We start from the raw sequence: 144179 nt of genomic DNA, 5'->3' as shown, positions 1-144179 counted from the left end.
TGAGATGCAGGTACATCCAGCTGACGAGTCCCAAATAGGTCGAAACGCGCGTCGAACTAGATTCCACCACTAGTCACTATCCATCTTTGCTTAAAAATACCTAAGTAGTATTGATGATATCTTCGTTAAAATAAAAAGCTGACAATAAATCAATACACCATTTGACATCTACCAAATTAGATGTACAATGGTATGTTTAAACTTCTGGATTAACATTTATTTTCGAATGTTTACACTTTAGATTTGTTTTAATTCACCAGTTATGTCTATTAACCACACGAATTAATGCAAAAGATGCCCATACGACGATCACTGGGAAACCCAAGGAGCAACGTCCCACTATGGTTCGAATATTTCCCTCCTTCATCATTGAATTCCCACTGAGTCGTGGTAATTGAAACTTCCAACGATCAACTTCAATCCTATCCCTGCCTGCATTGTTATAGAAGATAAACACTATGTTTTCGGCTATGTGATCGATTGCCTGAATTAACGTTGAGTGAGAGATAGATCGTGAAAACCGTATCAGTGAATGGATGTAAAGAGGGCACATAGTCAGGCAGCAGAAAAGCATACTATCTACTCAGTAAATCTGTTGACTTGGAAGTTTTACAGGACGAAATCTGTTCAACAAAATAACTTTGAAGAGACGAAAACTTATTAAGATTATAGCCATGATTTTTATGGGTTCACATGAACATGTGACCGAATTGTTCTTATCGACTTTTCCTCTTTCCCTCTCTATCTCACTTTTTTCTAAAGAAGCTTTCCATCGAATAATGTACTCTTTGTTCTTACATGGTCACTTTTGTTTTATTAGTAGATCAGTTTAAATGTTACCTTGTAATTGCATTTTGACTAAATCTAGTTAACTTATTGGTCTTCACAAATTTTGATTTTATTCTATTGGTAACTTTTTTTGAAAACAATCATTTAGATCCCAGTCGAAAATCACAACTTGGTATTAGATATGATCGAAAACAATTAGTACAAGAAGAACATCGACCTAGGTAAGTATTTGTCAATGATCTTACTAGCAACACATAATGCATATATTTTATCAATGTAGGAACGGCTTCCGAGAACTACGACGGAGCCTTCAGAGGCCTTAGAAGATCCGAAAAGTCCCATCTAATCAGAACTCAATGAAGCTTTCTAGAATGTCAACGTGGTATACTATCATTGATCAGTAGAGTAACATGCCTCTTTGCGGATTGGTTGAATTATAATGTTGATTTAACAAACGCCAATATCTATAAGTACCCATGATTTTCTGTATATTTTGATTCTTTCCCAACAACCACTTTCTTCAGTCTTCCTCTATCATCTCATTTGCGACTTGGGAGGGTTCTAGAGTTCGAGTTATACGTGGTATATTAAGAATCTAAGCTCTAGATATAACACAAAGCCTAAATACAATAAAAAATTTTCTTTGAAATTGATCACAGTCGTCAAATTAATGTTATAAGCCACATCTTGAACTTACAGATTCATGCACAGGGTCCTAATTCTGGTAGAATCAAGAAATGTGAAAAGACAAACTACCGACCTATTGAATTACATCGCAAGTCAGGTATAAATAAAATAATCACATCATTCTCTATTGACATTAGTAAATAAACCCTTTCGTGAAGATTTCATTATTTCCATTGAATTAACTCATTATTATGAACATGGTAACTACTGCTTAGTTTGTTATTCCTCATTGAGCACCCAAATGCCCTGGTACGGCCAAGAATGAGGAGAGTCATCTTTCCCTCTCGAACTGCTCTCACATGGCGACGCGTGTACAGCCACTGACAGCGAACTAAAACTCACTGCCATCTCGCAGCTGGGGTGTTTTTTACGAAATTGAGATGACAAAAGACGAATGTCCAAAGCCTTAACTGGGTTGATGGATAAGGAGGATCCACCTAGGGGAGATGGAAAACCCTCATTCCAAATCAATGGTGCACATGGAATCTAGGATCCTGAAGGAACAAATGGCGTATGAACCAATCGTTGGTGATCGGCTACCATGAGACTGCATCTCCTTACGTTGCTCCACTGCCTTGTGGATCAAACCTTTAGGTTGACGTCTCCGAGTGTTCCCCCCTATGAAAACCACCTGTTTCGGTTTGGGTACCCGGGAAGTGTCCCAGACCTCACATAAATCGAGTGATTTATGTGGTACATATCTATTTGGTGCCTGCTTGTACCAATGTTTAAATAAATAAATAAGGATTACTCATTGAGCAAGACATTTCGTAAATAGTTGAATCAAATGTGGATGTTTACAGTTGTACTGTTATGATTACATCATTATTCTGTTATGATCTATTCTATACTTGTGATATACTTATTGCTAAGGCTTTAAAATAACACTAACTAGTTACTTACTTATAGTTGCTAGCAAAATATGGATAATATGTGAATAGTTAACCATCATTGAACTTAATGAATGATAGAATTTTAAGGAACACTAAGCTTTTTCTTTATTATAATCAGAGGTTTTTTGTAAATACTCTAGTAATTTTTAATAGTTGAATTCGTAAGTCAATTGAAACTAGATCACCATGAAAACATGGAAGCACTGGATGGCCGTTTCATCCTAGTACAGGACTCCTCAACAGTGCGCATTCACGACCCCACTTCGCGAGATTAGAACCGAGTGTGGTGTGCTACTTATATTGACATAAGTAGTATATGATGTTGGTCGTGAACAGAACGTCTGGCAGCAGAGAGACAAGAGGATCGAACAGTAAAGAATGGAAACAAAATGCAATTTGTATGAAAATGCAAGAACAATGAAGTATGAGTCATTTTGAGACAATTGGTGGACATTTTGCAAATTAAGCATTTGCTTTATGATTGTTAGATTTTATTAACAAGTCCTGTAATATTGTGTTAAGTGCATTCGATTGTCTCCACCCGTGTTCTGTTCACTACACCAGAACCTATCAGTTTCGCGCGTGATTGCTGAACCTTTAGACCGCTGAGCCGGTATTTAACGGTGTTAATTTCTAAATCCAACCTATCCAAGAAGTTGCGCCTTAGTCCACTATTGTCATCAGTAAGTGACTATCTAAAAGATGTCAGTTTGTAGGTTAGATTGACAGACTGTTTTTTCGTCCCTATCAGGGAATATGAATTATTTTCTGCTCTTTTCTTCTTATTTAATATAGATTATATCATAATTCTATACAGAACCAAGTTAATCAACAAAAAATTAAATTGGCCCAATTACGTGTTAATCGACTCCGAATGAAAATATACAGTGAAGTAAGTAATTCTATTTGTTTATTAATTACACTTTAGATTCTATAATTATTTACAATTCATTGATCACTAGGTGATGATCAATATCATGTATGTCAGGTCATTCTTAGTGCAGATCGAATCCTATTGGCTAAGTTTCAATGTGGCCACTAGTCTAGGTGACTCGAAATTGCGTCAAGATGGTGATTGGAGGTAGTTAACAGGAAACCCTGGACCCGGGTTTCATGGTACCAGGCACCCATCAGCAAGGTATAACTGTAACCTTGAGGGAATTGATGCTTCCTGATGGATTCGATTCCGTGTCATCCAGCTCCACAGTCAGAGATGTTACTATTGAGCTATCCGGGCCGCGACTGACCTCTTGTAGGAGTGAGATGTAATCACAATTGATTGATCACTGGGTGGTGATCAATGTTATGTATGTCAGATTCTTCTTAGTGCAGATCGAATCCTACTGACCAAGTTACAATATGGTCACTAGTCTAGGTGACTCGACATTGAGTGCACTATGTCAGGGAGCATCAATTTCCCCAGGATTAGACGTACACTTTAGTGACGAGTGCTAAGTAGCACGGAACCCGGTTTTAGGGTTTACTGTTGACTACCGCCAACCACCATCTTATATAATTATTTATCTGTCTATTGAGTTTTTTTAATTATGTGTATGTTTGTTGAAACTTTTTTTATTTTAGAAAATTCTACGTTCTGTACTTCATGGTAATTCATCGTCAATAATATTTAAAGAAATTTAATAGAGTCGCAATTTTGAGATGTTGGAGAAGATTTATAACTCAGATGAATGATTTTGATAGAGTATTTTTGTTTCTCTGAGATAGATGATTTGATTGCGGAATATTCATCGTTCTTCTAAACAACATCATCAACAACACAAACTTCAAGTACAAGTGAAGTGTTCGAATTGTGTTGATGATTATCGTTGAAAAGAACGATGAAATCTTCATGACCAAACCATCCACCAGCTCAAAGAACAATGCTCTATCATAATCGCGATTGAATGTCCTAATATATATATATATATATATATATATATATATATATATATATATATATATATATATATATACATTATATTTGGAGTAATGCTTGAAATTATTAGTAATGAGAAACAACTTTTACTGTAATTTAATGTTAACATTTTATTAGTTTTGTCTTGTTAACTTTTATTTTTAATGGTTTCGAATGATTTTAACTTTATTAACATAAAATGCCATTCACCATTTCATTCATCCCTGTGTCATAATTATGATTTATAAGCTGCTTGAATTAGTTACAATATAACTTACAAACTTTTTTTTTTTAAAATAAACTTGGTTCATCAACTTTCAATTGTATTTTCACACGTATCGTACTATTCCGTATGAAATTTGTTACCTTGTTTTCAATATAAATTGATTGTACTATTTAATGTGTTGAGTCTTGTACTCGCTGACAACTAATGATTATTATAATATCGATACAATGAGACACCAAATACACATGGGCCACACAAATCTCATTTGATTTCTGTGAAGGTTATGATACTACCCGGGTGCCAATACCGAAGCAGGCGGTTTTCTTAGGGGGCCACAACCGGAGTCTTCGACCTAAAGGTCTGATCCACATAGCAGTGGAGCATCGTATTTATTTTAACACATAGATATCGGTACAAGGAAGCATTAAATACATATGCGCCACACATCTCATTTGATATGTGTGAGGGCTGTGATACTGCCCAGGTGCCCAAACCGAGGCAGGTGGTTTTCTTAGGGGGCCAAATCCGGAGCCTTCGACCTGAAAGTCTGATCCACAAGGTAGTGGAGCATCGTAAGGAGATGCAGTCCCATGGTAGCCGGGAACCAACGATTGGTTCATATGCCATTTGTTCCTTCAGGATACCGGAGCCCATGTACACAATTGGCTTGCAATAAAGACTTTGCAACTCCACTAGATGGATCCTACATATCCACCAACCCGGTTACAGCATCGGATATTCGCTTTTCGTCCTCTCAGTTTTGTAAATAAAACCCCCGCTACGAGAAAGCAGTGAGTAGGATTTCCCTGGCAGAAGCTATATACACACGTGGCCATGTAAGAGCATTTTAAGAGGGAGAGCGGACTCTCCCCACTCTTGGCCACACCAGGGCATTTGGGGGCATTACTTACGCCTGTTACTCCTCGTGGAGGAGCATAGGCCGCCCACTAGCACTGTCCGCCTGTAGCTCTTCTAGAGTTACTCTCGGTCCCAAGTCAGGGTAAAGGAGGGGCTTGGGCATGGGGTTAGCGACTCCATCCCGTAGAAAACTCACCAAAAAAACGCTAACCAGAAAAAATAATTCAAACCAGTCTATAAATTAGGACCAGTTTTATCTTATACATAACTTTTTTCCTTGAGGTATATTCACGTTTTATTAAAAGCTTTGTTTCGATCTGAAAACAGGTCGGATGAGGTGAAGTGTCCTAGAATGCTCGGCCATAGAACAAAACATAGTACTAATAAACTAAATTTAGTTCCTACATGCAGGTGTATAGAACAAATACACCATATTCAATCAATACTGCTCTGTATAATTTGAAACGAAACTTAAGGGTATGTTATTGAAGTGAGGAGAGTATGTAATAGTAAAAATAACATAGATTTATACATCATCATAATCTGTATTTACTGCACCTTTGAACTCATTTGTTTTATCAACAGTTAGAATGTGAATAGGAAAACGCCAATTCAAGGCATGAGTAATAAATGAGTCAATTTTGTTCAGTGATATAGATCGACGGAGATCAGAGAAAAAACGATAATATTGGTGGGAATTATGGCTAAAATTGTAAAGAAAGAAACAAATTAAACTCATGGATTTCGGTTTTCAAAGTAAACTAAAAAATAAATTGTGTAAAACGTTCGAATGGTATGGTATTATAATCAAATAGTTGGGGGGGGGTATTGTTAAGCTTTACAATTATTACCTTTCAAAAACTGACAGGAGTTGAAATATGATCGAAAAGTTCACAACCACCTTTACTATACAGCAGAAAATTCGTTAATTTGTCTTATCTATGGACTTTTTAATGAGAATAATCTATCATCTATTGTCATTAGACAAGATTTCAACATTCTAATATTGTATACAATAATACTGAGCAGAATTTGTTTTGTATGAAAATAAACCAATCTAATGTTCTGATTTATTTTATTGCGACCAAGCTACTCTAACTGCTTATTCTTTGGATGCTACTATTTCACTCGACAAGTCCCCAAATCAAAACACAGTTGAACAGGAATGTAATTATATATATATATATATATATATATATATATATATATAATTTATACAAGAAGGCTCCCGTCTTACTTAATTACTCACTAGCGCATTGGCTAAGAAATGGTCAGACAGTGCACTCCAACACAATCCTGCACAGAGCGTGCTTCAATTCAATCTGTCCTGTTGACACCTATATGTCAGTCGTTTTATTTGTTTGGGGTTAAAGGTACTAGAGTATTAGAACAACGATGCCATTAGCGTTCGCTGTTCCAAAGTTAGATAAAATTACCAGTCAGACGGCTGTTGAGCTTGCTAGATACAACTAAGTAAAATAGACGTTTAGTCGGGAGTGTATGTGGTCTGAAGTCTGTATTAATTCAGAGTCCTGTTGGCGATTGTATCAAAATTAAAACTGAAACTATATATTTCAATATGACGGCAAACCGATTATTAGGTCGGATTAAATGAAGTTGTGTAGTACTATTGATACTTGCTGGTGTTAAATGTATCCCGAAGATTACAGCTTCAACGCCCCTGAATGTCCTGGTACGGTCAGTAGTGAGTTCATGCTCTCTCTTAAAATGCCCTAATGTGGCCATATGTTTATAACTTTTGACAAGGAAGTCCTAATTACTGTTTTTTCTAGCGGCAGAAGTGTTTTACGGGAGCAAAGGAACAAGAACGGAGGACCCACTTGTGGGATTTGAGAGACCCAGACTTAAAACTGACTGTATATACTGTCTCTAGGCTTCGTGAAAACGAACAGTGTCACTGGTTACCATGGAACTGGAGCTCCTGACGTTGCTCAACGGACTAGACCTCCATGTCAAGGGTTCAGGGAGTGATCTATTAAGAAGACCGACTGCTTTTGCCTTAACGCCTAACCAGTACCCCAGACACTACACAAACACCTCTGTTTTCACTTTCTTTACTTCTTTATTTCCAGTTTATGTACACTTCTACCCCTTTGACAATCAACAATTCGTCTACAGCGGAGGTTTTGTCTTGTTGTTAGCGGGACATAGACTGGATTAAAGCATGCTCAATGCACGATTGCTTTGGTGCACGCTGATTGGCTAATTCTTATCCAATCAGCATTAGTCGATGGTTGGAGAATACTCTAGAATCTTCTCATGTAAAGAACCATAAATATACTAACGTTTACTCTATTGTGCATCTTACTTCCATCTAACCTTGTTATTAGGAATAGAATCTCTTTCCTGTTCAACCGTGTTCTGATTTGGGGACTTGTCGAGTGAATTGGTGTCCGAGAATACTAAGCAATAGGAATAGCTGGGTCATAACTGTAAGAGAAAAATGTAACACTTGTTTAAACGGTCTCGTCTTTGAATAGTTGACTTATGGGTGTTGTGATAGAATACGATACTTGACACAACTCTTTCGTAATTATGTATGCCATTTGTACTGGTCTCTTTCAACGTCAGAACTTTGATACAGACTGAACAACAAATACTTTTAGCTATGTCTTTGGGAATTCGTTGTTTGCAGGTCTAATAACGGTGACCATCTAATGTAGATGTGTATACCACAGTCTGTTTCCAGCTAACACTAACTTCTTGCATAGTTATAGCCGACATGCTACCTGGTGTCCTGCTTCTGTGATTCAACCCTCGACCAAGATTGATCACATCGCAACTGCCTTTTGTGGAGTTTGTACACTACCGTACCCTGAATACTAAGTAGAATTGATTACTAATCCGTCAGTTTTTCTTGAAAGGATCTTCAAGTTCCAACGTTATATGCAAAGTTAGTGAATTGACAGGAACAATTATTCAAAGTTAACTGCAACAGACAATTCACACTCAGGAAATATGTAAATAATCATTGGTGTAAACGATTATTTAATAAAAAAGAGAACTCACATCATTAGTAACATAGGAGCCAACATTTCTTGAGCAATATGCAAATGAGATATGTATATCCGTGTGTGGTGTAAACATGTGAAACAATTACATCCAGGTTGAATCGGTAAGTGCCACTCCTTTGCATCCAAATTATAGGACTCTTCAAAGGGAAACTCTAAGAATTTTGGATCCGAAACCATGCTAGAGAGGTTATTTTCATTCCAGTCTTCGTAAATCCAACCCATCCCACTGCGACTGAGTCGGTATGGCAAACTACCATCAAATATGTCACATCCTGAACGAGCTGCCAGGGCAATATCATATGGTTGCCATATTTGAGTAATAAAACGTGGGAGATGAGGTGGAATATGAGCAAATACTTTGGGCAAAGTAGTGGTTAGGAATTCGTGTAAACCTTTGTTTTCATCGCTATAGTTTTTGACTTCAACTGAAGATACAGGCAAATCTCGAAGTACACCATCGATTACTACACCTGAATATGATGGAAATTGGCGGAACTCACACATATATTGATACATATCACTTAGGAAAAGTATAAAAATTTTCCGAGATAAATAAATTTTAGCCAGTGATACATAACCACAAATTCCAAAACGCTAGCGTATTTCATCTTTTTTATTCATATATTACATCTGTTTGACATTGCTGACCCATCTTTACCCATTTTTATGATTGACTGCTAACGTTTCTTAATATTTTCTATATGGGATGTAGTAGGGATACAACTATTTATTGCTCAAACTCCAGAAAACAAGTGAGACATGAGAAACTTCATTTTATCTGGGTGCCACTGCTTCCAATGATATCAATCACTTCATGTAATATCAGTTTCAATTCACTGAATTGCAAACATCGTTATCAGTTAAGAACAAGGAAGTTAGAATTCTATGTTTTCGTATCAGGATATGGACAGTATTTATGTGATGATACGACCTTACTGCTTTACTGAAGTAAATAAAGAATTCGAAACTGTGATAATACTCGGTAGTGAAAAGTTGGGATATATAGTATTTGAAACCTGATATTATTATGGAGTTAGAAAGTACAACTGTTATAAATGTATTGAAGGAAGTCCGGAAAGCTATACAAATCTTGAAACTTTTGTAAGTACCGATTTCCGTCTCTATTTACTGAACGTATATTGAACAAAAAGCATGATCTAGTTAAAAATAAACATAGAAAACCTAGGTTAGACCATGGGTATATACCTGAACAAAGTGAGAAATCTGTTTCAGCGACTGACTGAAGACGAAGCTGTAGATTATAACCACCGGCGATGGATACAAGTACCGACCTTTTTGCGAACTCCTTACAAATAAGAAAAAAAGGTTAAGCTGTAGATTATGAGTGTTTTTACGTAGAAGCGAAGACAAAGTTACACAAATCAACTGTTGTTTCTGAGTTCATATTCATTCATAAAACGCGTCGGAGTTAGCAGCACTATCCCACTATCTAACTCAGCTCAGACTGTAACACTAACCGGATAACCTTCGAGACCTAACGTCAACAATGCTTAGTTGGTGGGTCTATTACACAAGAGGAACGGTTTGAAAAAAAAAGACATAAATGTGTTCAGTTACTTCATCGCTATGTGGTATAAAAACGTAGTTTTATGAGGTATACTTGTTCAGCTGTCACAGGTGGTGAAAATTAGGCTTTGGTCAGCCACCAGTACAGAGAAGAGTCAAGACATCCAAAAAATTGGTATAATACAATACAATCAGAGACTTTTGTTTCATAAGCTGAAAAAGCTCTGATCAGAACGGGATTTTATCGTGCACATAAATTGTTTTCATAGAAGAGTGGAGAGTAATTGAAGGTTGTCCGACGGATAATATTATGTTCACAAAAGTTCGTCAGCATGTGATGATAAAAACGGAGGAAATACTTTACAATGGCCTACGAAAAGCCAATTATCCTACGACTTGGAAAGACTGGTTGTGGACCAGGAGCCTCGCTAAAATGGTTGTATTCAGCTCCTAAACTAATTTCGTCATAAAAACAAAAACTGATCATTTATACAGTCAAAAGTGAACATATTTTCACCATATACCAAATCAGATTGTTTACCAGTTTACAAGAGCGTGCTGAAGTACATACATTAGGACAAAAGAGTTATTGATCATACTTCCGTAATCCAAACGACAAATTCCACGGCAATCGTGACTAACTTGTCAACATATTTTTATCAATACAGGTAAACTTATAACATTTTAGAATGACATATTAGCTGGATCTATCTACATGAGACGGTCTTTTTACAAACGGTTAACTCGATCTATCGACTAAACACTTAGTGTCAGAAAGTTGTCTGAAATTACAAATGAAAAAATCTAAATAGCTACACAAGGCATCATTTTCTATCAATACAGCATACCTCATGAGATGTACATTCTGAAGTTAATTTCTTCAAGTACCCTGAAGTGCGGACGACGGAATTCGTAATTCGCTTTAATGTTGGATTCACATCTAACAGGAAAGTTTCGTTGTCAGTCGGCGCTTGGAATGCTGTCGGTGACGCAATCCTACTGCACGTTAAATATTCCGCAATCGACAATTGCAACCGCCCACCAGTTGTCCAAACTGGGACCGACGATTTACTAACAGCCGCTACAGTCGCCAAGTGGGTTGGATCTGACTGGAATAGGAACGCACCACGTTTCTAAATAGCCACGTTAACAATGTAACGTCATACCCCTAAACCCGCAAATTTGACAATACCACCACCGAACTTCGTTAGAGAAAATCTGCGTTCCGCTCTATAAATAAACTCAGAAGTCATTCATAAACATACACGTAACCCATGGAAGCGAAAGAAAACTCTGGTAATAGCTCTATTTTTTCATAAACGTCTGGAGGAAGGAAAGGAACACTACCTAAAAATAACTCATATAATTATATGTCACAAACCATATCTTGTGTACAATAGACATCCAGGAGTTTGTAAGTTTATCTGAAGATGGTTTGTGCTCTCTGAAAGTTTCCCCAGACGCATCGATCCACCGAAAGTATGAAGAACATCGAACTTCACCATTATGTATAACGTAAGCACCCAATAAATCAAATAAGAACGATTGGATCTAGGTGGATAGAGATGGTGTGATATTTAACCGTTGGTAAGTTTGGGTCTAGTCGGTAGATAAGTTGTATCGAGTGAACAAAAGCGTATGTACAAAAAGGTGGAAAAATGATGTGATTTGGAAGTACGTACTGTACATTCACAGTTATTAGAGTAGCAGAAAAGCGTGAACTCGGAACAATTTAATAAGCTAAGCTGAGGAAAGTGATGTTTTAAACGTGGTAAATTAACAGCGAACATAAATCAAATAGCTCCTAGTGATAAAAATAATGTTTCCATTTAACCTGAAGGTATGATGTCCCAAGGTTGTGAAAGATCAAGTGGAGTGAGAATAAGAGAAAAATTATACCAAAGACTTAGCAAAATGTTTAAACTTAGAAATAATAGGACAATCGGCAACAATTAGTGCAGTATAAGAGTAAACTCAGAGTATTTTGGAGATCGTGAAAGATACAAACAAGATTTCAAATGCGTTACGATATAGAAAACCAGGTTGTGTTGTCGATAAATTTTAGCTGGCGGACAGGCTGAAAGTTATAGGACGGAGCAAAACTACGATGGACTGTATACGATCACGTTCAAAACCGATAATTATATTCAACCGGGGCGATTAAGTCTAACAACGATGGGAAGGCGCAACTCAAATAAATGCCTAGGAATTTCCATAAATTAGATTCTCAGTTAGGTGAGTACAGGTCTTCAGCTTGATGAACCTATAACAAGCTACAATCGCTCAACTATACTTATCCATCAACCAATTAGAAGTAACCTTCAGCCTAAGATTACGAGGAATAAGTTACCTTATGTCACGTTTTAATCTATTGTGTTGTTTATTTGCAAGCAAAAATCTTGTCTCCAGAACACAAGGCGTAGAAATTCCCTTGACTTCTTATCGTTTGTTCATGTTTCTTTAGGCTTATTCTCGGATGTACATTATGAGAGACCTGTTTATTAGATGTACCACCTGATTGTCGAACTAATTCGATTATTCGTGTTGCAATCGTTCACTATACCAGTACCAACGACACATTAATGTATGCTAATTATCATGCACTTTAAACGAAATGGCTACTTGGGTCTATATTAAGCGCTTTATCATTGATGATAATGAGATCAATCGTTTAATCGTCTATCTTAATGCGACTAATCGTTAATTAGCGTTCAGGTTGTGTCTACTAAAATAAATAGCTTATTGTGGTTAACTGACTTGAAGTTGTCTGGACATTGTATCTAACTCCTTCTTCCTTTACTAAGTGATACTGTTTATTTCATACGTATTGTTTCTGATTACTGAAGCGCCTAAGTGATGTAATTGCTACACATGTAATTGTTACATCCCAATCTCCCAATTTCGGGGAAATTTGACCCATTTTAAGAAAGCCACTATAGAAAATTTTTAAAACCACAATTTTTTTTCAAAATTTAGAGAAAACTTTGGGTTTTTCCCAAAAAGTTTCATTGTTATGTAACAATTACATTATTTAGGCTCTGATCATATGGGTCGACTCTTATGATTATAATCCGAATTCACACTCACTACTATTCACCGACATCAGCTTTGTTTTTTGACATCTAAGCTGACTATTGTAGATGGCTAAAACTAAGTACGCATCACTAATGATCTCAATACTTATACTAGAGTATGTTACTTTGAAATAGATATCCTATGATAAAGGTCGTAAATAAATAGTATACTAGAAATTATAATTCAATGAAGCCACTATTCCGCAAAGTGGTAAAAGTATCTAGACCACATAGAGATACCAACACATGTAAAAGTAGAGTAAAAATCAAAAGTGTCACGGGAAATAGAAATTTAGATTCAACCAATATCCAATATCTTTGTCGCGATTTTATATAAACCGAATGATTTTCTTGTGCTTACTTCCAGCTGTTTTAATGCAGTTCCAGGCATTTGATAATTTCTAATTGTTGGTAGTCCAGAAACTCGACTACACTAGTTCTAGTCAGTTTAGTAGTTATTTGTAGAATGGTATATTATTTACTATGAAAGTGTGTGTTTGTCTCAAAGGGGTAGGATTTATGGTTACCAGAAACTATCACATTACCAGGCAAGAGGCTGGTTGGTTGTCATGTGAAAATAACAAAGCGATAATTCGAGTGAAAAGAGTAGACGATTGGTAATATTTAAGGAGATTGAATCGAAAGAATAAAAAGGGGAACCTAAGTGGTAATTAGAGAGTTAGCAAGTAGATGCTGATATACGGTAATGATAACCGTGATAGAGTGTGAAACATACATCAGGTCTAAGAAGGAGGCTGTAGAGCCAGTGAAATGTCACTGAGCCTTAGCCAAATCATTCAACAGTTGGGTCACAGAATATCGAACAAATCATCGATCCTCGTCAAATTCAGGGACAACCAACGCGCATCAGTTAATCATATGCCATGGACTAGTCCGTCTGGTGGTGGTCTTACTATCTTCTCTGTACTCATTCCTAAAAACACATTTCGGTAATAACGTCCTTCGTGTCGTATGGTTTTCAGAGCATCCTTAGTACCTTGATCATACGTAATGTTGATCCCCATTAGGTGCTGGCAGCGAGTTGTGATTTCGGCGTTAGGTGTTGGTCACAACATTCCCATCTAACTCAAGTAGCCTCCCAACCATTCGACATAGATCACCAACGTTGATGATCTACAAAATGGCAACTCGTGTATCAGCAGGTATCTATCAAATCTCTCTTTAAAGCTAACCATTGATGGTACTGTGGTCATTTTGATTAGGGGAGAATCGAAAGTTGAAACAACTCATACAGAGAGAAAGTGAGAGCGTACCCGGGTGTACTCTCTTTGGTGCGTACTCTTTCAAGGGTTGACACGAGCAACGTGGTGTTGATGTTCTAGTAGTATTCTCTTCTTGCAGTGGCTTGGCAGACTTAAATCAGGTATGATATCATCAGATCACCTCTAATCCTCTTGCAGATCGATGAGAATAATCACAGGTGTTGAATTTTATTCTCCTGCAAATTATGTTTTAGCCACGCTAACAAATTTGATGTCTGCCTTACACATTAACCTCTTTGTTAATCGCTAATCAAACATGTACAACAATGTTCAAGTAACCCTCTGTTACAGAAAAACCATAACCCACTTCAAAAGTCCTTTTTCTGACTTACTCTTCTAAAGCGTTTTGTGTCAACTATTAATATCAGAATGATAACCAATCGTCTATGAAACAAGGTCCGGTATTTATTTAATTGACTATAGAGCAAAGCAGAAGCCTCGAAATTTCTCTGCGTTAATTTTTTCACGAAACTACTAAAAGTCCGCTGCTGTTCGTGTTTATTATTATCATCATGATTGGTCCTCTGATACATTAGACATTTGATTTACTTTACTCCCACCTTATTTCCTAATTAATGAACTTTACTCCTATCCACCCGCAGTATCTAGTTTTTAAAGAGATTGTTCTGTAATACACATACTCAAATAAACCGATCTTCAAGGTTTATTCGATCTGGCCCATGCAAATAGATATATGTCGATTACTCTCTGCAATTGATTAAGAATTCCATCGCATCATTCTGAACTATAGTGCATGAATTATTTTCCAATCATCAATTTTATTACATCGATTATTTGTCTGTAATTCCTTTTGTAATACATATGTTATCATCTATTCTTGTTTTGTTTCCCAAACACAGTAAATTGTTCATACATTACACCTCACCTCCCTTCATCCTTATAATAAATTCAACTCAATTTCCTTTTAAATGCTGCAAAACCTGTTTAAATATTACGACTATCATGTAAACATCGTGGAAATATGTGTTGATTTTCATTTCTGATAAAATCCGAAAAGATTTCTCAACGACAGTCATATACTAGTCAGTTGTTCGTGAATAATCATGATAATAGTAATAATAGCATCTCTGATTGAATGGACATTACATGTGTTTCTTGATTTTCAGTAGGGCTTCATGAAGGATGTTGTTCTCATTTATGTGTTCCCTCATTTGTTCATTGACCAATCTTTCCATTACCTTCGACATTATGGGGAGTAACGCGACAGATCTGTAACGGTCTGTATCTTTTCTATCTTCTCCCTTGAATATAGGAAAGAAAGTTGTCTGCCTCGTTCTCCAGAGAGCTGTTAAGGATCAAGTGAGTGTCAGAACAGATCACAAACTGATGTGCTGATGGCTTCCGCTCACTGTTATAGGATAATATTTTGGATGTTGTCACATCCTGGTGAGTTTGAAGTACTCAATTGTTTGAGTTTCCTTAGTACTAAACTTGGAGTTAACCGAATATTATCCACACGCTCTAGCGAAGCTTAAGCGCCACAGAAACACTTGCTACTTTATTGTTTATGCACATGTAAATCCAAAGAACCTACCAGCTATCTTTCATAAAATAGCGACGGAGTAGTGTAATAAAATGATGAACTAACCAGAAAACCAGTGGCATCGTCTGGCTCGTCATTGTTTCGTCTATTGCTGCGTTAGCCTTTCTGAATATTCCACCTGATACCTCAATGGTCTTCCGTATCATTCATTGGTATTCTTCCTCCCGCACTGTACCCTTCTGCTGTTGACAGAGACTCACGACACTTACCAGCTCAAACTAGAACCCACCACCGAAAAGGAGAGTAGTTCTGACCACTAATCAACATGAGGGGCAAACCAGAATTCAAATAGAGGCCAGACATAGTAAGAGGACAAATAAAAATCAAATCTGTCGCGACTAGAATGTTCACGTTTAGTTTGAATGTGAAATAAAACTAAATAAATGTGATCAACTACCAGACCTGGCAAAGTGAATATAAAATCATATAGAAAGCAGTTTTGTGTCGAAACATTAATAAGCTCCAGTCACAGGTAAAGTGAGAGATTTTCGGGAACCATGCTGTTTACAATTTTCATAGTTTTAAGTCATGAACTGATCTCAGACTACCATTGGCAACCTGGAAGCACGAGATGGTTGTTTAGTCTTATTATTTGACGCTTCAGCACCGAACAAAGTTAGATACCAACATCATTGGATGACGGCTCAGTGGTCTAGCTAGTGAACGTTTGTGCTTGAGATCTAAGTTCTTGTGTTTGTTTCCCTGGACACGCACTTTGATGAGGCTCCTTAATAGGATTAAACAGACATGCAGTGCTTCCTGGTTTTAAACAATGATAGTCAGAGATGATAATGAGATCAAACAGCTATCATGCTTTAATTGGTTATCTCAGGTGACCTTGATCCGCAGGCAGGAATTGTAGAAACACTGGCTACAACCAGAGCCACAAATATTGAGACTATTTGTCCGAAAGATGAGAAGTTAATACAACTGCACAAAACTTATATTAACAGTATTTTATCAGTCTTGATATTTGTAGATTGACTAAAGATTTCGAACAGAGACGTGCACTTTCCTGCTAGCAATTGGATGTCAAATGAATTGACAAGAGTTCAAAATGACTCGATAGTAACAGTGAGGTGAACAAAAAAATAACGACACAAGATTCTATCACCAGAAATATCAGACAATGATCTTTCATACTCAGGAGAAGATATGAACGTTTTACTCCTGTCACGATCTGTGACTTTGTAGAACATTATCAAGATGTGATTTAGATCTGCTTTTGGCTAAAAGTTTAAACTTACAACGCAGCTAAAGCCTACATCATCCTCCACTTCGTTCAAATACGATTACTGATTGTGTCTACCGACAATCATTTAACGCTAGTCAAGGGCTACATCTCTTCACATCTCAGAAGTACAAAATCGTTGCTTCATCTTTCATTAAATTCTCGTATACCAAGTATTAAGATTATTACTGTACAGAAGAACGAATTTGATTTGCATATATAAAACTATCCCGCTGGGCTATAGAAGAATAAGAAGTGGTCCGATAATAATGTGCAAAATCTAGATATTCTATTCGGACCGAGAGTTCACCACCTTTTGTTTCGAATTTCGTCTAGCAATGTGTACTGAGAGATCGATGTTGTCGTTCATTCATTCTGCTCACTTTACTATCTGTCACCTACACTTATTTGCCCTTTCAAAATAATTATCTATATAGTCTACCTGTTAATAAGATTTTGATCATAGTATTCTGTAGTTTGACTTTGGTATTTTTATATCATAGCCAACTGTTTACCCATCAGATCATATGAAAGCTGATGGTTTCGGAACCCCATTATTGGGTTAAACATATTCAGCTACATCGCAGTCTGATATGACTTCTCCAGCTGCTCACCAACAATTAAAATGTTCAAGTTCGGAATATCCAGCTACTCGCAGGAGCATCAACTCCATGTTTCTTTGACGACAGAAAAATGCAAGATCATAACTTACTACTATCACCTAATCAAAGCTGAACCCCTGTTTAGTAGACCTGATTGTTTCGACCATTTTTGTCTTTTTATTTGTTTTAACTGCAATATCTACGTAACCGATCACTTAAAAACGCAGGTCTTATGGACAGGTTGTTGGTACTATATGAAATGACTTCCTGAGTTGGTCAGATGTAAGTCTGCAGGTTCAAGTGATTTTAAGACTTTATTCCTGTGTGGTGTGTGCCCATGCACATTTTCGAAGGCTGTAATTTTGCGCACTTGTTCACTTTTTTAAAAATTGTATCATATTTTTCTAATTTGTTTATCCAGTAACATGTACATTCATGAGATTCCCACCCGTATCGACACCATAAGCACAAGAACAACTGATCAAGGTTTTATCTAAAGGGATGACTATGTGTCCGAAATGCTAAAAAATGACCACAGGCACATGAAAATTTAAAATAAGACCACGAAAAACATCATGGAATAACAAATATAGTATTCATTACGTGGGGAAAGTCACGAAAGTCAGCATTCCACCAAGAACCATGGCACCCACTCTGACTCAGACCCCTATTTCTAGTAATGCTGGTTAAAAATCCAAAGAAGCACCTCAAAATCAGGCACAGGAAAGTGGATTTTGATGTTGAAGGACATGACAATAATAAATGTATAACGTGTTCATCACTAGATAAAGACAGTGTCTCCACATTCAAATGCACTCTTACAATTTCAGATGGTAATATTTGTATTTTATTATAGTTTTTATTTTTCTTACGATTGCCAGTGAACCTCCATCGCGGTGAAACTACAACCCGGTTCAGAAGTCTCCTTGATTATTTTCTTTCCGAAAATGGATTGTGTCACTTATTGAATATCAATATATTTATTAATGATTTATACAAACAAGTTCCATCATCCATCTAATTGACTGAAAAACAATGTGTAAACTCGGAAACTTTTCACGCCTATTTCATTTTATTTCTATTTATCTTAATGTATGAAGTCTGCTTATGTTCATATCCATAATTATTACTGTGATCATTATTATCATGACTGGTCCCTCGACACATTAGATATTCTTTCCATCTCTTCTTATCCTCCTAAATATATATTATTCCTAAACACCCAAAGTCTATAGCTAAAAACAAATTATTTCACAGTACAATTGAACAAATTAACTTTTCAAATTCATTTTATCATCACTACACACATACATATAACACATAGAAATTTATATTCGATTATCCTTTGCAATTAATTTTGACTTTCACAGCATCATTCTAGATTATTGTTCGTACTAATAGCCGGTTTTACTCTGTATACTATCACATAAATCAACATGTGTTTATTGGAGTGCACTAAAAAACCAACAAAATTAATAGTTTGCTTCAGAGTTCGATATTCATTACACTATTATTATCATGGTGGAACCCTTTCACTAGGTGATCATTTCCTTCCTCTCTCCTTCTTTCTTCCAAATAAATATTATTTATAAGATTCCGAGGTTTCTAATTAAGACAATAACTTGTGTTACACTTAAATTAACTTCTCAGACTCGTTTTATCTTCACTATGCATATATGACTCATACATATTGATATTTGGTTATCCATTGCACTTGATTGAGACTTTCATAGCATCACTCCGAATAAGAGCCGCACAAACACCTATTCGAGCGTCATATCCCACTGCAATAATAAGACATTCTTCTTAACTATTTATTTTGTTTTATTCTTGTTACTCATTCGGTGATACATACACAGTAGTTTATTCTAATTCTGGGTTCACGGACACACTTACTAAACTATTTAAATATTTCGCGTCTCCTCTATTTCTGTACGATCCATTTTTAAGGTGTTTTTGTGTGAAAATCCCTCCATGTAAACACTTGTAATTTATTTCTATTGATTCCTTCAGTTGTACATTTTGTTAATCTTTTTCATTACATTTGAAGTGGTAATATTTGTATTCTACCATAGTTTTTATTTTTCTTACGCCTTCACTCATATTCCCTGTTTCTTCCTGAGCTGCATTTATGTTGTTTTAGTTGATACTTAGTCTGTGAAGATATGACTGACAAGCTTATTTTGCTACACACATATCCCTCGTTCTATTTTCGTTTGTGATTGAGTTAACTGAAATCTTATTCAAATATTATTAAAAATTATTTACAAAATAAAATTGTCAGTCATATCTCCACAAGTCTTGACGGCAGCCATATTGATTTTGTTTCTTCTTTGATTGTGTTGCTTACACTGACTGGAATTGTGCACTTTTGATTGTGAATTGAAACACTCCTCAAGAATCGGAAACCCTGTGTTATAAGGCAATCAAACGTTAACTTTCGAGCGAATCTGTACGTGATCTATCCAGGAAGGATAGAATAACATTTATTTGTTACGATTGACTTGATTATTTAAACAATTATTGGTTGAATAACTCAGTGGTAAAATTTCTTTTGAACTGTACAGTCAAAACCTTACTTTGGACTCTACAAGAGAACCTAATAGAAGTCCATCAAGCCTATTCCAAGATATTTGGGTTTAAACCATTAGGAATGCTTGACGGTTGGTGAAACAAACCGTTTTACGGTAAATTAGTGGATAAAACGTTGAAATTACAAGGTATGGGCTAAGCAACTAAATCTGAAATAATTAATCTTAAATTTTGGTCGGAGATTCAATAACCTCTACGGCTAAATAGCACTTCGCTATCACAGCTGATTTTATTACATGATTAAAATTCTTAGCTGCAATCAACAATCCTATGTTGTCTGACTGAATCAGAAACCTATTTTCTCACACTGATGCATAGCCTTCTGTTGACCAACGTAAGTGGTTGAATAGTCTCGCCGACGAAATGCATACTAGCTGCCGTTACTACAATGAGTTGTAGTTAGTCTCCAAATAAGAGAACACAGCGACAAAGAACAATGAGTCGAAATGTGTGACAAGGTGGAATAGCTTCAAATGATTGAGAAGAAGTTGAAGTAAGTTTGTTAAAAACAAAAGCGAATCGAAAGAAAGTAGTTTTAATGAGCTCCAATAACTATGAACCTTATTACTTACCATCTGTATTATTTTCACTTATGTTTTGTCCAGTGCCAGCAATTAGGCCGTAATGAAAATCCCTGAGTTGGTATTTTATAGGTTATCTAATTAGAATAGTGAAGGGAGTTTAAATTTGGAAACATGAGTCTGAGTAGCAAGTGTAGTGAAATGTCCTCGCTATCACTAATTGATTGCCACGTTCTTAATCGTAGAGGGCCTGAAACAAACAAAATGTTCCGGCCCACAAACGTGGGTGGGTTCAAGTCATCACCCTCATCACAAATGCTTGCTGGCCAGTAACTATATCCTCACTACTTTCGTAATGTTAAGGCCTCTTAGGTTTGTTTATAAATAAAATGTTACATCCTACCTAATGCTCAATTTTTACGTCATGTTGGGGAACACTGTTTTCTAAGTACCATTTTACAAGCTTATTAGAGGGTCGCAAATCACGGACTGTGGTTAAGTCAATGCCTTGGATGACTATAATATAGGTTTTTGGTTTTTAAGCTAAGTATGATAGACTAGAAGAATATTATGAAGGACAATTGTTCACGGAAGTAGGTATAAATATGAAGGAATATAACAGTCATTGATAAGGCAACGGGTAGTGTATCTAAATTAATGATAAGTCCGTCAAGTGAACCAGAATGTAGTAAAACGAACAAAAATAGACAAAAAGCGAATCAAATTGACTTAGTGCCGATGGTATTTTATGTTGTCCTAACCGGATGGTGGGTTGCGAGCTCCATGGATGCTAGACCGCTGGTAGTATGTAGGGGATCGTGAGTTTCACTTGACAACTCACTAGGTCAGTAGTTGACGTCTTTTATGACCGATTATATTTGCGCGGTACTGATGGACCTGTTGACTTACCTGTATACTTCAGGTAAAAATAAGGAGAGATACATAGCTACGGAGACATATCCAATACAACAGCAAATAAAATGTACAATGGAAACAATGGTATCCACTCACATCAGTGCGGCATGTACGGGAACAGTCAAAAATTGACCACAAAAGTCGTAGCCGAAACGAACAGCAGTGCGGTTACAAGAACTTCACCCGCGAAATCACCGTTTGCTGCACATATGTCGATAATTATTAAGGGGAAGTGAAAGTGGGTGACTGTTAGAAGAGATAATATCAGCAACATTATCTTCATTGCGTGAAAAACTACGGACGAAGATAAGTGGCTAAATAACTTAGTTTTATTTGGTGTCTAAGTATCAGAGGGTAGTTTACCGGAAAGTAGCATATATTCCACTTAGCAATAATAGTGTGATGTGTTCTACTTATATCGGCATAAGTAGTATATCACGCCAAACAGGAATATAATGCTTGGTAGCAGAAGGTCAAGAAGACTGAGGAGGAAAGAATGGGAACAGAAAGCAGTTGGTATGGAAAAGCAGGAACAGTGAAGTCTGAAACGATTGACTGATATTTTTAAAAAGAAACAGTCATGTTTGAGGCAATTGATTGGCATTTTGCGAATTAGGTATTTACTGTATGGTCTTTAGACTTTATTAGGATGTTCTGTGATTTTGTGTTCGAATGTCCCTACTTGTGTTAATGTTCACCACAGTAGGACAGATACTGCATCCTATCTGACGTAAGCGCTATCCAAACAAAACTCTAATCCTAGTATAGAGGCTACATCGCAATTAAAATAGTGGTTCTGCACTTAGTAGATGTACAATAACAAGCTTTCATGATGTTATGAACAGATTAATGATAAAACAGTACCTCAGTATTAGTTATACACAATTAAAGCTATAATGAAAGTGATCGCTCCATAAAACAATCGGCGAGTCCCGAAGAAGTGACCAGCATGAGGGTTCTTGGGGTTACTATGCTAACTTTTAGTAACCCCAACAAAGCCTACATACATGATGTGTAACAGTGGTGGTGACTATCGTCCATTCCGGCTTCTCCGCCCTTCATGCCACACAACGATTAAATTCACCTATCTGATGGCTTTAAACATCAGAACTTGAGAGGACCTGGCAGAAGTCTGTCGGGTCTACTGCAAATTAAGTAGTGACTTTTACTGTCGCGTCCGATGTATTCAGTGTTAACCTTGAATGGTAAGACAAATAGGTATGCTTTAAGGTCAGAGGACCCCAATCAACAAAATATTCCAGTGCACCACAAGCGATGACTGGTCAACTAAAGTAGCCACACCGGAAAAGCCCTTACCAGAAAGTTTCACACCCTTTCCATGAACTTACAAACAGCGGCAGCCAAAGAGGAGCACTGCTTGAGATAACAAACAGCTAAGTGCTCCGCTGCAATTTGACAAGATTTAAAAGACAAGAAATACTTTTCCAGCTCGGACAAAATAAAACCTTACTCTCTTATGATGTCACAGTTAATGAAGTAGATGTATGATGGGTGACATTCAGATGTGACAGAAGACATATGGAGAGAGTTGGAGTAGCAAAATAGATTACGCCTACTTTGAAGACTCAGTGCTGCCAAAAGCCAAACTAACCGAACTGTTAGTGTTTTGTCAATCTTGCCTCAACGCTCATGCCACCAGGAGCTTGGTTGGAAGAATATATCATCCACCCATAGGTGACAATGCACGAAAGAAAAATACATTCCAAGTGTTATCACTACAATTGCACTTAATGTCTGATCGCTTACTTGTAAACATGTTCCTTAATACACCATCCCAAAATATTAGTGAGGAGACTCTTCTACCTAAAGAGCAGCCTAACAAGAAGCTCGCTGGAACCATCAAAGATACATGTCTGAATGAATGTAAGTAAGATGAGTAAGGATTGGAAACCTTCAAAACTGCACTATCTACAACCTAATGACCGGCTTTTAGTCGAAAATGTCCACACTCAAGCGCCAATAACTGGTAGTCATATTTAATGTGTCTAGAAGTAAGGCACTTCAGATGGGCGATGATGTCTCCCAGATTTATCGCACCAATGCATAGCACACAGCCGTAATGGAGCATTTTCATCACGCCCCGTAACACACAGTAATGATGATAATAATATTCTGCTGACATATCAGGTACGCACAAATTTTACAGATATGATGAATAATTTGCAACATTGGTTTACAAATAAGATACTTCTTAAGGAGGATCATTAAATAAATAAGATAAATGAAAATGGAAGAATATTCGCTCACATATTTAGCGGGTTAATAAATAGATTTATATTATAGTGCTGTACTATGAGTTCGAAGTTCACACCACGTCAACCTGACGGTGTGGTCTAATAATGGATGGCCACTTAGAGATAGCGAGTAATATAGTTCAGGCAGTTATCTTGCACACTATACCCCGAGCCAAAAACACAATTGGAAAGATACGATTTCGGCAGGAGCAAAATGTAGAAGTTCACTACACACGAAACTGAGAGCCTGTCACGACTACAAAGTTTGCTTAAGGGATTATGACCGTAGCTCCTTATTGAGATTTATAGATAGATACAGCGTTAAAGTACGAATTAATAAAAGATATTTCCAGGTCGAGCTAGCAGCTAAATTACAGGTTAACCTGAAATGTCTTTATAGGTTTATGGCCGAACGGAAATCTGCGAACCTGGAAGATTTCTCTCTCAAACCGGGAACGCTTAACCAATCTCAAAATCAGGAGTCTCACAAGAAACAATTCCAGGTTCATTCCTCTTCCTTACTTTGATTATTGGACTCCTAGACAGAGCCAGCTCACTGTCCATCATTTACTGAAACGATACCAAGGTGTGGAGATCTGTAAAGAACAAAAACGATCCGCTTGATCTTCAGAAGTACCTCGTAACAGTAGATAAGTGTAGAGTAGACAAAGGGTCTGAGAAACCCTACCTCATTAGAAAGACACACACGTTACAAGATATGCAAATCCAAAAATGGCTTCTAAACTAACTGAAAATAATGCAGTTGAGTGTCTAGATCTGGAGTTTTACTGAAACAGCAAGAAATGAATCTGTTTACATGAGCTCGTGACAGATTTCCCAGGAGTCCTTTAAGAGAAAACTTGACCTATTCTTAAGGACTAAGGATAATATCTTACTATGATTTGCCAATTTCTTTTTTTCCTCTGTTATCGTTGATATAACAACGTTCCTGCCTGGAGGTATTGGCGATCCAGTGCTACTAGACACGGAAGCCCTTTAAGCGAAAGTTTCTACTCCGTCCACAACCATTTGAACCAATTGAGCGATATTGGATTCACTCATTCATATGTGATACTAACATTTTGACTGAGACTGGTCCAATCAAATGGCTTAACAATGAACGCTACCATAGACATAAGACAGTACTTTAACTTCAAGATGCCAGTGCAAAGTTATAAACTGATTTGTGTTACCCTACTCAAACAAACTCTGACATCAGGGAATGGAAATTCATCAGTCCTTGAGGCTCAAACACATACTGACCCAGCATGTGACGAGACTAGCCAAGAAGGATGGTGATCCTAGACCCCGTCTAATGAAGATAACCTTCCCATCTTCCCATATGGCGGCTGCAATTCTGGAAGCATTTTGTACCAACAGACGTCGATTGCCACCTGGAATCCACATGCACCCGGATAGGCCATACGAAGCTAGGACCAAGCACTAAGGCAAGTTGGAGCTGACCATTCCACTTGTGGACTGTCTAAATGATAAAAAACGTGTAAAGGACAGGGCCTACCACCTCGGCAAACCTCATATAGGTGGGCTACCTGTCCATTCACATAAGGCTCACACATAAAAACAGGACGAAGCTCACGCGTTCCAAATTGAAAGCATAAACTGCTTATATATGAACGCCGTGAGTCTACCAAACAAACTGGATGAATTACGTGAACTTAGCAACGTTAATAAGGCCCATCTGATAGGAATATCTGAAACCTGGATATCTTCTCAGCTCTCGAACCAAGAGTTAGCATTACCTGGGATGACTTTGTTCCGCAACGACAGAAAAACAGGAATTGGGGGCGGAGTAGCCATATACATAAGTTCTTGCTTGGAGGTGCACCAAGTTCACAACCTCGAGTTTAACAATCTTGAGGAATCCATATGGTGCTCTGTAAGATTGTCTAGTACTTCGAGGTGTCTAGTCGGAGTCATTTACAGGAAGCCAACTGACGACATCGAGTACGATAGTCGTATTCTGGAAGGACTATCCCGCTCTACTCGTCTCGGTTTCACACACATCCTGATTCTAGGGGACTTTAATCTCCCTAGAGTCAACTTCGCGGAACACACGTGCACTGGAGGCGACAACTCAATTGAAGCTCGGTTCTTCAACCTTATCGATGACTTGGGATTATACGAAAATGTGAGGTCGGCAACTCGTTGGAGAAACAGTCAGACACCATCGCGCCTAGACTGTGTATTCACAAACGAAGAATTCCTAGTTGACAACCTCTTAATCCTGGCTCCTCTGGGAACGAGCGATCATGCCGTCATAGCCTTCAGTTTTGTCATCGAAACTAAGCTAAGGTATCCCAACAATAATTTGCGTTGGAATTTTAAACGGCTGAATGTGCCAGCTCTACATGACTATCTACAACAGGTGATTTGGGATGTTCAGCCTCAACTCGACGTGGACGGTCATTATGACTTCTTACTGCACACGCTCTTATGTGCTACAAACCATTCAGTTCCTCAAACGGTTCCCAAAAGCTGCAAGCCACCTACAGTAATCAAGAACCATACCCTTCGCCTGCTAAGCCGCAAAAGGCACTGTTGGGCGGAATACAAACGAACTAATAACGACGGAGCGTATAGGCAATATAAACATATAAGGAACATATGCACAAAGGCTATAAGAGAATATAGGCTTCAGTACCAGACAAAGCTTGTGGACAAAGTTGCCTCTAATCCTAAAAGCTTATTCCGTTATGCAGCCTCTCTTCGTCAAGCCAAAGCGAGAGTTTCTCAACTGCTAGGTCTTAACGGCCCGACCAACAACGATGGCGACGCCGTTAACCTTCAGGCGGCACATTACTCTCAGACATTCCAACCGGCTAACATCAACTTTGCTGACGACAGTTTCATCTGCAATTCCACAGGACTTTCCGAAGTGGACTTAAGCGCTGACTTGGTGTTCCAGAAATTGCAGCCCTTAAGACTAGATACTTCTCCTGGTCCGGATATGGTCCATTCTGCCATACTGAGGGAAGCAGCCTCAATCCTGGCAACGCCACTTAGCGTGATGTTCTCACACTCGCTTAGCCGAGGCAAATTACCGGAAAATTGGAAGTTGGCTCACATCACACCAATTTTCAAAGGAGGTCGACGCAATGAACCTTCAAGTTATCGGCCGGTGGCTCTTCTGTCATTACCTTCAAAACTCATGGAGTCCCTGATGTACGACGGTTTAAATGACTATCTACTGTCCTTGAATTTCTTCTCACCCCAACAGCATGGTTTCAGGAAGGGTTACTCTTGTATAACCAACCTGCTGACTGCGGTGGACAGATGGACAAGCATCCTCGATCGCAAGGGGAAGGTTGATATTATTTACCTTGATTTCTCAAAAGCTTTTGATAAGGTTAACCATTTGTGACTAGGTATCAAACCACCTCTAATCGATTGGCTTACTTCATACCTGAAAAATCGACATTTTAAGGTTAGGGTTAATTTCACTTTATCTCAGGCTATGGAATGTCCTAGTGGGGTCCCCTAGGGCTCAGTACTAGGGCCTCTTCTCTTCTTGATCTACATAAATGACATTCCTAAACAGGTAACGTCAGACTTATTACCTTTTGCCGACGACGTGAAACTTTGGAGAGAGACACGCAACCAAGACTATATACAGGCACTTCAGGAGGATCTGACTCGACTTCAAAGTTGAGCGGACGATAACGGACTTACCTTTAACACTTCAAAGTGTAAAGTAGTCCATCTGCGAGATGTTGCAAACTATAGTTACAACTTAGGAAACTCCTTTCTAGTAGTATCCCAAGTCGAAAAAGATTTAGGAGTCCTGGTGCCCCATGACTTAAAGTCTTACGCTAACTGTGACAAAAATGCCTTCCGAGCAAACCTTGCACTGGTAACGTTGAAGCGCATTTTTGGACAGTTTGACGGAAGAACTTTCCACACAATCTTCAATAGTTTCATCCGTCCTCATTTAGAGTATGGAAACATAGTATTCCCCCCTCACTCCAAAAAGATAAGGTCACTTTGGAGCGTATCCAACGGCGAGCCACGAAATTAGTTCGAGGACTCAAATCTAAGCCTTACGAAGAGCGCCTCCATTCACTAGACCTTTACCCATTAGAGTATAGGCGTCTTAGAGGCGATTTATTAATGGCTTGTAGTATTCTTAACACTTCTGGACATCCTCTTAAACACCTACTTAAGCTTAGTTCGATCAATAACCCAAGGGGTAACACCCAGAAACCGGAGACACAACATAGCAAGACGGAATGTAGACACAACTTCTACTCCTTAAGAGTTGTCAAAAGCTGGAATTCGCTGCCGGCCGAGCTAGTCCAAGCGACTTCTCAGGAGTCCTTCAAGAGGCAACTTGATCTATTCTTAAGGACCAATGACAGCATCATACTATGATTTACCAATTTCTTTTCCTCTTTTATTGTTAACATACCTAGGTTCCTACCTGGAGGATTTTGTGATCCCCTGCTACTAGACACGGAAGACTGTTAAGCGAAAGCTTCTTCTATTCCGTCCACAACCATTTGAACCTCGACCTAAAGGCATTGGTTATTGGATAAGGTCGTGACGGATTCGAAGTTATACACTACTAATACCTAACGCGTTTTCAACCCAGTGGGTGGTCTTTACACATTTGGATCTCATAGGAGTATCTTCCTCCTAAGGCAATACCAGCCATCTGATAGTGTCACACTTTGGCACTCATATAGACATACTTCCCTCTTTTCTCTGTGATAGGAATGAAAACTACAATTATTTTGTTGTACAAGTAATACCCAGTTTGTTGCTTGTGAGGATTTTTTAATAATAGATGGAGGATTGTAATATATTTGGTTATTCTCTGTTGTCTGTACATATTCCTTTGGTGTCTGACGCCTTCTGAGTTTGTTTCAGAATTTATAAAGACTGGTAATTACATATTAAATCAAACCTGATTGTAATTAGACGAACCTCACGAGTGTGTTGCAGATCGCCTTAAACCATTTGCAAAAAAAATAAAAGATCTAGACGCATTTATAATTCAGCCGGAAAACACACAAAGCAGTCTTCTTACATTTACGGGTTCGTTGCTGACTCATTTTTACTAATCCTGACGTAGGGAATGGTTTCATTGGTTGTTCTTTCCAAGAACATAACATATTGATTCACAATAACGGGTTTTTATCTCAAAGCACCAAGATACCTGCACTGATCACACTAGATGTTCATGGATATGTCAATTTCAGTATGTTCTTATAAAAAGTATTTTAGTATGTCTCAGAAGCACTACTACTTGATATCCGAGACGGATTGATGCATAAAATGAGCTGTTTCAAGCATGTGGTAAGTGGACGAATAAAGATGTATTTTTGTGCAATAATTGTTTAGACTTTTCGGGTCATTATACATAATTCGAAGAATACCCATTCCGAGGACTAAGCTGACCTAAACCTGAAGTTCATTTGAAATGTTCAGATTGACTATGTAACCATTTAATTTTCCATTACCGGGACCCCTCATTGAAAGTTCAGCAAAATGTAATATATGCTTCGTTTGATTTCCTGAGACTTTGGATATTATTAATTGACATACTGTTCTAGCAAGCTAAACTGAATTTTCCTACTGACCCAAAAATATACTTTATCTCTTTGAGTAATGGAACCTCGCAAGAACCTATGAAATGTCAACAATACTAAAGTATCAGGGTTATAAGTGCAAACAAGACTTCAGGAGTATATGAAGGATTGTCTAAAGTTTGAACATTAGTGATCTGTTTACACTAGTTGAACTTATTAATTCTATCGTAGTTCTTATCTCGGTAATTAATTACTGATATTTACCGTGATCCTATTGGATCGCATCAAATACAAGACTGTAGAATCCTGGCTACTTAGATTGAAAACGATAAAAGAATATGAGCTTGCAGTTTTTCTGTAATTTGCCTTCGATTATTTTTGAGGAATCTCCCGGTATTGTAGATCACGTTCCTTATGTCTTACAAACACGCAGTCTACCAACTTCTATGAAATCGTGTTTATGGTGATTTCCTTCAGTCATCATTATTAATAAATACGTATTTTGTCCAGTAATATAGGAATTGAAAGTTGATGAGCGATCTAAGAAAGCTGAAAAAATTGTGCTTTCTATTCCCAGAATCGGTGGTTTTTGGTATATCAGTGAACTTGGTCACTCAGAGGTTTGACGGAGTTATTATAATCAAATATTTATGTCAAAAAGTAGCATGCTTACTTACGCCTGTTACCCCTCGTGAAGCAGCATGGGCCACCCACCATCATCCTCCATCCAACTCTGTCCTGGGCAATCCTTCCCATTTGTTTCCAGTTGCTATTCATCCCTTTGACAACTTCTTCCGATTCTCGATTAAGTATGTTCTTTGGTCTTCTTCTTTTCTGTTTCCCTTCAGGATTCCAATTTTGCGCTTGTCTCATGATGTAGTTTGATGATTTTCTCAGTGTATGTCCTATCAAATTCTAACGTCTTTTCCTAATTTCCTCTCCAGCTGGAAGCTGTTTTGTTGTCTCCCACAGTAGGTTGTTGCTATTAGTATCCGGCCAACGAACATTGAGTATTTTTCGCAGACAACTGTTTATAAATGCTTGTACTTTTTTAATGATGTTCGTAGTAGTTCTCCAAGTCTCAGTTCCATACAGTAGAACTGTCTTGACGTTCGTATTGAAGATTCTGACTTTAATGTTGGCTTGCAGACAGTTGTTTTGAGTTTCATATGTTCTTCAACTGAAGTGTCTTAAACTTGGTTAATTGCTCTACTTTTGTCTCCTTTCGTCGAAAACTGTCCTGAAGTCTTAACGAGAGCCATTACAACTGGATTTTGCCTCACTAACGTTGGTCCTTTCCCCCCTGATCTATGACAGCAGATCCATCTAACAAATCAGGGACCCACAATATACCCCAACTTTTAGAAACTCACAAGTTTCCTGGCCGTGATGACTTAATCCGTGATCTTCATGAATATAGTGACGAACTTTCGGCTAGGCAAATGACTGAATTGTTTCGGGAGACAGATAGTGTTCCAACAGTCTGGAACTAAACGATCATCGTTTTCACCTTTAGGAATGTTGTACGTATTCTATAGAACAACTACAAGGTTATAAGTATACTTTCGATTACGTTCAAACCATTGGCTTTTGCCATACTTTACCGAAAACTCATGAAATACTGACTCTCCAGAAGCAGGCTGTTTTTACATCAGGTCATAGGTGTTCTTATTATATATTCGCCCCTCCCTCAATTTTAAAGTGCCCCTACGCATCCCAGGCCAATAGTTGTGTTTTTGTATCAAAATAATTAGAAATATCTTAGTAACATTACACAGAGGGATAGGTTAGTAAACCGATTTCAGATTTTTTTTACAATCTGTCGACTTTTAATTGTTATAATTTCATAATAGCTATCCGGCTAATCAACACGAGAATCTATAAAATTGCAGAATAAATGAAAACGTAGAATAAAAGCTTGATGTTTTACACAATGCAATTGAACTTACTGACTAGGTCAGCTAATCATAGCTAAGAACACCGTAATTGTATGATATTCTAAGTAACTAAGAATAATGAATGTGCCACAAGCAATACACATGTTTTTCGATGCTTTAGTGTCATTTAGATGGTTACAGGACTTTACTTATATACTTTGGGTAAGGTTGGAAACTGTCTTCAATACTAGAGTAGTGTCATTACCAAGCTAGCGAATCACTGTGTATCTCCATCACTGTTGATATACATAAGAATTCATTCTTAATAGGTTCCTGAGTATATCAGGCATCACAAACCACTAAAACCAACTTTAAATCCAGTCTTTAGGTATGTGAAAGTGTCAATTTTCTGCTCGAAATTCGCAGAGAAACTAGACTACATTCTTAGTAGTCCTAGAAATACTTCTTTCGAAGCACGAATAGAACTAATTTTTTCAAATGAGATAATTCAATATAAGTGTATAGGCATGCTTAACAGATGATAATACTGAACTAAGTAATAAACAATGTGGCTACGTATCTGACTAAAGTAGAAGTACACCGCTCAAATGTTTAAACCGTTTGTGTCGATTGGGTCAAGTGCAACTAATCTGTCAATTTTCCTAGTTAAACTCTAATTCAGACATTCATTGTATAGGAAAATCTGAAATATTAGACTCAAGTTGTTGGTGAGTAAAATACTGCAGTCGGTTACACTGTATGGTACACTTATTTGTGTACTTCACAGGTGCTCACCTTATCGCTGTTATTGTTCTATAGTACAAATTTTGTAAATGTTCTCATCTGACGCATTTATTTTCGATCACATCTGTCAACTAAACGTACCTCGAGAAGCTCGCGATGATTTCATAGTTTACTGTGTTTAATTCTAAAACTAGTACTTCAGTTATTATTTGAATCCTTAATCATTGTCTTCACGTAAGATTTCTTTGATTATCACTTTAATTATCTGTAGATATCGACAGACGAAGGTTAAATCGTGCTTTTAATCCGTTTCAGATTTGCAAAGTAGACCAGTAATCTAATATACTTAAGTAAAATCTAGTGTAAGCGTAGCAAATAAAATACTGTGTTCTGAATCATGTAGACTTCTTCATTTTCGAATGTGCGCTCCTAACGTAGTTAATCTAAATTTTATTATTTGAACACAAATATTGGTACAAATAGGCACCGAATATATGTGCACCACACAACTCACTTGATTTGTATGTGGGCTGTGATACTGCTCAGGTGATCAGACCGAAGCAGGTGGTTTTCTTACGGGGGCTATGCCTGGAACCTTCGACTTAAAGGTCTAATCTACAAGGCAATGGAGCAACGTAAGGAGATGCAGTCCCATGGTGGCCTGTGGCCAATAATTGGTTCATACACCATTTGTTACTTCAGGATCCCGGAGCCCATGCTCACCATTGGTTTTGAGTCAGGGTGTTTCAACTCCCTTATTTGGATCCTCCATATCTACCAACCCGGTTAAGGCGACAGAAATTCGCTTTCCGTTCTCTCAATCCCGTAAACAACAATAATGCCGTAAGGAGGCGGTGAGTAGGACTTGCGTGACAGTGATTGTGTACTTGCGGCCATGTGAGAGCGTTTCGAGAAGGAGAGCGGACTCCCCTCACTTTGGGCCGTACCAGGGCATTTTGGGGCAACGTAATCTGAAAAATGTTCTGACCCTCTAAGTGCTATAGTGTGACAGTGGGTTAATAGCATCCACTTCATGTCTCAAAATGCCTTCATGCGGCCTCATAGTTACGGTCGCTTCCAGGGGAATCTTTACTACATTCACTTAGCATGGATGTTTTCATTAAAGGGAAAGTCCGAGAAGACGTCTAGCACTGGGACCGTAGATAAAAGGATTCACCTGTAGTTGGAAAATTCCGGTTTTAGATTAACGGTGTGCATGCCCTTTCGATTCTTGAAAGTACTATTGTCGTATAAACTGATTGTTGGCATCAGATATTGTTGGGTTCAGGGTATATTGGTTAGTAATCTTAAAACGGTCTTGAACGCTGGATACAGCAATTGGAGCGATATGTCAACCCGTCTGATGTAACAACTATACATTTGTGCAGTTTGACTTCCAACTAACAACCCAGCCAATGAAAACAATCTACACACGTATTGGGTCCTACGTTGTGTTTGACTGACTAACCTAGGTCCAAAACAAACTAACAGTTGCTGCTACCTTGACGTGGTGGTCGGGTTTGCCTATCGTGATGAAACAATCAAGCTTTACTGGCTGGAAGGTCGTTCCTCGAGGTTCTACCACGCCAGACAGGTCTGTTGAAGAGCGGTAAGACTAAAAGCAGCAAACTCAAGGACCGATAGCGAAGTCATACTTCTAACTGTAGACAACCAGCATAACAGAGATGCTGTCTTCCCACAAAAGAAGGTTGGCGTTAAAAAAGGCCGACCCTAAAAATGCACACCTTGCCTTATCCCACGAATATCCGTCTCCGGCGGTAAGGTCTCAACAAGTACGGAGCTAACAGGAGAATTACTCACAAAAAGGCCGTAAAAGACCGCCTCAAGCAGCATTGCGGTATCGCTGTCAGATCAATATGACCTACCCTAACCCAATTTCTTTTCAGTTACCTCTAGAAGAACCCTTCTATGGTGTGCGCAACCGGGAAGTGAAAACCGCCATCATATCTCTAACAGCACTTAAGACCTCTGACTGAATTCTGAGGCATCACTGAATTCAGACGACTCACTGCCGTCTCTTTCTAGGGCTGGAGGCTAAAATAATTGGCAAACTGATTGTTCCATCGTTTTGAGACGAAGCAATTTATACAACAGTATTGAAGTGTAAGTCTGCTCTATGCTACTTCCAAGCCGTCAACTTCACACTACATAAATTATGAATAGCTTGTGGCAGATTAACTCGTATGAGGAAGGCCAGTTTCTGTTCAGTTTATGGATACATTAGTCATATCTTCATCCTCCGACAACTGATGAAGCATCGCTGTAGTCATTGGATTTCAACCATCGCTTTATCGTTCTTTATTTCGGACTCCAATTCGTTAAATGGGAGTATGTCTTGGGCTTGTATACTGAGAAAAAGTGTCCCTGAAAAGTTTAACACTTTAAAGGTTTTTTACAAAAATACATTAGTGTGAGAACCCGAAATCAACTATCTCCATTATTTAAAGTCAGCAGTAGGACTAGAGAGGGTTTCCCGATCTCACCATTTTTCTTTAGTTTTACTATGACCTTTTGGAACCATCTATAAAAGATCTGTCACATGGAAAAAGACTTTGAGCACGAGAATAATGTAAGTATAATTTACGACAATTCATCGACTACCCACATTGCATATAATCAGTTGGTAATTGGTGTCTGTTGTTATCTATGTGTTTCACACTTTTGAAATGAAGAGTACTCATTCTAAAATTTCAGAAGCCTGTGTCTGAACTCATCGCTTGTGTTGAGTTGCCTTTGGAGGTTAACTCACATTCAGCAGCATCATCATGTAGTTAGAAATATTGTATACAGGCATTGTGATAATAGTTCGTTTGATGTAACCGAACGGAATATGTCTTGTTTACTTAATCGAACTGTTTTTTACTAAGTAATTTCCTTGTTCACTTGTTTATAGATTGTACAACCTTTCTGTCTTCCATTTCTTCTCAGTGTTATCATTTCACTTTGTTTGGAAACCTTTTCAGCGTAAATTTATTAACAGAACATCAGATTTTCAGGATCAAAGGGACGCTAGTTCCATATTATCAGTCCTCTTATTTAGTCATATATATATATATATATATATATATATATATATATATATATATATATATATATATCATTATCGTGTATTGCTTTATCTACATTACCCAACATAAGTATCTTTTTGTCATTGGTTATTCCAGAATGAACTATGTGTATCTTCCGGTACAACGGTGTACGCCCATCGTCGGTATCCAAGCCTTCTGATTCAAACATTTCGTGTCTACAATCCTATGGTTAGTCCTATTTTTGTTGTATGATACATTTGTGTTTTAGTATATATGTGTTGGTGCGGCCTGATTACAGATCAATGTGATAAGAAGTTAAGTATGGCAACGGAATCTTGTCGGCGCTTTTTTACTCTCCATAGATCAGAGTTTGGACATGTAATCCACTTGCGGAACCAGTAATTACCTCAACATGTCATGCTTACTGAAGTACAAATATACAGGGAAATGTTCCAGGATATTAATATCCTGACAGCACCCATCAAGTCTTTGACTTAATGCGAGTTTTGTAAGAGTGCGTAGGTCTTTTAGGTAGTTTTCACAAGCCAATTGAAATAAGTGATTGAAAACTATGTAGTATGGTTCAAAATAAATACCTTTTACTTATACTTCTAGTTGATCCTGTTTTGAGTTCTGAATATTCTAGTATCTTGTTACTTTCATCTGGTTGTTGCATTACTGTGTCATTTTAATTTCTTTGTTTTTCCTTCATGTTGATTCCTCAAATCAGTAGGTGTGCTGTTTAGCATTTTGAACAGATATATGATTGTGTCAGGTCTTATGGTGTCTGTGTCCTTACCACAATATACTTCGTTTAGTATTTTCTCAAGGTGTTTTTATGATATATACGTTTTTGGAACGAAAGTACATGTCACTGATTCCATGTTAAATGATATGGTGGTTCGTACACATCAAATTGGTTAGATTTAAGAGCTTATTGTTTACTTAGCTTAAGAATAATGAACTATAAAATAATGTCTCGACTGTTAATATCGGCAATGGTCTTCTCTTTAGAATCCCATTAGCTAAATTGATTTTCATTTAAAGACTCTTGTGATACAAAGATTAGGTTTTCTCCGTGAGCTTTAGGCTTTATATATCACTTCGGTTTGCTACAGTTCCCAATGCAAAATGAAACTTCTTCATTTAGCAAGTTTAGAAAAATAATTCAAGAGTTTGATGAGATCCTTTGATGACGAAGGATACAAAAGGGTTTGAAGAGCACTATCCTTAGCATAAGCTAAGCTATATTTTGCCTTATTTCAATAAACACAACTCAGTTCTCATGTAAATCTAGCTGAAAAGAGTCTGACTAGTTCTTTGGCTCTATGAATGATGTATATATATGTATGGCCTATTTAGTCTATCATTACTTTAGCCACAAAATTCTGTACACACATGTTTGTGGAAACAAGAATTTCGAATATTGATGATCAGCTGTTTCCTATAAACAAGTTAGTAACACAAAAATTTAATTCAAATCATGAGACAAAGGTAGTTAATGGTGATTATTTTCATATTCTTCTTGTAAACTAGTAACTCCCTAAGGCACCAGATTTATAAATGTAGGCAGATATAGGAACAGAAAACCTCATCCATCAATTTATACCAGTACATGAAGAGAAAATAATCAAAAATAAAAAGACGTCATACTAAGCAAGGAGAATTAATGTCCCGAAGGGTTATTTGTTTGTTACATCTTCGTGATTTTCCAAACTATCCTTGACGTAAGAGTTGTTTTTATATGAAAGGTAGCAAGTAAATTGTTACTCAGTGCAAAACTGCAATGAATTTGGCGTTTCGGTCAATGTTTCTGATTCACCATCCTAGTCTGAAAGCTTCGATAATGTAACATTCTAAGATTTCTATTTCTAATTTGAAATGGTTACCTTCCAGGTTTTATTGTGATAGCATAACTTATTCCTCAATTGTACACGTTAATTGTTTGTTATCTATTAAGAAGATTTCTATGTTTGTTCGTTTTAGGACTGGGATAACACTGTCAAAATTGATAAAGGTAACCTAAGGAATTGGACAGAACTTGTTTCCTTACGTTTTATTCGGTAAGTGATATTTATCTGTGATTCATATTTATGTTCCTCGATTGTAAATATGTTGCATAAAATATGTTAATACACTTATATTAGTTGGTAATTTTATTAGAATGTGAAATAATATCAAACTTTAATGTAACATACATTAGTCAACCTATGGAAACATTGTCAGAGTTTATTCGTGTAGTTCATTCACTTTCGCGTAAGGTACCTACATCAGAAAGTTTCTATTTCCTGTCATTATGCTTCTATAGTAGTAATAATAATAATAGTGGTAGTAATCGTCACTTCATTCAGTACCACATGTTATTCGTAGGTTTCTAGTATTCGATCATAGGTGTCTTCGAAGCATTGCTCGTATATCCTGGGACCATCGAGTAAGTAACACAGTTGTTAGGAAACGGGTACTAGGTAAGGATGGCAAATCAATTGATGAAGTAGTGAAACTTTATCAGTTGAGGTGGCTGGGACATGTTACGTATGCCCAACCACCGACTGCTCCGACGTGCGATGTTTTATGATGTAGGAGTAGGTTGGAAGAAAGCTAGGAGCGGCCAGACCAAAACATGGCACAAGTCCATGAAATCACTGAAAAGTGGACTGAGTCATGTTGGTAGGTGTAGACTACCTGGTTGACGACCGCGAGATGATAGCAACCGATGGTTAGAGACCCTGAATGACATGGCTCAAAATCGTTTGCAATGGCACAGGTGCATCCACTGTTTTTGTTCTCCTAAATTCTAATCTTCTGAATTCTTCATGTCCCCTTTTTTTCTTTCCAAATTTATTTCACTGGATTATACTCCTTGAATAACATCTTCAAACCCAATGTTTCCGATTACTGCTTATACTTCTTTTGTGCCCGTTGACCTGACTCCATTTAGAGCGTACGAATGATTGTATGAATGTTTGCTGTCGCTGATTCTCGTATATCATCGTCGACTTAAATCGCATTATCCAATAACGGAATTAAATAAGTCGAATAACGAGAATTGACTTGAGAATACATATATTTCGAATATGAAGCGAATAAAAGAGTAGAGCAAAATGACACGTATGGAAGATGGCTGGGAAGCCAACTCCATTTTAGACAAGCGTTACTCAATATTTATAGTCAGACAAAATAAAGCTACAGACATGTGATTAATGGAATAAGAAGGGCACACACATATACGCTCGTATAAAAACAGTCAAGACTGATAAGCAAATAATTGACAAGGTCAAAATATGGCTCGAGTAGAATGAATAAAATGGGATGTCCGGAAGCTAGAATAAGGTATATGGGCTTGGCATAATAACTGACACTACACTTCTACTACCTCTACCACTACGGAATTTGAATCGACAACTGCATCTCTGTGCTAATGTGGTATGACAACTCGAATTGATGTACGTACGTACGATGTTCTACGTTGTTGCTGACTGACTGACTGACTGATCGAGTACCACATGTTTAATACTAGATAGGATTACTTACCATAAAGTATTTTAACAAGTTTCTCGTACTCTCAGTTGTAGATATATGTATACGTAGTAGTGGTTGTCATGATATAGTTTATTCGCTATTCAATCTCATTCTCCAACCCTGCTTTATCTTTTTCGATTATAGTAGCTAGATATTTTTATTTTACATAAAAGTAGCATGACCGTCAGTCAGTAACAACGTAGAACTTCGTAAGTACGTACATCAGTTCGAGTTGCCATTCTACATCAGCACAGAGACCCAGTTATCGATTCGAAACCCGTGGTGGTAGAGGTAGTAAGAGTATAAGCAGTAGTCGAAAACATTAGGGTTTGAAGATGTTATTTATGGAGTATAATATAGTGAAATAAATTTGGAAAGAGAAAAAATAGGGGATAAGAAGAATTCAGAGGATTAGAATTAGGGAGAACACAAAGAGTGGATACACCTGCGCTATTGCGAACGATTTTGAACATGACTGAATGTATGTTGTTTCACTAGATCGTATTATAATTTAAATGAGTACTATAATCATTAATCAATATATTGCAAAAACTATTAAATAGTCAGAAATTTCGAGTCCTCAAATATTTGTTGATTTTTGATTAAGTAACATAAACTATGGTCTGTCATCAATGACTTATCCATATCAATATTATCTCTTCTAGCAACCAACATTCAGTCAGTCAGTCAGCTATAACGTAGAACCAGGCACATATATGCATCGGTCCAAGTTGCCATACCTCATTAACACAGCAAAATAAACACCGGATTCATAAAAGTAGTTAATTCAATGGTGGTAATATATAAAAGAAAGATTGCATATAAGGACATAGTACAAGAAGAAAGAATTAGTTCGTAGAAAGAAATATATGAAGCGATTTTAATCTCTTAGTTTAAGGGAAGACAGAGAGTGTATACACCGACGCCATTGTGATCGATTCTGAGCCATGTCACCCACAGTCTCCAACCATTGGTTACGATAGTCACGCGGACCCCAACCAAGTAGTCTGCATCTACCAACATAGCTCAGACTAGAAGTTAGTGACTTCAAGCACTGATGTCGCGTATTGGTTTGGCCGCCCCTAAGTTTCTTCCAACCATCTCCTACACCGGTTAGCGTTGCACGTCGTGGTAATCGGTGTTCGGGGATACGTAACACGTGACCCAACCATCTCAGTCGATGAAGATTCACAACCTCATCAACTGATTTACCATCATCCCCTAATACTTTGAGTCTAACCTCACTATTACTTACCCGGTTATCCCGTAACCAAAATTTATGCAATAGGAAACCTTACATATTTATAGAATCATATTAATGTTTTAATGTTAGTTCCATTTTACTGTTCCATTTAATAATAATAAAACCACTCTTATTATTTCATTAAATTATGCATTGATTTTTTGTGTGGAATACACTCAATATTTACGTAGTCGTCAATATACCCTTTTGACATTTGGTAAAAATAAAGAAGGAACAAATCGAGCAAAGTAATTTCTTATCATCGTAGCCCTACACTAATAATCAATTAATATACTTATCAATTGGATACGTTACGTAATAATTGTATAATGACATATCGATTATAAATTAACATTGAGTAAGAAAGGGGATTAATCATAATAATAATAATAATAATAATAATAATAATAATAATAATAATAATAATAATAATAATAATAATAATAATAATAATCTAAGTAATTATTCGATAATCAAGTAGTTGCTACGTTGCATAATATATAAAAGAAGACAGAAGAAGGAACTAACAAAATATTTCGATGAATGGTTAGTGTGTAGTTATATAAGAATCAACAGATGAATGTTGAGAATAAGTAAAATACAAAAAAAATGGAAGAGATACGAAAATAGTTTATCAAAGTTCTATTACAAACTTCCTTATACCGATAGCCAAGGTAGCAAGAGTGGTTCTACAAACTTCTTTTGAATAGAAAAGTTAGATTGGGGAATATAGATTGTAATGAATTTAGCAATGTGCAAAAGATGCACTTGTAAACCATATGATAAATTTGATTGAATATGATGGATAACCTTAAAAACTTTATTCAATTCCATTTTGTTGTGACTTTATGTCCGGCTTTTATCACGTGATTTATCTATTAATCAAAATACGACTTATACAATCTTAGCACTGTGCCAAACCAATGACGTTCGACTGGTATGGACAGTCTAGCGTCCTTATTGGTCCTATGTTAGCCTAGCTCGTCCACAACACCAAATAGCAGCTTCCAATATGCGAATCGAATCGAACTGTTTACTTCGGACATACTGGGTTTATATATCAACCAAACAGACCGCAACGCACCATAAAATAGGAAATAATATTCGTACACAATAAAGCCAAAAAGTTACTGTGAACGTGGGAGGCAGTAGTCAATAAACTGAACATAGCTTAAGAACAGTAAATCGTATAATAATAATATATAGGTCAAAATAAAGCTTATGACAAGGGGAATATAGATATACATAATCTAGTTACTGAATAGTTATACCGTAAGAATGTATAGATAATATTAGTCAATTAATATGTCTCAGAAGTTACTCATGATTTAATCTTCGCTTGGATATAACACATTTGATGATCTGTATTCACCAAATGAGCGAGAATAGAACTTTTACTCTGGTAGATAAGAGTGATTTGTTCCTTCTTTATTTACATAGTCATTATGATATAGTAAGATAAGTTAATTAGTCTTGATTTAATTGATCAACAATATCTGCAATATTGTTTTATTTATTATTTATTTTAACACATAGATATTGGTACAAGGAGGCACCAAATAGATATGCACCACATAAATCATTCAATTTGTGTGATGGCTGTGATACTACCCGGGTGCCCAGACCGAAACAGGTGGTTTTCTTAGGGGACCACACCCCGAGCCTTTGACCTTAAGGTCTGATCCACAAGGCAGTGGAGCATCGTGAAGAGATCCAGTCCCATGGTAGCTGGTGACAAATGATTGGTTCATATACCATTTTTTCCTTCAGGATACTGGAGCCAGCCCATGTGCACCATTGATTTGGGATCCGGTTAAAGCGCTGAATATTCGCTTTTCGTCCTCTGAATTTCGTAAACAACACTCCCGCCGCGAGAAGGCAGTGAGTAGGACTTCTCTGGCATAGGCTGTATACGCGTGGCCGTGTGAGAGCATTTTGAGAGGGAAGATGGGCCCACCCCACTCTCGGCCATACCAGGGCATTCGGAGGCCTGGAATACTGATCAAGAAACTATCAATGTTAAAGTACTCTATGTAGTTAAGTTTCATTTCATATGAATGATTCTATTCATCATCTTGGTTATCTACTAATAATCTCGTTCTTTATCCTTTTCTTTTTTCTGTAAAATTTTCCTTTTGTTCATGAATTGAATAGACTTCAACAAAAAAGTGAATTAAAGAATCATGCTACAGAAGAAGTCACATATCAAATTGCTTGTGGATTAATACATTTACCTATGTCAGATAATTTTAAACCAAATGATCATGATCCAATTATAGCTAAAGTATTAGTAGTTGTTGTATATGAGCCAGTATTTCCAGAAAATCTAACTGTTTTATCTGGATCGTAAGTAATTTGTTTGTTTGTTTGTTTTTTAATACTTTTAAAGTTTATTAAATCCTCTTTCTGGTGATCGACTGGATTGTGAAGACCTCGACATCTGAAGGAAAACACGGAATACAATGAACAGCTCAGAATCAATTAGACGATTTGGACTTCGCAGATGACCTAGCCCTCCTATCCGATATACACGAGCAAATGCAGATAAAGACAGCCAGTGTAGCAGCAGTCTCTGCATCAGTAGGCCTCAACATACACAAGGGGAAAACCAGGGTCCTCAAATTCAAAGCGGAGAACAGCAATCCAATCACTCTTGATGGAGAAACTCTGGAAGATGTAGAATCCTTCACATACCTGTGAAGCATCATCGATGAACAAGGAGGATCAGGTGCAGACGTAAATACAAGGATTGGCAAAGCAAGAGTCGCATTCCTTCAGTTGAAGAACATATGGAACTCAAAACAACTTTCAACCAATATCAAAGTGAGAATCTTCAATACGAACGTCGATGCAGTTATGCTGTACGGAGCTGAAACTCGGAGAACTACTACAACCATCATCAAGAAGGTGCAAGTATTTATAAATAGTTGTCTACGCAAGATACTCAACATTCATTGGCCGGACACCATCAGCAACAGCCTTCTGTGGGAGAGGACAAACCAGCTTCCAGCTGAAGTGGAAATTCTGAGAAGACGATGAAAATGGATAGGACATACATTGGGGAAGTCATCAAACTGCATCACGAGGCAAGCCCCAACTTGGAATCCTGAAGGGAAGGGGAAAAGACGAAGGCCAAAGAACACATTACATCGAGAAATAGAAGCAGATATGAAAAGGATGAATAGGAACTGGAAGGAGCTGGAAAGGATTGCCCAGTACAGGGTTGGATGGAGAATGCTGGTGAGCTGCCTATGCTCCTTCACGAGGAGTAACAGGCGTACGCAAGTAAGTAAGTAAAGTTTATTAAAGTATCTTCACTCATAATATCTGTAGAAACTTATTATACTCAAATCATTTTGTATCAGATTTCATGTACAAAATATCAAATACTTTTCTCAGTATAGTCAATGTATTTTCATGAAAAGGACAATATTAAATTGATATGTTTCGGTCAAACCAGCTTATAAACACCTTTGCTTATCCTTGATACCGGTTTCAGTTAGGACTTTTGTTAGTCCTAGCTAAAATCATACAGTTGTCTAGAATTTTCTTCTTTCATTAAAAAGCTAACAGTATCTTGAATCATTTTGACACACCATTTAAATATCTGAAGCTCTAAAATGTATTTTAGAGTGTGATTTCGGATTACCAAGGATAGGATTTCGTAAGATAGAATAATTAGCATTAGTTCTACGTGAAAAGATATATGTAACCAGAGAAGAAGGAGATAATAATAGGAATAAAGGAAGCATTTAGGAATAAATATGGATTTTCGCTCTGTACACAATCAACTTGATTGTTGTTAGAGGTATGTGTGTGCAGTTAAGGGAATTTTCTTCTTGAGCGACTTCCAAAATAAAACTGGGTTAGTAGTGATCTTAAACACATAAGAGCGTGGCCGCAGAGGTCAAGGGTTTGTTGTTGCTACATTGACGTGGTGGTTGGGCTTGCCTATCGTGATGAAGCAACCGAGATACACTAGCTGGAACAACGGTTCCTCAAGGTCCTACCACGCCAGACAGGTCGGTTGAATAACGGTAAGACTAAAAACAGAAAACCGAAGGCGAAGTCGTACTGCTGACTGTACAGAGGTGTGACAGCAGTAAGGTGTTTCCTTCAGACAACGAGCATGACAGTGATGCTGCCTTCCCACAAGGAAGAATGGGGTTAGAAAAGGCCGATCCTAAAAATGCACACCTCGTCTTATCCCATTGATTTCCACTTCCGGTGGTAAGGTCCCAACAAGTACAGAGGTAACACGAAAATTCCTTACACAAAGGTCGTGTGTGACCGACCTCAAGCATTTGTACCTTAGGCACTGCGGTCACGCTCTCTGGTTACTTATACAAACTCTAGCCCGATTTCATTTTCAGGTACCTTCAGAAGAACCCTTCCACGGTGTGGGCAATCGGGAAGTTGATAACCACACTCATACCTATAACAGCACTCAAGACCACTGTTTAGTTCCAATCACGATGGTCTATTTGTGCATAGTTTTGTACGTGCTATTCAGGTCTAGTCAGTGACACAGGAACACCGCCGGACATTGTTTTAAAGGCCAACTTCTTTAAAATCTTATTTTTTTATGGGATGACAGTATTCCTTGAGATGCTGTTTATCCATCGGAAATATCGTATTATAATCAAAATAACGTACGATCGACAGTACTTTTTCACCCTCCCATCTTAAGTGTTCTGCTTTTGGTATTGGGATTACCTGGCTTACTTATTTGACATGGTAAAGGACCCTAAGGAACACGAGCCAAGACCATTGTACCTTGATTATGTTGTTGCGATAGCCAAGATCGACCCCTGTGTCAAGATAGCCTCTGCACTTCGGTACTGAGATACATGATTAATATAAGTATTATTATTATAAGTTTGGTTATTGTGTACGCAAAGTCTCCCATTATAGAATTATGCTTCCACCTATGTTAAACATTCGGAGAGCAATTTTGTCATCTCATACCATTAAAATCAAAAATCAGTAGCCAATAAACAACTAGATAACCAGTCAATGACGTTAAGCTCTCTTGTCATTCTGTACCTTATCTAGCAGTTATTGGTTTATGTATCCAACTCTGAACTACACTTTTTGTTCAAGAGCTAGTAACACTACCCGGTGGAGAGCTATTCGGACTGTCAATCTTTTGCTTTAGAGTTCAATGCTTTAAAAAATATGCCACTGCTTCATACCTGTATCAAAGGCATACAAGTTTGCCAATTATGCATTAGGAATGAATTGAGAATAGTTGTTATGTGGTCAACTTCATAACAGTTAATCGATTATATATAGATAATAGATCGATAAATAGAGGTCAAGTATGTTTACACACAGCTTTTATAACCTTGACTTTGGTTCTTGTGTAGAAGCTTTAAACTATGTTAGATTTATTTCCGTCTTACACAGATTGCAAGTATCTCTATCCTTGAAAATACTAAAAATAAATTAAAGCCAAATATTCAGATTTGAACTTGGATACTAAATTGCTCTGAATTTAATTACTTAATCATAAGACCTAACCATATATTGATACATTGTACTAATCAGTCAGTGGGACAAGAAATGACTTTAATTTCAAAGGGATGTGACACACTATTAGTGGTTTAGTTTTATGAGGGATATGTATATATGTGTAAACATACATGTCAATTCACTTTAGCCAATAAACTTCCATTCTCAATCTCAATCATTTCACTTGAGTAACCAGTTGAACTCGTAAACATAAAGATTACGTATCAGTATCGACTCTTAAACATTTCACGTCACAACAGTTTTCTAGTGATGAACTTCCAGTGCAATATGTGGAAATGAAGTCAATAACATCAATTTCGCAAGAGTAGATTAAAAGTATCTTACAGTAGTAACAGCAGATGAAGTTTCAAGCACCATAATTAAAATCGATTAAATTGATGGCTAAAAATTTCTAGATTCAAAAGAATTCAGTACAGGTATCTGCATCACTGGGATCAATTAATGAATTCTTGATTAACTTAGTAAGTTTCAGTTTAATACAAATACAGATGTCACATTTAAATCTTAATTTGATCGATATCAAGACATTTTCAGAGCTGATTTTTCACATCATGATTATTGTTTCTCAAAGAATCGAATTCTTCTTCAGAATCACAAAGCAGTTAAAGATGAAAAGTATTCAAATCTCATTTTTCTCTTGGTAGCACTGTGAGAAAATTAACCTAAATGTTTACCATTGTGACTTTATTGGTTAATTTATGATATAATTGTTTGAAGGTTGTTAAATTACTTGAAGATGATTTCGTTTCATATGTTGCTAATTGCCTACAAATGGAATTTAAATAGATGAAGAACTACAACAAGGTATCGGCCACACCTGATTTATCAAACAACTCAAGCATCGCATATTTTTCGAAAGAGAGGGAGATTGTGTGTGTGTGTGTGTATGTGCCCCCCCCTCCGCCATCTCAACGCCTTCAGCTAAACCTTAGAAATCAGACTTATTTTCACGTGGGAAAATTGATACATTCAACCAGTCATGAAAAGGGATTTATATCAACTCTTTTCAACAATCTGCCATAAGTAGGCGCTGGTAGTGTCTAATACGCCATTAAGACCTCTGCAATTCAACCATCTGGTTCAAAAACACATCATTGAAATTAGTGACCTGAGCTACAAATCTTCCTCCATCATTTTGTAATTGTATCAATTTAACTTTTTTCTAGTTAATATAATTTAAAAGATACGTTCCATAAACAATAGTTCATATCTTGTGTAATAATCACTTTATCAAATCAAATATATACTCAAAAGCTATATTTATATTCTTAATTCTATCATTATAGGGTTGTGGAGGCTATTTAGTTTTTGATTGAGATCATGAACTGATTGATGTAAAACCGCCATTGAAAATCTGGAAGCACTGGATGGCCGTTTCGTCCTATTGTGGGACTTCTCAACAGTGCGCATTCACGATCTCACGGTCGCTCAATTTCGTGGATTGGTTAAGATTAGACATTAACTTTATTGGATGCCAACTCAATGGTCTAGAGGTTAAGCGTTCGCGCTCGAGAATGAAGGCCCTGGGTTCGAACCCCGCGAGCGGGATCATGGATGCGCATTGCTGAGGAGTCCCATATTAGGATGAACGGCCGTCCAGTGCTTCCAGGTTTTCAATGGTGTTCTAACACCAATCGGTTCATGATCTCAATACAAAATCTTATTTGTATATTAGACGATGCAGAAAAAGCACTAATAATCATATGCGCTCACACCACAGTTTATATTCGTATTTGGACTTAATAGGAATGGGTGACAGTCTTCCTTGCCAATTAGAGATTGACAATCAAAACTTAGTTCAGGGATCAGCATCTAATTAATGTTCTTTCTTTTCAATGCATATTGTTAGCCATCATGATATATTCAATCGTATTTCTTTGTACCTTGTGAAGCGATAGGTCTTAAAACTTTCATAAATGCGCCTGAGTAGTTTATGCGATTAAGAGACATAATACAAAAGATAACTTGTTGGAAAATTTAAATGGCAGGAATAGGTAGCATAGTTATTCAAGCAGACCGCCTTCTAGCTGGACTTCACTTAAGACTAGCATTTTCCAAAGAAATAGCAGGATGTCGATTGTTTATCTATTCTGATCTTCATAGTTTTTCGCTGCGAGATAGATTCATGCTTTTTTGCTGTATGGAATTCATCTTTTTTGTTTCACTATTATTTCATTAGCCTACTGAAATTGATTAAAGTAGTATAAAGTATCAAAAATCACTTTCTAAAACATTCAACCCTTTGAAATTTTAAATTCGTTTTGTATTGTTTACTTGAGTCTTCTCATTGATGTTAAGGATTGCAATTAATCAGTCTTTTATTGGTATATGCACATCCTGTGTGTATTGCTTCGATATCGCTTTAATTTACAAGCACTATAAGCAAAGATGGAGGATGGTATCCAGGACGTATGTTTTGTCTCCCACCTTGATCTAGTTTTTGATCCCATATTCGTCCATGATTTTTCTGACTGGTTAATAAATGAAGTCGATTTCCATGTGTACATCGTCTGCTGATTGATCTAAGTATCGAGCTTCTAAAATCCTTTGATAAACTCGCAAAATTTAAAATCTGGATATCAACTCCGGATCTTCAAAAAAGGAGAGGTGTGTTAGGTCCCGATAAGCATAATGAATGGTAACTTTGGGATCCATTTATGGACCAATACTAAACACATATTCTTATCGTATAATTGTTAAACAACTAAACTATTCATATTCCTCTTATTATAAGCTTTATTTTGACCTATGACCAATTATTATACGTTTTCCATTCTCTAATCATGCCCTGTCTATTAGTCACTGCCTCCCACATTCACAGCCACATTTGGCCAAATTCCGTACAAGTGTTATTTTCTATTTTGTGGTCTGTTTGATCGGTATATAAACCGATTATATTTGAAATATAATGATTCATATCTCAGAGGATGAGATTGACGTTCTGGACTTAACTGGCTGGGCTAGACAGAAATCGGGACCAATTAGGACTCTAGACTGCTCATACGGGTTTACGCGTCATTGATCCGATCGATAAGTCACTGCTCTCTGATTTGCGGTATCGTTACGTTATACATTAACAAGGCACACAGTCCACAATTTGTAACATACTGTAAATTGATCGACAAGTCATATGAATGCTTCATCTGTCATTGGCCATTTGATTTTTGTATTTTCAAAAATTTCTCATTGATGTATCACTGATTATTATCATCATTTTAATCCATCCCTTTATACAGAGCCCAGTCATATACTTTTATTACTGGTATCCGGATATCAGATCAACCAATATTGATTACAGAGCATGATTTAATTCAATTTAAATCAGATCTTGGTCATTTGGCCAAAGAACGAACACGACTGGAATCGTTAATTTCATCTGAATTAATGTTTGCCTTGAGTTATCCAGAAAGTGAATTACGTAAAGAGCATACTGATGCTTGGAATTTCGTAAGTTTATTCTCATAACAATTATAATCTTATAAAAAATTTAAACCATTTTTCAATATCAGTGATGAAAATGTTTATTTTAATTATTTATTTGAACATATAAATATTGGTACAAGGGGGCACCAGATATATATGCGCCACACAAACACAATGAGAATGGGAAGAGGAAACGAAGGTAAGGTGCGTAAATGGAAAAAAAGAACAATAACGACCACAGATTACTGGGTGGTGGTGTAGTAATAATGATAATGGGGGAAACGGATAGGAACAACCAGAAGAATTCTTTCAGTTAAGGAAGTCACAACCACTTTTTATGAAGAAAGTAGAAGAAGGTTACAGCAGGCTCTCCACTGGCTTCTATTCTGAGCCATATCTGATAATATCTCTATCCACTGTGTTGCACCATCTCTCGGGCCCTCAATTGCCTTGGTACGGCCGAGGGAGGGGAAGGTCAGCTGTCCCTCTCGAATTACTCTCACATGGTCACGCGTATACAGCCACTATTAGGGAAGTCCTACCCACTGCCTTCTCGCAGTATTACTGTTGTTTACGAAATTGAGGTGACTAAAGGCGAATGTCCGTCGCTTTAACCGGGTTAGTGAACACGGAGGGTCCAACTAGGTAAGTCGGGAAACTTTGATTACAAACCAATGGTGTACATGGGCTCCAGGATTCTGAGGGAACAAATGGCGTATGAATCTATTGTTTGTGACCAGCTACCATGGGACTGCATCTCCTGACGTTGTTCCACTTCCTCCCGACCCAGACCTTTAGGTCGAAGTCTAGGGGTTTAGCTTCCTTAAGAAAACCACCTGCTTCATTCTGGGGACCCGGGAAGTATCACAGCTCACACACAAATCAAATGATTAGGGCTTGTATAGTAAGAAAACCAGTTTTAGAAATGTAGGTTGAAAGCAGAGTTATTGGAAAAAGAGCATATAACAGTGCTTAATATTGAGCTGTTTTAACTGAGTGTATGAAAATTGCCAAACTAGTGATAACTACTATTATGGCTTAACGTACTGAATAGTTTACTTGGATAATGTGAATGGCTCGTTCGACATATATACCACCAACCGTTGTCAACTTTGTATCAAAATGAAGATATTTCATCTAGTCATCAGTTTTCTCAACCTTGATATTATGAGATATTGCGATGGAAATGTGAGTTTATGTTTAAATTGAATGTATTTAGTTATTCAAGTGGATAACTGAATGGTCCGTCTGAAGCTTATATTCAGTGATTTAGGCAGGAAGCTGTATCTTCTGAAGTAGTTTTCTGTGTTACATATTTCAGCTAGCTGTCTATTCTTACATGTGATGCTGATCAGAATAATGATAACTCTTTTAAACGAACGCTAGATCCGGTTCTTAAGCTGTTCTGGTAACCCTGGTCTAAATCTACACAGCTACTTGAACACGAGAGAAAAGGCGTGAAATATGGAAGAAACGCTTTACTCCAAAAGTTTATCTATCTACAGAAAATCTAAGATTTTATTCTATTTTAGATGGCCTTGGGTTTCTGGAAAATTCAGAGACGCTACTAAACAGAGTAGCAGTATATGTAATCATTCAATCAAAAAATCGACATATGACTTCTCACTTTCTAGATGTTTCTGGCAAAAAAAACTTATAGTGAATGCTGATTGGATAAGATGCTTCTTAGTGTTTTCAGAGCCTTTATTAACTTTTTTCGAGGAGATTTCTGGATATCCTCAACAACTAGTATTAGGGTTTTGGAGAGTAATTCCTAACGATTTGTCGACTAGTATTTAATTTTAACTCCTAAAATCACTAGTTGTTTGTGAAAAACACAAAAGGGAGTAGGTATCCGTTAAATTCACTCAAGGATTCGGATCGAACAACTGAAGCACGCATAGAATCTTAAGTTGAATCAATGAGTTTTTTCCGTGGAACGGTACAGTTATTAATGACAACATAAGTAATATACCTTACAAATCTAATAAGTGAGTTATCTAAAAGGTTTACGTGGTTCAAGATAAGATCAAAGCAGAAGAGCCTGCCACAATACTTATTATTTATCAAGACATACGTAACAGACGGTAGTTCTTTAATCCAGTAATGACATCCGACAAATCAAAACGAGAACTATAGACATAAAGTATGAAATTTTTTACGAACAAACAAGTGTTTAATGAGTGCACAATAAATAAGGATGAATGTTAAGAACATCAAGACAACACAATTACAATAATAATCAAATTATATGTTAAGGATTTTTCTGGTTGGCGTTCTTTTAGTGAGTTACATATGCAAAGGGAAAAGCAAGATTCTCCGATACAACACAGCATGCACCTATCGAATCGCACTTGACGTAGAAGTTTTGGAAGATGTAAAAACCTTTACACATCTGAGCAGCATCATTGATTAACACGGTGGCTCTGATGTAGGTATGAAGGCGCGGATCGGCAAAGCAAGAACAGCGTATTTACAACTGAAGAACATCTCGACTCAAAATAAATGTCTGTTAACCAACACCAAAGTCAGAATTTTCAATACAAATGTCAAAACAGTTCTACTGTATAAGGAAGAAACCTGGACAACTACGAATGCCATCATCGCGAAGATACAAGTGTTTATTAACAGTTGTCTAAGCAAAATACTTCGGGTCCGTTGACCAGACACTATCAGCAACAACCTACTGTGGGCGACAACAAACCAGATTCCAGCGGAGGAAAAAAATCAAGAAGAAACGCTGGAAGTGGATAGGACACATTAAGGAAAGCACCCAACTGTACCACAAGGTAAACCCTCACTTGGAATCCTCAACACCGAAGGAAAAAAGGAAGACAAACGAACACATTACACCGAAGAATGGAGACGGACATGAAAAGAATGGACAAAAATTGGATAGAATTAGGAAGGAAGATGGAGGACAGAGTGGGTTGGAGAATGCTGGTCGGTGACCTATGCTCCGTTGGGAGTAACAGGCGTAAGTAATATGTTACAGATTCTTGGAAAAACTTAGAACTTCAACACATTTTGATGAAGAGTTAAATGTTGTTGAATGATAATGTTATTAGTTACTGAAAATTAATAAGATAATATAATACCCTAAAAGGAGCCAGTAAAAAAAGTGTTATATCAAGAACTTATATCCTTGATATACCGCGTATAACTTAAGTACTAGAACGCTAGAACCCTTCCAAGTCGCGATGAGAAGACAAAAGTCTAGTAAAAGGAATGTTGTTCCAAACAATGTCAAATTATAGTACAAAACTGTCAGGTATTTATAGTTTTTAGTAAGAACAAAATCATCATTATAGCTATCCAATACGCACACAGGGGGTTATTAGCATTGTCTAATTGGGAAGCTACATGTAGAGATTCTAGAATATTCTTCTAAAAGATGGTTGGATGGAATATCTTCGGCTTCTTCTGAGCTTCTTACAGCTTCCTCGAGTTCACCCGTGGACCATTCTCACAAAAAGTATTAAAATAGTGAAGGAATGAATACATGTTAACCTATAGGCGAAAAGTTATGACTTAGTGGTTACCTATTTTTTGTGATTCGGTACACAATCGATCAAGTTATCTTGAATGTTTCTACTTTTTCCTTTTATTTTATTTTTGTGAATGTTTTATTGCTTTTCATTAGTTTTCTCTGTACTCATGTCTTTCGCATTAAAATCACCCATTAATGTTAATTAGCATACACAGTAGTTCTACAAATCTCTAGTGTATTTTTTTCATTCTTTGGCACTCATAAATAAATACCTTCGTGAATTGCTAGTCTTTCAATCAGTGTTTATCAGTTGTCAGTTATACGTAACATTAGAACCTTACACGTATGGTCATCAGTTCAAGTTACCATGCCCCATTTTAAAAAAACAACGGGAAATTGTCAAACAAATTATAGAGTGATTGATATAGTAATATTATCAGTGGTAGTATAAAAGGTTATACATAAAAGATATGATTCGAAAAGAAAATATAGATTAGCGGAATAAAATAGGATTCAAATAGGTAGAATCTAAGGGAAGATTAAGAGTGAATACATCTGCTCCGTCGTAAATGATTCCGAGCGATTACGCTTAGTCTCTCTCGTTTTGGCGTCCTTCTTAAACACCTTGGCTAATTGTCCCTGCCATCTTGATATTTCAACAAGTTATCTGTCTTTTGCTTGTTTCACAAGATCATTATCTCAATTCAGATGCGTTTGTGAAAAGTGTACAACCTTTCGTTGTACAAGTTAAAAAAGAGCCCAATCAGAGATATCGTGGTTGCTGGGAATATGCAGCGAAAAGAATGTACATTATTCAAATGTCGACTGACTATCTGGCGATCATTCAATATTTATCGTCAGGATCGACCAATAAGTAAGAAACGGAAACTTGTTGAAATACTTTGTGCTACGAATTCTATATTGTACCAAAAATATAATATTGAATAAAGCTAATAATAATAACCACTGGTTACGATGATCGCCTGGTCTGCAACCAGGTAGTCTGTACCTAAGTGCACAGCTCAGTCCAACAGTTAATGGCTTCATGGACTGATATCATGTTTTGAAATCACTCTTATTGTCTATCGTAGTTTAAAGTGTTACCTGACTTCAAAAGTGGAGTAGGTGAGGTAGATTTCAGATTTGTATGAAGAAAAAAACAGTGAATAAATTCATCCCCGTTATCTTGATCCATTTCGGCCGTCCCGGTTAAAGCTTCAAATCATAGATTGTGATTATAACTTGGGGTTCATTTAGGAAGTCTAAAGCCATGGATTACGTGGATTGACTCCATGTTTTGATTTCCCCATCCTTATTTTTTTCTGCTCTGTCACCCAACATTGACCGTTGAAATTTAGGTGACTAGACAAGCACGAAAATATGACTGACTGGTTAAGACGTTCAACTTTCAACTACTAAATTCTAAGTCGTAATCTCTCTACCTACTTCGGTTTGAACGACCGGGTGTTATCACTGACCGTCTGTAACTGGCAAATTATTTAAAGTGAATAGCATATTTCCGAGATACTTCAGTCGATTAGGGTCTGTAAGCTGATCAGTCGACCATTTCTATGTAAAATCATACGACTAATTTCCATGTATACTCATGTGCTTTTCGATAGCGTTAAGGGGGGCTCATAGTGATTTCTGTTGTTTCAGATTTCATCATTTTCCTATCGACCCCGTTTGGAACATACATGTACAATAACTTGATTATTTTCAACGGCTTATCACTGATGGTGAATGCATGAAGAATCTCTTAGTAGTCATATAGACATACTCTAAGCTTCAATAGACCAAGGTTTCTATGATAAATAAGGACATAAACAGTAAGTTGATCGATCGATTAGAATGGTTGATGTTACCATTTAATAATATAACATAAACTGAATATCTGACATCGAAAATTCTTTGTCTGTATTAAGCCTATATCAACAATACATTCTTCAACTTTATTAAACTAGAAACGGGATCTTCGGTGTATTCTTTATCCCAAAATTTCTTAGTGATTAATAGTTAGATTTACAGAGTTTATAACTTTAAACTATATTCTAGTGAATATCTGTAAACATTAAGGAAGTGCAGGAAGGATTTGATCGTGACCAACTTGGTCTCGTGTGCTGTTATGGGTATGAGGGCCAATATCACTTCCCGGCTGCCCACACTGGAAGTGTATTTCTCTAGGAACCTGGAAAGGAAGTGTTTTAATCTCTTTCTTACGGTTATGACCCAGCTATTCCTATTGCTTAGTATTTCTTGGACACCGATTCACTCGACAAGACCCCAAATCAGAACACGGTTGAACAGGAAAGAGATTATATTCCAAATAACAAGGTTAGATGGAGGCAAGATGCAAGCCAGAAGCACAATAGGGAAAAACGTCAGTATATTTATAGTTTTTACATAAGAAGATTCCAGAGTATTCTCCAACTATCGACTAGTGCTGATTGGATAAGAATTAGCCAATCAGCGTGCACCAAAGCAATCATGCATTGAGCATGCTTTAATCTAGTCTATGTCCCGCTAACACCTCCCCTCTGAGCAGATTCGTAGGATCTGGTGCTAGGGTCCAACTGCAACCGAGTGACTGGCCTGTGCTTTCGATTTGTCCATCGTCTAGGCAATAAAGAAGTATCACTCTTTTCTTGCACAGAAACTGATGTGTCTATTCCCGGCGTTTTGATTTCAAAGGTGTCTAGCAGAACATCAAGAGGTAATCGATATTGAATCTTGTTGCTGGCTATCGAGGTTGCTTTCAATTGGTTAGCATGACGTACCCAAACTTCCGAGCCAACTGACACCTCGTAAACCACACTCCCCTTCTTTTTCAAGATCCGACCAGCTGTCCATGTAGGATGTTTCCCACGATAGTCCATAGCAAGCACTTTTTGTCCCACCGTGAACAATCGTCTTTGTGCCCCATGATGTCGGTTAAACTGATTCTCCATCGATAGGTTTCGTTGGGGTTCAATAACTGGCGTAGGACGGATGACATCGAAATGTGTTCGTATCTTTCTGCCAAGTAGAGCTTCTGCTGGAGAGACCCCGTTAATTGTCTGAGGGTTCGGTGTAGAGCGATAAATAGACAGGAACCTCTCCAAGATAACTTCAGTGGTCCCTTCCCCTTTGGATTTTTTAGAGCATTTTTAAATGTACTCACAAAGCGTTCCACTTGGCCATTTGATTGGGGATGGAATGGAGGTGTTCGGAGGTGCTGGATTCCGTTCTGCCGACAAAATTGTGAGAAAATTTCGGACGTAAACTGTGTTCCGTTGTCACTAACTATCAATTCCGGGATTCCAAAACGACTGAATAGTTGACGTAGTTTACTGACTGTGCAGCTTGCAGTCGGGTGTTCCATGAGAAAAATTTCTGGCCACTTGCTATATGCATCAACCACCAAAAGGTAAGTTTGTCCATGAAGTGGACCAGCAAAGTCCAAATGTATACGCTGCCACGGTGACTGTGGTATTGGCCATGATTGCAGCTCTGCTTTTCGCGGTGCTTTTGTTGCTAATGCACATTTGGTACACGAACGGGATAGCTGCTCCAGTTAGGTGTCTAAATGCGGCCAGTATACATAACTTCGTGCTAGTGCTTTCATGCGATTTATTCCAGGATGTCCTGCGTGCAACTGTTCAAGCACTGCTGGATGTAGCTTCTTGGGAATTATGACACGTTCGGCAAACAGCAGACAGTCATCGATGATTGAAAGAGAGAGTCTTCGCTGATAAAACTGTTGAAGCTCTGTGGAATAGATTTTCGAGGGCCACCCTTCTAGGTGGAACTTTCTAACTTCTTGTAGTGTTGGGTCACGAAGCGTTTCTTCCCTGACTTCATCTGACGATACTGGAGTGTTTCGAATGGCATCTGCCACTATACTTCGTATTTCTGGGTCTACTGTTGTGGAGGCAATGATTATATCCTCTGGTCCAGGATGTTGAACTCCAATTAATCGGGAGAGAGCGTCAGCTTGACCGATAGTATTTTTCGACTGATACTTGATATTAAAATCATAACTCAGGAGCATTGTTGCCCAGCGCTGTAGTCTATTAGCCGTATAGACAGGGATTCCTTTCTTAGACCCAAAGATTGCAATCAAAGGTTTGTGATCTGTCAGTAGAGTAAATGTACGACCATAGAGCATTTTATGAAATCTTTTGACTGCGAAAATGATTGCAAGAGCTTCCTTTTCAATTTGGCTGTAGTTTCGTTCGGCTGGAGTAAGTGATCTAGCAGCATGGGCAATTGTCTTTTCTGATTTATCCGGAAACACGTGAGATATCACTGCTCCAACTCCATGACTAGAGGCATCAGATGCAACAACAATTTCCAAGCTGGGATCGAAGTGCGTCAAAAGAATCTTTGAGCTGAGCATTGATTTGACTCTGTCAAAAGATGCTTGACATTCTGCTGACCACTGCCAAGGTTTATCTTTCGATAGTAATTCATTTAGAAGACCTCTCACTCGGTGCATTTCAGGCAAGAATGTGCTGTAATGACTGATTAACCCCAAGAAGGATCTTAATGAAGAAACATCAGTTGGTGCAGGCATCTTCTGAATGGCTTCGATGTTGGCAGGGTCTGGTCGGCGACCGTTCTTATCTAAGATAAAACCAAGGTATTTGATCGAGTGCATGAAGAAGATACATTTTTCCTCACGTAGTTGGAAACCATACCCCAACACTCGGTTAAGGACTTGGTGTAGTCGATCAGAAAGTTCACTGTCAGTTGAACCCATAACTATGATATCATCTAGATAAGCTGCTGTACCAGGTATACCTGTTAGCATCGTATCCATTATTTGCTGAAAGATGGCGGGTGCGGTCTTGATGCCAAATGGTAGACGGGTGTATTGAAATAACCCTCGATGAGTGTTAATGGTCAGAAGCTCTCTACTATCTTCATCTACTTCCACTTGGAGATAAGCATCGGATAAGTCTATTTTCGCGAAACATGTCCCACCATTAAGCTTGGCAAACAGGTCTTCCGGAACTGATAAGGGATATTGATATACATCTAATGCAGCATTTAAACCGGTCGAGAAATCGGCACATATGCGTATAGTCCCATTGGCCTTCTTAATCACTACAATCGGTGCGGCCCATGCAGAGTAGTTAACTGGTCGGATTACACCAGCCTGCTGCAAGCGATTAAGTTCCTGGTCGACTAGCTCAAGAGCAGCATATGGTACAGGACGTCTCGGGCGAAAAATAGGTATGGCATCTGGTTTCACTGGTAAGTGCGCTTTCATCTTGGTACAGTGGCCAAGGCTATTCTGAAAAACAGAGGCAAACTTTCTTTTCAGTTTTTCTAGTAACCGTTCACCTATCTTCTTTGGAAGTAATGGGGTGTCCAATGATGAACACGATACGTTACAGACACTGTTAATTGGTATATCCATTATTCCAAGTTTGTCTAGCATATCTAGACCAAGAAGATCAAGGTTCGGCCGTTCTGTTAGGTAACATATTCCTGTACAGTTAGTTCCATTGAAGGAAAATTCACACTGTAATTCACCAACCAGTTTTAGCACACCACCTGATGCGTTTTTAGCCGTTTTCTTAGATGGCTTCACTGGCGGTCTACCCAGCAACTTATACGTTTCTCTAGACACTAACGTGATACCTGATGCCGTGTCAATTTGAAGACGAGCTGATATGCCGTTTATCTGGATGGTAACATACTTTCTCTGAATGTCATAGTTTGTTTGAAAGGCAGCTACTAAAGAAAGAGGTTTGGACTCGGCTGACATATCTTCCTCATTTTTAAAGGAAATTTCATCAAAATTATATGCATTATTCTGAGAACCCATATCTGATACATTGTCATTAGAAATCGGATAAGCTGATTCGGTATAAATTTCTGTCTCACAATGATTTTGAGTAACATTCAGTATATGTGGGTTCATTGTGTCACTGCAGTTATTTTCTGAATACGAGTCCCCATAGCTTTTTCGGCTAATATCACGTGGACCATAATTTTGTTCTAGCTGAAGTTTATTTTCAGAGCTAGACAGGACCAGTAGTGTTTCATTCAATTCTGGACTCCGGGCTTCATCTACAGGGTCTGGCTCTTGATCATTTCGTATTGCCACAACTTTATGAGCATTCAGCACAGTATTTTCTTGCTGTGAGCCGGACACGTTAAAAATATTACGTTCTGATTCAGGTATAAAGGGATTTGAACCCTCCACTAGATATGCTTCTGAAATGTCTGTTACTGCATCATAAACAGATTTCTTATTTTCTGGTCGAGTGAAAAGTGTGCTCAATAGTTGTTGTTGCAAGGCTAACAACTTCTGCTGGTGCTGTAATATTAACCGCAACTGTTCTAAAGAAATCGCCATTTTTCTTTAGTTTTTCCCCGTCGCCACTGTTTTAATCTCTTTCTTCTTACGGTTATGACCCAGCTATTCCTATTGCTTAGTATTTCTTGGACACCGATTCACTCGACAAGACCCCAAATCAGAACACGGTTGAACAGGAAAGAGATTATATTCCAAATAACAAGGTTAGATGGAGGCAAGATGCAAGCCAGAAGCACAATAGGGAAAAACGTCAGTATATTTATAGTTTTTACATAAGAAGATTCCAGAGTATTCTCCAACTATCGACTAGTGCTGATTGGATAAGAATTAGCCAATCAGCGTGCACCAAAGCAATCATGCATTGAGCATGCTTTAATCTAGTCTATGTCCCGCTAACAGGAAGATGGATTAATGTTGGTCTTAACGACTTGGGAGCATGACCGCAGAGCCCAAGGGACAACTTCTTGAGGCCGGTCACTCACAGCCTTTTTGTGGGGAGTTTTTTAACGTGTTAGCTCCGTTCTTCAAAGGGCCTTACCGCCGGAGACGGAAACTCGTAAGGTAAGGTGAGGCGTGAAATATTTAGGGTCGGGCTCTCCTAACCCCTTCCTTTCTGGTAAGAAGGCTGCATCGCTGCAGATGCTGGTTGTCCTAGGAAAACACGTTACTGTTGTCACACCCCTCTACAGTCAGCAATACGACTTCGCCCTCAGACTTTGAGTTGCTGCTTCTAGTCTTATCGTTCTCCAATCGACCTGCCTGGCATGGTAAAATCCACAGGAACATATGTTCCAGCCAATGTAGCTCGGTTGGGTCATCACGATGGGCAAACCCGACCACCACATCAAAGTAGCCGCTACGGTCGGGTGTAAACATTAAACTACTCACAACTAGTCTACAGTCAATTTGAGTTGATGAGTTGGTGATAACACCTCAATATTTATTAATAATTATGATCTAAACTTAACAGGACCTGGTAGGTTCGTAAATATCGCTACCGTGATGTATTTTTCTATATTCAATGACTTTTCATCAAATTTATTCCTTCCATTAATTCAATATTAAACTATAACAGATTACTCATTTTTTTCTCAATGTTGTAATTGTCTCAACATGGTTACAAAATATTGCCATGAATTTACCTTTGTGTTTTGTTGTTATGACATTACAAATATAAAATCCTATTCATGATAGATTCATTACTGTTGTTATTTCATAATAATGGACCATACTTTAAACAACATAAACATTAATCTGAATGGGGAAGTGTTGTTTAAGTTTTGTAAAGATTTTTCTGAAACATTCCCATCAGAATGAGAAAGTATAATTGTATTGATTAAATTATATAAGGTTAAACAATGAAATTCTCATCTATCTATCTATATAATAAGCGAATGTCCGGCGCTTTAACCGGATCCAAAACCAGTGGTGCACATAGGCTCCAATATCGTGTGGGAACAAATGACGTATGAACCAATTGTTGGTCACCGGCTTCCATGGGACTGCATCTCCTCACGATGATCCATTGCCTTGTGGATCAGACCTTAAGGTCAAAGGCTCGGGGTGTGGCCTCCTAAGAAAACCAACTGCTTCGGTCTGAGCACCCGGGCAGTATCACAGCCCACACACACAAATATGGTGTGGCGCATATATATTTGGTGCCCTCTTGTACCAATATTTATGTGTTTAAATAAATAAATTTAACTATATACTTCATTCTATTGTTTTATTAGTTATGGACATCAGGAATAACTATTAGTCATTCCTATGCTCCTGGAGCTGTCAATGCAAAAGATATCAATACAACATTATATTACATTGCATCAAATAGTCCAGATTTATTATCAACTCAATCATCAATGATGAATCATTCAACTATAAATGAGTATAAAGTTCGATATAAAGATTATAATCAGTGTTTTCGAGGGACGTATACTTTGTGAGTTTTTCTTTTCTTTTTTTTTGAAAAATTAACATTGTTATTTTTGTATTTATGACTTAATAAACAACCATCCACCAAAGGTTTAAAAAAAAATCAATACTGGCTCAGTAGGTTACCTATCTTGTACTTTCTAGGTGGTGGTATAACTTAGTAACTATGTTCATTATGACTGTAGATATCAGTAGTACACTGTTTAATGCTTACGAGTGGGTTTTTTTTAAAACTTGATCTTAAGTATTTGACTAGTAAAATGACTTCCTAATGTAAGCAATATAGCTCATAGTTCACTAATAAAATGGTGTATAGAGTGAAGACGTTACACTGTGTAAGTTAAATACCTTCCTATCATTAAGGTATGGGTTTAGTGATCTATATTTCAGTAGATAAGAATGCTTTTTTTCCTTCACTGATTAAACATATCTTCATGTCTATTTTTTTAGTAGTTTAATCCATTATTGTGTTCTTTATCTAATGATATGAATTGTTTTTATAAGCAAAGATGAATAGTAGCTAACAGAGGAATCCAGGATGCGCGTTTCGTCCCATTAATCGGCTATAAGGACTCAGTAGCTAAATGGATAAGGTGATGGCGTTTGAAGCGAATGGTAATGGCTTCGAGTCCCGTAGTGGATATTAACCAGTACCAGCGTCGGCAAATAGTGCACGACGTGGAATTCTCTGGGACGACATTCGTAGAACATGTCCAAGCCACCGAAGTCGGTGTTTCAAGATAGTGACACCAATTGAATTATCGTCTCCGCACCCGAACACACGATGCCGAACCTCTGCATTACTAACATGGTGTTGCCACTGGATGTCAGCAATCCTTCGGAGACAGCGATGATCGAACACAGGGAGTCGTCTAACATCCTCAACTCGAAGAGGCCAGGTTTCACAAGCATAGAGCGAAACTGCTCTCACCGATGCGTCGTAGATCCGACCTTTTACAGCCAGACTAACATCACGAAGGCACCAAAGATGGCCCAGATTGGCATAAGCCGCTCTGGCTTTCACTATACGTGCATTGATCTCATCACTCACACCCCCACCAGCACTTATGCAGCTACCTAGATACACGAATTTCTCGACTACTTCTATCCGCTCATCATCCAGAGTGAGTACAGGATTAGAATCCTGCCAGTCTTGTAGAAGTACTTTGCACTTCGAAGGTGCAAAGCACATACCATACCTACGGACACTGATTGCCAACTGATTAAGTGCGGATTGCATGCCTTGGGCATTATCGCACAGTAAGACAATATCGTCCGCATACTCAAGGACGAGAAGTCTTTCTCTGGGCAACAGATCCACACCACCATTACTTACATTCATTAGAGCTGTTTCCAGAATGTCATCGATGGCAAAGTTGAAGAGGAATGGTGAGATTGGGCAACCCTGCCTAACCCTACTGCTCGAATGGAACAATGGAGAGAGGTGGTTGTATGCCCTCACTCTACCTGAGGTGTTTGTATATAGGGCTTTTAGGATGTTAATAAACTTCTCAGGCACACCCTTCTTCAATAGACAATCCCAGAGAACAGTCCTGTCCAACGAATCGAAGGCAGCCCTGATGTCAAGAAACACTACGATTGTTGGCCTTTGATAAGTATGGCGGTGTTCTAACATTTGGCGGAGGGTGAATATATGATCAATACATCCTCGACCAGAACGAAACCGAGCCTGCTCCTCGCGAGTCAATCTTTCTCGGGTTTTGAACAACCTACGAAGTATGACGGAAGCCAATAGCTTGGACGCAATCGGAAGTAGACTTATCCCCGATAGTTGTTACAGGAACGACGTGAACCCTTTTAAAGATAGGGACAACTATCGACTCATTCCATGACGTTGGTACACTCTCTAGTTCCCAAACCTTTGTAAACAACGTCGTCAGTTCCTTAGTCAAAAAGTCACCACCATCTTTAGAAAGAGCCGGAGGTAAGTCATCTGTGCCGAAAGTTAGTGCTAGCCAGAAACAGGTTGTGGTCTGAGCAAAGTTGCAGTAGACGGTCCCCGTTATCTGTCCTGCGACTAACAAGTCCCCATCGGCCACCTAAACGACCCTCTTCTGTGCCTAGACGCTCGACCTGAGCATTCGAGTCTCCGGCTAGTACTGCAATATCTGTCGAACGCACTTTCTGGAGAATAACGGTTAACTGGTGGTAGAATTCATCCTTCATTGCATCCGGGCTGCAATCTATCGGGGCACAGGTGGAGATGACGAGAAGACATGGTTTCTCACGCCGATTCCTTCTCACTTTGATGGAACTCTCTAATCTAACAACACATAACCGACTGTTAATAGGGATCCAATCGATTAGTGCTGCCTCAGCTCGAGCGCTTAATGTGACACCAACGCCAGCAAGACCAGACGAAGATGCCACAAGGTCCCCGGATAAGCGCACGTAAAACAAGCTTTTCGAAGCGACAGATGTAGAGCGAATTTGTAGTACTTTACCAGAGTCTTAAATACGGGTCTCGGATAGACAACAAACGTCGATATTAAGAATTTCCAAAGACATAGCCAGCCCTATCTATTGTCCGACCTGCATAAGTGTGCAAACGTTGAGGGCAGCCAGTTTGAATGGTGCACGCGGTTTCAGAAAAACTGCCTCAGTACTCATATTCAGTGGAAACATACAATTTTCAACCGGACAGTGACTAGAGAACGTTTAGATAGAACCGAGTTTCCACCATAGACGTGCTGCTGTATAAGTCGAAAAAATAAGTATTAACGGAGTAGGAATAAAAGAGGGTGAATAATGACGTAAATAATAATAATAATAATAATAATAATAATAATAATAATAATAATAATGTGAATCGTTTGACCGTTAGTCGAAGCAAGTATAGTATTTTCCGTAGGTATTGTCATTTCATTCTGTTTGCCTGTGAGCTGTGATACTGCCGGGTGCCCAAACCGAAGCAGGTGGTTTTCTTAGGAGGCCACTCCCCGAGCCTTTGACCTAAAAGTCTGACCCACAAGGCAATGGAGCATCGTAAGGAGATGCAGTCCCATGGTAGCCGGTGACCAACAATTGGTTCATTCACCATTTGTTCCCGCAGGATACTGGAGCCTATGTACACCATTGGTTTGGGATCCGGTTAAAGCGCCGGACATTCGCTTTTCGTCCTCTCATTTCCATAGACAACACCCGTGGTGCGAGAATGCAGTGAGTAAGTCTTCCCTGGCAGAGGCTGTATGCGCGTGACCGTGTGAGAGTATTTCGAGAGGGAGGACGGGCTCACCCCACTTTCGGCCATACCAGGGCATTTGGGGGTCGTATTTGCCCCAGAAAATAGGATGAAACGCTCTTTGTCCTGGATTCCAATGCTAGTCACTATCCATCTTTGCTTATAATGCTTGTGAATTAAGGCGATACGCACATATGCCAATAAGAGACTGATGAATTACAGTCTTGAACATCAATGGAAAGATTCAAGCATCCAATACAAAATGCATAAATTGTTTTTGTTTTCCTTTAATTACTTAGTCTCGAGCTTTATTAGCTTCTCTCATAAATTCAATTAAATAGTTGTACACATATAGCAACATATGATAGTGAGTGTATGTATTTATTCGTTATCCTATAGGTAGCACATAGTTTCGTTGTTTATGTCAACACTCTTTGTTCTAAATGTTACAATACATATATCTTGTACGCATAATAAGGTAACTACACGAATGAGGAACATACAGTAAAAGAGAAGACCTATAAATAATAGGTATATATATATATTTATCCTTCTGACCTAGACTAGAAAATATTGTCTATGGCCTTGACCAAATGTGTATTTCATATCATATCCTCCAATAGCATATCCTTTTCATATTTTCTTACTCATTTATGACCTTGAGGTGACACGTGAGCTGTCTGATTTATATAGATTAGTTTTCTTTGTCTAGAGTTTATCAAGAAAAATTGGTTTACTGAAGAGTTCTCTTTTTTTCTCAATGAATTCATTTACAAAGCTATACAATCACAATTGATGTTGTTCTACTTGTATCTTCTCATTGATATTTAGGACTGTAATTGATCAGTCTCTTATTGACATATGTGGATCTTGTGCATATTACCTCGATATTGCCTTAGTTCACAAGCATTCTAAAGAAACATGGATAGTGGATAGTAGTGGAATCCAGTTTGACGCATGTTTCATCCTATTTATGACTTATCAGTTGGATATATCTACATTCCAAGACTCAATAGCTAAGTGTATAAGGTGATGGTGTTTGAAGCGAATGGTAGTGGGTTCGAGACCCAGAGTGAACATCAACTTTGGGATGCAAGTGCATTCAGCTGATGAGTCCCAAATAGGATGAAACGCGCTTTGTCCTGGATTCCACTGCTAGCTACTAACCATCTTTGCTTATAATATGTAGTCATTGTTTCGGCGAGACTATAATTTATGGACAAACCATTCAGATTTACTGTAACAGGTTTTAGATTTTGGCGCGAAATTCATTCACTCATTTGGTGGCTAAATAGAGTCTTGGCATTATAGCTGATGTCAGTTCGTGATGAAAACCCCAAAATCTAATTCCTGAATCTAACCATCAACTTCAAATCATCAAACTGCTTTATGAACCTCATTTATCCCTAGTAAATAGGTAAACACCCTCAAGGTCTCTCAAAGGTCGTCCATAGATTAGTCTCATCATTGTTTCTGTTAGACAGTGACAATAAGGTAGAATAAACACAGGCAATAAAACTTTCTTTTTTATCTGGGAAATGATCATTGGCAAAGGGTAGTTCAGCATGATAAGATAAAATGTTGAAATTGAAATAAAATGTAATCAGGAAGGTTGTAGAAACAGAAATAAACCAGTTGGAGCAGGGGTAGAAGATGGAAGGGGAAGCAGATGCTTATAAAGGAAGAAGACATAAAGACCATAGTAGAAGTAGCAATTATACCAATCTCTTTTGAACACATAATTCTGATTTTCCCAGATGTATAGCTATTACTTTGGTAATGTTAAGAAGATGCAATATAACTGTCTTTGGAAGGTTTCTACTTATCTTGTAGATGACTTTGAACACACAGTCTATCTTGATTGAGTTCACAAGGTGTTCGATTATCGAACTACTTATCGAGCCATTTGTCCAGATTTACTTAACTTATCAATGAACATCTCTGCAATTAATTCATTTCCTCTAACAAATTGGTTGATGATGAACGTGTTTTCTTCCCGCTTTTTCGGGTTAAGTTACTGATCTCAGTCTTACTAATGTAACTATAGCGATATTTAAAATGATTATCTTATGTGTTGTACTTAAAGCAGCCATGGGAAAAATAAGATGGGAGTTCATAAACCTTTGTAATCTTATAAGCAAAGATGGTTAGTAGCTAGCAGTGGAATCCAGGACAAAGCGCGTTTCATCCTATTTGGGACTCATCAGCTGAATGCACTTGCATCCCAAAGTTGATGTTCACTCTGGGTCTCGAACCCACTACCATTCGCTTCAAACACCATCACCTTATACACTTAGCTATTGAGTCTTGGAATGTAGATATATCCAACTGATAAGTCATAAATAGGATGAAACATGCGTCAAACTGGATTCCACTACTATCCACTATCCATGTTTCTTTAGAATGCTTGTGAACTAAGGCAATATCGAGGTAATATGCACAAGATCCACATATGTCAATAAGAGACTGATCAATTACAGTCCTAAATATCAATGAGAAGATACAAGTAGAACAACATCAATTGAATTTGTAATTTTATGAGTTGTTTTTCAACTTATATATATCAATTTCAATAGTTAAAATCATGAGTCAATTAAAGCTAAACCACCATGGAAAACCTGGAATCACTGGACGGCCGTTTCGTCCTAGTATGGATTTACTCAGCAGTGCGCATGCACGATATCGACCCTCACGTGATTTGAACCCAGGACATACCAGTCTCGCGCGCGAGCGCTTTACCATTAGACCACTGAAACGGTATCCAACAGTGTCGATGTCTAACTTCAACCAATCCACGAAATTGCGCCACCATCACCATTGTCTTCAGTGAGCTGATATCTCACAACAGACCTGGTTGAACTCCACTGGTCACGGCTTCTCACTAGAACTTCAGGAGTGTCTCTTGAAGTCAATCACTAGTGAGCAGATAATTATTGTCAGAAGCGGTATTGTGGAGATTTTAGAAATAGGTCCTGGGTTCAAATCACGCAAGGGTCGATATCGCGCATGAGCACTGTTGAGGAGTCCCATACTAGGACGAGACGGCCGTCCAGTGCATCCAGGTTTTCCATGGTGGTCTGGCTTCAATTGACTCATGATCTCAACTATTGAAATTTTTAAAATCTTCACAAAACCGCTTCTGAAAATATAAATTTTACAAGAATAATAGTCATTTTGGCGCCATATTCTTTCCATAATCTTTACGCTATCATCATATACATTCATTTAATGAAAAAGATGAATAACAAAAAAAAAAGACAATTCACAACATTGAATTCAATCATAGTGAAATTTATATCGCATCGATTTGTTCATTGATTCATTGATCGAACGGTCCATCGATCGATCGATCAGTTGATCAACTATTTATTCTACCTCGAGATGGCAATTTTCTAGAGTATATTCTATAACAATAATAATATTCATGCCAAATCAATCAATAAAGAATTATAAATATCTGGGGGGGTTATTATTACTATTATCTTGTATATTGTGTTCTTTGTTTATTTTGAGAACGATATTGATTTTCTTTGTTAAACCTTTCTTTTTTCTTTCTGCTTCTACTTAAAAAAGCTACTTTTACTTCTGCTTAGTAACAATCATATCGATTTGATTTCTTTGTTTGTTTGTTTTTTCCGATTTTATTTACTTGAACGGATTGCTTTGAAAATTAATAATACCCAACATGTCATGATATATACAGATATATAATGTATGAACTATTGACAAGTAGTAAGTAGTAGTTTAACGGGTCATGAATCTAATACTTTATTCGATGAAATTATAATTTATGGACGAACTAATCAAGTATAAGATAACAGGTCTCGGATTTTTGGCGCGAAATTCACTCACTCATTTGGCCAAATATCATTTTGACATTATAGCTGATGTCAGTTCGTGATAAATACCCCAAAATCTAATTCCCAACCTTAACCATCAACTGCAAATGAGAATTCTAATTCCTCATACACTGGTTTATAACCCTCATTTGGTCCTAGTAATCAGGTGGACACTCTCAAAGTCAGTTTACCGTCGCTCAAAGGTCATCCATAAATTATAGTCTCACCTTATATTCTTTGAGGTAAACATAGTGATGAGTTCACTTTGACTTTTGGGGATAACTTGGATAAATTCAAAGGCTTTAGACAGTTCACATAAAACTTCAATTTATTTACCAAGATATTTTTGAACATGAATGTATCTATACACGTATAAATGACAGGAAGGATGCTTTGGTATTGCTGAGAGTGGGGAGAGTCAGCTCTCCCTTTCGAAATGCCCTCATATGGCCACACGTATACAGCCACTGTCACGCAATTCCTACTCCCTGCCTTCTCACGACATCTCTGTTGTTTGCGATATTGAGAGGACGAAAAGCAAATCTCCGGCCGTTAAACAAGGTTGGTGGGTATTGAGGATCCATCTAAGGGAGTTAGAAAACCCTGATTCCAAACCAATGGTGAACATGGAATCCAAGATCCTGAAAGAACAAATGGCATATGAACCAATTATTGGCCAATGGCTACCATGGGACTACATCTCCTTACGTTGCTCCACTGTCTTGTGGATTATAACTCTAAGTTAAAGGCTCGGAGAGCGGCTCCATAAGAAAACCACCTATTTCGGTTTGGACATGTGGGCAGTATCACAACCATCACACAAGTCGAATGATTTATGTGGCGCATATCTATTTGGTGCCTCCTTGTACCAATAATAATAATGCCGATATACACAAAGTATCCTTGTGTACGGTATATTACATATGTTCAAGTTAAATAACTATTCTTATCTGCACAATATGCAATTCACCACATAATGTATTTCAATCTAATTTCGTAACAAATTTCTGATGCATGATGTTTTCTTTGAATGGTTTCACTCAACACATTGGTGTTGAGTGCTCTGGTATAGAATTTGCAACTAACCGAGAACAAGTTATGTAGTCCTTATGAATCTTCATCTGAATAATTCATTCATGGGAGCTCAAACTTGATGATAATCTAAACTTCAAACTTTCATTGAATTGCGTCGATAGAATTTTCTTTGAATTTACTAACCTAACGAATTTGAAAAATACTACGTCTGGTTTGATATGAAGTAATTGATGAAAATCAATAGTTGTTACTCTACCCAGATTTTGTGCTCGTTCGATTTACAGATAGTACTCAGACAAGATTGAAGGATAAACTTTAACAAATAGACCGTTCCTTATTTCCTTTACTCACACTTATTGTTTTAATGTTTTTCTCAGTACTTCGACCATCGGTTGCCTTTGTATGAGTTACGATACTGCTCGGCTGTTTAACGGGGACCAGTAGGTTCTCATAATGGATCTAAGGATTTAATTCACAAGGTAACGAAGCATTGTCGGTCGATACAGTCCCATGGTATCTGGCAATTAAAATAGGTTCATGCGCCATTGATTCCTTCAGAATCCTGAAGCTCATTTATCTTATAGGTTTGGAATCCAGGTGTTCCAACTCTCCTAGATGGTTTATTCGTACCTACTAACTCAACTCAATCAGTGAAAACCGTTTTTCGTCCTCTCACCTTTATAAGAACACCCGTCGAGGGAAAATGTGTACGACTTCTCTGGCGTAGACTGTAGACATGTGGCTATATCAGAGGACTTCGAAAGTGAAAGAGGACCCTCCCCAAACTCGTTCGTATTGAGGTGCTTGGAGCAATGCCTATTCATATAATGTAAACGTAATATCAATACTTGAGTGTGTACGTGGTTGATTTGCTAGGTCGATTTATTAATTAATCTGTGTTGTTGCGCTAAAATCTAGTGTCCTCTCTTTTTTTAATCTTATTTTCTGTTATTATTACTACTATCATTATCGATAAGGCACCTTTGGACTATATACCTGGTTGTATAAAAATCATATGATGTTAGAGTACATATTCTTTTTCTTATCTCTCACTCTCTCTCATTTACTTACCTACAATGTGATCGATAAAAGATTTCAATGACAATTCTTCACTTGTCTGACAGATTCTTAACCAGTAGATAACGTTCAATTCATTATATACCTGTGTATGAGTGTGAATCTTGTTACATTATGTTATTGCTTCTTATTTCTAATACTATAAAGTGCTTATCGTTGATCAGTGGAATAATCTACCGTACTTCTTTAGTTAGTTCGAAGAAAAAGTAATTAAAATCAAATGAATGAAATATTAATTTATCTTTGATTATCCTTAACAATCATGAGATAACACACTTTTACAAGTAAGATATCTATACACTTTAGATTCTCCTTATATTATATCGTTTTTGATTTAAGAGTTTTCCAACTCCCCTAGGTGGATCCTCCATGTTCACCAACCCGGTTAAAGTGCGGGACATTCACTTTTCGTCGTCTCAATTTCGTAAACAACAGTAATGCCTCGAGAAGTTAGTAAGTAGAACTTGTCTGACAGTGGCTGTATATGCGTGGCCATGTGAGAGAATTTTGAGAGGGAAAGCTGACTCTCCTCAATCTCGGCCGTACTAGGACATTTGAATTGATGATCAACTTTATAAAATGGCTCAGTTGGTACAACTCCTTGGCCGTTGATTAATCACTTTCTTTAAGGCTTCAGATATCATTCCATTAATCTGATAGCATCTTTATCCTTTCAATTCGCACTATAGACACTAATAAACGAACGTAATTTTTCAAATAATTAGCTGAATTACTACTACTTACAATTTAAACAGCTGCATACATGCTCATGTTAATGGATATCACACTGTATATAATAAACTTTATACTTAACATTTATTAAACATGTTGTAATTTAAAATAGCGTGCCAAACAAATGACTCCTGAAAACCAAGGACTGGTGTGTATTTCCTTTTTAATGGTAGGTGGTTGTAGATAGTCGGTTGGAAATCTTATCTGATGGTCTTCAACACGGTGCCCCTGCAGTATTGAGGGAAACGATATTCCTTTTGAGGTTCAAACTCAAATTGTCTAGCTTCACAATCGGAGGTGCTAGCACTGGAGACTTTCTTCCAACTAAACTTAATAGAAAGAAAAGACTAACTATTTATTTAACTTAAGCCAATTTATCCATGGAACTACATTCATTACATTCAACTCTCACCTTATTAGTGAATATGCAGTTTAGTTATATTCCTTCACATTTCTCACATTCACTCAAATGTACATACATACATTGCCTAACCGTGTACTTTAATGACGTATCATTAGTATAATCAGACCTGTTTTCTTATTGTATTGAATATGTTGGACTTATTCATTTATATTATTTAGACTTCGGTTCATTTAATTTGGCTATTTATATTTACTTACTGAATAAAGCGACTAAGTTATGAAACGTTTTGAAATTCAGTTTTCCAACCGATGGAACATTCAAATATATCGATTATTTATTATGAGACATTAGTGTATACATTCTGATTTATAATAAACATAGAAAACATTTAACATAAGCTTTAAGGGATCCAATGATTTATGTAACCATTTATCTTATATATAACATGAAAAGTATTCATTATCTATATTATATTGTTCATATGAAACTCTTAGTAATAGGAATTGCTTGTATATATATATATATATATATATATATATATATATATATATATATATATATATATATATATATATATAGTGAAAAGTTACAAAGTATTTACATAATGCATATACATAACCTTCAATCATTCATTTGTATCCTCCTATATGTTTTACACTGAAACTTTTCATTTTTGTTCAATAATTATCACAACTTCAATGTCACGTTTCAATACACATTACTTGCAAATATCCTTGTGAGTAGTATCCATTACAATCTAATTATTAATTGTTAGCTCTTAAAAGTACTGATGAATACGGTATTGATTGTGATTACCATTTTTACATGAGATAAAACTATTATTGACTAATTTATTTAGAATTCCAATATTTGTTCAACTTATCCATTTTTATCAGATGGGTTTTGTGGATATTATAGTAATTTCAATGGTTAAGATCATGAGTCAGTTAAAGTTAGACCACCATGGGAGACCTGGAAGCACTGGATGACCGTTTCGTCCTATTGTGGAACTCCTCAGCAGTGCGCATCCACGACCTCACCCCCTGCGAGATACGAACCCATGACCTATTGGTTTCGCGCGCGAGCACTTAACCACTAGACCACTGAGCCGGCCGGTATCCAGCGGTGTTAATGTCTAATTTCGAATCTCGCAAGGGGCCAGGTCGTGGGTGCGCACTGCTGAGAAGCCCCGCAATGGGACGAAACGGCCATCCAGTGCTTCCAGATTTTCCATGGTAGTCTAGCTTCAACTGACTCATGATCTTATCCATTTTTATTAGTGACTATAATTATGATCATCAAGAAATACTGATTCTTCTCAATCGATCATTCTAGGTGTGGAGGCCTACGAGATTGTTTTAATTTTTTGTCTAAAAAGTGAATTAAAAACTTACTTGGTATTGTTTGCTTGAATCTTCCCATTGAGGTTTAAGAATACAATTGATCAGTCTGTTATTAGAATCTGTGTATACTATGCATATTGCCCTAATGCACAAGCTTTATAAGCGAAGATGGATAGTGACTAGCAGTGGAATTCAGTTTGACGCGCGTATTGTCCTATTTGGGACTCATCAGCTGGCTGTACCTGCATCTGAGAGTTCATGTTCACTCTGGGTCTCAAACCGAGTACCATTTGCTTCAAACACCATCGCGTTATCAAAACATTTTATTTAGTCATACTGTAAATGTTAATATTCCCTTATTACTAGTGCTCAATGAAGAATACCATAGTAGCAACTAAACATAGGGGTTAATATGTTTGTGTGTGTTGTATTTAGTGTGTAAAACCGAAAGTTAATTCCACAGATATAAATTTCATACACTTGTTTTATCACGTCAATGGAACTGGAAGAGAAACACATAAATCTTGATACAAAGGGGCATTAAATACTTATGCTTTACAGAAGTCACTTGATTTGTGTGTGGGCTGTGATACTGTCCGGGTGCCCAAACCGAAATAGGTGGTTTTCTCAGGAGGACACACCCCGAGTCTTTGATCTAAAGTTCTGATCCATAAGGCAGTGGAGCAACGTTACGAGATACAGTCCGATGGTAGCCGGTGATGAACAATTGGTTCATACGCCATTTGTTCCTTCAGGATCGTGGAGCCCATGTGCCGGTTAAAGCACTCGATTTTCGTCCTCTTAATTTCGTAAACAACATCCACGTCACGAGAAGGCAATGAGTAGGACATCCCCACCCTCGGCCATTCCAGGGCATTTGGGGCACTCTTAAATATTATTATCCTTTTTGTAAATTTTGAGAGAAATATTCCAAACAATAATTAACCCAAGTTTTTAATAAGTACAATACATTCCTAAATGGCTTTTAATGTAAGTGCGCCCGAATGCCCTGGTATGGCCGAGAGTGGGGTGGGCCCGCCCTCCCTCTCCAAATACTCTCACACGGTCACGCGCATACAGCCTCTGCCAGGGAAGACCTACTCACTGCATTCTCGCACCACGGGTGTTGTCTATGGAAATGAGAGGACGAAAAGCGAATGTCCGGCGCTTTAACCGGATCCCAAACCAATGGTGTACATGAGCTCCAGTATCATGCAGGAACAAATGGCATATGAACCAATTTTCGGCCACCGGCTTCCATGGGACTGCATCTCCTTACGATGCTCCACTGCCTTGTGGATTAGACCTTTAGGTCAAAGGCTCGGGGAGTGGCCCCCTAAGAAAACCACCTGTTTCGGGTTGGGCACCCGGGCATTATCACAGCCCTCACACATATCGAATGAGATTTGTGTGGCGTATATGTATTTGGTGCCTCCTTGTACCAATATCTATGTGTTAAAATAAATAATAATAATTTTATGTAAGTATTTATAATTTCTTAGTTTATTTTAATTTATCATTTGAAATAGCTAAATTATCTAATGTTCCTTAGAATTATTCGTTTTCACTTCATTTTCATTTATTTTTTCCTAATTACTAACACAGAATAATACTGATCTTCACGGCTTAGATACACATATATCTTTGCAGTGAAGGAGAACACAGGTGAGGACAATCGAATTATATTTAGCATAAAATTACCGAGTTACTTGGTAAAATAGAAATATCATACTATGATGCTTAATTTGCAAAATGTTCCCGCTCTTCCTTTCTTGATCTTCCTCATTTTCTGCCGCTAGACATTACATTCCTGACTCACGTCATATACTACTTATATCAATATAAGTAGCACGCACCACATATTTATTGTCTATAAACAGTGTTTTTATTTTATACTTGACAAAAATACGTAACTTTTTCTAACCACCCCTTCCTGTCTCCCGTAAATTTTTTTCTCTTTTCACATAAAAAATTACAATAGATTACTTTATTAATCTTTTCCATATCACTCACTCACCCTATCTCTTTTATTCTTTTTTGTTTCTGGCCCTATATATATATATATATATATATATATATATATATATATATATATATATATATATATATATAATCTCTTACTGGTTCATTCTATTTATACATTCAAAAGGTGAATTATTATCATTATCAATATTATCTCAATATAACTTGAGTAAAATTCATTTAGGATTGTCCTACTCCACCACCACCACCACCACCTCATCATCATCATCATCATCTTGTGATCTCTTTCTATAGTATCATATTAGTTGTTAATGCAAACACAGAAAGGATTTACGTCAGTGATAATAATAATAATAATCATAATCATAGTAACTATTTTAATTTTGAAAATAAGCTTTAGAATAATATGGAATTATGTTACTATCTCTCAATCATAATAATAGTTATATATATATATATATATATATATATATATATATATATATATATATATATAGAGAGAGAGAGAGAGAGAGAGAGTATGTAGGCGTTTATCCAATTCATCCAATACTACTTCAATAAAATTCTACGTAGGTGTAATATAATGATTAGTTTTTCTCATAGAAAATTATTCTTTATTAATGTATTATTCTAATGTTAATTTTTGTACTTAATGTTTTATCAGAAAGACAAAGTACCTATGTTTATAGTAAGAATACGTTTATTAGATAAAAAGAAAACAACAACTATGTTTAGATTCATGGGATCTGTTGTAATGGTATTCAATGTTCGATGATTTAACCGGGTTGGTGGATATGCAAAGGGTGTGTATGTTGAAGGCTCCAATGTGTAGTTTGGAGTGAGGTTTCAGTAGAACTGGGACAGTGTTTTGCGCACTAGAATCGTTGGCTATGGTGACACTTGAGGAGGAAGCCGAAAGAGAAAGTTAAGCGTTGAAAGTCGATGTGGGAGGAACAATAGGAATTGAAGAGGAAGGTTGATTATGAATACAGTGGTCTTGAGTGCTGTTATAGGTATGAGGGCGGTTATCACTTCCCGGTTGCCCACACCATAGAAGGGTTCTTCTGGAGGTACCTGAAAAGGAAATTGGATTAGAGGTGGTCTTAGTGACCTGGGAGTGTGACCGTAATGCCCAAGGGACAACTGCTTGAGATCGGTCACACACGACCTTTTTATGGGTAATTTTTGTGTTAGCTCCGTACTTGTTGAGACCTTACCGCCGGAGATGGATATCCATAGGATAAGGCGGGATGTGCACTTTTGGCTCAACCTTTTCTAACCCCATCCCTCCTTGTGTGAAGGCAGCATCGCTGTTATGCTTGTTGTCTGAAGGAAACACCTTACTACCGTCACACCTGTGTACAGTCAGCAGTACGACTTCTCCTTCAGACCTTGGGTTTGCTGTTTTTAGTCTTACCGTTATTCAACCGACATGTCTGGCGTGGTAGGACCTTGAGGAACGGTTGTTCAAGCCAGTGCAACTCAGTTGCTTCATCACGATAGACAAGCCCAACCACCACGTCAAGGTAGCAACAACGGTCGGAGATATGGTAAACCATGATTCCAAATCAATGGTGCATATGGTCTCCATGATTCTGAAGGAAAAAATGACATATGAACGAATTTCTAGTCACTAGCTACCATGGGATTGCATCTCTTAAAGTTACTCTATTGCCTTGTAGATCAGACCTTTAGGTCGGGTAGATCCGAGTGTGGTTCCCTAAGAAAACCACTTGCTTCGGTTTGGGCACCCGGGCAGTATCACAGCCCACACACGAATAGAATGATTTGTGTGGCGCATATGTATTCGTTGCCCCTTTGTACCAATATTTATATGTTCAAATAAATAAATAAAGTGACTCAATACACCAGCCAATTGCGATTTTACTATCAACATAGTTCTACATTTAATTTTGTGATGAGAATACCTTATGATCAGTGACTAGTGCTTTCTAATTCTAATCTTTTAAAGTTACTTACCGTTGTAAATAATATTCTGTTATGGAAGTGGTTATTTGATTGTCTCTTTCCTCTTATGTGTATATCCAAAATGAATTGCCAGTTGTCAATTTTGATTCTGACTTTCGATTTTATTTGCCCCCCAAAATGCCCTGGTACGACCGAGAGTGAGGAGGGTCGGCTCGCCCTTTCGAAGTGCTCTCACATGGCCACGTGCATACAACCACTGACAGGGAAGTTCTACCCACTACCTTCTCGCGGCATTACTGTTGTTTGTGATATTGAGAGGACGAAAAGCAAATGTCCGGCGCTTTAACCGCGTTGGTGGACATATAGTCCACCTAGGTGAGTTTAAAAACCCTGATTCCAAACCAATGGTGCACATGGGTTCCATGATCCTGAAAGAACAAATGGCGTATGAACCAATTATTGGTCACTAGCTACCATGGGACTGCATCTCCTTACGTTTCTTCACTGCCAAGTGGATCAGACCTTTAGGCCGAAGGCTCCGAGTGTGACCCCCTAAGAAAACCACCTACTGGCTACCATGGAACTGCATTTCTTGACGTTGCTGCACTGCCTTGTGTGATCAGATCTTTAAGTCGAATGGCTCCGGGTGTGTCTCCCTATGAAAACGACCTATTTCGGTTTGGGCACCCGGGCATTATCACAGCCCACACACGAATAGAATGATTTATGTGGCGCATATCTATTTGCTCACTCTTTGTATCAATTTTTGTGTGTCTAAATAAATAAAATGTCAAACACATCGACTTTTCTTTGTTTATCTCTTTTCAACTTTTCTTTAACAAATATCTTTGTTATCTTTTTTTCTTGATGTGAATGAATTTAGTTTGTATTTTTCTGGAGCATGTACTTGTTTAACCAGAAATAAATCCTACGTAATGATGCATTCCTAGCTTCTATACGTATGTCCTACACTTTTATACAATACAAGCACTCAGGATAGCACTAAATTATTAAAAATCATTACATTTTCAATCATAAATTGTAATTTACTTAGATACTGTTGATAGTTTGCATAACTTATAGGTTTATCAGTTCATGTAAGTTTTTTTATAACTAAATTCACTTAATCTGAACAATCCATCTATCAGCGTATCCCGCTACTGCAGTGTTTATAAAAGGGGAAAGTTGTCTTATGTACGAGTGTTTTATGATGACCACTTGTATGAGAGATTAAAATTTACAATCCAGTGTGATTGTATACGTTTCTCTGCTGGTGTGTATACCATTCATTATTGTAGTTCATTACCCACTGCTTAAAGCATTTAAGTGTTATCTTTCAGGCTGTAACACCAATTTACAGTTAGTATTTGGTGTCAGTATGAACTGTTATTTGGTGTTCATGACATGTTTAATCTTATACCACAAAATTCTATACACAAGTACTTGGATAAAGATCCTCAATACGAACAGAAGCGGTGAGACTATAATTTATTGACGACCTTTAAGCGATACAAAAGTAACCTTGAGAAACTCCGCTTCTTAGGCTCAAAATAGGTTTATGAATCAGTCTGAGAAATTAGAACTAGGACTTAGGACTAGAAGTTAAAGTCAGTAACTACATTTACTATTTTCATCACAAGTTGACATCAGCTATATAATCCAAGAGTTCTGTTTAGCCATATGGGTGAATGAATTTTGCGTCAAAAGTCAAGACACTTCATCAACGATTCGTAATCTGTCTCCTGTCGGTATATCCAGATTTTCTATTCGAACTGCGAGTAATGGTCCTAATCTATGTCTGTAGATCTTGAGTAACATGGTCAGGGTTTGATAGTGGTAATAAAGCATATGAATTTATTCCATGCCTCCCCATAAATCTTGAGTCCACACTTTATAACTGGATCTCATTCGTCCCTTTTGAACTATATCACGTATGTTTAGTTTCCACTAGGGTAGGGACCAATATCTCTCATTCTCTGCTCTTCATCTTTTTAATTTCCGCTGTTTTTCGTGTTATTATGCATCGCTGTACCGTCGACCCATACAGATTTGTCCCGAATTCTACGTAGATAGTGGATGATTACTTACTTACGCCTGTTACTCCTAGTGGAGCATAGGTCTCCAACCAGCATTCTCCGACGCAATCTGTCCTGGGCCTTCTTTTCTAGTTCTATCCAATTGTTGTTTATTCTCCTCATGTCTGCATCCGTTTCTCGGAGTAATGTGTTCTTTGGTTTTCCTCTTCTCCTTTGGCCTTAAGGATTCCATGTGAGGGCTTGCCTTATGACGTAGTTGGGTGCTTTCCCCAATGTGTGTCCTATCTACTTCCAGTGCTTCTTCCTCCACTGGGATCTTGTTTATTCTCTCCTACAGTAGATTGTTGCTGATAGTGTCCGGCCAACGGATCCGACGTAAACGACTGTTAATAAACACTTGTATCTTCTGGATGATGACTTTCGTAGATCTCCAAGCTTTCTGCGTAGTTATTTATGGGCATAATAAAATAGTTAACTCGTTGAGACTATGTAGAGTTGAAGGTCTCATATGAAACTGGAGGTTCGCCATTGTTATTGTGGACGGCTCGGCATTGCTTTGGCAAGTTTTGCTGACTGTTCATGCGAAAAATTGGTTTGTTGGTTAACCGATTTCATTCATACTGGTGGTTGCTTTTCAGTGTTCCCTAGGGCCATTGTAAGGCATGCCGCCATTGCTAACATTAACGAGTTTGACTGTCGTGTAAGCGGAATAGGTCAACTTTGGCCTGTTCGTGCTGTGCATAATTGATTCACGCGATCATTGATCGGAATAACTATACACGTGGTCGCCGACCAGCATTCTCCGACGCCATTTGTCCTGGGCCTTCTTTTCTATTTCTATCCAATTGTTGTTCATTCTTCTCATATCTGTCTCCATTTTGTCGGCGTAATGTATTCTTTGATCTTCTCCTTTGACCTTGAGGATTCCATGTGAGGGCTTGCCTTGTGACGTGGTTGTGTGCTTTCGTCAGTGTGTGTCCTATCCACTTCCAGCGCTTCTTCCTGATTTCTTCCTCCGCTGGGATCTTGTTTGTTCTCTCCTACAGAAGATTGTTGCTGATAGTGTCTGGCCAACGGGTCCGAAGTATTTTGCTTAAGCAATTTTTAATAAACACTTGTATCTTCTGGAATATTGTGTGGTCCCGCTGCTTTGCCGCTTTTGATTTGTCTGATGGCCATGCTGATCTCTTCAATTATTGGTGAGCCAACATCGATTGTTAGGTCTGTGGGTGATGCTTTGATGTTGGGTTGATTCAGTGGAGCTGTTCGATTCAAAAGTTCCTTAAAGTGCTGCACCCATCTGTTTCGCTGTTCCTCAGTGTTAGTGATTACTTTCCTTTCCTTGCCTTTCACTAATCGTTCTAGTTTGCGGTAATTTCCAACGAGCTTCTTTGTTGTATCATACAATTGTCTCAGATAATGGAAGATTGAATAATTAGAAATATTCAATGTAACATGTCATTTAATATATGATTTTGAGGGTAATTAAATTATAGGGAAATCATAAATAACCTGAAGTTATTTATTTTGAACATGTTGAATGACAATGTACTGATATTCCTCCCCTTGTATACTTTTGGCCATAGCAACATAAATAAGTGTTACGTGTGACATCTTGCAATCATATATAATCTTCATTATATTTTGAGCTTGAAATACCTTGTAATATCTATTTACAAGTGAACAGATAGATAATTATTCCTTCAAATGTCATATATTCATGCATATGCTGTATTTGTTTATTATGTTTATCTGTTTTAGTCAATCAATGTGTGTGTGTGTATTTTTGTGCTTATGTAAGGACAAAGTAGTTTACAGCACACATAACTCTTATTTTTTCATACATCAATGAACTTTAGGATAGAAACGTATACAATAGGGTTTTTTTCTCTAATTTCCTTTTAGTCCCTTTTTATTTTCAATGGTTGAGATCATGAGTCAATTGAAGTTAGACCACTATGGAAAACCTGGAAGCACTGGATGGCTATTTCGTCCTATTGTTGGACTCCTCAGTAGTGTGCATCCACGATCCGGTCTAGGCGAGATTTGAACCCAGAACCTATTAGTCTCGTGTGAGGGTGCTTATTCTGTTTATTGTGCTGTACAATGTTAAATGGATTGGATCTTGTTTATAGTTACAATTTATTTAAGAATAATTTAAGGTTGTGCAATTGAAGAAGCTTATTAACATATTCGTTTTTATCTCATTTATAACTTGATGTTTTTGTTGCTATTCGATTTGATACATTGTTGATGAGACTTTCTTTTCTTTTCGGTACATGTCAATTTGTTTACTTTTTAAATTGAGAAAAATAGCAAGGACGCTTACAATGTTACTTTTAAATAGAATTTCAGTAGTATATTGTTATGTTCAATAACATTTACATTTGACATTCTTTGTATATTATACTCTAAACATTTCGTTTGATATATTGTTTTCTCTAAACTTTATTTAATCATATTATCTAAATAGAGAAACAAATTCATTATGGCAACCTGTTACATCGCTTTCATCTATGCATAATTTAATACAGTCATGGCGTCATATATTAATTGATGGTGGATGTGAGAAATTACTCCGATCCGGTGTTTATGGTGTTCATCAGGTATGTAGGATTGTCATTCTTTTTTTGGGGGGGAGGATTTTCATTCCGTGCCTATTTCATATGAAGTTAGAATAAGTTTTGAAAATGATAGGTTTGGTCTTATTGATTTGAACAATTAACCCATTCTAAACGATGGGTGTAACAGGGTTTATCGTTATCTCCCATTATACTTGACATTAATAAAGAAAGAAGATGAATACATGTACTTACAATCATCAAAGTTTTGCAATATCTGCGTTTTATTACCAGTTCGTTATATTACAGTTAAGTGTGTAAGATGTATGATTCGAGTTTCACAATAGTTTTTTAAAGCCTGCACTCTGTTCAGCGGACCTCAAAACTGTAATATACTTACAACTATCGAATTTTCATAATAGTATTCGACCATATTTATGTACATTGATCAAACAGTGTTGGAGTAGTGTCTCTCTTTATCTGAAAGCCTAATCTCCCTGATACATCACAAAACAGAAAGTCATCCTTCAAACATCTGTCATATTACAGTAGTATTAGAAAGCTTGGGCATCCACATCATGCAATTTACAACTTTAAGCTGGTGTTTTTCGGTTCCTTTTTTGAAAGGAGACTTGAGATTAACTGATTATGTAAGTAATCAAGTATCTTTCTATCGTCCAATGACAGTCACTATAGTTTAACTATATCTTTCCTATAAATAAAGGTAGCTACTATTACTAATTTAGTACCTCTCAGTAGTAGAGTATCGTTCTTGATTATTCACTCATTTTTGTTACTCCCACCTAATGAATGTTTCGATTTCGTATTCTTCTTTTAACCTAAATGAATTTAGTTGTTAATATAGAAATGGAATATGTTTATATTCTACATTCGCTTGGTGTTGTTTTATTTGTATCTTCCCATGGTTATTTAGGACTGCAATTGATCAGTTTTATGTTGGCCTATGTGCATCCTGTGCGGATTGCCTCAATATAGCCTTAATAGTCACAAGCTTTTTAAGCAAAGATGAATAGTGGCTAGCAGTGGAATCCAGTTTGAAGCGTGTTTCGTCCTATTTGGGACTCGTCAGCTGGATGTACCTGCATCTTAGGGTTGATATTCACTCCGAGATTCAAACCCAGTACCGTTCGCTTCAAACGCCACTATTTTATTCACTATGAATTCTATCAAAGATAACTGTAAAACGAATTAAGCAAAACATTTTATATTCTAAATTCTATATGTTATTTATTTATTCTTTTAGGCTGTACTTCGTAGTATCGGTTCGTTCTATGTAGGCTATGATCATATATCATTTGATTATCCAACAGATTCATTATATCGTGATATTCTATTCCGTCGAATTCATTTAAATAAACCAGGTGTTTATGCAAATTTTGAAATACGTCTATTATCTCGTGAAGGTAGTATTAGTTCACCACATTTAATGGCTGTTGAATTATCTGTATGGCGTTCTCCAAGTCTTACAACATTATTATCTTCATCATTATCTAATAATGTATATGAAAATAGTAATTCCATTCTTCAAGCTATAAATTTCTTTATTAAATTAGAGAATGATGCATTAAATAGTTCACTTTATGTTTGTCCAGCTGCTTGTTATTCAACACCAGTTCTAGTCAAGTAAGTGTCTTAAATATTTTTCACTTTAGGATATATTGTAATGGAGATTTTTTTGTATGATGATATATGTATTACATACTTACGCCTGTTACTCCTCGTGAAGGAGAATAGGCCACTCACCAGCATTCTCCATCCAACCCTATCCTGAGCAATCCTTTCCAGTTCCTATAGATCCTTTTCATATCTGCTTCTATTTCCCGACGTAATGTGTTCTTTGGCCTTGCTCTTTTACGCTTCCCTTCAGGATTCCAAGTTAGGGCTTGCCTCGTGATATATATGTATGCATATGATTTAATGTGACTTTTAGAATTATTCGGAGAAATCAGTAGTTATGCAATAAATAGCTATCTGTTATCGAGGATTAAATGCATCTTTATAACTATTATCGATTTCTAGCCAGAAATAATGAATCATTACAGCATGACACAAGCAATAGACACCATTTTCAGTAAAAAAATATTTTTGGTATTTCAACTTAGTTATCTTAAGGGTTTATTCATATTACTACCAATCCACTTATAATATTCAATAGTCGGAATATAAATAAAAGGATAATTATCAGTATAAGGTTATAGAGATTACTACGTTTTAGATTGATATCATAAACTGATTGATGTTAGATCACCATTGAAAATCTGAAAGCACCGAATGACCGTTTCGTCCCAGTATGGGACTCCTCATCGATGGCCACCAATGATACTACAAGATGGATTCAAACCCAGAACCTTCAATCTAACATTAATCGATTCATGATCACAATCCAAGATTTAACAATCTCCACAACCCCATCTTCCCATTAGTGAATAGGTTTTTAAGAGAATTCTCGAAGTTCAATGAAGGTCTAATAACAATCGATTCATGATCTCAATCAAACAAAAAGATAATTGTTATGCTCTAAGAAGTAAAACCTCCGGTTATTTTCGAATTGTTGGATGAATGAATTTCTTGCTAATATCTGATTGGTTCATCCATAAATTATAGTCTTTCCAAAAAAATTACTGTCATCTATCATATTACATAATGTTCACTGATTCGTAATGTTTTCTTCGCCTCTATACATTGATATTTGTCAATAAGACTCTTTTATTATTATTATCTATGCTGGTTATTTTTCATCTACTCTCTTTATTAATCTAATCGGCCAATCACAATCAAGGTTATAGATAAAGATCATGTGATCAAAGGTCGTCTTTGATCAAACATTTAAAAAAATATTTTTTTTTCTCTACCCCCTCACAAACGATCGATAAAAGTAGATTTTATCCCAGAAAATTAAAGAAATTAGAATGTGATTTTAAAAATAACTAACTAGCATAGATTATTAATCTTCTATAATAAAATAATAAAGTGTATTTTAATTTGGTTTATCTTAAATAAATAATCGATTGTATGTTACCTTAGCAACAATCCTTACCTAAACAACTATTGGCGATTTATGTAATTACTTTTGTAACTTCAATCATTGAAATCATGAGTCAATTAAAGCTAGACCACCATAGAAAACCTGGAAGCATTGGACATCCGTTTCATCCTATTGTGGGATTCCTCAGCAATGGGCATCGACGAATCCGGCCCCCCGCGAGATTCGAACCACAGAACTTATCAGTCTCGCGTGCAAGCGCTTAACCACTAGACCACTGAGATGGCCGGCATCCAACGGTGTTAATGTCTAACTTCAACTAATCCACGAAATTATGCCACCGTCCACCATTGACTCATGATTTCAATTATTGAAATTACTAAAATCTCCTTAAAACCCCTCCTGATAACTCCTTTTGTATTATAAAGTAATTTACACTACTTAAGTTGTTCTCAGTGTAAAGAATTCTGGTAATGAATAGATCAGTACTATATCACATAGCTGTATCTTCATCTATTGGTATATATTCTGTCATTATATATATATTGGAGAGTTATTTATGTATAGCGACACCACCAGTTGAGTAAGTTTAGGCGTAGAACACTGGTTGATTGTTTATAAGATTATGAACGTATAACTAATTATACTGGGGAGCAGACAACATTTGAATTCTAACTGAAAATATAGATTCGTAGAATGGAGAACAGATTTTCACGGCTATATAGAAATTGTCTAGATGAATACTGTATTTCAGTAGATGTGGATATTCGCATAAATATCATCCATAGTGGTTTAGCTTCAATTGACTCATGATCTTAACTATTAAAATTACTATAATATCCACAAAACCCCTTCTGACGGTCTCCAAGAGGTATATCCTGTAGTTCTTGTGAAAACCAGTGACCAGTGGAGTCCAACTGGGTCTGTTGTGAGACAGTAACTCACTGATGACAATGGTAGATATGTTGCTCAGTTTCATCGATTGGTTGAATTTAGACATTAACACGTTTGGATACCGGCCATCTCAGTGGTCTAGAGGTTAAGCGCTTGCGCGCGAAACTGATAGGTCCTAGGTTCGAATCCCGCGAGGTAGGATCGTGGATGCGCACTGCTAAGGAGTCCCACAGTAGGACGAAATGGCCGTCTGGTGCTTCCAGGTTTTCCATGGTAGTCTAGCTTCAATTGACTCACGATCTCAACTATAGAGATTACTGAAATCTCCACAAAACCCCTTCTGATATCTATTTTTTGTGTTGTGAGTTTTAATAATCTGAAAATAAGTTTTATTTCACTATGTCATCGGTTACTAACCATATAATATATAAGGTTCAAAAATAGGATATCGCTGCTTATTATATGAAAATCCATAGATTATGAATTAGGCATTGGAATATAACTCATTTGTACTCTTCCTACTTGTATGTCATGAGATTGTTCACGATAGAACTACCTCATGAATTCACGAAGTAAACTCTCAGCATAGTGATTAGATACACAAGTTACACTTTTCGCCTTGTCTAGTTAAACATATAATTGTTTATTTGTACTTCTGTAGGTAACTGATATATTTTGGATACTTTTTCACTACAATGTTTCTTTCTGTTAAGAGTAGTAAAATGAACAAAATATCTTTTTCACTAATTAATAGACTGTGTGCTGTGTAGACTAAAGGTCACTGCTGTCGACCATGCAGGAACTTCTCGTATAACGAAAGAATTATACTTGTATGGATCTTGATTGTGTATCAATTGACTGACTTAATATGATTTTTGTTACTGAGGGATAACTACTCCTAAAAATTGATTTTTTTTTATACAATGTCCGGAATAGCAGATGCTAAAAAACAATCAATTGTTCACCAGCAGAAATGAGTCCTCTTATATAACAAAACGGTATAACCGTGTAAATAAACTTTTTGATTCATATCATGAACCAGTTGGTGTCAGACCACTATTGAAAACCTGGAAGCACTGGACGGCCGTTTCGTCCTGTTGTGGGACTCCTCAGCAGTGCGCACACCCGGTCCCGCTCGCGGGATTCGATCGGTTCATGATCTGAATCAAAAATTTAACGATCTTCACAACCCTATATTGATAATTACCATGTGCTCACTGGTGGCTAGCTTCGTGAGGCAATTCTCAGAGTTCTAGTGAGAAGCCGTGACCAGTGGAGTTAATCCATGTCGGGTAGAGATAGGTATCTACCTCAGTACAATGAAAGATGGTCGCGCAATTTCGTGGATTGGTTGAGGTTAGATATTAACACGTTTGGATACCGGCCATTTCAGTGGTCCAGTAGGTTAAGCGTTCGCGCACGAGACTGAAGGCCCTGGGTTCGAATCCCTCGAGCGGAATCGTGGACGCGCACTGCTGAGGAGTCCTACAATAGGACGAAACGGCCGTCCAGTGCTTTGAGGTTTTCCATGGTGGTCTAACATCAATCGGTTCATGATATGAATCAAAAACTTAATCATCTCCACAACCCTATACTGAAAATAAACTTTTGCGTGATATATGAGTTATTTAACCCAATTTAACTTATGTCAGGGGATAAACATTACTATCTTTGGAACATGTGCTGTAACACAAGTTTTGTTTCACAAAACCGCGTATCCTGATAGAAAATAGTTGTAACACCTTAAGTGTTACTGGTCAAAATAGAGAGTAAACTGTAATCAATCAGAAGTGAGTTACTCTCTCAAGTGAGTCGTTCAGTTGGATTATTCTGTTTAAATCAATAGTCTTTCAGAAATACGGAGACCGTTATTTACGTTTTGATCTAATTCAGTAACAGTAATATTCTGTTGTTTTATTTTAACAAAACTATGTTATTTCTGTATATCTGATAAATTTATTTAAAATAACGTCAAAAATAAGATTTCGCCTGAATTGAAGGGGTCAAATAAGGACAAGTGGAAAAACAGCTACCTACTGAGACGATGAATGAACTGTTTCAATATCATATGGAAAGAAACAGGAATCAATGAACAGATTATCACCTGATACTATTATAAAGAGTCATCTGAGAAATGAAAAGATGAATAAACTTAATAGAATATTAGCATATAGGGAACGACTTGGGTTGCGTTTGTTCAGAACAGAAGCACGATACTATAAATGAAAAAGTTATTCTGAGTCAAGATGTTTTATCTCGATGTATCCATGATCTTTTTGAAAACTATAATGCATGTTTAGTTGTTAAGCGGGAACACTTTCATCTTCCTAGTAAACAACATTCAGATATTACTTTCATCCGACCTACAGAGACATTTTAACCCAGTATTTTCATCGCCGATTGTTTCCCTAGATTCCTATGTTTTGCTCCTTTCCTTTAGTCAAATTATTTACTTAGATCTCGGATTCCTCCACGTAAGCAGCCGGTGTTAACAATTCGAGTTAACAAAGTCGGATTTCCGGTTTCGCAAGGTTGCACCACATATTTGAGTTTCCGACATTCACATTTTGTCAAACCAACCTATAGGCCTCATTAGTTGAAAAACAGACACTTCCGAGTGAAATCCCAATTGATATTTATCTGTAGTATCCTCAGTTGGATGAGCTTGTAAGATTTTCGAAAGGTCAAGATACGTGTCTTTGTTCTTTGGATTCCAAACTGGCTACAGCTTAAACGTAGAGGTCAGTTTTGTTGAATATTACTCAACCTTCTCAGAAAAACCCAGCACTCAAACGTAGTAATTTATGCAGGAAGCTTTAACGCCTAAATATGGCAGTCCAAATCAAGCAAATATTCAAGTGATGATTTGACATTCCATCTCAATGAATAGACCATAATAACTTCCACTGGCACCCCATCCCGACCTAAGGCCTCGTGTCGCTGCTGGGTAGTAGGGGGAGCCTTGCCAACCAACCTAGGCGGTCAACGGAGAACAAACTGATTACACACTCTATTGTATCTTTGATCAACTTGAGGCTCACATAACCGCACTGAGCCATTTGATTTGTATGCTTATATACAAGAATTGCAGAAGTCTTCGGGCTTATGTAGTTCATATATGTAGGTATATTCAAAAGGGATGCGTGTGGTGTCGTACGAAGGAAACGCCGGCTGAAATATTGTCTGCCCTATGTCTAATAAAATGAGGAGCCTGTTAATCAGATCAAAGACAAAAAGAGTTAGCAGCAAATGCCTGTAGTCCCTCCGGGGGCTACTGCCGGTCCCAAGCCCGGATAAAGGAGGAGAGTTGGGCATGGGGTTAGCGTCCCCATCCCGTAGAAAACTAACTCGCTAAAAAAACGCTAACCAGAAAAAAATTATTCAAACCTTTTAAACTCTGCCCTGGGAGTCAGAAAATCTTCATTTAGAAGAATTATGACGCCTCATGATGAAAGCCGAATCCCTTCGGAAGTTACGAGGCCGATGCCCCTTCTGACAACCAGAGCGACCATTTATTTAGGTACATGGAATGTTCGTACAATGTGGGACACCGGAAGAGCCTTCCAAATTGCTGCAGAAATGAGAGCATACAACCTAGAGGTACTTGGGATCAGTGAAACACACTGGACACAAGTTGGACAACAACGACTAACTACAGGAGAGCTCCTGTTATACTCCGGCCATGAAGAAGAAAATGCACCACATACACAAGGAGTTGCATTGATGCTGTCCAAACAAGCGCAAAATGCACTTATAGGATGGGAATCTCATGGACCAAGGATCATCAAAGCCTCGTTTAAAACAAAGAAAGAGGGCATTTCAATGAACATCATCCAATGCTATGCGCCTACCAACGACTACAATGAAGAAGCTAAAGATCAATTCTACAATAGGATGCAGTCAATCGTCGAGAAGTGCCCAACAAAGGACCTGACCATTCTGATGGGAGATTTCAACGCCAAGGTTGGAACGGACAACACTGGATATGAAGACATCATGGGACGACACGGACTGGGAGAAAGAAACGAAAATGGTGAGAGATTTGCAAATCTATGTGCCTTCAATAAGCTGGTTATAGGCGGCACCATATTCCCACATAAACTCATACACAAAACCACATGGACTTCACTGGATCACTCTACACAAAACCAAATCGACCATATTTGCATCAACAAAACGTTCAGGAGGACTATAGAGGACGTGAGAACCAAGAGAGGAGCTGATATAGCATCAGATCATCACTTACTGGTCGCCAAGATGAAATTGAAACTCAAGAAGCACTGGACAACGGGGCAGACAGTATCACAAAAGTTCAATACGGCCTTTCTCCAGGATACTAACAAACTCAACAAATTCAAGATAGTCCTCAGCAACAAGTCCCAGGTCGTTCGAAGTGAAGACCGGTGTTAGGCAAGGTTGCTTACTCTCACCCTTTCTCTTTCTCCTGGTGATCGACTGGATCATGAAGACGTCAATATCTGAAGGGAAGCACGGGATACAATGGACATCTAGGATGCAGTTGGACGATCTGGACTTCGCAGATGATCTGGCCTTTCTATCCCAAACGCAACAACAGATGCAGGAAAAGACGACCAGTGTGGCAGCAGCCTCAGCAGCAGTAGGTCTCAATATACACAAAGGGAAAAGCAGGATTCTCCGATACAACACAGAATGCACCAATCCAATCACAATTGACGGAGAAGATTTGGAAGATGTAAAAACCTTTGCGTATTTGGGCAACATCATTGATGAACAGGGTGGATCTGATGCAGATGTGAAGGCGCGGATCGGCAAAGCAAGAGCAGCATATTTACAACTGAGGAACATCTGGAACTCAAAGCAACTGTCAACCAACACCAAGATCAGGATTTTCAATACAAATGTCAAGACAGTTCCACTGTATGGGGCAGAAACCTGGAGAACTACAAAAGCCATCATCCAGAAAATACAGGTGTTTATTAACAATTGTCTACGCAAAATACTTCAGATCCATTGGCTGGACAGTATTAGCAACAACGTACTGTGGGAGAGAACAAACCAGATCCCAGTGGAGGAACAAATCAGGAAGAAGCGCTGGAAGTGGATAGGACACACATTGAGGAAGGCACCCAACTGCGTCACAAGACAAGCCCTCACATGGAATCCTGAAGGTCAAAGGAAAAGAGGAAGACCAAAGAACACATTACGCCGAGAAATGGAGATAGACATGAGAAAAATGAACAAGAATTGGATGGAACTAGAAAAGAAGGCCCAGGACAGAGTGGGTTGGAGAATGCTGGTCAGCGGCCTATGCTCCATTGGGAGTAACAGGCGTAAGTAAGTAAGTAATTAAGCCAGGAAGAGACGACCAACAACCTCTCATGAGAGAATGTTTATGCTTATGTGTGTGTCAGGAAGTAATGGGGCGATAGACATGTGCCCAATGATATGCATGTAATGTGTAAGAGACAATCTGGTGTAGCGAATATGTCCCCAAGGGAGTGGCGAACACATATCTTCCCAGGCACGTGAACATACCTATATGTATGCTATGAGATACGCGGAATAAAACCTGTGTTACTGGTGTGCATATTTGCTCACAGGATAGGTATACCTGTGTGTATACTCGGATGAAAGTCTGTGCGTTGCTTAGTATGCATGTCGATCACACCTATTCATGGTAAGTAATCACTAGAAACCCTTTACTTGTTCGTATTACGCTATTCAGAGTTCTTGGATTTCAGATGTTAGGTATAAATTGTGGTCGCGTGACGAAAGTCGGATAATGTTAAGTAGAACTTAGCTACTTATCAAATCCCACTAAGACAAGTAGTCTTTCGCTGAAGCGGGCGCAAATTCCGCCTTCTTTTCGTGGAAGACACTTGAATAAGTAGAGCTGATGAGTCGCAGATAACAAAAGCCTTGATATAAACACTATTTATCGACCGACTGTAGGGTAGGTACCGACGACACAAACTGCTATTTCAATAGACCGTATAAAAACAACCATCATGTTATACAAGTTTTATTCACTTCTGAAATACGTACCCTTGGGACAACAATCAGTTGCACTAGTAAGATCGCAAGTCGGTAAATGAGATTTCGATTTATATCTGGTTAAGTGGTGGGGATATTAGCCAAGCTCACCGTTTTCCTGTACTGATGTTACATGAACACTAGCACCGAAGTCCTCTAGAATAGTATTGAGATTAGATGACACGGAAACTGACCTTGGAACCACCAGCTATTAATTCTAGCATCTGATAGCGGTGCATACTCCCAGTGTCTGCTAAGTTGAGTACCTTGAGTGGGATACATAGTCGCAGTTACGCTCATTCTTAACCTTCACTTGATTATGTTTCATACTACTTTTATATTTCGCACTCATCGGATTATCATTGCAAAAATACCTTATATTATCTTGATTCACTGCTTTCTTGGTGTCTGTTAGGGCAGTGTGAAGTGGTTCTTAAAACACATTGCCAGTACATCCTTTATTTCTATGATTGCTGCCCAAAACCTAAAATTACTGATTACCCACCCACTTCACTATTCAGTACCTCAAGTAGACGAATACATGTACTGCTCAGTGTACAACAGCATGTATGATCTACAACTAGACTCAGTAATACTTGAGCTTTGCATTATTTCCATTATAAGCACCCACTCCTTAGTTAATGGTTAGGCAGCTAAAACCCTTAAACAAATCATTTCATTCCAAGTCATGTTATGCGTCTACAAAGTACAGTGTAACTCCCTAACCATAATGCACTTTTTGCAAACTATGTATTTTTCTAATGATCTTGACCTTTCGACAGATTATTTTTTTTTGCTTTATAGGAGTACTAGACTCGTCGTGCCATTTACCGTAAGTATACCGCCTACAGCACTAATGTATCTAGGAACTGAACTCGGAGAGCTCAAGAAGTACAGTCAAACTCTACGTTATGTTAAAATATCTCCCGGTCCAGCACCCAGACATGATATAATTACATTGCATAGACATGGACATGCATTCGGCGGGTTACCATGGCTTTTTTGGATTAGTTTGGTCTTACTGATCGCTATTTTTCACATGTTTTTCTGTAAAATCATATACAACGAACTGCGAAATAAGAACCAGAGGTTTGAACCTCAGAATTCCTGGAAGTTACCACGATACGCGTCTGATTTGATCTCCTCAACAGGCCTTGAAACTAAAGCCCTTAGAAACACCCAGATATCAAGACGAAGAGTAGTTGATTTAGACACTGTCCCATGACTGGGTCATAGTGAATCTAACTATTTTTCATCCAATTTGCTTTCTTTTATAAAAAAAATATTTTTAGAGATAAACATTTATATACATATATGAAACAAAACTGTTTTGAACAAAGCACGGTTATTCATACTGAAAAATATAGTGTTAGAAAGTAATATTACACAACAGATGTTTATGGTCTTCAAATTTGTTTCCGAATGAATTACGGTTGGGTGAGCAACTCTTAGGAAGTGCACAACACCGGATACCATAAGTTATCCAAGCATTACTCAAAAATACAACAAATTAAACCAAAAAGAATTCGTAACTTGCTTTGCGAATGATACAGGAGAGGGAAAGTTATTAATTTAGAGTACTGTTAAATTAGTGACTGGACACTTTGGTTAGCAATGTACATTTACAACGAGTAGTTTCAAAGTACCAATACATTTCAAGATTTTCTCTGTACATTCCAAAAGATTTCTGTACAATTATTCTACAAAACTAAAGAACAGCTGCTGCCACGCAAGCACTTGGTCATCAAACAGGTCAGTAAAAGCGTTGTTAGGCATTGAAAAGTTTATCACAGATACCGAGAGCGCTAGTAAACATAAAAGACAAACATAACTACGAACAAGTAGGCAGAACAATAACCAGGCCGTGTGACAGGTTAATAGACTGAAGAAGTTTGAAATAAAGATTCTTAGTAAAAGCCAGGTTTAGCTGCCCATGAGTACGCCACTAGGAAATGCTCCGACAGCTTTAACCAGTTAGAGCGTACCGGGAGTAAAGGCAAACAAAGCGAAGTTAAAGCGCCATGTGACGGGACTTGTGAAATTAAGGGATGACAAAACAATATTAGAAGGGAAAGCGGCCTGTTTAGGTGAGCTGCCGCAAATGAGCCGTGATTTACATTGAAAGAGTTGAGGCTGAAAGTCAAAAAATCAACAGAGATCTAAATTACAAAATGCAAAGAACAAATGCTAACCAGAGTTAGAATCAGAACATCATCATATGCGTAATTTAAAGGACATGTAGGAAGGGCATGATGACAATCTGCTTACGATAGGTTTTCAGCTACTTTTGTGACCTCCTGTCGAATCAGCAGGCGATGTGCGACCGGAATGATCGGCACTATGAACATTGTTACGAAAGATTGATGACGCATATGAAACGTTGTGACCTGCAGAAGACTCCGAATCATGTTGAGGACTCGAACCGTTCATTTGCATCCAAGTATTAGATACACCGTTAGGACAATAATTTAGACCGTAGACAAGGTTTAGAACCCGTTGGTCAATTTTCCCACCACTATGCTCCTAAACTCAGTTAGTACAAAGTAAAAGCAACATACCTCCAGAAATCTGAAGAACGTTTCACCTGTGAGCATTGCGTCACTTCCAGCTTGGTGCTGTAAGCCGATACGTGGTACTCTCATTAGGTCGGCTAACTCTTGTAATCCACTCTTGGGGAACTTGTGCTCACTCATCATTGACTTTAGATCTACTATCCTGGGAAAGAAAATCAACAACAGCTTTTGAAACTCCAAGAAGTTGTCCGGCATCCTCATCCAATCTGTACAAATCTTCATCAAATAGGCAAAATCGTAGGCACTAAATATGGCTTTAATTTAGCTCCTCGAAACCTACCTGTGGAACCCTATCCACGTTATTTTGTCATTCAGCGGAAGACCACTGGTAAGAAAAGCCTCTGCGAAATCACTAAGTTCAATTCCTGTTCTTTTTAACTTATCGAAGTCTATTCCAGAAACTTCCAATAATTGAATAGAATCGGCCGCATGCATTTCATTGTCAACATTCCACTTGATGTTAAACTGCACAGTTGAGACCGAATCGACCGTCTGACCACTCTCGTCGAAAAAACTAAACCCAATCTGTATTGGTTTAAGCATGTCAATATTAACTTTAATATTGTGGTAGGCTTGTTCAAAACTGTTGGCGTACTCACCAAAAACCTTTGCAACAACACCTGGAAACTCTGTATCTACCGCAACATACTGACATTCTCGTACAAGTCTACGGACAAGGCGCATTCCCTCGTGAAAATTGTGGGCCCAAATATCCCAAACGCGAACCTGACTGCTATCCTGTGGAACAGTGAGGGCGGTGATATTGTTAGGATTCGAATGAACATGATGCAGTATTCCATGGTGGACGTGATTATGTGTAGTATGTCCATGACTGTGGTACGCGGATCCAGAGGTGTAACTATCAGTTGTTACTGTCATATTAGATCGGTAGTTATACTTTCCGAAATGAGGATTAACAGGTGACTCGGGAAGTGAAGTATGAAGTATGTGGTTTGAATAGCCGTTTTGTGTTATAGATTGGAGTTCGCGAAATGGGTGCATTGAATAACATAAGTGACACATTCAGTTATCCTGCCTGAAAATATACACAAGAAGTAAGAATCACACCAATTACGTAAAGCAATAGAATAAGATAGCAAAAATAGGTAAACACATACCAAGACCGCTCATAAGAGTAAGACAATAGTTCTATTCCGCACTTTGACACTTTCGCTTCCCCCCAAAAATACAGAGTAGCTTGATGAAACAAAACGAGTGTTTTAGAAAATTAAGCATTTTACTCGCTGACGTTAGTGTTTATTTATCGACTAATAATTACATAAGCAATTTTTCAGTATAAATCGCAAGACTTCGATACTATTACCGTTCAATATACAATCTTAATCTTTGCACTTTTTGAAGACAGAATACCCCAACCATTTAAGATACTGAGACAGTGGGGCGTGGCTCATAAACATGGTAATTACTACGACGACAACTGGAATGTAGAAAACAAGATGTCAAACTGTGGCTCTGAATATTCAACAGATGATCCTAGTAAAATGGGTGTAGAAACCTCGGAGTAGGTGATCTGCAGTGGTACTTGAATCCCTTAAAATTAATGGTTCTGTAGGTCTTTGACATTTGATGCTAATTGCGTTAGTTTTAATGGACTCACCCAACTGAAGGCGCTCTATCATGCTTCCGCACCACATCTACACATCTACAACCGCTTGTCAGCTCAGATTAGAAACTTATCGATATATTGATAGCCCATCGAATATGTCTTCAAGCCTCTCAGCACACTCCCTGTTATCTGGATAAACTTGGAGATGGCATTATCAGTAAAGTCGTCCGATTACAAACCATTGGAATACATAATATCGTAAGTTCTAGTTCAGTACACCATAAATCTCACTAGATATGGGTTAGGTGCCATGTCTGTGTTAGATTCAGGCTCTAATGGATGTGATGATCTTAGTTGAATTGAACACATCCAGCCCAGGAAGTGATCACACTCTCCAGCGCCCTAAAGTCTAACACGCGGACATTATAGTCCATCCCAATGCATAGAAGATGATGTGAATGTAACCAACCTTACGGCCTCGATCGGAGACTGAACAGTCGACTTGGAAGCATCGGCTGGAGTGTTTTGAAGTCGATTCTAAAGGTTTCTTGACTCATTTTTCAGAATTCTAGACTGTTCCAAGGGAAAGAAAACTTGAATATTCCTGGATACATTGTGAGATTTTCTTGCTTCAACAAAAGTTACTGGAACATTTCCGATATTCTTGGAACAGAATAGACAGTTAATCCTTGCACGTCAATTCAAAATAGATGAATCATGACAATCTGTACACCACAGAGAAAATCAGGCAACCGATGCAATTATTCTCAAACATCATTTACAGAACGACAGTATGTTTACAAAGTCTCAATTCAATTAGTGGGTGGAGTGAGTCATAGATGGGAGAGAAACCAAGGCTAAACGAAAGCTATGGCATGTTACTTCATGATGACGTTTGCTCATGAGCTTCTTCATAACACAAGATTGGCCTCAGAATCGATGTCATCTAAACACCCCCCCTTCTGACTTCAACCGGGATGATGGATTAAAGTCACTAAGACCTCCAAATAGAGAAAGAAACGGGAAAGGATGGCCACATCCTTAGACTATTGATACAGTATGTGATATATCTCTGTCCCTCGCACTGTAACGTTAAAAGGGCCTGTCAGTCAATATGACGCCAGTAAGCTAGGAGGATGTGGCTGCCGCTCTTTAGTAATACAATAATACACAAGTTTCAGTAATGTGAGGATTCTGTGTGCCATATTTGAAAAATAGAAAAAAGAAAAGATAGTGATGATAATGAAACAGTAACAAATCAGGTTCTGTATAATTGAGAAGAGTATTGGGTTGATTTTAAAAAAGCAAAGGAAGAAAATAAGGGAATAGAAATTGTAGAATCCAAACTGAGGCTTAAACTGAAGAATAATTGTTTAGGTAGTTTAGATGCCCACTATTGCCCAGTTGAAGTCAAAACGAGGTGATCGGGTAAATGACGGTTCTAGATTTCATTAAAAATATAAATGTACATCATTACCTAAACAAATATTACCACTCATTTGTTCAACCAATAATTGTTCAATTAGTCAGAACTTAATTACAATAAATAAACAAGTTGATAAAGGATTTTAGCGGTAAATAAATCCCCAAAATAAATAGCTCTAAGTTTCCGACATTGGATGCTGACCATATGTTTTAGTGGACTCATCTAGCTGAAGGCGCTCGGTCATGCATCCGCACCAGATCACGTGTGGTAACGCCGTGCTCAACATCTACCCCAATCGCTAGCCAGATTAGATCAGAGAATTCCGATATATTGGTAATCGCCAAATACACTCTTCCAATCTCATCGACTCTGTCTTTTGATTTCTCTCGGTGGATACAAATTATATTGGAAGGTGTTGCTGGTAAAAGCGTCAAACACTGAATACCTTTTCCATCTTCATTACTATATCTTCCTGCCGGCTTCTTCGTTGTTTCATATTTCCCTCTCTTGTCGCTTCTCTGGGTGGGAACGAAATATATTAGGTGTTACCGGTAAAAGCGTTGTCAAACACTGAATACCTGTGTCACATCTTCATTGATGAGACCGACGTGATCTGGTGTACCTAATTGCAACTGTGAGTCTGTTCCTTTTTGGGATTTTTATATATCATTGCCTTATTTTTTAAACATTGTGATTTTTTCGTGTTTTTTCTAGGATATATATATATTTCCCCCTCGTTCATTATCGTACTTCATATTTCATCACGACTGAACGGACACCCAAAGTTTTTTAGACGATAGTTGGAGGTAGTCAACAGGAAACCCTGGACCCGGGTTTCGTGCTACTTGGCACTCGTCAGCAAGGTGTACCTGTAATCGGATAGCTCAGTGGTAACGTCTCTGACTGTGAAGCTGGGTGACTGGAGATCGAATACGCCAGGGAGCACCAGTTCCCTCAAGATTACAGGTACACCTTGCTGACGAGTGCCAAGTAGCACGAAACCAGGGTCCAGGGTTTCCTGTTGACTACCTCCAACTACCATCTAAAATCTCAATACATACTGCCCGCAGTGTCGAGTCACCTAAACTGGTGGCCACATTGCAACATGATTGATAGCATTCGATCTGCACTAATAAGGACTAGACAAGCATGACATTGATCACCACACAGTGATCGATCAATTGTGAAGACACCCAAAGTATTCAAGCTTAAGACTTTGTCCCCACCTTCGTTTCAACTGATGCCTTTCTGGCCCGACAATATCGAAGCCTGGTTCTGCTACGCAGAAGCCTGCTTCTCCGAGCACGGCGTGATCGACACACGTGCACAATTCCTCGCAGTAGTCAAGGCACTACCGCGCGAATTCAACAGGTGCGTAACACCTAGTATGTTTACTAGTGATGTTTCCGATCCTTACGAAATCTTAAAACGCTCGATTCTCAAACGATGAGACCTAAGCGATCGACAAAGTTTAGATCAACTCTTCAATAACATCGACCTGCAACACGGTTCTGCGACGGACATGTTTCAACTGATGAGAGAGGTTATAGGCCCAGGAACTTTCGACGAAGGTCTATTCAAACAACTTTTCTTGTCCGAACTTCCCCAACAGGTGCAAGCAGTTCTGGTCTCGTTTCAGAACAACGCCTTAGACGAGCTGGCTGCATCTGACGACCGCATTTTAGAAATTACGAAATCTACTGCCGAGGTATTTTCAGTCAAAGAAAAGCCTCAAACGACTCAGAATGACATAACCGAGTTATGTCATACACTTACGCGTTATCTTGATCTTCGTACCGACCGTAAGAGATCGCGCACCCCACGTAGAAGCATTTCACGTAAGCGATCTGTCTCTAGACCACGAGAGACAGATAACCCCGACTGGCACTGGTATCATAACCAGTATGGAAAGTCTTCCAGAAATTGCAGAAAACTCTGCAATTTTCCCAACACGAAACCGACTGATTCGAAAAACAACTCGGGAAACTTCCAAGCCGGCACGCGTTAACGGCAACCGTAGCCGACGAACATAGCCGTCTATTATACGTCACAGATGTGACAACGAGAGTTCGCTACCTCGTCGACACTGGCGCAGAAGTTAGCGTTCTCCCAGCGAATTCCAACGACCGACTTCACGAATCGACCCTAAACTTACAGGCGGCAAACGGAAAAACGATAGTTACGTATGGCAAAAGGTACGTTTACCTTAACGTGGGTTTACGCAAACCCATTCACTGGATCTTCGTTGTTGCAGATGTTTCTGTGCCAATCATTGTTATGGACCTTCTACAACACCATAATCTAATCACCGATACGCGCAAACGAAGGCTAGTAGACGGAAACACTAATTTATCCGTTTGCGTAACTTCCTTTTCTGGTTGCAGATTATCTCCAGTCACAATTAAGCATATGATAGACCCACTCTATCAGCCACTACTCGATAAGTACCCTGGGATACAACAAACTCAACCGAGATTACCGTGTGTAACCAGCAACGTTACACATCACATCACGACTACAGGACCACCTGTATTCTCTAAAGCACGACGACTAGCTCCTGAAAAGCTAAGGTTAGCGAAAAACGAATTCGATCACATGATGGACTTAGGAATCATACGACCGTCAAGTAGCCCATATGCATCTCCGTTGCACATGGTCCCTAAAAAGGACAACAACGATTGGCGTCCAACTGGTGACTATCGGCGATTGAACGCGAAAACCATTCCCGATCGTTACCCGTTGCCTCACATTCACGATTTGACAGCTACCTTGAAAGGTACAACTGTCTTTTCGAAAATCGACTTGGTTAAAGCGTATAACCAAATCCCTATGGCTACTGACGACATACCGAAAACAGCTATCATAACTCCCTTCGAACTCTATGAATTTTTGCGAATGCCTTTCGGTCTAAGGAACGCTGCTCAAACATTCCAAAGATTCATAGACGACGTTTTTCGAGGTCTCAACTTCGTACATGCGTATGTTGATGACTGTCTAATCGCAAGTCCGGACAGAGAAACACATCTCAAGCATCTGGATCTTGTTTTCGAACGATTACAAAAACATGGCATTACTGTAAACGTTCAGAAATGCCAAATTGGAACCGACTCATTAGACTTTCTGGGACACACTATCGATGCTCAAGGTATCCGACCCCTTAGAACCAAAGTGGCGGCCGTTCTGGATTACCCAGAATCGACCACCGTCAAGCAATTACGCACGTTTAACTGCCTGTTAATTTCTATAGACGATTCATACCGAAATGAGCATTACTCATGAAACCGCTAACCGACCAACTTCGTGGAAATGAGAAATCCATTAATTTGGACGACACTGCACGAAAAGCATTCTCCACAGTTAAGGAACTGATCGCTAAAGCAACAATGCTCGCACATCAGGACACTGAAGCACCCATTAGTATCGCAGTAGACGCATCGGACTCGGCAATCGGTGGCGTCTTACAACAATGGGTTAACAACTCCTGGCAACCCTTGGCATTTTTCTCTAGAAGGTTGCTAGACACCGAATCAAGGTACAGCACATTCGGTAGGGAACTCCTAGCTATGTATTGTGCTGTACGGCATTTCCAACACTATATCGAAGGCCGTGAATTCACTCTTTTCACGGACCATGAACCGCTCACTTTCTCGTTAAGCTCTCCTTCTGACAAGTACTCTCCCCGTGAGTCCCGACAACTGGACTACATTTCTCAGTTTACTTCAGATATTCAACATATTTCTGGAGCAAACAATGTAGTTGCAGACGCCTTATCTCGCATAACTTCCTTGAACAGTTTCCAAGGAATCGACCTTCTTAAACCCGCCGAGCTTCAAAAAGAAAACAGTGATCTTCAGCACGAGTTATCGTCCACAACCCTTAAACTACGCATCAAACAGATGGGAACAGGTAAGGAAACCTTACTGTGTGACACATCTACAGGTAGGGGTCGCCCAATCGTGCCGAAACATTATCGACGCAATGTCTTCAATACATTGCACAAACTTTCTCATCCAGGTGTTCGTGCAACCATCAAGCTTATAGCAGAACGGTTTTGCTGGCCTGGAATGAATAAAGACGTGAGGGAGTGGGCACGCTCCTGTGTAAGCTGCCAAAAAATCTAAGGTTATCAGACACAATAAATGTCCCTTAGGCTCGTTTAAAACTCCCGATGCTCGTTTCGACCATGTTCATCTGGATTTGGTAGGACCTTCACCAGATTCAAATGGATACTCTTACCTCTTAACCTGCGTAGACCGTTTCACTCGATGGCCAGAAGCAGTACCTAACAAGGACATCACTGCTGAAACAGTGGCCCGAACATTCGTCGAACGATGGGTAGCAAACCTCGGCTGCCCTTCAACCATCACTACAGACCGCGGACGTCAGTTTAAATCTGATCTTTTCCATCGTCTGACCACACTTTTAGGAATCACTCGCTTCCGAACGACCGCCTACCATCCACAAGCAAACGGGTTGGTAGAACGTTTTCACCGACAGCTTCAAACGTTTCACAGTGGACCGACGCTCTTCCACTCGTCTTACTAGGTATTCGCAATGCAGTGAAAGCTGACATTGGATACACTGCGGCTCAACTCGTCTATGGAACGACACTTCGACTTCCAGGAGAATTCGTGGATCCTTCGTCCTCTTCAATGAACATGGATCTAACCTTCTACACGAACAGGCTTGCAAACGCAATGCGTTCAGTTAAACCTGCTTCGACTCGACCTCAATCAACTGATGTTTTCGTTCAACCTGACTTACGATATAGTACACACGTTTTCATTCATCGAGACTCGCATCGACGACCATTCGAATCAGTGTACGAAGGACCTTTCAAAGTTTCTCAACGTGAATCTAAGTACTATATAGTCGATAAGAACGGAACAAACGATAGCATCAGCATCGATCGCCTCAAAGCAGCGTATTTAGAAGGAAATCCTATTCACGTCGACTTTCCTTCAGTACGATCGCACAACACGACTCCTACACTCGTAATTCCTCAACCGACAACCAACACTAGCGATGATACTCCGAATGTATCTGAAAATAAACGTAAAACGACGCGTTCTGGAAGAAGAGTAAGATTTCCAGAACATTTAAATGACTACTGAACGTAAGGCACTACTCGACATTTTATATTATCTCGATTTTCCTTTTTACGATATATAATTTTTAAATAAAAAGACAATTTTAATATGCTCATATATTTTTATTTTTATTTAAAAAAAACAAAACATAAAAAACATTTTTTAACGCTATTACGTGTGCTTGAGTACATTTTCCTTTTTTTCGCCGACATTGTGTTTTTACGCACATACGAGTGTATTTCGACATGCATTTACACTTTCTTTTTTCTTTTCCAGAACGGCTGGAAAAGAACGATGCAGTTTATGAGGAGTCGAAATTTTCGTTGTAACCTTTTCTTTTTTACTATGTTGTACCTCGGTCCCATATAGTAAGGAAAGACGAGCAGACGCTGCTAAACTTAGTAAGCTATCAGAAGAGTGTTTACCAACGACAAACTCGTTGGGTTTAAACTTCTGGCTGGCCACGTCTTAGGGTCGTCACTGGCACACTAAGGGGGGGAGTGATCTGTTGCGGTAAATAAATCCCCAAAATAAATAGCTCTAAGTTTCCGACATTGGATGCTGACCATATGTTTTAGTGGACTCATCTAGCTGAAGGCGCTCGGTCATGCATCCGCACCAGATCACGTGTGGTAACGCCGTGCTCAACATCTACCCCAATCGCTAGCCAGATTAGATCAGAGAATTCCGATATATTGGTAATCGCCAAATACACTCTTCCAATCTCATCGACTCTGCCTTTTGATTTCTCTGGGTGGGAACGAAATATATTAGGTGTTACTGGTAAAAGCGTTGTCAAACACTGAATAACTGTGTCACATCTTCAGGATGTATGAAAACTACAAATCACAACAAATAAATGTTATTCTATCCTTTCTGGATAGATCACGTACAGATTCGTTCGAAAGGTAATATTTGATTGCCTTATAACACAGGGTCTCTAATTCTAGAAGAGTGTTTCAATTCAGAAGCAAAAGTACACAATCCTAGTCAATGCTAGGAACACAATCAAAGCAGAAACAAAACCAATATGGCTGCGGCCAAGACTATGTATTAACCGAAACAATATAAATGCAGTTCAGAAAGGAACATGGACACTCGGTGAAGGCGTAAAAAAATAAAAACTGCGATAAAATACAAATATTACCACTTCAAATGTAATGAAAAAGATTAACAAAATGTACAACTGAAGGAATCAATAGAAATAAATTACAAGTGTTTACATGGAGGGATTTTCACACAAAAACACCTTAAAAATGGATCGTACAGAAATAGAGGAGACGCGAAATATTTAAATAGTTTAGTAAGTGTGTCCGTGAACCCAGAATTAGAATAAACGACTGTTTATGTATCATCAAATGAGTAACAAGAATAAAACAAAATAAACAGTTAAGAAGAATGACTTATTATTGCAGTGAGATATGACGCTCGAATAGGTGTTCGTGCGGCTCTTATTCGGAGTGATGCTATGAAAGTCTCAATCAAGTGCAATGGATAACCAAATATCAATATGTATGAGTCATATATGCATAGTGAAGATAAAACGAGTCTGAGAAGTTAATTTAAGTGTAACACAAGTTATTGTCTTAATTAGGAACCTCGGAATCTTATAAATAATATTTATTTGGAAGAAAGAAGGAGAGAGGAAGGAAATGATCACCTAGTGAAAGGGTTCCACCATGATAATAATAGTGTAATGAATATCGAACTCTGAAGCAAACTATTAATTTTGCTAGTTTATAGTGCACTCGAATAGATACATGTAGATTTATATAATAGTATACAGAGTAAAACCGGACATTAGTATAAAAATTTGTGCAACAAAAATTTAGAATGATGCTATGAAAGTCAAAATTAATTGCAAAGGATAATCAAATGTAAATTTCTATGTGTTATATGTATGTATGTGGCGATGATAAAATGAATCTGAGAAGTTAATTTGTTCAATTGTACTGTGAAATAATTTGTTTTTAGTTATAGACTTTGGATGTTCAGGAATAATGTGTGTTTAGGAGGATAAGAAGAGATGGAAAGAATATCTAATGTGTCGAGGGACCAGTCATGATAATAATGATCACAGTAATAATTATGGATATGAACATAAGCAGACTTCATACATTAAGATAAATAGAAATAAAATGAAATAGGCGTGAAAAGTTTCCGAGTTTACACATTGTTTTTCAGTCAATTAGATGGATGATGGAACTTGTTTGTATAAATCATTAATAAATATATTGATATTCAATAAGTGACACAATCCATTTTCGGAAAGAAAATCATTAAGGAGACTTCTGAACCGGGTTGTAATTTCACCGCAACGGAGGTCCACTGGCAGTCTGTTTCACATGGTTGAGTGGCGAGTAACGAAAGAGTTCTGGCGTAAGTTTTTGCAGGTTCTTGGAATCGCTAGAATATTTTCCTTATTGTGTAGATTGTGGGATGATGTCATAGGGTATGGATGGGTGGATACCAAAGAATAGGAAATGACGTTAATAAGCTGGTAGATAAAGACAAGGTTTAATTTGATACGCCTGATCCAGAGAGGTTCTAATATGAGTTTTTGATATCTTTGGTGATAGTCTTTGTTGTCGGAATACCCCAGAACAGCATTGGTGAACCTTCTTTGAACACCTCTAATTTTAATCAGTTCATTGTGCCTGCAATTACTGCAAACTAAAATACCACATTCAAGAATGGGCAAGATACATTTTCTGTATAATGGTAATCTCGATTCAATGTTATTGGAATTTATCATTATGAATCCGGTGAGCTCTCTAGCTTTGGATACTTGAGATGCAATGTGCTCAGAAAAGTTCAGACTGTTGCCATATCTTAAACCCAAGACACGAACAGTGTTGAGAGATTTGAGTGTATGTTTGTGAATAGTCAGATTTAAGTTAAAACAGCGGCCAATGTGAATAAATCCACTTTCGTCAACATTAAGTAGCAAATTCCACGAAACAGTTCATTTGTACATGTTTATTTCTTCTTGGATCGCTTTCTTTGGTGGGAGAAGAGAATGAATAAACCACTTTTAGATAGCTGGCAAAAAGGAAAGGCTTACCATACTGAACACACGTCATTGATGGAAAGGAAAAAGAATAATGAATAAATCACACTTCCTCGTATAACCTTATTGGTTACATTCACAGGCTTAGAGTAGCAAGATCCAAAGTGGACGATTTGGCTACGTTCTGCTAAAAACGATATGAGCCAAATAAGAGAAGATTTCGAATGCTAAATTAACAAAGTTTTGGAAGACGTTTGTGTAAGACACTGTCAAACTGTTTCTGGCAAAATGTAAACTCATACCAACTTTTAGAAGACTTAATAGCTGGTGTTTAGCAGCACAAAGTTTGTATAACGTTTTTGACTGACTGAGTCTTTTATGGCCAAAGTTCACTTTTGACTCGTTTTTGAAGGATGGTCGAGTAATGCACTCTCAAATTTCAAGCTGAATTACAAGGAAATCAGATTCAAAACCTAACATCCACATTTTATTGGTAAGATAAGTATTTCAATACCGAATATATTGTTTTAATGCTTATTATGATAACTTTTACATTAAACTTTCATTTTTTGGGTTTCAATGTGAAAATACAAATGAAATTAAAATTAGATAGAACCAGAAAGTATAAAATACAAATTGTCAACAGACAAACATCAAGGTTTGAGTAATACAAATATACTCTCAAACCATTGAAAATAATGATATTCAGAATAACAGTTTAGGGTGAGTTAAATACATTGAGCTCATAATAGTCTACAAATCATGTTTTATATTTTCGATTTCCTAGAAACTGTACTTTTCCCCTCAGACTCTGTACATCTGTGCATCGTTTTCATTTAGATCAAACACACATGTTACTGAATCAAGGTTTAAACTTTACAATGTGTTGTCCATTTTCCAGTGTCAAGTTCCCTAATTTTTCTACCAACTGATATCCATTAAATATCTGTTCTTCTTCATGTCCTCCGAAACACATCTTTTGCTTAGAAACATAATTATACCATTGTAGGATATAATATTACAAAGACATTTAACCCTATATGTTTGTAAAATTGTAGTAGTGGCGATTACAACAAAGTATGCGGCATAGAAAATTTTGTGTGAAGGACTATTCTATTGACTCAATAGAGCGTTACATCAAAAAAGATGGATAGTTGTGTTACAAACCATTAATCATGATTTCAACGGAAAGAAAACGCTTAAATTCCATCTATAACATTTTATTGGACAATATTGTCATTTATTCGTTTTTTCTCCTCTTATTTTAATCTTTATTCAGGTCCCCTTTTAATCAAACTTTATATGCTTCAGTCTTCCTTGTCACTGTTTTTGTTATTTGATCTTGGTTAAGGATGTATTTTTCATTACTTAATTTACTATTGTATGTTGCCGGACCACCGACAATACGGTCGTGCTTGGCGGCGTGGTTCTGTGTAGGACTATTAACCTTTGTCTGCTTGCAAAGGTTGCCGGAATCTTTGCAGATAAACGTCTGATCCTATGTTGTTGGGAATATTTTTTGATTATCGGGTGTCGAACTTTTGTTCATTAACTATTCTTTTCGCTTTTCAACATGTGGGTTTGTGCCAGAAAAGCCCTTGACTGTGTAGCGCTGGCTGTACTGTTTGAGATATTTTATACTTTTAATACAATTTGTTCTCTCTTTTGAGTTAGAATCGTTTAGATTGAACTCAGGGTTTCTATTTCGATATAACTGAATTTTAGTCACTCAAAAACGCTTCGTAAGCTACATAGAATAATGTAATTTGATCTTAGCGAATTACAATTTGGTTCGATATACAAATTAACGTGAAGATATCTCGAATAAGCTCAGAATCGATTGTTCTACATTAGCCATTGGAGGAAGAAAGGCTCAAATAGAAATAAAATAGAAATAAAAGCTAGAGGAAGTATTTTGTGTCCCTTGAGCCCCAAACAACAGCGAGCGCGAAACGCCTAGAAAGTTAAGTCGCGTGACCAGATCTGCTTCTAGCAGGAAAAATAACAACCTGACTACCCAACTCATTAGCAGACAACCAAAGTCCTCCAATATGTGTTACGTGACCGTGATTTCTGCTCCAATGAAGGTTGATGAATCGGTGCAGATCAAGAATAAGAAACGACCTAAATTTGCTAAAGAAAGGCAAGTTCTCCGAACAGTAGCTGAGATATTGAGGACTGATCATAACGAAACGTCAGTTGACTTTCACAGAATCAAGGAGAGTGAAAGCACAGAACTTGTTTTGAGCATGACATTGAGTTAATAAAAAGGCCAATAAACCAGCCAATGCCTCAGGTTATCTTGGGAGTCACCTTGCTAAAGGTTTGTAGTTTGGGTACCGAGATGGATTTAAAACAAAATCAAACCGGACTGCTAAAAATTTTTCGAGCGGTGAAGCTTTGATAGAGAATGACGCTGTAACCTTTTTGGGTACAGTATGAGTCCATTTAAATGATCTTTAAATGTGTTAAACAAGTGCCTGGACCTTACTCAACAACAGATAGGGGCTAGTTGTACAATCAAACCACCAGGCCGGATATAATTGCCATCATAAAATGTTGGTTGACTCAGTCTATAGACAGTTTGGAACTTGCTTTTGAAGGTTTCACTTTAGTGAGAGTCGAAAGAATCCAGAATCATAAAAAGTAGTGGTTTTATTTATTAGAAATACTATCCTATTTACCGTTACTGATAACGTCCCATGAAACTTAGGCGTGTGAATTAGTTAGTCGCCGCTTGAAATGTGAATGACAAGAGCTGCTGCAGCCCAAACTGTGGGGAGAATAAGGTTTTGCTAGATTGTCTCGACATTTGGTCACAAGGTGGTCAACGTTTAATTTTGAGAGGATTCGATGCACCTTCGATAGACGTGGAAAAATCTGAGAGCTGAATTGCTAGGAGATTCTTTAGGACAGCAATTAGGTGATGCGGTCGTCATATGTGCCCTAGTGCAACATGTGAAAGAAGTAACTAGGTACCATCCGGACTCTGAATCATCCTTACTAGATCTTATACTCACCAATTCTGAGGATGACGTTACGAGTCTCAATTACACGCCACCCTCAGGTAAAAGTGATCATGCAGTCCTAAACTTTGACTTTCATATAATTGTCAAAAACGAGCACGCGTTAGCTCAATCCAGACCTAACGTCTGCAAAGCAAATATACAAGATATTATACACTCAGCATCGTCAGTAGATTGGACAATATAGCCAGAGTCCCCAATTGAAACGGCTTGGGACGTATTTCGAAATTTATACTTAAGAGTTACTGCAGCCCACATCGCTTGTGCAACGACAAGGGTGCCGAGAAACATCCTTCCCCGTAAAAGAAGAAAATATAGGATAAATGTAGGGTACTGTAGACTGATGAGACAAAATTCCTAATATCGAAAAGCTCAGGATACCTGTGCCTCGACCTTCCGTAAATCTAGAAGGTTGTACTAAGGGAAAATTGTCAAGGAATCCATAGAATATCTTAAACGCTTGTATTCGTATATAAACGAAAGGACGAAAAAGAGGAAATATTCCAGCACCATGAGTAGACAGTACTGCTTCATCATTTGTGGAGGACGACTTTAATAAAGTTCAACTATTCCCAAACTACTTTAGCAATGTATATAACATAGAAACGCCCTTCCCGTCGATCCATACTGGAAATGCTACAGTTAGTTGAAGCTTAAAAATGTTTAACCAGTAACATTTTCTAATATGAATCGTACCCACCAAGTAAAATCAAAAGACAAAAGCGAGGAGGTTCGAACATTTATTTGATAGGCTATCAATATATCGTGGATCGTCTGATCAAATCTGGCTAGCGATTGGAGAGGATTTTGAGCACAGAGTTCCCACTGGTGATCTGGTGCGGATTCATGACCGGGCGCCTTCAGCTAGATGAGTTCATTAAAACTAATGTGGTCAGAATCCAATGTCGAATACTTACAGAGCTATTTATTTTATGGATTTATTTACCACTACAATACAAATCCCTCACACACGCTGGACAACATACCATTAAAGAACTCGATGTATTTGATCTGCTAAATAAGCTCGGCATAGGCAATCCACGGAACCCGACAAACCTCATTCTAGGTTACTAAAGGAGTTCATTTTGATGCATATTTGTAGTCAAGGTACAGATACATAAACAGTGAGGACTACTGCAGCCAAGTGACTTTACTTACTTGATTAGATGCAAAAAAATAACGAACTATAACCATATATGAGGATCAGTTTCCTAAGAGTAAACTTATTTATGCTGACCCGGCATAATTATTAGATATTGCAAATTCACAGCGCGTCAATACGTGCATTCGCAACTGCCGCAACATTCGAAGTTCACTAACGTACGTTGTTCATGATTATCTTACGAAGCTTTAGCTCATGTTGGATTCTCACTGCACATTTTTGACAGGAACGACTATTTTTTTGTTATTGGTGAAATGTGACCCTTGAATTTCAATTCTTTGGGTTGTTATGTCTTTTTTAGAATATTGCAGTCAAATAGTTTTTGCCCGATAATGTGATGGATTTTGGTTCCGGAAACCGTACGTATAATTCCACAACGTAGGGTGCTAAAACATAAATCTCTTTCTATTAACAACCTTTGTAAGGAGGCCGTATATATTGTTTATATTACATCTCAGATTGACTACTTTGCAGTTTGCAAAGTTAAAGCGTAATGAGTCGTTGCCCGCCCAGATTATTCTTAAGTGAAAATCTATCCTTTTGACAGTGAACTCTCTAAAGGCCTGCTTCATCATTGAAAAAGTACTTAATGAGGAAAGTTGTTTACGTAGGTGAGGTGGTGGACTCAGATGGTCCACCTGGTGTAGTTGGATTACCCTAATTCCAAACCATTGGTGCACATGAGCTCCAGTATCCCAAGGGAACAAATGGCGTATGAACCAATCGTTGGTCACCGGCTGCCATGGAACTGCATCTCCTTACGATGCTCCACTGCCTTGTGGATCAGACCTTCAGGTCGAAGGCTCGGGGTGTGGCCCCCTAAGATAACCACTTGCTTCGGTCTGGGCATCCGAGCAGTATCACAGCCCACACACAAATATGATGAACTGTCGATAATTATGGAAAATACTTTTCTTGCTTCAATTAACAATCAAACGATTCACATTATTATTATTATTACCATTGTTATTATTTACTACGTCATTTATTCACTCTTTTATTCCTACTCTGTCTATCCTTATTTTTCGACTTATACAACAGCTCGCCTATGGTGGATTTTCGACTTTATCTAAACGTTCTCGAGTAGAGACGTTATCAGATATGGCTCAGAACAGGAGCCATTGGCGATCCTGCTGTAACCTTTTAATTTCTTCATAAAAAGTGGTTGCTTCTTCCTTAACTGAAAGATCTCTTCTGAATGTACGTTTCTGTTTTTCCCATTATTATTATTACACTACCTTACACTAATCTGTTCGTTATCGTTTTTTTACGCTCCTTACCTTTTTTTCCTTTTTTGCAATTCTCATTGTTTTGTGTGGCGCATATATATTTGGTGCCCTCCTGTACCAATATTTGTGTTCAAATAAATAAATAAATAAAGTCGAAGGCTCCGGGTGTGCCCCCCTAAGAAAACCACCTGCTTCGATCTGGGCACCCGGGCAATATCACAGCCCACACTCAAATCAAATGATTTGTGTGGCGTATGTATATTTGGTACCCCTTATATTAATGTGTGTTTAAATGAACAAATTACAGACTTAATACGGAAGAATCCACATTTATCTTTCTGCGATGTTCCTTGTATAATTATAAGTGATGTGCCAAAGAGTAATATTTTAAATTAAGTGTGGTTTCACAAGTTTTAAACTTAACTGGATAATGACGAACGTGCTGAATTTCGATTCATACTGTTTCTTCCTATCTTGTTCTTTGTAGATCACATACTTGGCCAAGAATTTACATTCAGCTTCCGACTTAAAAACTAATAACTCAGGGTTATTGGATTCTATCTAGTCCCTATACATGACATATGGACGAGATTATTTTTATCAATGAACCTCCCAGTTCACTATTAAACGCTGCATTTAATGCTGTTTCCGAATACGAAAATATTTGTCCGAAACGTCTAAGTTCTTCCGAAGTCATTAAGCTATATCCATTGAAGCCATCTAGAGACGTTTGTTTTGTGCTTGCCCGCTTTGATGGTGAGTGTTACGACCATCTTCGGTCACTCGGAGTATCAATTTATGGGCCACAAGTCATTCTTCATTACGTAAGAGAGAACAAGCCGTTACCAAATCTTCCATATCCCCTGTTTTCGACGGCTCTCCTTAATGCCACTGCCACAGTTACATCTGTAACTGGAGCCCAGAGGAAGCAAATATTCGATTCAATACAAATGTTGCACGGTTCTGTGTCACGAGACTTAACAGATAACGTGAATGTCATAGTTACAGCTAAAGTTGGTTCCAAAAAATACTTGGTGGGTGCTAGCAGAAATCTCCATATCTTACTTCCTGACTGGATTACCGAAGCCTGGCGTCTTTCAGAGATTCAAGATCCTATAGATATGATGTTAGGGATTTACACTGAGAAGTATCGCGTCCCAATCTTTTCTCAGCTTGTTATTTGTGTTTCTGGTCTGTCTGTAGAGGAACGCAAAGAGGTATCTGATTTAGTCTCCAAGCATGGGGGGAAGTACTCAGGTGTAATGAAAATAGGTGAAACGACGCATTTAGTAACTCGGCAAGCATCAGGAACAAAGTATGTTCATGCTAAGAAGTGGAAGATACAGATAATAAGTATCAAGTGGCTTATTGACTCAGTAGATAAAGGATATGCTCTTGATGAGGAGGATTATCGAGTAGACCAAGTTAAGACGAAATCTTCGACGCCAACTCCAAACACACAGCAAAATGAAATCTCCTTCGACAATATATCAGCGATTAGTTATGTTGGTGCTGCTTCTAAGGTTGATGAAACTCGTAGTGTATGTTTCAGAGAGAGTGCTCAAGTTGTTCAAAGTGGTAGTTCTATCCTTTCTGGTTGTTCAATTAGATTCTCTGATTGCAAAAAAGATGAGGTTCATTTGTACTCGTCAATTGTTAGAGAGTTAGGTGGCAAATTATGCACAGAATTGTTTGATCAAGTTACAGAAATGCTAACTCACGTTGTTGTTGGAAGTACTCCTAGCTCCAATGGTATGTCGAGAGAAAAAGGTGTTAAATACGTCAAGGGAGCTTGGCTACTTGCATGTCGGGATTCGAAAGTTCGTATTCCGGAGGACGAATATCTCATTCCCGAAATAAACGAAAACCTTCAAAGGCTTGAGGATGAAGTTGACGTTACTTCAACAAACATTGATGCAGCTGACTTCCAGTTAATTAATCAGTATTTTACAGGTGGTCTAGCAGATGATGAATTTCAGGATGAAGCTACTGAAACAAAAGAGGCTATCCAAGATTTTGCTAAAACTACAATCAGACCTGAAATCGCTGACGAGGTTAAGCATCCAGAGGTTTCTGAAATATCTTATCCTGGTGGATGCTTTTCAAACCTCATATTCTCTTTTCATAAAGAATTAAGTGATGCAGATGTTGTCAAATACACTGACATAATTAAAACAGCTGGAGGTTGTATCTCTGACAATGAACGGAATGTGAATTTCTTAGTTGCTCCATTTTTCGTCATCAACCTTCCTCCTATTAGTTCTTGTGAATTCGTTACTATTGGGTGGATTTCGTATTGTATTCATGAAAAGAGTCTTTGTTTGCAGGAAATCAGAAAAGAATATGCATTTAAACCCGTGTTACATAAACCAGGCCCACCACCGTTATCTGGTTGCGTCATTTCACTAAGCGGTTTCGTAGGCAATGATAGGAGTTTATTAACCTCATATGCTCAAGCTCTAGGAGCTGTCGTCCAGGAATGCTTCTTGCGTAAGTCAGTAGCATCTAGGAATCTCGCTGCCAGTACTCATCTGATTGCGGCTAAACCAGATGGGCGGAAGTGGCCTGCTGCTCAGCAATGGGGTCTTCCGGCTGTCAATCGTCTTTGGCTTTATAAATGCGCCGAGACTTGGAGTTTAGTTAATGAATGCGAATTCCCAGTATACGATACAAGTAAGGACTCTAAAATCAGTAATAACGAAGATTTAACTGTAAGTTCCAAAGAGGTAAAGATCAGCGAGTGTGGCATGTTAAAAAATATTTCTAGTTGTCGTAAATCAGCTAGTGGTAAAACTACTGAGAATTCCGAATATAACCTGGCACTTAGTAATCTAGCAGAAACAATGCAAACCCCTGACTGGCTTCAAGATTTTCGCGAAGGTCGTTTATCAAAATTAAATTCGTCACTTCATTCTTCAAGTTATTCGTACAAGCCGTCTCCAACTTTTTCTGTACAAGTGTCCAGATGCCTGAAAAATGCAGTCCAAGAAACATCGGCGCTACCCAAAAGAAAGTTGGAACTTTCAGGTAATTACCGTTGGCTTTAGCAGACCATTTTGTCACTTTATTTTTTGTCTTTTCATACAATAGTGTTCAAAACACTCGAAATTACAACCAATTAGATCTTGGGTTCAACTTCCACTCCAGTCACTTCAGTTTGAATGGCTTATTAGTGTTATCACTAATCATCTTTCAAGTGGTGTAGCTTAAGCTAAGTACATAAATCTGTTATCAGTAAATGAACTACCGGACATAACGTCTTTGCTAGCAAATGTGAGTTGCGTAGTAAAACGACAAACTTCGGATGAGGTGGTTATGTGAAGCCATATATGTTTATTTACTAACTCAATTTCTGGTTGTTAAGCGCAGAGCAATATTATTTGACCTAGCAACAGTCGACGAAAAATTTACTCTAGGTACAAATAGATTATTACCATCAGCTAACGCCGAAGACCAGTAGACGTCTGCTGCTTCTAAAACACAATTGTAGACACACCATACTCTGACTTTAGCTTCTATCAAAATAATGGGTATTCGAAAGTTCAACTTAACAAACTCCAACTTAAATGTTGGTTAAAATGTTTGATACAATTCCATGCATATCAGGGGAAGGTACATGTAGGTAGATTAAAGATCCCTAACAACTAGTAAAACCTAGAAGCCTGTAACTAACTTAATTTTAAGTATGTTCAAGGTGTCCTAACGTGTTCTGGTTACCTCATTGGTCGCAATAATTAGCGGTAAAAATTGACCATGTGTATTGTAAAGGTTATGAGAACTGAGATGTTTTGATTTTTGTGAAAAAGATTTCCCATATTGTAGTTATGTATTTGAAGTCTATTTGCGGACCTTTATTTCTGTAGAAGAGTTAGAATCTACCTGTGGTGCAGAATAAAACATTTTAGATATGGAAGTAAACTCTGTAAGCTTCTTTCAACATTACTTATCCTACTGTTCCAGATTTTGTTAAAGATTCTTAAAACATATACACTCGGCTTCAGATTGTCTTGTTAACATAAAACTTGTCATCTATGAGCTACGTGAGCTAAAACAACTTCCAGCAATTGTTAGATGCAATCACTTTCACCTCAATAACGCTTTTCAACCATCGAATTTTGGGTTCCTTAACATTTTCGTCCAAGGGACTTGGGACGGTGTTCTTCCACGTGTTTGTATCCAGCGTAATTTGAAGCTTCGAAATCCATTAGTTTCTGGTTGCTACATAAGTTATAGATTAACCATATTAGGGCGCTGAGTATTTAGTTATTTTTAAGCTATGTGCTGGAAGTGAAATGTGTGGTATCAGTTAATTGTTTTCCAGATGAATCTATGTTTGATCTTGAAACACTCGATTTAGTACCTCGATCATGTTTTAGGAATTCCACATTGCCCGTTATTTACTGATCCTGAAACTGAGTGAAAAAGGTGGAGAGAGAATCTGTTTGTTGGTCCATCATCAGTCCTTAGCTGGAGTTCTAGAAACTATGCAACTCAATGGTTTAAGACAGTCAGATATGGCTCAAAATATAAGCTAATGGTTATCCTCCTGTAGTTTTCTACCAAAATTCGTAAAAGTGAGATGGACTTCTAGCTAGAACGAACCTTTTTTGGATGTGTTCTTAACTGAACTGTATCTCTTATCAGTGCTGTTTATACCTATTTATTTACTGCCCCCAAATGCCCTGGTACAGCCGAGATCGGGGCGAGTCAACTCTCCCACTCGAAATGTTCTCACATGGCCACGTGTATACAGCCGCTGCCAGGGAAGTTCTACTCGCCGCCTTCTAGCGGCATTAATTTTGCTTACGAAATTGAGAAGACGAAAAGCGAATTCCTAAAGCCTTAACCAGGTTGGTGAATATGGAGGATCCACCTAGGGAACAAATGGCAAATAAACCTATTGTTGGTGATCGACTACCATGGTACTACATCTCCTAACGTTTCTCCATTGCCTTGTGGATCAAACCTTTAGGTCGAAAGCTCCGGGTTTGGCCCCCTAAAAAGACCACCTGCTTCGGTCTTGGCATCCTGGCAGTATTCCAGCACTCACACAAATGAGGTGACTTGTGTGGCGCATATCTGTTCGGTGCGCCTCTGTACCAATATTTCTGTGTTCAAATAAATAAATGTAAAAGAAATAAATTTATTTACTAGTTGTGCTGCTCCTTTATTTTTTCACAATATTATCGCTTTACTTGCATGGCTTACTGTTTCTGTGATTTATTGTACTAGAATTTATGTGATTAAACAAAATAAAACAGTTGTTTTTCCAGTTTGAAATTCGTTTTCAGATTATTTACAAGATTGTGGTTAATCAAAGTAGTCAAGTGAAATATCAAGTAGTTCGTTGGGATATAAAATCCTTGGTATTAGGTTGCTTAATCAATTCGTACAATTAGCAAGTGAATGGAAAAGTAGATATCCCGTTGGTTAGTTTAAATAAGTAATATACCAGCTACTCAGAACGTGCTCTTTCAAAGTCGGCTTGGACAAAATTAGCTCATTACGACATCTTGGAAAAACTTGAAAATCTGACTTACATTGTCTCGCTAATGTTCGTTTCTTCCTCAAGCTTTACTTCATTCAAGTTTTTGTAAGATCTGTTATGTCTGAAGAAGATTAAATTATGAGTGACTTCTAGGAACCATATATATACTTATTATATAACCTAAGTAACTAGATTATATATATTTGTATTTCTCTTATTATAAGTTTTCGCTTGACCTGTTGGCTACTATTATACGACTTACTATTCTAAAGTTATTGCAAATTGGTTACTTACAGTCTACCACGCTCAGCCACTTTTGGCTTGATCTTGTATAATTATTATTCATTTTATTGTGTGACATAGTCTCGTCTGCTTGTGTATAAACCAAGTATGTCTGAAATATACGATTCGTACAGTAGAGGCTGAGGATAGGTTCCGGGCTCAGATGGATAGGGCTAGACAAGATGAACCAATAAGGACTCCGAATTGAGTCTAGGCTGCTCGTCCTGGTTAACGCATCGTTGGTTTGACATGGGACAAATGGCCGTGTAAGTCGGTATTTTGATTGGCGTTCCTGTCACATTTTGACAGGGTTTAGCACATAACAATCTCCCCCACCATTTTACTTTCAGCAAATACGACATCTCTTGTTTTGAACTGATAACTCTTTTTAGATTCTTACGTGACCTGTTTTTATTATTGAACGTGTGCTTAACAAGTGTATATATATAATTCAGAGCCTCCACTAATGTTGTTTCTCCAGCTTCTCACAATATTGTCTCCTCAAGACGTTTGTATACGAGATAAGACAATGTATTTTTCTGTTATACATCATTATCGCCCGCTTTTTATTTAGATCCAGGTGAAGAAGAGGATAGCTTATGCTTACGAGGAGTGGTAATATGTGTAGCGAAACACTTAAGTTCTCGCCAAGTGGAGCTAAATGAAATTGTGAAAAAACTGGGTGGAGATTTCAAGTGGACTTACAATCCTGAAGTAAGATTTCTTTTGAACCTTAATTAAACTATGCAATCAAATATTAGGTAGTTCAACAATTTGTGCCAATTTCCATCTAACGTTTGACTGTTATGTTCCAGGTTAAAAGCTATAGATAGTTTTTAATGACAGTAGTAGATAGATTTTCTTGGGACTGGTTCATTAATGTATACTTGTGTAAAATGTTTTCAAGTTTTCTATGTACATTGTGACTTTGTATTGACTTATCCTTATTTTTACATAAGTTAAGAACAATGTTCACAGTATTGTTGGTCCTGTTGATATTTTCCTTGTGATACTTGTGAGACGATCAGCCAATAAATCTAAAAATGGAAATCTTTTGCTATAAGATTACACCTAAATTGTCCATATAGGAGTTGTTTAGTTTGTTTTAATTATTACAATTGCTCCAGATGTAATGTAATTGTCATATAAATTAACTGAATGGCTAAATGCTTAATACATTTGTCTAATATGATATAGTTTAATCTTAATCCCCCTTAATTTGAGGATCATACTATTATTGAACCTTTTTAAACATCCTTTTGTTGGGTTAGATAATCACGTTTTTGGATGATGTCAAAGTTTATTGATGTTCACAAAAGAAACTATTTTCGCTATTAACTATAATTGATTAAATAAGGAATTGCTTGGATTGGATTTCATATCTTTTGATTGAAAGATAGGCTGGTAGTAGTATGCTGGATAATTCAAGATGTATATTTCATATTTGGTTTGAAATTACAAGTGTAATCTCACTCGGCATACTTTACCCGAAACTATTATGTAGTATCACTAGCATTCAATCAGTTCATTATCCTTCTTGCTTATTTTTGCTAGATTAAGTCAGTCAGTCAGCTACAACGTAGGACCAGGCACATATATGCATCAGTCCAAGTTGCCATACTGCATTAGCGCAGCAAAATGAACATCAGATTCACAGAAGTAGTTAATTCAGTGGTGGTATCATATAAAATAAAGATTGCATATAAGGAAAGAATTAGTTCGTAGAAAGAAAGATATGAAGCGATTTTAACCTCATAGTTTAAGAGAAGATGGACAGTGTATACACCTACACCATTGTGATCGATTCTGAGCCATGTCACCAAGAGTCTCCAACCATTGGTTATGATAGTCACGCGGACCCAACCAAGTAGTTTGCATCTATCAACATGGCTCAGACCAGATGTTAGTGACTTCAAGCACTGACGCCACGTTTTAGTTTGACCGCATCTAACTTTTCCAACCATTCCCAACACTGGTTAGCGTTGCTACATTAGCAATAAAGATTAATCATTGGGCTTATATTACGTATGACTAGTGCAAAACTCACGCATATGACTGTTTAAGGTTATGATTGACTTTCTCGCAATTGGAGGAGTTTTGTGTCATTCATCTCTTAAAACTATGGATTGAAAAAACGTTATTACAAAAAAACGTGTTTTCAGTTGATAAAATGTCATTTCGTTTAGATATATACAATTTACTTACCATAGGTCTACACAAATGTGAAAAATTATAAACCAGCATTAATTTTCATGATACTGTTTATTTACTAAATGGTTGAATTTATGCCTACTACTTATGGCTTTAGTTTAAGTGGGATTAAAATAACACCACATAATTCAACTGAGTGATTAGTTCTTTATTTATCAACATGATTTTAGTAATCTATTTTGACTTTAAATCACTTATAATAAAGATTAGTTACTAACCTAGTTAGAACTTCTAAATGTTTTTTTTAGTAATATACTTTATTTTTCCATCTCCTATAGATTTCCCATATTAGCCCTGTATTCTTTTTCACAATACTTACACTGCACTTATAACCATAGTTAATTCAACTTAATTGTTAACCAGCCAACTTGTTTTTGAGCCACGCGTTTTTTTGAGTTTACGAGGCAATTATACTACCTAGCCGCCCAAATCGAGTGTCAGTCAGTAACAACGTAGAACTTCGTACGTACGTACATCAGTTCGAGTTGTCATACCACATTAGCACAGCGGTGCAGTTGTCGATTCAAATCACGTAGTGATAGAGGTAGTAAGAGTATAAGCAGTAATCAGAAAAATTAGTGTTTGAAGATGTTATTCAAGGGGTATAATAATCCAGTGAAATAAATTTGGAGAAAGAAAAAAATGGGGATATGAAGAATTCAGAAGATTAGAATTTGGGAGAATACAAAGAGTGGATGCACCTGCGCGATTGCAAACGATTTTGAGCCATGTCATTCAGGGTCTCTAACCATCGGTTGCTAACATCTCGTGGTCCCCAACCAGGTAGTCTACACCTACCAACATGACTCAGTCCACTTGTCAGTGACTTCCTGGACTTGTGCCATGTTTTGGTCTGGCCGCCCCTAGCTTTCTTCCAACCTACTCCTACACCATAAACCATCGCACGTCGAGGCAGTCGGTGGTTGGGCATACGTAACACGTGTCTCAGCCATCTCAACTGATGAAGTTCAACTACTTCACCAATTGATTTGCCATCCTTACCTTGTACCCGTTTCCCCAAATCGGATGAGCGTAAACTGGCGAACTAATGGTTAAAATTTAAGTGTTTTAAACACAAGGACATTACTTCACTTGTAATGCAAATGTGATACATGGCGTCAAAAAGCTTCCGTTAACCAGAAGTCATCAGAAACATTACAGAGTGGAAATTGTAAAGCCTCCCCTTTGTTTTTAACCATTGTGCCACTGGTTTGAGTGTCACCATTTGTGCTTTGGTTTCGACGGTCACATACTATCTTGACTACTCACACAAGAGATGGAAATAAAAAACCTAATGTACAAGCGTGTTCTAAATTACTGAACTGTGAAAGGATCAGTTCTTGAAAGAACTAAAGTAATACATATCTTATTAAACCCGTTTTTTAAATAGGGTTGGTTCCATAAAAAATGCTAACGAGACTAATAGCTTTTCAGTTGAAGGGACTTTGACTTTTTTATTTGAGTGATAACTAAATAGCTGTTGAAAGATAACTAGTGATTATAAATTTGTAGCATTCACGAAAGGAATCCGTTACTTTTCAACAACTTGTAGCCCGATGGATATAATAGTTTTGTGCATGTAACGAATAGTGAACGGGTTATTATTAACTATCCAGTCAATTTTAATAAAATTTGTATCGTGTCACTTCGTCTTCGCTGAGATGTTTCTGTTCATAAGATTATCTTGGCGACTGTTATGGTATACCATTTTAGGTTTGTACACATATGATCTCTGAAACTTCACTTGATGACGCTTTACCCCCATCAACACCATCCAGTGTACCAGTTACACCTAGTACCTGTCCAGAACGCCAAATTGTTTATGCCGATGTAGCTGCTGCCAAGCAAGATGGGAAATATCTGGTCAATCCAAAATGGTTAACTTCTTGTATGGTAGCCTGTTATAGACTACCTGAGAGTGATTTCCCTCCTAAATGTGTGGATGGGAAAACATCTGTTAGCACATCTCCAGTAGAACCACAACCAAAAGTAGCACGAGTCGGTAAGACTTCAACTTTTTTAGTCAAATACTTTAATCGATTTTATGGTGTTCTCCTGTGCATGGACTGAAATTTCTAGTTGGTATTGTGTTAAACTTTGCTGGTTTTTTTTAATTTCCCGTTTGTTAGCTTATTGAAAAACTTGAAATTCGTATAAGCTTTTTATTGAGTATTATTGGTTCAAATTTATTTACTTGTCTTTCCTGTATGTGGTACTGAAATTGCATCATCCTTATAATTTCTATGATACAGAACCATGATGAAAGAGACAAAATGATGGCTTGTTTTGCCATTTTATATATTTCTTAAAAGTGGAGTTTGAGATTATTGTTCTCGCTTTATCTTCATTAATTAAGTGCTTTTTAGATAGTTTGATATATTCTCTCATAAACGTAGGAAATGCATAAGATCTTTGAAATGATTGAGTCTATTCAATGAAAACCAATAGCCGTATACAAGTTTTTTAGTCTACGAATCACGTTGTTTAAACCTTAATTATACGAAACGATTTTGTGGAATTAGTTTGATAAAATAGTTTTAAGTTTGTGACCGAATACACATTCCATTGAGATTCAACTGCATTCAAAACTGTACTTTTTTTCACTAGTTAACTTTCCCTCTATCATCATGGTTGATAACATTTATGATAGTCCATATGGAAATAAGAACAAGATTAAACTACTTACAAGAAATAAGATAGGAAAATGAACACTTTATTTACATACGTGATTATTCATTAATACTTATAAACTTATTTATTTTATTTAAATACACTGGTACAAATGGGTACCGAGATGTATATGCACCATATAATAGGAAAATGAGATTGCGAAACGATACAGGAAGGAGGGAGGGTATAATCAAAATCAATGAAGAAGTAAAAATTAACTTCATAAGCCTTATCTGGTAACATCTCAAGCTATTGTGTTGCACACTGTCTCTAGTATCCCAATCAGGGAATTATGAAGGTCCGACAGGTATCGGTCCAATACAGATTTATTCATACCGCGGCACCATGTCACAAACTGAGTTAATCTAAGTGGTGAAATTGTAATTGTTTGTGTACATAATGAACATATTTGTGTTGTGTGTATGTCACTTGGGCTTCCCAGTATTTTATGAATTGCCAAAAGTTAAAGGTAATTTATATTCATCCACATGTTTCTACTGTTTACACAGCCTCTTTAAATCTTTTCGGAGATGTTAATCGTCGATTGGAAATGATGATTACTGGGAATAAAACTAACTGCTTTCGGAATGGATTTAAAAATAATTTCAAGGAAAATATGGATCCGACTACCGAAACCGACGGTAATCATCAACAGTTTTTAAATGAGGAAGGCCAAAATTTGGTGAATGGGGAGTTTATAGATCCTCCATTTCCGTCAGTTCCTACGGGTCAGAGACGTCTTAGACGAAATCCTCGTCGCAGCAATTACTCAACTAATAATCATTCAAATACCACTATAACTTCTCATGAGTCCAAAGTGGACAGCGATAATGGTAATGATAGATCAAACGTAGGGAATCCAAACAATCCAAATAATAATATCGATTTGGTACAACCTGGCCAAATGATCACGGTGAGTAAATATTACGTTAAGTTTTTTTTTAAAGTGCTTAGAATTCATGTGCAAGTTACGGTGTATCGCTTCAAAACACACTTATTTGTAAGTCTCATGACTAGAATATGGCTATTCTTTACTGTTCGCACACTAATTAGTAGCTTACAATTAAGTATACAACCTTGCACTTGGTTATTTAATAGCTGTACATAATGATCAATAGAAATATGAATGCATTAAGTTATGGTTGTCTTAATGCTTCTTTAAATTTACATGTTGGTCACCCACTCTTAAGTCCTAAACTATTCAGTTATAACAGGATAGTAGTTTAAGCGTCCGAAATTCTTGCAGTCATTTTGTCACTTTTGCATTCATTACCAGTACTGTAGTTCGATGAAACTAAAAACGCATGATTATGATGGTATAGCAAATATTGATGATCACGAGTTCGAACCCTTTAATTTTCGATAAACGACAGATGGGCTGTTTAAATGCCTTGTTTTTATTCAATGAAACTAATGTCGTTTCGTGCAACCTGATTAAGATGTTCATTTGATAGGAGTACTAGTAGTTGCTAGGAAATAAGCATAGTAATAGATTAACTAAAACAGCATTGTAGTTTTAACTTATGAAAACCTTATTTGACGAGGACTTCAGCATTCAAAACTGAGAGAGTTAATTCCGAACAACATTAACCAGTTAGCAGTGTGATGAGCGACATTTTTCTGCTCTCTGTCCTTCTAATGAGTGCATGTGCCGGACATGTAGTATGAGCGTATACGAAGCATTTTACTGACTTAATCGTCTTTTCAGTTCGAGATAAGATGTAGGCTGTTAGAGGTCTCGAGTGCTGTTAGAGGTATGAGGGCGGTTATCACTTCCCGGTTGCCCACACCGAGGAAGGGTTCTTCTGGAGGTACCTGAAAAGGAAATTGGATTAGAGGTGGTCTCAGTGACCTGAGAGCGTGACCGCAGTGCCCAAGGGACAACTGCTTGAGGCCGGTCGCGCACGGCCTTTTCGTGGGAGGTTTTTGACGTGTTAGCTCCGTTCTTCAAAGGGCCTTACCGCCGGAGACGGAAATCCGTGAGGTAAGGTGAGGTGTGCATTTTTAGGGTCGACCTTTTCTAACCCCACCCCTCCTTGTGGCTGTTATGTTTGAAGAGATTACAATACCACCTAAAAAATGGCGAACGGAATGGTCTGCAACACAACAATAGGACAAGCTAAACTATTCTAATGCACCCCAGCCCTACTAATGAGAGAGAAGACCAGATTTAGCCGAAAGGAAAGTGTATTCCACAAACAGTCAGAAGCACGGACGAACCTAGCACACAACTCAAGAGTCCTTGGGAATCGTCACAAAATAGCGTATTAAAATAGGCAACGAACCAATGACATTTAGGGTCCCTTCAAATGGGAAATACAATCCGAATGTAAAAATGGACGCTTTTAATGCAAAAGCGAGAAGTTCAAATTTCCAAAACAAAATCACAAAAATAAGACGTTTATCGAAAGATTTCTGGAGATCTAGCATTCCCAGCATAAGCACCCACGAAATCAGTAAAGTTATTCTATGGATAAGGCACTTTGTGGTAGCTGTCTTCAGAAGAGAATACAACATTTACAGGAAGCATATTATTGTTCCAGTTGGCGATATCTTGATATCTCCACCGTTATATACTGTCGATCATTCTAACAGACGACCCCACCCGAATGATGTTTCACAAATCACTAAGGAATCATGATAAAATTTACTTTACGTCGTAATGTAATTGAATGGTAACCTGTTAATTTGGTTGTCACCTCAACCTTGAGGACCATATGTTAGATTAAATAAAAGACGAATTTATTTTTACTCCAATTGGTGTTTTCTAACAAATAACTAACTGATGCTTACGCCGAGAGGTAACAAACTAATTGCAATGGAACGTTTCTTTTATGACATAGTCGAAGCTCGTATGCGTCCGAAATTGAATGCCAAACGGTCACCGTAGCTCCTATTTTGACGTGTCTGCTATACTTCCCTTTGGTAACAACCTAGTCGAGCTACATGAGTTGGAACACTTGTTTCTTGCGGTCCTAGCATCCAAGACAGGTCGGTCGGATAGCAATTAGACCAAAAATAAAACCAAGATCAAACAGTGAAGTAGTACTCCCAACTGTGACTAGGTGTAATGACAGTAAAGTGTTTTTCATAGGTAATCAGGACCTTTACCTATTCTATCTTTCCGCAATTCAAGATGAAATTAGAAAAGGTAACCCACTGAAGCAGTTCACCTCACTATAATCCCGATATCTGAACCGTACGTCTGACTGGTCAACAGGTTTTATTAACTAGAATTTTAGAATGTTATTCCGTCAATTTATGCTGTTCCTTTGAAAACCTTGAATAGAATCCTAGCATAGTTTTTCACTTGACCTTACCTAGATTAATTAGGCTCTATTCGATGAGGACGCCTAAAAAGTAAAGTTTTTTGGACGCTTTGAGAAACAGTGTAAGAATATTTGCAATGCATTTCTCTCTCTCTCTAAACATAAATTGTTGCTTCGGGACGGTTCTTCATCAACACCTAGGCTAAGCTTAGGGAGTAGAGTTGAGTAGTTGACCACCTCACCTAATTTGGGGGCTTCATCAACCTCATTGTGTGAGTTGTTTACTCACTTGTAAGAAAAAAATCAAACAAGACTGTACACGCTGTAGGTAACTTGGTAATTGTTAACTTAATTAACTATATATTACGGTTTCCGGGTGTGCAATATTGAGGTTAATTGCTTGGTTTGTGACAAGAACGATGATTCGGTAAGATTCTGAACTTGTATCAACGTAAGTGACGCCTGTATGTTACATGTTTAAAGCCAACCTCTTCCTATTTACGATGCTGAACTGACTAAAAGTGAGTTGAAGAAAGGCTAGTAGCAACTAAATCAAAAATATGTCATTAATCCTCTAATCTTTCTCTTCCGTTCTTACAGGTTCGGTGGAAGTACGAAGATGACACTCTACATCAGACAACAACAACAACTAGTACTGGTCTTGTAATTTCAAAAGCAAACTGCGAAAAGAATCAGTCTGAAAATAAAATTGAACAGACATTAAGAGAGAATATTACACAAAAGTAAGCCTACATCTAAGTTTGTTCAATGTCATAAGATAACATTGTTATTTTTAAACGACTGACGAGTATTTCTGATTTACTTCCATAGATCAGATAATCAATCATCGTTCAAATCACCAATACAAAAACAGCAACCACAACCTGATTGCCTATCACCTAAACCAAACTATGTAATCTCTTTCACTGGCCTGTCATTAGACGAACGAGATCATTATGCAGAAATTGTGGAGCGATTAGGTGGAGAAGTAGATAATCTGACTACATTAAGCGAGAGAACTACACATCTAATTGTGTATGCACCAAGTAATTATTTTTTCAGTTACCTGATTTTTATTTGTGTGGTGATTGTTTTACATCAAATAAAGGGCTTTAGAAACTTTTCTGAATCCATACCAAACGTAATAACAGATTAGCGGTCATTTGAATAGATTGCTAATTACGTTAATTTAATTGTCGTTAAAGTAGAGGAATTCTGAGGACTCGGTTAGCGCTTGTTAGGCTTGGCCATTGAAATGAGTCATTATCTAGACTAGGTGTGTAGTTCTAATATCAGTCAACGTAAGTACAAGATAGTTCGTTTGGCTTTGAACAACTTACGGCATGAATGATATCTGAGTGCCAAAAGTGCCCATATACGCTGCACCGTAGTATGTTTATTCTAATTTACGGCGAAATGCATGGGTAAGTTGCAAGTATTATACTCTAAATGTTTACAAAGCATTATTTCCTGTTTCTAAGATCAAGGTTTGTAGCTTCTATCAACGCATTACCAGTCTTCATACATTATGTTGTTCTGAATATTCTCTGGAAGGAAAATCACAGTTCGTCCTTACGTAATAGTTTTTCGGTAATTATTGACAGCATTGTTTCCTCAAAGAAGCATTAGTATAATATTGACTGTAAATCTTTTTCAATTTTATTTTCCATAGCACGAAGCGAAAAATGCCTTATCTGTCTTGCTTCTGGCAAGTGGATGTTGCACAAATCCTACTTAGATGCATGCTCACGGGAATCCTGTTGGGTTGATGAAGCAGCATATGAATGGGGTGGTCCTGGTACTGAGCCTTTATTGATGCAGTTAAGCCCGTTTCCTTGTCCTCCCGGTGGTCCTAATATATTACATCAACAGAAAACTGCTCAAATTAGAGATCTAGCTAGATCTGCACGTCGTTGGCGGTTGTCTGGAGGCAAAGCATTTCATAATTGGAAGGTCATCTTTGGACCTGGTTGCGATAAAGAAAGTAGTTTTAGACGTATTATCGAAGCTGGCGGAGGAAAAGTAAGCAAAAAGCGTTTTATCACTTTGAGTATATGTGTGTATGATAAATATACCGTCCATATATAGTTATAATCGCCCTATATACATTTTTATCTATAAAATAAAAATCCTCAATCAATAGGACATCAAAAATATGCATCATATAGTGAAACGATGATATAGTAAATAAATAGAAGAGCATACAATATTTAAATGGACAAGAATATTGATTAAGTAATGCTATTCGATTCAATAAATAACAAAGAAATTTCGTTCAGAAAGTGGATCTCGCTTTTATGAAAATCCAGTTGACAACTACTAGATCATTGAGAATTTCTATTCTAAACTTAAATCTGATGACACCTCAAACACCTTGCATTATATCCAAGATGCAGTCTCATGATGGGAGGTGACCAGAATGAATTCGAATATCGTTTGAACCTCAAACAGATATTTTACATTTACTGATATGGCTCGGACCTACAGTCCATGACTTCATCGACTGATACCACGTCTTAGTTTGGTTACGTCTAACAGTCTTCAAACTTCTAAATCAGCCATCATCACGCATCGCGATGCTCACTGGGTGCGTATACGGAATACATATCCTAACCATCTGAGTCAATGAAGATTCCCTACCTTATCAGTCTGTTTATAAAACTTGCCTCGTGCTTTGACTTTCAGAATTTCTATATCGTAAGTCTCGAAATACGTTTAAATGCTTCGAAGATACCTATGAACGGATACCAATAACCTACGAATATCCTCTATTTTTAAACGTCCTATTTAACAACCAGAAAGTAAAACATTGCAAAATACTACACAGTATGCACGATCTTTAGTTAATAGATGGACATCTTTTCTACACCTCAAGTGATGTAACTTAACAAAACAATTAGACTTTGTGAATTCGTACTGAGACTTTGTCAGACATTCAACTCTCCAGGATCGATGAGACTTCTGAGATGATGGGTGAAGTGATCGACTCATTCAACTACTTCATTTCCTGCCATCGGTTCGAGTGTTGACACAGACCAGTGGTAAAGTAAGATTTTTGATATAGATTTAGAGGAACGCATCTTAAACCTGTTTGTGTGAGAGCATTATCTATGGAAGAATGTCTATGCTATGGTGAAGCTAAATAGAACGGAAGGTGATGAGGAGTCTACTTGATGTTATCGATTCCGATAACAGTTCTCGTCAGCCTGTGAATTAACCATTAGTTTTTAAGTGGGTATTCTGTAGAAGGTTGTTGCAGTAGTTGTTTGTTATGGTTTTCAATGACAAATACTGTGATTAAACCTATGGGATTATGGAGTCGAAGTTGTTGAAGAGTGAATATTTGATTTTCACATTCATCCAGTCCTGAAACCACGCTGGTATTGCTTTTACCATAAACATGTTATATATTCACTGTATATCATATTGTTTATATCTATTTGATCAAAGAGGTGGCGTAAAATACTGTTAATCACTGTTTTTAGGAGTTTTCTAGATAAACTCATAGACCAAATCACGATATGCCTTCCCAGTTTAAGTAATCAAATCTCTTGGTCATTAATGTTATTAGTATCTGTTCAAGAAGCTTCTAGAATTCCAACTTCAAGGATACTGGTGACCAAAAGTAAAGCTTTCTCAGTTTGATTCTCCTGATTTCGTTTAGTACTCATATATATATAATTGCAACAGTCTGAAAATTAGGTAGGAGATCCTTGTCTAAATCATTCTGTGTACTGAATATATGTTTAGCTAAACGTCATTTTATAAGGCGCCCAAATGCCCTGGTACGTCCGAGAGTGAGGAGAGTCAGCTCTCCCTCTCCAAATGCTATCACGTGGTCACGTGCATACAACTACTCATAGGGAAGTCCTACTCACTGTCTCCTCGCAGCATTACTGCTGTGTACATAATTGAGAGGACGAAAAGCAAATATCCAGCGTTCTAACCGGGTTGGTGGATGCGGAGGGTCCATCTAGGGGAATTGGAAAACCCTGATTACAAACCAATCGTGCACATGGGCTCCAAGATCCTGAAAGAACAAATGGCGTATAAACCAATTGTTAGTCATCGACTACCAAGTGACTACATGTCTTAACGTTACTCCACTGCCATGTGGATCAGACCTTTAGGTCGAAGGCTGCGGGCATGGCCCCCTAAGAAAATCGCCTGCTTCGGTTTGGACACATTTCAACTAAAGTTGAGACAATTGTACTCTTCCAAATCTCTTTATTTCAGTTCAGTCGAAGCTTACTTGAGAGTGTGAATGAAAAAGGGATTCTAAAAGCGAATAAAGTAGCTATTTGTTTGTCGTTTGTTTTCATTCACCTTTTCAACTAATGATAATATGTGATAGAAAGCTAACTATATGCAAAAGTATCTCTTATAACTAATACTTTATTTCTATTAAGTTACATTTATTTATCTTTTTCCCGTTTAGGTATTATCAAGCAATCCACCTTATCCTCCTCCTCATGAAGTTACTCATGCATTTTTTAAAACAGGTGGTAATTCTACCAGTGCACTTTCCAATTTACCGCGTAACTATTCATGGTTGCGTATAGATTATCTTTGTTCCTATTTAAGTTCTGGTCAAGAAATCTCAAAATCAGAATTTGCTCTTTAATCCATCCAAGTTAACAGCTATTCCAATATATATATCAATTCCTGATGGAATATATCCGATTGACGAACAAAACAACCACAAATACTCTCAACTAGCTTAGTCAGTGATATCTATTGCACAGTTCTGCATTCTAATATTGTGTTATTTTTTTCTAATATTTGACTCAGTGTTAATGTTCGACAGATGGTGTTCACCAAACATCATGTCGTGTTATTTCTTCAATCATATAGACAAGCACAATTGTGAACATCAAAGAATCATTGTTCCCATATATTCGTTGTATCAATTAAATCTAATCTATTATTTAAGATATCTTTAAACCTTTATGGTTTACTTATTCAGAATTATGATTGTATTTCAGTTTCTTGATACTGTATGTATATGTAGCTAATGTTTTGGTGTTTTTCTATTTGCAACCATTGTCTAGCATAGTTCATAGTGGTTCATCGTTTTAATAATGAGAACAAGTTTAATGGGTATTTTTCTGAACACAATAAATTGATCGGAAATGAAATTTCTGATTGAAGTCTATTTCACTAGTCACTGAAAAAAACGTAAACATGCCGATTTATTTGAACACAAAAATATTGGTACAAAGAGGCACTGAATACATATACGTCACACAAGTTAATTAATTTGTGTGTGGGCTATAATATTGTGTCGGTTGCCCAAACCGAAGCAGGTGGTTTTCTTAGGGGGTCACACCCCGAGCCTTCGACCTAAAGGTCTAATCCACAAAGTAGTAGAGCAACGTAAGGAGATTCAGTCACATGGTAGCCGGTCACCAACGATTGGTTAATACGCCATTTTTCCTTCAGGATCATGTAGCTCATGTGCACCATTGGTTTGGAATGAGAGTTTTCCAACTCTCCTAGGTGAACTCTCCGTGTCCACCAATCCGATTACAGCACTGGTCATTCGCTTTTCGTCCTCTCAATTTCGTAAACAACAGTAATGCCGCGAGAAGACAGTGAGTAGGACTTCACTATCAGTAGTTGTATGCACGTGGTGATGTGAGAGCATTTCGAAAGGAAATTGTTATGAGTTTATATCCGGCTTTTTATCACGTGGTTTATCCACCAATCGAAATACGACTTATACAGTCTTAGCACTGTGCCAAACCAATGACGTTCGACCGTTATGGACAGCCTAGCGTCCTTATTGGTCCTATGTCCGCCTAGCCCGTCCATTTGAGTCCAGAACACCAATACCAGCTTCCACTGTGTGAATCGAATCGTTTATTTCAGACATACTGGGTTTATATATCAAACAAACAGACCGCGACGCACCATAAAATAGGAAATAATATTCGTACACAATAAAGCCCAAAAGTGGCTGTGAACGTGGGAGGCAGTAGTCAATAAACTGAACATAGTTTAAGAACAGTAAATCGTATAATAATAATATATAGGTCAAAATAAAGCTTATAATAAAAGGAATATAAATATACATAATCTAATTATTGAATAGTTATACCATAAGAATGTATAGATAATATTAGTCAATTAATATGTCTTAGAAGTTACTCATGATTTAATCTTCGCTCGGATATAAAAGAAGTACGGTCTGTTCCCACCCTCAACCGTACCAGGACATGCTGACTTATGTCCTATGGAATTTTTCTATGTGGTTTTCAGTTTTTGTGACCCTATTCACATAGTCTATTAACTTCATTTCTTGGTGTAGGTTATCAACAAACAATTTCCACTATTGAAATGTTTTTTCAAGCTTGAAAACTGGGTTTTTAGATGAGTCTGATTAGTTTGATGTATTTTATGGTGTGATCATTTACGGGTTCCAATAAATATTCTTTCAGTGTACTAACTACTTACTTAGTTTTGAATGTTGCTTCTTTTATACACAATCCAATAAACCATAAGGGGGTTCCTTTTGCTTCAATAACGTGTCCTAAGTTCAGTAATATCCTAGCATGATTTTAAAGAATTAAGAATTCTTCATTTGTAAAGTAGAACAAGAAAGTCAGAGTTGTTTTCAGTTAAATCCTCGTCAAGCTTCAATATTTAGTTACATCAATCAGAAAACTTGCGAGTTAATCATATAGACTACTTAACTACTGATAATTAATAAGAGATCTCAATGAGTAATATAAATATATATCAAGACGTTGACATTTCTTATTTTTTGTCGTTTGAATTCTTACAATTGAATTCTTGTTGTAAATGGTGTTGCCCCCAAATGCCGTGGTACGGCCGAGAGTGGGGAGAGTCCGCTCTCCCTCTCGAAATGCTCTCACATGACCACGTATATATAGTCTCTGCCAGGGAAGTCCTACTCACTACCTTCTCGTGGCGGGGGTGTTGTTTACGGAAATGAGAGGACGAAAAGCGAATGTCCGGCGCTTTAACCGGATCCCAAACCAATGGTGCACTTGAGCTCCAGTATCCTGCGGAAACAAATGGCGTATGAATCAATTGTCGGTCACCGGCTTCCACGGGACTGCATCTCCTTATGATGCTACACTGCCTTGTGGATTGGACCTTTAGGTTGAAGGCTCGGGGTGTGGTCCCACAAGAAAACCACCTGCTTCGGTCTGGGCACCCGGGCAGTATCACAGCCCTCACACATATCGAATGAGATTTGTTTGGGGCGTATGTATTTGGTGCCCCCTTGTTCCAATATCTATGTGTTAAAATAAATAAAAGTAAATGGTGTTAGTCAGCATCGATCAATCTGAATGATCACTCAAGAAGAATGTGTTAATTCCGTCAATAATGCAGATATGCCTAGCTTACAAGTGTAACTAACACAAGACATAAGTTCGGATTACCCTTACTGATTGTCTATAACATTGAAAATATTGCAAGTAAAATAGTTATTTAAATTAGTAGTCACTTCAATTTGATCTACAGAATCCTATTTTTGACAATATATATATATATATATATCTTTTTCGTTGTTTCTTTATAATCACATGTTATGTTATCTGATATACAAATAAGATTATTTTAGATGTAAGAAGTAAATACTTTATAAGCAAAGATGGATAGTGGCTAGGAGTGGAATCCAGGACACGTGTTTCGTCTTATTTAGAACTCGTCAGCTGAATGTACCTGCATCTCAATGTTGATGTTCCCTCTGGGACTCGAACAATACCAAGTGAATTTAAACTTCACCCCATTGCATAAGCGAATGGGGCGAGACTATAATTTGTGGACGAACCAGTTAGGTATAAATTAACAGTTCTCGGATTTTGGCGAGAAATTCACTCATCTATTTGGCAAAATAAAGTTTTTGGCATTATGGCTGACGTTAATTCGTGATGAAAAACTTAACCATCAACTCTAAATCATAATTCGAATTCTCTACACACACTGGTTTATAACCCTCATTTGATCCTAGTTATTAGGTGGACACTCAAAGTCATTAGCGTCGTTCAAATGTCATCCATAAATTATAGTCTCGCCGCAAGTGGATAACGCGATGGCGTTTGAGACGAACAGCACTGGGTTGGAGTTCCGATGTGAACACCAACTCAAGGGTGCAGGTACATCTAGCTGATGAGTCCCAAATAGCACGAAACGCGCGTCCTAGACTCCACTACTAGCCACTATCAATCAAGTAAACAATATCAAGTGAATTTAAGTAAACACTTTGTTTTATTTTACCGTATGTGATGACAATATATTAGATGTTTTATTTTAATTGAACTATTGGATTCACTTCATTCATAAAGTTGCTTAATTATTCATTTTACTACTTGTGAGTAAAACATTTAATTAATAGAAATATTTAGAAGTTGAATAAGAATTCACTTGGTATTGTTTGGCTTATATCTTCCCATTGAGGTTTAACACTGCAATTGATCAGTCTGTTATTGGCATATGTGCATACTGAGCGTATGCCTCGATATTACCTTAATTCACAAGCTATTTGTAAGCAATGATAGATAGTGGCTAGCTGTGGAATCCAGTTTGACGCGCGTTTCATCCTATTTGGGACTCGTCAGTTGGATGTACCTGCATCTCAGAGAGTTGATGTTCACTCTTGGACTCGAACCCAGTACCATTCGCTTCAAACGCCATCGCCTTATCCACTCAGCTACTGAGTCCTGATATCCACTTGCTTGTGCAATGGGGTGAATTTGAATTCACTTGGTATTGTTTGGCTTGTATCTTCCTATTGAAGTTTAACACTGCAATTGATCAGTCTGTTATTGGCATACTGTGCATATGCCTCGATATTTTCTTAATAATAGATTATTAGGTTAAATAAATTGGCTTTAACAGAATCAGTTGGTTATGATTAGCTTTATTCAATATTGTATTTTTTGGTACAATATAGAATATTCAGCACAAAGTATTTCAATGAATTTTTTTCTTTTTGTTTCTTAAATCTTGAAGAATGTTGAATGATCACCAATTAGATGTTAACAGTTCAAGAAATCAACATCTGAATCATGTTCATTTCTTTTCAATTTATATTACCAACAATCATGATATCTCCGATTGTACATTTATGTAACTTGTACCGAGAACGGTCGTATACATTTTACAAGCGCACCTGAATAGGTTATGCAATTCATTGACATAATGATCTGTTAAAGCAGACAGATGACTTGTGTTCTAGATGGCATGTACAGGTAGCTCTGATATTCAAGCAAGTCACTTTGCTTAATCCTTACATATCCTTCGCAACGTAAGAAATTTTGAAAAGAACTAGTGAATAAGATGTTAATTTATAAGGTGATGGCATTAACCACGTTAACAGTTTTTAAGAATACATAAAACAATGTTCATCTCATAATTGGATTCACGGTAGATAATTGTAGTCAAGACTATCTCACTTTATACATTTAGAAATTTTGAAAAATCGTTTATTTATCGGGGTATACCTTAGCGCATCTCAGAGATCTACAAAACTACACTTAATAAAAAAATCTGGAAGAGTAAGTGAAGGATAATGCAGTAAATTGATCATGTTGAAAGCCCCCCCAACTACCCTGGGGAGAGTCTGCTCTTCCATCGCCACGTGTATACAACCACTGCCACAGAAATCCTATTCACTGCCCTCTTGCGGCATCACTGTTAATTAAAAATTCATAGGAAGGAAAGCAAATGTTCAGGGCTTTAACCGGATTGGTGGATATGGGGGATCCACCTAGTGGGGTTGGAAAACCCTTATTCCAAACAAACAATACACATAGGATCCTGAGGAAACAAATGGCGTATGAACCAATCATTGGTAACCGGCTAACATATGACTGCATCTCCTTACGTTTCTCCACTGCCTTGTGGTCGAAGGCTTGGGGTGTGACCTCCTAAGAAAACCACCTGCTTGGGTTGGACAGCCGATAAAATATCACAGCCCAGACATAAATCAAATGACTTGTGTGCCGCATATATATTTGGTGCCTCCTTGTACGAATATATTTTTTTGTTCAAATAAATAAATAAACATGTTGAAATGACCTCGATTGATTGTTGAAGTGGGTACTATGAATTATCACTCAACGCAATCAACTTGATACTAGTTACATAATCTAAAGTAACTATTGCATTCATTAAACAGTTCTAATTTGATAAATGAAAACCACAATGATTATGATGGATGTAAAATAGTCCAAAGAGGTCGGACAATGTATTCAACCCTTAATTAGATGAGCTATGAAGATAAAAAGTCTTCGTTTAGTGTTGAACATATATGGTCAGGTATTTCTTTATTATGAAAAAGTAATCTCAACAATACTTCTTATAAATATATAAATCTGTCAGAAACAAACCTGTTGCTCACAACAGTTTTTGTACTTCGAATTTATTTACAGGTTAAATCGATTTTATAATGAAACCTGAGTTTATCAGTAGTAAATTCAGTAGATGATAAAGAAAACAAATCATTTTGTGAGCAATATGCTTGTCTAATTCCACATGTTAAGATTATAATTATGCAGTAACTTTATTGATTAACCGACTTTGAAAATTTCACCATTTACAATGTTACAACTATTTGAGGGTTTCTTGATAGTATGTTGTTTTTCTAACTGACTTTGTTGTTACTTTACTCAGTGACCAAATAGTATATGAGAATCTTAATTCATACGATAGGGAATTTCTTACCTCACTTCTTATAGCTTCCTTGCAACCAACATTTATACGGGTAAACGTTTCGTGGTGTGATAATCGGTGACTAGTTGATACTTGACATATGTCTTAACCGCCTCAGATGAGGTAGTTTCAAAAACTCATCAACCAGTTTTCCACTTATATTCAGTACCATGCATCCAACGTTGGCGTAACTCGCTTGGTCATACCATGAAACGAAAGCAATACTTCGAGAACACCTATGAACGGATACCAATAACCTACGAATATCCTCTATTTTTAAACGTCCTATTTAACAACCAGAAAGTAAAACATTGCAAAATACTACACAGTATGCACGATCTTTAGTTAATAGATGGACATCTTTTCTACACCTCAAGTGATGTAACTTAACAAAACAATTAGACTTTGTGAATTCGTACTGAGACTTTGTCAGACATTCAACTCTCCAGGATCGATGAGACTTCTGAGATGATGGGTGAAGTGATCGACTCATTCAACTACTTCATTTCCTGCCATCGGTTCGAGTGTTGACACAGACCAGTGGTAAAGTAAGATTTTTGATATAGATTTAGAGGAACGCATCTTAAACCTGTTTGTGTGAGAGCATTATCTATGGAAGAATGTCTATGCTATGGTGAAGCTAAATAGAACGGAAGGTGATGAGGAGTCTACTTGATGTTATCGATTCCGATAACAGTTCTCGTCAGCCTGTGAATTAACCATTAGTTTTTAAGTGGGTATTCTGTAGAAGGTTGTTGCAGTAGTTGTTTGTTATGGTTTTCAATGACAAATATTGTGATTAAACCTATGGGATTACGGAGTCGAAGTTGTTGAAGAGTGAATATTTGATTTTCACATTCATCCGGTTTTGAATGCAGTCTGGTTTCTCTCCTCAGGTACTTTAATCAAGTATCGAATGTTTTTTTAGGCTAATATTCGAGACACGATATTGCTGAAACAGATTCTTTCGTGGTTATCATAAGATATCTGTGTCGTTGTAAACTAGAATGTTCATCGCTCAAGACCATTCAGATAGTATTACACACAACTTTCAAGTTAGCTACTAATTCAATTCAAATTGGACCATCATCCTTAAGGATCTTTGAGGTCTAATACAACAAACTTGCTAAACATTATCTGGAGCCTTATCAAATTCATTCACAGTTTTTAGGCTCATTTTGATATGTCACTCATATTATTTGGTTATAACAGATAATTGGAGACTAGTTGCACTATTTTCCGAAGTATTTTGATCATTAGGATAATCTCCTGGATTATGAATGAATAATAGTTCTATCTTTTCCTGAGATGGTCTCATTAATAGCTGACATTTTAGTATCTGTTTCTTGAGCAGTTTGTATAGTTGTCTGTTGTTGCCTACCACCGTTCACGGTCATTGAATAATGTTCTTGTTAGTTTAAATTTCTGTTGCCATCGCACTTAGTCGAGGGTACGAAAATGAGTTTTCAAGTATCTATCAATCCAGTAGATGCCATCAAAATCCACTGATCTTTCCTTACATTTTGATATAAATTGTTGGCAGATGTAACTTCTGTTTTTACAGCTGTTTGGATATTGCCCAAAGATTCCCCTCATTTAAAAAGCTTACCTAATTCATTCTTGATCTTTTAACCTTCGTATCGACTTCTGAAGGATCTTCCTTCTGTGGCTATCCTACTTTTAGTAAAACTCAGAAGAATGCGTCCTCTCACTAGTGTATGACCATACTCCGAGATGAAATCAATATTAACGTTTTCTAAAATTTGTACTGGGATGACCTGTGTTAGCTCAACAGATGATTAATAAAGTAGACGATATAAGCTGGAAGGAATAGTATTTTTGATTACGTATAAAAGTAGGTCAAAGTGAGACTGGTAAGTAGATGGATGAAAGGAACACCTTAGTTGAGCAGTGTTTTATTAATAAATGACTTTGATGCTTGACCGTGTTCCCTCAACTAGTTAATTCAGTCAAAACTGATAAAGTTAACATCAATGTTGGACTGTTTACTTTTGAGAACTACTTACTGTTACAACGTAAATGTAGCAACTGAGAAAAAATCGAATTATTGTTATTACTCTATTAGTGTTTTAGTTATTATCATCAATTATGTGGTGTTGTTTACCTGATTAATAAAAAACATATACAAATTCCTCGTAGATGATGGCATCATGAACTCTGTCTATGTTCTGACCTGCGGACTGCAGATTAGACGGCAGCAAATTATCGATCGGACCAAAGACGCGTAAACACATAAGAACAACCTAGAGTCCTGATTGGTCCCGATTCCCTGTCTAACCCAGCCAGCTGACTCCAGAACGAAAGTCACAGCCTCTGAGATATGAATCATTATATTTCAAACATACTCTGTTTATATACCAATCAAGCAGACCACATCGTACCACAAAATGGAGAATAACATTTGCCTGACAGGAAAATGACACGTGAAATAAATATTGACCAATAGGAAATGATACCATCTCAAGTCCAAGGATAACGTTAGACTTAACAGAATAATTTTTGGGATATTTTTCTGAATATCCCAACAGTCCCTTGTTCCGTTCCCATAAACACCAGATTTGTACTATAGTGATAAGTTTCTATGAGCATTTTCTATCATTAAACTAAATTACAATATAAACGTTTTATATCAAATTTCATTTTTAAATGAATCATTGATAAAACTAGGGCGTATATTAATGAATCAAAGTAGACGATAAGAAATGAATTCATATCAATTCACAATGTTAATAATTGCGCGCCACACAAGCCACTTGATTTATGTATGCGCTGTCATACTGCCTGGATGCCCAAACCGAAGCAGGTGGTTTTCTTAGGGGGCTACACCCAGAGCCTTTGACCTACAGGTCTAATCCACAAGGCAGTGAAGCAACTTAAGGAGATGAAGTCCCATGGTAGCTAGTGACCAATAATTGGATCATACCCCATTTTCTCCTTCAAGATCATGGAACCCATGTACATCATTGGTTTGGAATCAGGGTTTTGCAACTCCCCCAGTTGAATTCTCCATATTCATCAACCCGGTTAAAGCTCTGGACATTCGCTTTTTGTCTTCTCAATTTCGTAAACAACAGTAATGCTACGAGAAGGCAGTGAGTACGACTTCCCTATCAGTGGTTGTATATGCGTGCCGTACCAGAGCATTTAAAGGTACTATGAATAGTACTAATAAATACTAACTTATATTTTGAGTTTACACAGTAATTTTCTCACACATAAATACTGAAACAAAATTCTCCCCCCTTTTGGGGAAGACTTATTTTTTTCTTTTTGTATTTCTAATAATCTCTATGACGTCATATGAATAACAATAAAGACAGTGAAATTGCATAACCTTCAAAAAAACAAAACAAAAGATTATCATTACAAACAAACAAGAGAAAAAAAAAGAGCGGCAACACTAAAAATAGTTACCAGACAATTCGATTTCATAAATGAGAAGACAGAATAAGTATAAAAGATGCATGACGCAAATCAACAAACCGCTAATCATTTTTTTATATTCATTTATTTATACTAAAAAGAAAAAAGAAGAAATCTGAAAATTACAATTAGACTACTGAAATTGTGGTGCGTGCTACTTATATCGATGTAAGGAGTGTATCACGCGAGTTAAAAACGCAATGTCTGGCATCAGAAGATGGGGGAAGATCAAGAAAAGAAGAGCGACAATACAATACAATTTGTAAGGAAACGCATGAACGCATGAAATGTGAGACAGTGGACTGATGTTTGCAACAGGAACAGTCCAGGTTGATATGATGCATTGATATTTTGCAAATTACCGATTTACTATATGGTTTTTCTATTTTACCAAGTAACTCTGTAAGTTTGTGCTAAACACAATTCGGTTGTCCTTACGTGTGTTCTCCTTCATTACAAAATCAGTATATCATTACCAAAAAAAGAAGAAGTACAGTAAGTAATTCCAGTGATACTGTATTGAACGACAACACTAGTAGGAATGTATCCGATCACAGAATTACAGAATCTGAGAATTATATAGTAAATATAATCACAGATAGATAGTGGCTAGCAGTAGAATCCAGGAGTGAACATCAACTCTGAGATTCAGGTACATCCAGTTGACGAGTACCAAATAGCATGAAACGCGCATCAAACTGGATTCCACCGCTAGCCACTACGCATCGTTGATTAGAATGCTTGTAAATTAAGGCAATATCGAGGCAATACACACAGGATGCACATATGCCAATAAAAGACTGATCAATTTCAGTCATAAACATCAATGGGAAGATTCATGTAAAACAATATCAAGTGAATTAGTATATAGTAAATGGTTCATTTGCAAAATATCAATCAATTGTTTCATATTTCACTGTTCTTTCGTTTCCATATCAACCACTTTCTATTCTCCTCGATTTACTTAACCTTCGGTTGCTAGGCATTACATTTTCGATTGATGGTGATACATACTACTACTTATATCTATCGACACCAGTAGTACACATCACAATAATATAAGTGGTATAAGGAATAACAATGATTAACAACATTAATACGTTTGTTACAGAAAAGAAAACGATATATTTCTACTCTAGCAAATAAATATATTTTACAGGATATAACAAGTATTTTTGTAAGCAATGATGGATACTGACTAGTAGTGGAATACAGGACGCGCGTTTCGTCCTATTTGGGACTCGTCAGCCGGATGTGCCTGCATCTCAGAGTTGATGTTCACTCAGTACCATCCGCTTCAAACGCCATCGCGTTATCCACTCAGCTACTGAGTCCTGATAGCCACTTGCTTGTGCAATGGGGTGAATTTCAATTCACTTGGTATTGTTTGGGAAGATACAAGCCAAACAATACCAAGTGGATTATAACAAGTATTGTTTAATAAAACAACATTAACGGAGATGAACTTATTGATCCCCTCACGAAGATGGTCACTAGTGAGCACATGGATGTGTACTGTTGATAAGTTTCATAATAGGATGAAACAGTCATTCACTGATTCGAGATTTTCAATAGTGATCTAATATCAATCAGTTCATGATGTCAATCAAAAACTTAGTAATCTCTACAGTCCCATACTGATAATATAGATATATCATCTTATTCCATTCTGTAACTTCTCATCAATTCAAGAGTTAACTTAACGTTCAAAAACATATTTGAAGAAATTTACAGTTTTTTTTTCCGAGTAAAACTTATTCATTACTAAGTAAGTCAGTAGGAATTTACATGAAGTCGATGGGAGGCTTTTTTTCATAGTGAAAAGATGAGGAAAATTACATTTTGTAAATAAAGAATGATGCTGAAATTAATTGAGTGAAATGAATATACACACACACACACAAGCTGTAAATGAAATTTTAACTTGGACTTTTCGGTGTTAAATAAGGTGAAGAAATAGATAACTAAGTAATCACTTGAAAGATCAATCCACTTTCTTCTGTTATCAGAACGATTTAGATACCACATAAGAGAGGTGATGAAGAAGTGAATACTGATGATAACATTCAGAAGAACGATGAAAGCTTTACAATTAAACCAACCAGCTCACTGAACAAAACTCTATCAACATAAGAGAAGTATAATGTATCTATAGAGTGTCTTTTGTTTGAATAGAGAGATGTTAATTCCATTGGTAACAATATAATGAAGTGCTTGCATTCAGTTTTTCGAAGAAAACCTTCACAGACAGGTTCGGTATTTGGACTTTATATTACAAATGACTATACATCAAATGTGTTTTTTAAAACTATAAATACTATCCAGTAGATTTCTCTGAAATGTTTAAGTAATTAGTTATTCAGCTTACAATAAACTGTGTTTCAGTTAGCTTAACTCACACGAAATCTTCAATAATCCCAATTGACATATCCTAGAATACAAGCAACTACATGTCCTTTGAAATGATGCCTAAAGACTAGACCTAACAGGTCTTAACTATTTTTGATTGTGATCATGAATCGATTGATGTTAGACCACCATTGAAAACTTTAAAGCACTGGACGGCCATTTCGTCCTAGTATGGGACTCCTCAGCAGTGCGGATACATGATCCTGCTAGTGGTATTGGGACCCAGGGACCTCAGTCTATTCCTAAGTTATTCCCGACTTGTTAGTTACAGTCTCTTACAGTCAGCCACTTTTGGCTTGATCTTGTATAACTATTATTCATTTTATTATGTGACATGATCTGGTCTGCTTGTGTATAAACTAAGTATGTCTGAAATATACGATTCGTACAGATGGATAGGGTTAGACGAGAAGAACGAATAGGGACTCCGAGTTGACTCTAGGCTGCTTGTCCTGGTTAACGCATCTGTTCAGAACAATGCCGAGATCATATAAGGCAGTATTCTAATTTGGTAATTACCAGGGCAAAAGTTATAGCAAGAATAAGTTGTTTGGGGAAGAGATTTTGTCAATAATTAAGAGTAAACAGCTGAATGGCTAATTCCACTCCGTTTCATCATCTATTGACTGATGTACACCGACCTCTGTCAGGAAAATAATCAATGGCATACTGAACCAAAATCATATCATGATTTGTCAGTTCTTATCCTTTTTCTAACATCTTATACCGTTCTTATCAAGTAATACAGACCTACAAGTTCAAAATAATAATATAAATATGTCTTCCGTTTGAAGAACCAACGATATGACAGTTGAACACTACCAGATCCGAAATGTGATATATTCTAAGCTGATTTGAATAAAGAAATGCAAGTATTCTTTTAGGTGTCGAGGTAAGACCCGATCAGTCGGGATACCAATAAGTTAAGCATCAAAATTTGATGTAAAGAACACTGGTGAACAGCTGATAAGCACATCATACTTTCAAATTCAAAATTAAAACAACAAAAATGATCCAATCTTTGCTTTCTACCTTAACTTCGAAAGTTGATCCTTTTCTGTGACAAAAATCGCTACTGCTGACCATTTACAATTAATACCCCCTACCGCTATGGTACAGACGAGTCAGCTCTTCCTCTTGAAATGCTCTTACATGGCCACGCATATACAGCCACTGATAGAGAAGTCGTACTCACTGCCTTCTCGTAGCATTACTGTTGTTTACGAAATTGAGAAGACAAAAAGCGAATGTCTGGAGCTTTAACCGGGTTGGTGAGTATGGAGGATTCATCTGGGGGAGTTGCAAAACCCTGATTCCAAACCAATGATGTACATGGGCTCCATGATCCTAAGGAAATAAATGGCGAATAAACCTCTTTTTTGTGACTGGCTACCATGACGTTGCTCCACTGCCTTGTGGATTGGACCTGTAGATCGAGGAGTGTCCCCTTAAGAAAACCACCTGTTTCTGTTTGGGCACCCGGACAGCATTCCAGCCCTCATACAAATCGAATAATAAAGTGTGGCGCATACATATTTGTTGCTTCTTTATACCAATGTTTGTGCGTTTAAATAAATAAAACTTACAATTATTGCTATCATATATGAAGGCAAATATTATGTGCCTAAAATGGATCACTTCATTTCTTTGATGATCAGTTAATCATAAACACTGATTTATATGTAAATTTCAAGTAAACTTATAATCTAAATTCGCATATGTGCATCCTGTGCGGTCTACCTCGATATAGCCTTAAGTCACAAGATTTTATAAGCAAAGATGGATAGTGACTAGCAGTGGAATTTAGTTTGACGCGTGTTTCGTGCTATTTGAGACTCGTCAGCTGGATATACCTGCATCACAGAGTTGATACTCACTCTCGGACTCGAAGTGAGAAAAATATTTACTTTGAAGAAATGACTTACACTAAGTTGCAAAACTTCAGCAAATTTCATTTTCTGCCCATTTGGATATGAGAAATACATTATTAGTTTTGTGATTAACAATTTACCGAAGATCAGTTTATTTGAATATATCAAGTTAAACCATGGTAATGATATTCACAAATACACACTTAGTTATGATGAAATTGTGATATAACTGGATTTTGATATTTATCGAATATTCTAGAATTCCAAAAAAGCTATGCCAATTATGCAAGTCAAATAGAAGTTCATAAAATTGACTGTGTCATGAAATTGATCTCTATATCTACATTGAGGGATTCCTGTATTGTTTCTAACGATGAAACTTCATTATAATTGTGAATAAATGTCTTAAAATAGGAATGTGCATAGTTATACCAACTTTCAAGGGGAATATCCTGATATCACACGAATGGAAACGCTAGCTCAAAGTCATATCTAATGACTAAATAATAATACATACTTATATCAAACTAACTAGGAGAAAGTATTTGATAGCATGGACAGAACAACACTAAGGATGCTTCTTCGACACTATGGCGTACCTGAAAAGATAGTTAATATCATACGGAATTCCTATGATGGATTAAACTGCATGGAGGATAGCTCACAGACTAGTTCGAAGTAAAGACCGCTGTCAGGCAAGGTTGCATACTCAACCCTTTCTCTTTCTCCTAGTGATCATGAAGACGTCAACATCTGAAGGAAAGCATGGGATACAGTGGAGAGCTAGAATGCAGCTGGATGATCTAGACTTCGCAGATGATCTGGCTCTTCTATCGTACACGCAACAACAAATGCAGGAGAAAGTAAGTAGGTAGGTATAATAAAATATTCATTACATTCGAAAGTAACCAAAACTTCTCAACAAAGAGGGCTTTGTTGCTAATCGGCAATACTATTTTTTAGTTTTAAATACATACAGATTTTGTTGACGATTGAATTTACATTCTAAATGACTTCAATATTCGTTGAACGGAATATATTTCGGTCATTTCTAGTTTGTATAAATTACCGATAGATATTTTGTCTACTTTGATGGTACAGAATGATTACTGTTTGATAGTGTATTTCAAGTTTCATTGTCAAATTACCGTATCTCAAATAATAAAGTAAAAAAGATATCAACATTTCCGGCTTCATACAATCAACAATATGATAAGCACATTGAACAATTCTTAGATAAACTATAATAGTATAAGGTAAAGGAAAAACTAAAGAGATTCTGCAAAAAGAAAAAAATTGCCACTTTTTGATTGGCAGTCAGTCAGCAACAACGTAGAACTGCGTACGTACGTACGTACATCAGTTCGAGTTGCCATACCACATTAGCATAGAGATGCAGTTGTCGATTCAAATTTTATAGTGGTAAAGGTAGTAAAAGTATAAGCAGTAATCGGAAAGATTAGGGTTTGAATATGTTATTCAAGGAGTATAATCTAGTGAAATAAATTTGGTAAGAGAGAAAATAAGGGACAATAAGAATTCAAAAGATTAGAAATTAGGGAAAACACGAAGAATGGATGCACCTGCACCATTGCAAACGATTTTAAGCCATATCATTCAAGGTCTCTAACCAACAGTTGCTAATTAATTAATGTAAATTTAAGCTACCTCCCCTTCTCCCAATGCTGATCTATCATTGACTACAAAACGGTTGTAACAGTATTAAAAATTAGTACTATTTAATTATTCACTAATAAAATGAACTTAGCTTACTTACTTACGCCTGTTACTCCTCGTGAAGGAGCATAGGCTGCTCACTAGCATTCTCCATCCAACTCTGTACTGGGCAATCCTTTCCAGCTCCTTCCAGTTCCTATTCATCCTTTTCATATCTGCTTCTATTTCTCGATGTAATGTGTTCTTTGGCCTTCCTCTTTTCCCCTTCCCTTCACGATTCCAAGTTGGGGCTTGCCTCGTGATGCAGTTTGATGATTTCCTCAATGTATATCCTATCCATTTTCATCGTCTTCTCAGAATTTCCACTTCAGCTGGAAGCTGGTTTGTCCTCTCCCACAGAAGGCTGTTGCTGATTGTGTCCGGCCAATGGATGTTG

At 37.5% G+C, this 144179-nt stretch overlaps 5 protein-coding genes across 8 annotated transcripts in view; 3 read left to right on the top strand and 2 right to left on the bottom strand.

The window, feature by feature from the left end:
* The window catches only part of MS3_00007019 (uncharacterized protein), a 57691-nt gene extending 53411 nt beyond the window's left edge, over positions 1 to 4280 (top strand). The window contains exons 17-19 of the mRNA XM_051215275.1: positions 938 to 1010; positions 3165 to 3261; positions 3951 to 4280. Of these exons, the coding sequence (XP_051068476.1) occupies positions 938 to 1010; positions 3165 to 3261; positions 3951 to 4010 (230 nt within the window). The 3' untranslated portion in view covers positions 4011 to 4280. The remainder of the gene's footprint in view (positions 1 to 937; positions 1011 to 3164; positions 3262 to 3950) is intronic.
* Positions 4281 to 4361: 81 nt separating this feature from the next.
* Positions 4362 to 13279, bottom strand: QTRTD1_1 (Queuine tRNA-ribosyltransferase subunit qtrtd1; the record flags this gene model as incomplete). 2 transcript variants are annotated; one of them, XM_035729708.2, is made up of 7 exons in its annotated part: positions 4362 to 6072; positions 8399 to 8873; positions 9610 to 9709; positions 10779 to 11063; positions 11097 to 11160; positions 11196 to 11277; positions 11312 to 11435. In XM_035729708.2, 7 exons carry the CDS (start codon positions 11433 to 11435, stop codon positions 5895 to 5897), a joined length of 1308 nt encoding a protein of 435 aa, XP_035586214.1. In that variant the 3' UTR covers positions 4362 to 5894. The 2 variants fall into 2 exon arrangements, with proteins under 2 accessions (XP_035586214.1, XP_051068475.1); XM_051215274.1 differs by having other exon boundaries at positions 8399 to 9709; positions 10779 to 11160; positions 11312 to 13279.
* A 15236-nt stretch (positions 13280 to 28515) lies between these two features.
* Positions 28516 to 91890, top strand: MS3_00007017 (uncharacterized protein). Of its 2 annotated transcripts, XM_051215273.1 has the most exons (13): positions 28516 to 28729; positions 28772 to 28869; positions 28906 to 29022; positions 29060 to 29185; positions 29222 to 29283; positions 35323 to 35415; positions 37174 to 37250; positions 42104 to 42295; positions 48721 to 48931; positions 60441 to 60646; positions 80653 to 80785; positions 82005 to 82384; positions 91458 to 91890. In XM_051215273.1, the coding sequence occupies exons 1-13, from the start codon at positions 28701 to 28703 to the stop codon at positions 91876 to 91878; spliced, it is 2145 nt and encodes a 714-aa protein (XP_051068474.1). In that variant the 5' UTR covers positions 28516 to 28700; the 3' UTR covers positions 91879 to 91890. The 2 variants fall into 2 exon arrangements, with proteins under 2 accessions (XP_051068474.1, XP_051068473.1); XM_051215272.1 differs by having other exon boundaries at positions 28516 to 28869.
* Positions 91891 to 91938: 48 nt separating this feature from the next.
* Positions 91939 to 94628, bottom strand: CNOT7_1 (CCR4-NOT transcription complex subunit 7). Of its 2 annotated transcripts, XM_012938002.3 has the most exons (4): positions 94345 to 94628; positions 93507 to 94262; positions 93212 to 93470; positions 91939 to 93176 (listed from the first exon to the last, which is right to left on the bottom strand). In XM_012938002.3, exons 2-4 carry the CDS (start codon positions 94247 to 94249, stop codon positions 92931 to 92933), a joined length of 1248 nt encoding a protein of 415 aa, XP_012793456.2. In that variant the 5' UTR covers positions 94250 to 94262; positions 94345 to 94628; the 3' UTR covers positions 91939 to 92930. The 2 variants fall into 2 exon arrangements, with proteins under 2 accessions (XP_012793456.2, XP_051068472.1); XM_051215271.1 differs by having other exon boundaries at positions 91939 to 92786; positions 92922 to 93176; positions 93212 to 94628.
* Positions 94629 to 108647: 14019 nt separating this feature from the next.
* On the top strand, positions 108648 to 129716 carry TOPBP1 (DNA topoisomerase 2-binding protein 1). Its single transcript, XM_012937981.3, has 9 exons — positions 108648 to 108665; positions 110224 to 112763; positions 116081 to 116220; positions 119431 to 119719; positions 120897 to 121300; positions 124257 to 124399; positions 124488 to 124702; positions 125329 to 125678; positions 128095 to 129716. The coding sequence occupies exons 2-9, from the start codon at positions 110318 to 110320 to the stop codon at positions 128278 to 128280; spliced, it is 4173 nt and encodes a 1390-aa protein (XP_012793435.1). The 5' UTR covers positions 108648 to 108665; positions 110224 to 110317; the 3' UTR covers positions 128281 to 129716.
* Positions 129717 to 144179: the final 14463 nt, after the last annotated feature.

The sequence above is a fragment of the Schistosoma haematobium genome, chromosome 2 (assembly GCF_000699445.3).
Source record: "Schistosoma haematobium chromosome 2, whole genome shotgun sequence".
Taxonomy (NCBI): domain Eukaryota; kingdom Metazoa; phylum Platyhelminthes; class Trematoda; order Strigeidida; family Schistosomatidae; genus Schistosoma; species Schistosoma haematobium.
This window is presented reverse-complemented; position numbering and strand designations above follow the sequence as displayed.

Coding starts and splice junctions, on each gene's coding strand:
- CNOT7_1 (XM_012938002.3), bottom strand. CDS start 94,249: ATGTGTCACTTATGTTATTCAATGCACCCATTTCGCGAACTCCAATCT. Junction 93,471..93,506: donor ACGTGGATAGGGTTCCACAG/GTAGGTTTCGAG, acceptor AGCCATATTTAG/TGCCTACGATTTTGCCTATT. Junction 93,177..93,211: donor CGTTCTTCAGATTTCTGGAG/GTATGTTGCTTT, acceptor AACTGAGTTTAG/GAGCATAGTGGTGGGAAAAT.
- TOPBP1 (XM_012937981.3), top strand. CDS start 110,318: ATGGACGAGATTATTTTTATCAATGAACCTCCCAGTTCACTATTAAAC. Junction 112,764..116,080: donor AAGAAAGTTGGAACTTTCAG/GTAATTACCGTT, acceptor CTTTTTATTTAG/ATCCAGGTGAAGAAGAGGAT. Junction 116,221..119,430: donor AGTGGACTTACAATCCTGAA/GTAAGATTTCTT, acceptor ATACCATTTTAG/GTTTGTACACATATGATCTC.
- MS3_00007017 (XM_051215273.1), top strand. CDS start 28,701: ATGAAAACTACAATTATTTTGTTGTACAA. Junction 29,186..29,221: donor TCATGGATATGTCAATTTCA/GTATGTTCTTAT, acceptor AGTATGTCTCAG/AAGCACTACTACTTGATATC. Junction 29,284..35,322: donor TGAGCTGTTTCAAGCATGTG/GTAAGTGGACGA, acceptor TGGTTATTCCAG/AATGAACTATGTGTATCTTC.